At 46.6% G+C, this 144,179-nt stretch overlaps 2 protein-coding genes across 2 annotated transcripts; one reads left to right on the top strand and one right to left on the bottom strand.

The window, feature by feature from the left end:
- Positions 1–14,953: 14,953 nt before the first annotated feature.
- LOC144124121 (lysosomal cholesterol signaling protein-like) lies at positions 14,954–111,553 on the top strand. Its single transcript, XM_077656783.1, has 18 exons — positions 14,954–15,093; positions 23,393–23,713; positions 29,870–29,875; positions 30,047–30,087; positions 32,470–32,651; positions 41,845–41,946; positions 57,046–57,170; positions 58,883–59,054; positions 61,901–62,056; positions 65,534–65,617; positions 66,383–66,588; positions 72,585–72,693; positions 89,709–89,896; positions 92,003–92,204; positions 93,148–93,243; positions 99,039–99,109; positions 99,654–99,797; positions 111,301–111,553. Exons 1-18 carry the CDS (start codon positions 14,969–14,971, stop codon positions 111,494–111,496), a joined length of 2,526 nt encoding a protein of 841 aa, XP_077512909.1. The 5' UTR covers positions 14,954–14,968; the 3' UTR covers positions 111,497–111,553.
- A 4,593-nt stretch (positions 111,554–116,146) lies between these two features.
- On the bottom strand, positions 116,147–122,525 carry LOC144123306 (endothelin-converting enzyme 1-like). The gene is made up of 2 exons (XM_077656160.1): positions 120,002–122,525; positions 116,147–117,097 (listed from the first exon to the last, which is right to left on the bottom strand). The coding sequence occupies exons 1-2, from the start codon at positions 122,320–122,322 to the stop codon at positions 116,929–116,931; spliced, it is 2,490 nt and encodes an 829-aa protein (XP_077512286.1). The 5' UTR covers positions 122,323–122,525; the 3' UTR covers positions 116,147–116,928.
- Positions 122,526–144,179: the final 21,654 nt, after the last annotated feature.

Here is a 144,179-nt window from a genome sequence, read left to right on the forward strand (position 1 = left end):
GAAGAAAGAGAGAAAAACACGCTGAGCTGGGAATACTTGAGACCACGCGAGCTCACGACCACGCGACCTCAGGGCTCTGGGCCCACAGAAAAGTTGATCACTGGAACTGGTCCCTCTAGGAACAGGCTGAAGGACGAAGTGCTATACTAGGAGGAATAAAGTTATGTCTGTTTAACAGGGACTCTCCTAGCCTTTTAATGCGGGGGGGGGGGGGGGGGGGGGGCAACACAGTTAGCGTGCTGACCACGTAGTATTACTTTATGTAAATATTTTTTGTTAGTTGAACAGCAGAGATTATTGAGTTTTGCACATGCTTGGCAGCTAAGAGAGAAAACGGAACGAAAAAAAAAGTGACAGCGGAGTTAAGATAAACGAAATCTTCGCGTGACTTTTATTATTGCGAAGGGTTTTCCTCGAGTATGCAGTTTCCACTTGCGATTTTTCTTTTGCTTCTATAAGGTATCATAAGATTTGTTACGAACGTATAGCTCGCAGTAGTACGTGGATCAGCATGCAGTGTGTAAGTGTAAAATCAGAAAGTGCTGTCACGGCTTGTCACATAATGCTGCGAAAGTGATCTACGAAGTGGCAGCCAGAAATAAGTAAGAACCGATTAAACAAGAAGTGATAACTGCAGGAGAAGCAGGAACTTTAGGTCTCAATGCGCGGTGCCCGTATGGCGAAATTTGATCGACAACACACACACACACACACACACACACACACACACACACACACACACACACACACACACACACACACACACACACACACACACACACACACACACACACACACACACACACACACACACACACACACACACACACACACACACACACACACACACACACACACACACACACACACACACACACACACACACACACACACACACACACACACACACACACACACACACACACACACACACACACACACACACACACACACACACACACACACACACACACACACACACACACACACACACAGACACGCACACGCACACACACACACACACACACACACACACACACACACACACACACACACACACACACACACACACACACACACACACACACACACACACACGCACGCACGCACACACGCACACGCACACGCACGCGCACACGCACGCACACGCACACGCACACGCACACACACAGACACAGACACACACACACACACACACACACACACACACACACACACTTTTCTCGGCCCAAGTTTGACAACTTTTGACTGACGGTCTGCAGAGCCAGCGAGGCACAACGCCAAGACCCGTTGGGCGGAGGCTTTGCGCGCCAAGTGCGCTGGCGGAACCATATATCCCGGCTCCAATGAGAGGTGGCCGTCTCAGCAGCCGACTATTTATTGCGGCCGACGCCAGCTGGCGGGCGCCGGGGCCTCTATACTGCGACGCTGTTTTCCTTGCTGTGACAAGCTGTCGCTGTAAAAGTCAGCCGCCGCAGCGAGTTGCCACGGCTGAAAGACTGGAGAAGAACGGTCCCGGCGAACGGAGCGGCGGTTCCCCCTTCTTATCGCTCGATATGCTTGTACGCTTCCGTTGGGGTTGCAGTTGAAATAAAAAAAAATGATTACAAAATGTTTCGTTCGGAGAGTACAGAACTAAGCTCTTACGAAAGTATGCACTACATGCACTGCGCGCCCTCTAAGTAATTACAGCAAGGATCAACATCTATACTGAGGTCATTTATTATGTGCTATCGCCTTTATCTTTCCCACTGCAACGTCCGAGTGTTTGCGTCGTACTTGGACATGCGTCACGCTGTATACCCTGAACAGTATAGTTTTTATGTTGACGATGATGATCATGAGGGTCATGTTGATGTTTAATGGCTTTTCGGGTCCTTAAGCCGTTTTGTTAAAGCCTGACAGAGGAATTTTAAACTCACACTTAAAGATAACTATGCGCTGATTGTGGACTAAAAACTTGGATAAATATTCTGAGAAACCTAAATATTCCAACACAGTGGTGTAGCTAATCGCTAAATTTCTCTCAAAGAGAAGCATCGGACGCAACGGAATAGTTTCTGCGCACAAATCATAAAAATATTTTTACGTGGCAGACGACATATTCAATGCGAAGAACACAAAATAACAGCCAAGCACAGAGCATACACAAAGGTTGAGAAAGAGCGGTTTATTTGAGAGAAAGGCAGAAAGGTCAGCCTGTAGGCTCATCATCTGTCCTGCTCCTCTGCACAGGGGAAGGGGGGAGGAAAGAGTGTCATGATAGGTATAATGATGTGGATAGAAGAGAGATAAGAATACAGTTTAACCTCGTTATAAAGAAATTGAAGGGGCCCGGCGATTACTTAGTTATAGCCGTAGCTTTGCTATAGCCTCTATACCGAGCTTTAAAAAAGTCGTCACTCCTTCGTTATACCCATTATTTCCTTATAAACCTCTTTGTTATAATAAGGTTTTACTATATTTACTGCCATACCAGGAGAGCACTCAATCATAGCCGCGCGCTGAGACCCTTGCTGCGCAAAAAAAGAAGCGGCTAAGTTACTTACCTGGAGAGCTTTCCATCTCTCCGGCCTATCGTCCAGTACAAGGTCCTCCGGGAGTGCCCTACTCTTGAAACGCGCCAAGGAAGCGACCAGCGCCAGTCTTTCGTGCGCATACGCCGGGAATATTGCAAATAAATGCTCCACAGTCTCAGTGGCGCCACAAGAGAAGTCTGAAGACTTTTCGAGTCCAATCAAATGCATGTACCTACGCATGAAAGCGACCAGACAGCGCATGTAGGGCACTTAGGGCAGAGAGCATGCGCTAGCCATCTCAGTTGTAGTGAAAAAAGCCATATTTGTAGTGAGCTAGACATCTCACTTTGTACAGCCCTCCAGTAGCAAAAATACTTCATCGGTGTTGATTAGGGCTCTTCAGAACACGAATACTAGTGGGGCATGAGGCGCCAGAGATACACGGCCCCTCCTTCTCAAATCGTTCCCTTCGTCACATAGTCCACAGCAATATAGTTGCCAACTTCAGCTGTTTTGAGAGCCCCGCTGGCGCTACTAAACTCGTGACCCAGTTAATATACAGCAATTTCGGAATCAGAAAGTGAAGGCTTTCACTACCGGCTCTAGGCTTACATCGCTTCCTAATCTGTGACGGTCCGTTTTCAGACGCAACCTGACAGACGCCGCTCATAAGCACAGTTGGGATTAAAAAAAACTGTGGCCATTTTTTTTTGCACAGCTGGTGGCTCTGAGGCGAACAGCTGTAAATGCGAACTTGATTCAGCGTAGCTACAGTCAGCCAGTGGGGTAGCAGTAGTCACTGTGCTTTGTCATGAAAGAGAGGCTCTTGCGTACTTGAAATCTATGTGGTGAATTTTCTCCGGATGTTTTTCCGATGGTTCAGTGCCAGTGGCCTACGAATCCACGGTTGCCAAAACGGAGCGAATCGCTTGGGCGATCGTTCGCAAGGACCAGCGTGATGTTTAACCAGCTCTCCTTGTACTACCGGCCAACTTTTTAACGATATCGCACGAGCATCTCAGTCAGCAGGGTGCGTTCGCGCCTTATCACAGCTGAAAGGCAAAACCAGCAGGGATTGGCTTAAGCGTGGATAGCTTATGTCTTCATGTGTGTCAGCACAGCGATAAGGCGCTGACACATCGGCTGTTTGACGCTCGATCAAAATTGGTGCTAAAAATGTGGCCGGCTGTACAAGTGCAGAGCATGGCGTTAGTTCGTCTTTGTGCAAAAAAAAAAAGTAGACGCCGGAAGGCGCTTAAATAAATTATTTTCAGTGTTCTTTATATGTCCGCGAATTTCGCACTTTTATGCACTGGCTGGGTCTCAATTTTTTCAGTAAGCCTATTTAAACTGCCAAATGTAGGCTGAATGAAATTACTTTGCGCCATACCAACCATACCATCCATACTTTCCATCAACCATACCAATACCTACGAGGGATTGCTCTCGCAAAAGAACGAGGCGAAGTGCTCCAGATCTTGCTGGTTGAAATATAATGGCATGTTTCATGCTTGTATCACGGCCAATAGGAGTCGTCGTTTCGGTGATAATGTTTCGAGGGTTTTTTCGCATACCATCAGAAGAAATAGCCTGTTTGATCCATCAGCGAAGAAACGAAGGAAGAAAATAAAAAACGGTCGCCCCAGGGGTGACAGCGGTTAGATGAGTAACTATACAGAGTCAGTTAATCTCATGAACAAGGGAGCGAGCAGCAAAAAGTCGGCACACGTGCACACGAAACTAAATCAACAGACAATTCCGCTTAAAGAAAAATCTCTGCCGTGAAGACATGCCTTATTCGAAGCCAGGCGAAATCTGTCGAGAGTTAACCAGTGCGACAGCTATTAACTGCATCCAAACCAAGTTATTTAATCCGCTCGCGCCTCAACTCTTTCACGCCTAAACAGTGCCGGCACGAAAACGGCATGCAGGCGGTCTCATTGACAGCCGATTGCACTCTGAGCACCAGTCGTGTAGGTGCAGCTATCAGGAACTTCCCCTCTCCTTCCCCGAGAGCAAACGGCGCCCTGCACAGCTCTCCTTTGTCTTTGCCGCAGCATCGCAGCCTCACTGAGCAGCAGCAGCAGCAGTGGAAGCAGCGCGAATAATGCCCCGGCGATAAATACGCCACGCGCAAGCTGTCTCCGCTCCGCGCCGCCGTCCATTGAGCTCAGATCCGTCCGCTTTCGCAGGTGGTCCGTTATATACGACTACGCCGGCGGCTGCGGGCGGAGCTCTCCGGGGAGCAGTTTGCGCCTGGTCGACGAACAGAACGCAAGCCGGACCTCCCGGCACGCCGGCGCACGGCCCTTTGTTGCTTGCGGCCCTGAATAGCGATTGAGACGCGCGGCGTCGGGCGCGAAATTGCTATTTGCGGCGGGACGATTAATAAGGCGCGTGACGCTGCAGTGAGCTTCCCCCTCTCTCTGTCTCTCTTTCACTCCCTCCCTCTCTCTCTACTACCATCCACCGCCCACCGCTCTTTAGCGTTACATATTTCTTTCCGAAATTCGTTCCAGCGTCGCCGAAGGAGTGGGTGGGGAGGAGATGGGGACTGTCTTACGGCCACTGCCGTAGACGATGCGCCACGTGCTAGGCTCGGGTACCTCTTGTTTCGGCGCGGTGAATATCTCGTTCCGAAGTAGGCTTTATACTGTTGCCTGACGACACATTCGCTTGTCCCCAGGAGTTCGCAAGACAGTGCGCGCCTATAGGATGCGTAGGTGTGCGTGCGTGCGCGCGCGTGTGTGTGTGTGTGTGTGTGTGTGTGTGTGTGTGTGTGTGTGTGTGTGTGTGTGTGTGTGTGTGTGTGTGTGTGTGTGTGTGTGTGTGTGTGTGTGTGTGTGTGTGTGTGTGTGTGTGTGTGTGTGTGTGTGTGTGTGTGTGTGTTTGCGCGTGCGATGTGTGGATGCGCATGTGTGGACCTGTGATATATTGAGAGACACCCTGACGCCCGTTCTTGGGATGTGTACCTCGTACTCCGCTTTGCTTTTACGTGGCCCTGTTTCCCGAGAGGCTTTATATATGGCAAGAGTGAAAAACTGAAGGAACTTAAAGGCACATTACTGACGTTGAACTCGAGACTGATTTATTTCGTGTTTTAAACCTATTTCATGCACGTTCCATGAGTCGTATCAAGACAAAAAGGAAGTAAACAGCAAAATGCAATATAGCGTCCACACCCGTACTAAAGACGCTGACTCTAGCTTTAGAAACAAGACAAAACATTTTGCGAAAAGCAGCTTCTGTGTTTCCTGGGGATTTGTCTTTTCTCTGAAGCTATAGAGTTGCTGTCCGTATTGCGCTAGTTCGGATGAGGAACTTTCTTATGTGGTGGTATCGCTTATGGAACATGCTGCATAAATGGGGGCTAAAACCCAAAGTAAATCGGTCGGCAGTCTCCCTCTTTCCTGGAGCGCTTGCCTCCACTCGGTCTCGGCAGATGACCAACGGAACTTAGCGGAGCAAGCGCTCTATTTCACTGGATCTTAGTGCTGGCTTTGTATTATGCTTTTTCTTGCTCCTCATTCTCCAATAATTTGCCTTTTTTTCTGATCTGGGCCATCTCTTTTGCGATGCAAAGCCTCTCGATCATGAAGCGACTAGCTCAGATAAAAGTTTGGCTTTGCTTTTTGAAACTTCCGCTTTCAGTAAGGGCATCCGATGCCTGATTTACACGACTCTGCTCTGTTCGCTGTTCTAAATCCTGCGTCTATGTTTGAAAAAAAAAGGAAACCCAAATTACCTGCGTGTCGTTACCTTTCCACACGACGGTACAGGACGGAGCAAAAACAACCCAATAACATTTTTTTAGGGATTACATTAACCTGAGCATTCAGAATTTACATCATTCAGTCAGAAAATACCGTAAATAATCAGGCAGTAAAAATCTGCAATTAAGATGAAGCATCAGGTACTGGTATTACGTTTCCGGCACTCCAGGAAGCTTGAGAAATCTTTTATTTCGGTCGGACCGCGTATTTCTACATGCAAATGAGGCGTTACGCAGACGTCAGCTGCATGTCGTGCCGGCTTAAAGAAATCTCCTATTAATGGCTCTCAAAGATGCGAAGTGTGCAAAGACAGTCAAAGACATCGTTGTTTTAGCATGCAAATTCTTAACCGGACGTTCGTTTTCGCTCCGACGAAGCAAACAATGAAAAAGAAAACACAAGAACGTGACTGACGCACTCTCAGGACACGGCATGCGAACGCTTTGCTATTTCTAGTCTGAAGCTGATGCACGTATTATGTTCTAGTCGCCTTTGCAACTATAGCACATTGTAGCATAATTTTCAGTCACTTCAAGAGCCTAACAAAGAGGAAAAAGCTATACCCGGAAGCTCTTGTTCGCGAGGAGCGCGGGTTAAGCAGAAATGGTAAGATGAAGAGGTTTCGTTTCAAAAGGTGGTTCGAAAGATCCGGTCAAAGTTAAGGAACTCACCCAACTTGAACCAAAGAGCTCGGACAACATCTGTTGGCAAGCTGCGCGTGATGTTTAGTCCACGAAAAATGTTGTAACGCCAAGCATGGAGCGCGATCGAGTGACCTTGTTGTTGTCGCTGATCCGGCTTTGCCGGCCGCTTGCGCACCGGTCGACCGGGCACACAAAAAGGTCACATTGAGCCGGAGCATATTGAATACCAGCGCGCGCTTATCTACTGGCTTCTGCAATATCGATCAAGACCGCGGCGCCTGCAGAAAAAGAAATGAAACGAAAGTGTGCGGGTGATATATTGAAACGAGCCCTCTCCACTGTCTCTCTTGTTTGGACTTCGATCATGCGTGCAGGTGTCACCTTTTCCGGATACGCAAGGTGTGAAATCGTCAGCATACAGGCGCACAAATCGGCGAATATGAAACTGTGGATGCAAACAAGGTGGCGCCAGCTGAATCGCTTCAGAGCAAAAAGAAATGAAAAAAGAGAGTAAAGCTATGCAGTTTATGAAAAAATAAAGGACAACGGCTTAATATAAGTAGCCCACACAATAAGCGAGAGAACAATATCACGTGATAGAACAGAAAAAAAAAGATAAATTTGGGCAGTCCTTTGTTTTTTCGTTTTCGTTAGCTCGGCAGGCATATATAGGAAACCAAAGTTTCTTTTCTCATCCAATAACGGCTGCGGGGGTTTGCTGGAGCGCCGGTGCCGCAGAGGGCGCACCTGTCACCGAAGATCTGCGCCTTTTCCGGTTTCAACGCCGTACGTGCTTGCTTCTCTTGTTTGAATCTCGCTCACGCGGTCTGTTCTTTTAGCCCGCCAGCAGAAATGCGTTGGTCGGCAGCGCCGTCCGTTATTTCTTTTTCAGGCGAGCCGCCGACATCGGGGCTTTTCAAGTAACTTTTCTCTCCATTTTTTACTTTTCTTTCATCTGTCTTTCTCTAGCGCACATGCGCGCGCACGAAGCAAAATTCAACGCCATAGCGTTAACTAGACGTCACAACTGGGTCAGCCCAAGAGGGGATATCGATGATTGGCAGCATACGCGCTGCGGTCGTTGAATGCTTAGATTCGGTTTCAATCGCTCACGTAACCTCCTCTAGAGAACGAAAATCGCTGTAATTCGCTCCGTCATTGGGCGTCGCATGCATCATAAAGTGGAGCAACGTCCCGCGCTGTGTATATATTCGGTTACTGTCGGCACTGAATTGCGCGCTCCGACGAGGCTTGACACAGCAAGCGGCGCTGTGTAGCTTTGGTGTTCGCTTCTTTGCCGGGCTGTTACGTTTCTTTTTGTTTACTCGATCGAACGTCGGGGATTGGCGAAATCAGAGAGCGGTCGCTCGAGAGTGGAATTGAAGCCCATATTGGCTGCTATTGTTAACCGGACGGGGAATAGAAAATGGAGATACGTACTTTCCTGGCCGCGCGAGCGGCAGAAGTCCGATTTATTTGTGCTTAGATGGCACTCACCAGAATAAAAAAAATCAAATATAAAGACAGGTGCAGCACCACGTGTAAAAAATAGGGTGTCTAGCAGTAGGCTCGTGTTTGACATTAAGCCTGCCGTTTCATAACAGGGCATTTGTAGACGAGGTCTGCGACCTGTGGGTGTTGTGCAACCAAAGTTGCCGATCCCGAGCAACCTTTCGCGATCAAATATTAATTTAACTGCCACCTGCCAGGGTGGTCAGTTTGTTCACAATCTGGTGGGCAGGTTGTGAGGACTCCACAGGGTCATGTGACGTAGCTTGTCTACCTAGGTTTCTTCACAGGGGGTGGCTGCCTGGGCCACCCTACGTCAGCTTATTTATCGCTCATAACGCCAAAAACAACAACACCGAACTTTTTTCGTAACGAGGCCTGTAACGCTATCGCGTTAAAACAAGTGATGTGTAAGTGCATTGCATATAATATTTTTTTTTCAGACACTGATTATGCTTAGATGTTCAACACTCGGCACTCAGTTTTCGCTCTTTCAGACTTTGAAAAACACAGTATGCACAAGCAGCATACCATTCCCGCCGTTATGTGCACGGTATGTGGAGAGTAGTACCCCAGTTTTCGTCCGTTTAGAGCAAGTTGAACGGCCTTTGATTCTTTCGCCGTATTTGTTGCCAGTGTCCAACTAAATGCCAATTCTGCCATCAGTCGACTATAGAAAAAGTCCATTTTCATCACGACCATACGCTGCGTCATTTGTTCTACCTTTCTGGTGAAACTTCCTAACATCTTTTCGTGAGCCTCCATCTTGGTTCTATGTTGCCGATAATTGTGGAAGTCTGTGCTGCAGTGGTGTAGAGCAAACCTGAAGAAAAAAATAAAGTAATAAATGCGACACTAAAGCTTCTTTCGGGTCGCCGATGGAAGCAGCTGAATATTATACATGCGCATTTCGATAACAACTTTTAGTTCATTAGGAACATACTGAGTACATTTGAGTAACGCTCTTAATTCTGCTTTCCAAATCATGGTCTAACCCTTAGGCATTTTCAACCGGAAAAAGGTTAAATTGAAAAAAAAATGGAAAGAGAGAGAGAAAATAGAGTAGAAGCTTTTGGAAATCATTAAAATATAGGGGAGGACATAAAGGGGAGGAGAGAGGTGCGATAACTGTCCCAGTAAAACACCTCGAGCCAATTCCCCTAAAAATTATTCTTATGAGGCGCTGATCAACTATGCCATAAAAAAAGGGATGACGAGGAGTGAAGAGGAAGGGAAAAATTCACAGGGAGCCCTAAATCCACTACGTGTTGGCGATGCGATTGCATTAGCAGAAGTTGGTTCTTTTACCAGAAATGACGTCACTAGCCTCTAGCCAATGGGATTGTTCCCGTCTGGTGCCATCACTTTCCTTTAACCAATGAGAATGCTCCGGTCTTGTCACGTCACTTCCCTTCAGCAAATGGGCGAATTTTATGACCGACTACGCAGTTTAGCCCCATGGGGCTTCTCATACCATCACACTAAAACTTCTCTCTCTCATCGTTGAGAGCAGATGCAAGCATGGAATACTTTGCAGTACCGGTGTAAATCAATCTGGGAAGATTTATAGATGGCGCTAGCTTTCTTCACTTGCTCTCAGCCACGTGGCGCCTAAAAAACATCAAACCACACTTGGCACTAACCCATATCGATGTCATTGTAGGCACTATTTCTGGTGCTCACATTTTGACCTTCAGTCAATGATCCAGTAATCGTTGTTTATAATTACGTCGGTAAGATCGTTTCGGTTTGCAGGCTTCCGCGCTTCCTGCATCGGAATAATCGTCCTTTTTTTCTTGCTTCTGTGTGCTTTGGGACGCAGTTAGTCGCCTTCTTCTCCCTTCTGTACATCGCGGCGAACTTTCTGAGGCCTGTGGTGGCTCAAGTATGACACGCAGTTTATGCAGTCGAAGTCGCCGACTTGTCGTCTACAGACATCATTAGTAGCAGTTTGGTTTTGTGAGGTAGCCTTGCTAGTGGTAGGGCAGCCCTCGTTCAAGAAGCGGATAGACCAATGCTCGTTCGTGTGTCCCATGTCCATGGTGAACGCACCGAAGATCCATGTGATGACAAGTCTCTCTCAACTGCTGACAAATTCAGCCTTTGCCGCAAAGGCGCCTTCCGTCTTCCGTCACACCGGATGAAATGTGGACTCACACAGGTCGTCCGTGTACGTCAGTTTCCGCAGCGAAACCTTCACCCCATACATTTCGAAACGCTCTTTAAACCAATATAGTCACATCAGTGCACTGTTCATCGGTATCGCACTTAACACAAACTGCCCGTCTCGTCCCACGTGCTTCCTGGAGCTTTAGCGTCACACTATAAGCCACGCACGTTGACATAAGGGTCGCCGTCCCTCATCCTAGCCCATCTGCCTTTCACAATGTCGCCCAAAGGACTGGAAGTCGTGATTGAAAGCGCTCGGCTCGGCCGACGAACGTGGAACATCTGTCCATCGTCGCGAATCGCTTAATTTCTCTATTGAAGTCAGCGTCGGTGCATTCGCCAGCATGAGCTGGAATCTCCTGTTCTGTGCGTCAATTAGAGTTCGTCGACTGAGGTGGCACATGATTAATTGAAACACGTCCTTGTGTAAAAGTCCTCACGTGCACATTGCTCGAGGGATCTATGAGGGCATGCGGCCCCACCGTTGTCCGGGCGGTCGAGGCGGGTGCTGATTCGATTGTCGCCAATGTAATGCCGTAAAGCATGGTGCTTGAGACTTCTGCCACCAACTCCTCGAGCTTTGCCCTGAGCAGCGCAACGGCCGTGCTCACTACGTAGACGAGCTTGTGGCAAAGCGACTTGTGACCAGGCACAATATGGCTAATGAACGTACCGTAAGATATATGTATGCCCTCTGCCCTTGCTTGCTTTACAAAAAAACTCCCCCCCCCCCCCCCCCCCCCGACACATGATGCCAGGTTCTATCTTGACCTCGTTGACGGCGGCAGATCGACGTAGTGGGCTTGCACACAGGCATGATGCATCTATAAGTGGTGCCTGAACGCCTCCTTAGTAGTCATTTCAGCGATACTTCTGAAGCTGAGGACTATGCCAGCGCCGTTTTTCAGGAGCTAGAACCACAAGCGCTTAAGGCTGCGTGCCCTCCGTCTCTGAACCAGCATGTCCGGTGTAGACGTCTTTCTCCACGTAGAGAAGTGCGCAGCTACACCATATCAGCCACAGCACACATCTGGAATGCGCACTTATTTCTGTTTCCCAGATGCTTCGCTTCTGCCGGCTTGGATTCACCTACATATCCGATGTACTACATGTCGGTGGCAGTGCATTTCCGGACTCTCTCGCAAATCAGCTGGTTGTGTTCTTCAACGTCGGCGTCGTTAAGAAAAAGCAACACGCGAGTTGGACACTTCGCTGCAGTGACTCTCAAGCAATATGCGTTCCGCTTCGGAGAAGATGTGACCTGTGCCTACTTTCGTCATAATACTCGAGAACTTGACATTCATTTGCCGCGCCAGGTGAGCGAGCGGGTAATACTAGGACCTATATTATGTTTCTTAGTCAAAGATGGTGGCATTCGTTTGTATGCAGCGCTTATAAAGCTCTGTAGCTCTCACAAGATTTCCGCAGGTCTCCCCTCACTGTAATTTGAAAGCGGCTGACAGAGACCTTTGGGCGGCCAATATATTCTGGCAGATGTTCGTAAATTGTGCGCGAGCTGCTACACAATTTGCTTGTGTCGTATGCTGTATTTGTATTTGCGTATACTGTATATTTGGTGTGCTGTATATTTGCGCGTGCATTTGCGTTTGCTGACTTCATCTATGATTATTGACTCCACGTTCGGGAAGCAAACCTGAAGTTATCATGCACAGCGCGGTGGCAGACGTGCTTCAGGAAGTCTAGCACGCTCTGCAGATGCAATGCACCGTTCATGGCGATGGACGAACCGATGGTGCCCGTACCATTCCTAGAAACTCCCGTTACCGCTGAGTTTCACGGTTTACGCAGAAGTGCGGGAACACTGCGCAATTTTTATACCCTCCTTTGTGCCAATAGCGTATCAAGCACTCTTTGTTCCGTCGCTTGCACGATAAATTAAATCTGGATTGCCATGACGAACCGTTATCCAGCGAACCAGGCGTCACGTGACGTTCCACTTCTGCTCCGGGAGGTCCGCACCTGTCCCGCATACGGAGAAAGAAGCGCGCATGTCTAATCGGCTTATCGCCTCTCCTCCGAACATCACCTTTGCAGGTGGCGATAAGTGGATGATGCATGCATATAGTTTTTCGCCATGCAACGTCCACCAAGATGGTGGTCCTCACGGAGCGGCAGTGGAACGTCACGTGGCATCTGGTCCGCTTGACAATGGCCCGTCCTTGAATCCTCCGTTACCGGCACTCACGCACCAGGCAGCCAACTCAGCAAGGCAAACGTTTTTTTTTTTTAAGTCCTCCGGCTCGGGGTGGTTTTCGCAGTTCTCTCGAATAGTGAAGAGCCGTACATTGGTTGATGTCACACTTACTCTTTCTTGATGCATTGCGTCCGTATTCTTGCGCACGCGTAATTCGTAGAAGTTGGCCAGGATGTAGATTACTTTGAGGCCGTGGCTAAGAAGCATTCAGGAGTTCAGGAGACCTCTTGCTAGGAGATGTCAGTGCCACGCAGTATGCGCCAATTAACCGCGTTCATGAAGTCGTTCTATGAGGCGTCTGGCGTCTTGTTCTGGATCTGCTTTATGGCCCGCTCCATGTAACTGATGTCCCGGCTGGCTTTATTAACACGACGCACCCGGTATATGAATACTCGTCCAGGACGAACTTTAGATCTCTGTTTGACACAGCGCCAAAACAGACAGCAAAGACAACATCTTTCTTACTGTGTGCCGTATGTTTTGGCGCTAAGTCTGTTTACGAAAATATGCACCAACCAGCCTCCCAGGAAGAATCCCTATTTGAACGGATGGTCGAGGAGATTTGTATATTAGAGTTGTTCACAATGACATGACTTACATGACGTTTCAGCGCCACGACCGAAAGACGCCTGGTCGGAGCGCGTTGCATGCCGGGGTGTTGCGGGCTTGAAGGAACTCGAGAGACGCGAAGCGCCTTTTTTCTAAGCTGCGGTGCATGTGCTTCATCTTCACCAACAGTATCTCTCGTCTGTGGTCCTTCTGTGCGCACGCGAACCTGATTGTGGTCTCGGGAACTGGCCAGAATGACACACCGGTGTGGCACTGTGCGTCCTTTCTCGAAGCAGATTAAAATGTTGTCGTGAATTAGGTTCCCTTCGGGCTGCAGAAGCGACGTGTGTATAGAAATAGGATGTTCGATGAGATAAACGTTTTGAATATCGATTCGGCACCGACTCCTTTCGGATCGTTGACCACCCACAGCAGTATGTGACTAACGCACCCTCTCTGTGTTCAAACTCAAATAGCTTGTGGTTAAGGGCATGATTAATTCCGAGCAGGAAGTATGTGCGCACTGCAGGATTTGTATGACGCAGTGTACCAGTTTATCGAAATCGTTTATCGAGAACGAAAAGAATGGTAATCATGGCAAATCTTTTCGTAAGCGTCATCACGATTTCATAACACTTCCGTAACTAACGTTTATTGCGCGCGTCCTTTTATGCACCGACGCACAGGCACGACAACCTGTTTTTGGATCAAGGCAGGATGTTTATGTATGGCTTGTAATTTCCTAATTCTGTGCATTTTTTGCTACTTGACAAGTTTTAATTTCGAGCAAACCTTCGAATTTGAACGTTGCAGGTAGTCCTGTGAAACGCCTAAGCAGTTCTCACCTTGCAATAAGCAATGGAGTAACTTTAAAAAGGTGGCCCACCAGGATAATAAAACAATATATAAGCCGCCTTGCTCTGCGCTTCACACACCTCGGTGTCAGTGCTGTCAAAGGAGCAGCCCATAATCGAATTTCATTCCTGGCCTTGCCTAGCGAGCTGCCGCTGCAATAGTGTCAGGGCAGCGACGTATGAATTGGTGGTGGAATTTCCTTCACCTTTACAGTCAAGTGCGACTGTTCGTCTAATGGCGCTATTTCGTGGTTGAATAAAAGCATTTATATTTCTATGAGAAAAACTGCACAGGTGCTGCCATAGCTAGCAATGTAGCTGCAAAGGAACGTGCCGGCTTTTATTGTTGAGTACAGAGACATGCAAAAAAAGAAAATAAAAGAGGGAGAGAAATAGAGGCGAAATTATCTTTGTTACTGGTTAGGCCGAAAATACTACGCAGTCGTGCGTCTCAGGACGAGATCAACGCTACAAAAATATTACGTCCCGAAGGACTAGAGGAACGCATTACTTGTAGAATACTATTAGGTCCTTTGGTTGGGAGTCTATGTCCTTTATTTCGCACTCTTGATGTCATAAGATGAAAAGCAACCAGAACATTATTTCTGGAACGCCCGACGGACTGTTAACACTCTTTTTTTTTGGAGCCAGCGTATCCAAATGTCTAGAGGTACAATTATAGCTGTGTTCACAAGCTTCCTATTACATTTTACAGCCCCAAGCCATCGTTGCCGCAATGTGGGACGCATCCGAGGTCGTCGCTCCGGCTGGACCTCAAACGCCGGCCTCATGCTCCCTCAAAGTTCAGCTCGTGGCTTTTTCGTGGACGCTGGTCAAGTGCTTCGTTGTCGTCTTACTGGGGTGAGTACGCCTTCCAGGAGTAGCCGCTGTCGACGTTTCTGCCTGCTGAATATTTTCCTCCCCTTCCTCTCGACCACGCCCAAAAAGTAATTAATAACTGATGCCTGCTCAGTCCATTCGTTGCCGGTTTGGTCTGCATGCGTGGCACTTTGAAAAAATCTGAGACCACTAGGTCTAGTTTTGGGCTCTAAATGCATGCTGGCACTTCAAAGTTCTGAAAGAGTGCAGAGGAAAGTTCTCTCTCTCGAAAAATTGGCAGCGCTGATGATGCTAGGGGAAAGGAAAGACCGCGTTGCTTGGGAGCTTTCGAAAAGGCTCTTACGTTTAACGGGCATGCGTTAAAGAACAAAAGCCGTTCCTGCGCGTTCTACAGGTGATGAACACTGATAGCGGATTTTATTGATGGAGTTATGGAAATACAGCTTGGCTGTTCTGCCGATGCTGTACCGAAAAAGTGAAGTCTCGTTTAGATGCGGTGGCACAATGAATTCGTGGTGTTCCAGTCATTTTAATGTAACTTGACGAATTCTTTTGCTTGTCGCCGCTCTTATATCCATTACTGCATTTGCGTCATTTGTCTTTAATCGGTAGTGGGCCCCAGCACTGACCAGACATCAGTAACAAGTGACCGGTCCCTGGGACATGCCACTGTCTTTCGGTGGACTGTAAGCAGGGTAATTTTGTTTAACCTTCGAAAGTGTTATTTTATAAACTGTGAGAGATACATCGGTGCGGTCTGTAGAGCTAGACTGTACAGCAGGGTGGGCATTACGTCCCTCATATGGTGCAGTAATTAGACAAAGATTAACTAAAAAACTAATAAACTAAAATTTTTATTTTAGGGGCAAGATTATCTTGCGAAACCGATAGACGTCAACATCGAAAGTGAGCTGCTTTTTGAATTTTCTGGATCGGAAATGTGATTCGAGACATTCAACATCAAAAATACGCATTTGAAAGCTCGTCGAGTTGGCTTTTTTTGCATTGTTTACTTATAAAATGTAATGTGTCACACTTTTTACGGACGCAGTTAGTGTATTTCATGCGACGCCATTTTGTAATTAGGTAATGCGGGAAAGCCAAAGCAACAAGGTTTAAAATGCTTATTTTTGACATTAGATTTTTTAAACCACATTACCGATTAAGAAAATTTAAATTCATACTTATGTTTGGTGCACAAAGTGGAAAATGCAAATAAATATCGACAAAACGAAAGTACTAACATTTACTGAAAAGAAACAGGTTGTACTTCATAAGTACTTCATTAGAGGCAATGCCATTCAACATGTATCATCCACTACATATCTAAGAGTTCATTTATCTTCGGACCTCACTTGGAATGCTCATATTAAGTACATTATTAACAAGGCCGCTAATACGTTAGGTTTCCTGAAGCGTAATTTGTATCAAGCTAACCATCCAACAAAACTTCTAGCCTATGCATAAATTGTCCGGTCCCAACTTGAATACGCTTCCATCATCCGCACTTATGTATCTCTCACTCCTTCAGTGACGAATGAGTCTTGCTGAACCTACTTGCGCACGTCTTAGACCATGCATGTATGTCGCCACATTTCTATCTCCCCTTCCCTTGCTCACCACTGGAACTTCTCCCTCATGTCGCGGTTGAGGTGTCCAGTCAAAGTTGCGATTGATCGCGCTTTTTAGCGCGAAAGCACACTGCACTCGCAATGCTGAAAAGGGCGATGGGTCTCTGAAGACTCGACCTTTGACCCTTGACCTTTGACCTTTGAGATGAAATGACTTGGATACCGTGCGGCTAGGGGAAGGTCACCTGTTTCCAAATAATTATCTTGGAGGACAACGTAAGGCAATGTCTAGGCAAGAGTCAAGCGAATTCGAGGCCATGTGCTTTCGCACGTTATGCTCGGTTTAACGGCGTTAATACTTAGTAATTTTTTTCATAACTTCCTCCTTCTTACGAATTATACAAGAACACACGTCTTAGTAAGCGGCTCGAACGGTGTAGCGCATACTCGCATGCGCGTACTTCCATGTGGGAGTACTTCCTTCCATCTATATCTTTTAATTTCTGTGCACCTATTTCATCAGCTTTCGGGTTCGGTCTGCATTAATAGGTGAATTCAAGATGCAGTGCGTTTACCTTGCTCTACATCAACTTTGTTAAAAAGAGACAGCGGCAGCAGTTGAGGACACACACGGCAGCTGCTACGTACTCCAGCTAGTGAATACATGTGCAGGGACCCCAGTATATCTTGTTCCTAGGCTTCTCTATGCAATTTTTCAATTTACATGTGGAGCGGTTGTCCGAGCCCCTCTCTGCGGTCGCCTCTTCTTGGAAGTCGCCTGAAGTCCAGTTTGATCGGCGCCAGCTTTAGTGGCACTTGTAAGCGTTCGGAAAAGTGCCGGAACAGACAAGCCGTCGCTCAAGAATTTTCGTTTACAGTGAACTGGATTTCAATGGGCTTTTATTGACAGTCTTTTACAAGTCAGAAAAAAGAAAGCGTTTCGAAACCACGTGTTTCAGAGTTGAAGGAATTGTGTTAGAAATTCAAGACAGAGATTTGGTTCGGCTTCCTTTCAGACCTGCGTAGCCTTTTGCTTTTACGGGCAGACGAAGATGCTGCGGGCACAAATAAACGCAAGAAAACGCCCAGATGAATATTCTCGCGGTTTGCACGGGCAGTGTTCGAAAGGCGACGGGAATAATATAAGGCGAAACGAGTAAGCACGCGGCCCGGCTTACGCAAATACGGGTGCTCCAGAAGGCGTGCGTAGCTCGCACAAGTGGGCAGGGCATTCGAATGCGGCTTCTTTTTGTCCGAAAACTCAACGTACTTCACTTGATGTCGGTGTGCGGCTGTCCTCCTTTCACCCTTTTGCTCTGGACGGGAGTTTATAAACCAGAAAATCGAGAGTAAATAAAGAAGGTATAATCATATCACGACGTGCGGTGGATACAAGCCATTATTAACCCTGTCGGCCGGCTTTTGCTCAGCGTGCTCGACAGTTTCGAGGGGCTAAAATGAAAAAAAAAACGAAGGAAAGGACACCTGTCGAATTTCTAAAGTTCTCACGATTATGCCTTTTGAAATATGCAGCAAGTACGCGATGTATTTTCCGTTGCTATTCGCTATAAAGCGGACATGCTTGAAGGGCACCTTTGTGCTTCCCCGCATCTGTTTGGTGTGTGGGTGTTACTGGGGGAGAAAATCTGACAGCCGAACGCAGCAGACGTGTTTGTGCGCTTGTGGGCCCATGAATGCGCTTGTGATCGTGTGAGTTCAGTGTTTGGACTCATGAAATATGCATGCAGTGGGTGGGCTTCAACAACAAGGCTACGCCATTCGCATGTCCAGCAATTTCGGACAAACATTGTGACAGTTGGAAAATTCTAAGATACTTTTACGATAATATTGAAGGTAGTGGTCTATTCTTCTGATATGTTGCAAAATCTTTCTTTTAGAGTGTTTCCATCGGTCGCATTGAACAGTTAAGTCTCCCATAGACAACCAATGAGAAACGCTTTTGACGACAGCAAAAATATTAATAGAAAAACAAATTCAAGACTGCCGTCGGGCGATCTGCAGATATGATGATCGTTATAGTGAAATCGTACATTATATGAAAAAATTGCGTTCATAAATGGTTTTCCATTAAAGAAAATATGCCGCCACCGTCTGGAAGACGTTGAAGTAATGAGCGTTGGCTGTTTGGTTGCGCAACCTATCGTCCATGCGATGTATTACCACGCGATTAGGCTGACGTCACGGCCGCCATGTTAAGCCTAACCATAACTAAATATTATCTTAATTAGGCGATTTTGATGTCTAACATGATGTACTCATCAAGCCCGTTTCAAATATGCCATTAGATAGATCATGACGACATCGGTTAATTAATTATAAGCAATTAAATTTAAGCCTAACCACAAATAAATATTAACTTCGTTAGTTATTATTGCTGTCCAGCGTGTTGTACTCATCAAGATGATTCCAAATATCTAATTAGTTTTATGATTACCTCATTAAGTACTGAGTTATAAGCGATTAAACATAGTCACGTGGCTAGTTAATGTTGAAGTCACAAAATCAGTGACCTCACCAATAAATCACCAATTCGATATACTAATGGCATCACCAATCAATCAAAAATTGGTCTGCTATATCGATTTACTATGGGGGCCACCATATTGAATTCCTCGAACTGAAAATTTCACGCCGAAGTGAGGTGGTAGCAGAAACTAAGAAATCGAGAAACGTGATGAGTAAGAGCTAACGGTCTTAAAATGCTTTTGCCCAGAATTGCTGGGTATGATATTCATCGTCTGCCGCAGGCCCTTTGCCCACACCACCTGCGCACATATTAAGCATATGTGTGTGGCGACTTGCTAAACTCGAAGTTATCGTTGCGTTGGTGTCTCCAGTGAAGTGCAGACGCGTGCAATCGTTCTCCGTCCCCAAGACGCGCAGGCAACGAACTGGACGTGCGCGCTGTGGTCCGTGCTAAGCTTAACCGACAGAAGAGGTCGCTCTAGAGAACTGTAGCATGCTTACAACCAATATGATTGCCGGTCACATACACTCTTAAAAAGTAGTCCCCGTAACTAATCATGAGGGCATTAAGTACTTGTAAAATATGTAAGTACTTGTAAAATATGCTACTACCGAGATAGTAACTGCAGGTTGTAAGTGGTAGGCAGCACCATTTTCCACCTGTGGAAGGTAGTAACAGGAACAATCTTTAGCAACATTTAGTACCTATAGAAATTAGTGAGGGGAAATTCCTCTAATAATATTTCTCACACACTTTAAGTAGTCATTCGAGGCCAATTTCTTACACCATAATCATTCGCTCCTTTCGGGGCTAAATACGAAAAGTTTCTCTCTTCATCCCAAAGGAAAGGGAAGCTACAGTTTGTGCACAAGCAGAAGCAGTCGTTTGAAAAAAAAAAGAGCTTAAAGTGTGATTGCAAGGTTAATTTCGGGTGGTACAGCTTTCTACATCACTAATCCCACATTTTTATAAGAAAGGAAGGTGAAATACACAAAGGTGAAAATACCAGGTTTTGCACTCACGACCTTCGGATTAGGAACAGAGCATACTTGTCACTAGGCGATTTCGGATTTTTATTTTTTTCACATGGTATTTACTTCGCACGTTTATGTACAGCAAGGAACTGCGGTGGCCAGTGCAGACTAGTGCTTTGTAAGTAGCCTGCGTAGGCTACCGCAGCAGGCATCGAACCTAAGAAAAGATAGCCTAATATACGAAACACACAATATACGAAACAGATGTCGCTCGGGTATGCTGGTTGCATTTTTATTGAAGTATTACATTTTAGACCAAACCAGGGTGACTTTTGTGCCCTGTGGTTTTGTAACAGGCTCTGGTCAGCCTTAAAGCAAATGCATGAAGGCTAAAACTGCGCTTTTAGTGGCATTAAAAGTGCTGAACCGCGTGTACTTAACGCACGGTTGTTCCCAACCACAAAATATGAGGAAGTTCTGGGAGAGGGCGAAAATTGCTCTCAGGCAGGCAGCAATGCTGTCAGGCAGCAATGCTGTTTCAAGTGCTGTTCTTATCAGTACTCGAATATTCTGGTCAAGTATGCTATAGAACATTTTCGATTCGAGGAAGTAACGGACACTACCTGAAGTGTGTTACATATAAAACTGACTACCCTCGCTACCTATGAGGTAGTAACGAGGCAGTAAGAAGGTAATAACAGTCAAGAAAAGGTTGTAACAGCAGTAGCTACTTCCTTTTTACTGCCTTTTTTTAACACTGTACCTCACTTATGCATATCACACCTCATGAAATGACGAACACAAAGCTCTTGATTAGGTTTTAATAAAAGCAAAACAATTTTGTCATGGTCATGATGACAGTGTTGGAAAACTTGATTTGAAACTCTTTTAGTCCGGGTTCGTAATAGAGATATGAATGACGGGGCGAGGAGGATGTAGTTTTTTGAAAAGAAGTGACATATACCTTGTGTTGAAAACAACAGGATGCAAGAAAAAACAGGTACTTTTGAGGAATTTATATCTACAGAGCACAGGCAAAACCTTTAAATGTTGATCTGCCTTGTACACAAAACCGAAGTCGGGAAAACCAAAGGCGCAACGCGAGGAGCAAAATGTTTTAGAGATTGGCTATGATGCTAAAATAAGTTGCCGGACGATTTTAGCCTAATTGCTTTCCTGATGAAGGGAAGACGGAAGGCATGAGTTGCACACTATGACAATTTCCACTATGTCCATGCCCACTATGTCCATCTCCACTATGTCCATCTCCACTATGCCCATGTTCACTATGTCCATGTCCACAATGTCTATGTCCACTATGTCCACTGTGTGCACTATGTCATGTGCCCTGAGAGGCAGCTCATTTGGTTCATCCCCTGGCGTGTTGCTTTCTATCCCGCCCATTATCACCGCTGAGTTAGCAGAAGACATGCTGCATTTGTGTGCCGTGGCTATGAGTGGTGGGCTTTCCGTTAAAAGGGTCTGCGTTTATACACTGATGCTGGGATCAATGGCTGCGTTTTTCTAAATGCGAGTTATTTTCAGCGTTTATTTGTGAAATGGGTGCAAAGCGTCGTTTCTAAGCCTATCTTGAAGTCCGTGCTCTTTTCGGGCACTGATTGCTTGTTCGCCAGATTGCGAACGGTTCGCACAGTCTCGCAGATATTTCACAGCCTTGCCGACTTTCCCGGTTTTTGTCAGGAGTTAAAGTGCAGAACGGCCACAGGACCATTGGACGACCGGTAGCTGCTCAATACTGTTGCCTTTGTTAGAATGACCGCTACATGAGAGAATATTTTCCGGGTCGAATGGTGTTTGCGTCGTAGTGTGGTGAAACCGAGAACTCCTACTTTGTACCGCTCATGCTGCGTGTCGCTGTGGGTTTCACGTCGCACATTCAATGTCACCATTGACCAACTAGCCGAAATGAGGCTTCTGATCCGACGTTAACCAGCTGGCATAAAAAAAACTTACGGGGCGGATACGAATGTATAACGGGAGATTCAGCGATATCTGCTTACAGAGGGGAATGCATTATTTTCTGTTTATTAATTGCTTCTTTCTTCTTGATGCTAGCCGTTAGCTCAGTTGGTAGAGCGACTGCTCCGGTGAAGCCGTGGTCCCCGGTTTGAACCCCGGACCAGGACAAATTTTTCTTTAACTACGAAGTTTTCGTGGAAGCTGTATAGCTATCCTCCGTAGCCGTATGACTGCGCTTGGTGAATGCCAGTGTGTAATTGCTTCCTTATTACAAAATTAAGCACATATGGTCCGTTAGGTATTTCGAGGCTCTGACTAAGGAGCCTTCTTGTAGGCCGCATCCAGAGGCCTGTTTTCGAGGAGAAGCAAAGAAGGAGCTATGGTTTGCTGTTTGTGTACATTCGTAAATGGAGGAAGGAAAACACAAAGAGTGCGACCAGCTCTTTCAGGACTCCTGGAAAAATCGCAGTTAACACGTCGAATGACTTGCAGTCACCGTCACTGGACAGCCACGCCCAACCCTAGAGTCAGTGACGGATTCTTGTACGGCTACTCTGGATCCTTTAAAGGTCAAGCTCGGATCCATCTTTACCTACACGAAGGTCCAGATATCACCGAATAAAAAAATATGCCTCCTTTTCTTCGCTGTTTCAACTGCAACTAAAGAATAAAACAAAAACTACAGGGACACTTACACTTAAGTTTCCTTACGTGCTATGAATGTGAAAGCATTGTGCCCCACTGCTGTTTCCAGTGGTGCGTATATTTGTATGTGGTGTTCTGTGCGTTTGTGTAACTTAGTTCGTCTTGGCCATTGAATCGCACACCATTCGAAGCAGCGCCATGCGTTAATGGCCCGTATATGCAAAATTGATCATTCTCTAATTAAGATTCATACCGAGATGTCGGCGAGTCCTCATACCACTACCAGCGCAGTGGCGCAGCGATTGAGCGATGTGTTACTGCATTGCCAGGTGGCTATTTCTGTCACAGCCACCGGTAGGAAATGTGCGACCCATGTTGCTGTTCTCGAGTAACCTCGCGCGCAGCTTGCGTGGTGCTGCACCGAACTTACCCCAGCTTCCTCTCATTGGATGCAGCTTGCGGGGCGCTCCTCCGAACTTACGCAAGATTAACCCAGTTACTACCCAAGATTACCCGCGCTTCCTCCCATTGGCTGCAACTTGCGCGGCGCTCCTTTGTGGACAGAAAGTGTGTGGACGCTTTCTGTACACGCCACGCATGAGGCAAGTAATGCTTGCGCATTAAAACCCCAAAGAAACGATCGTCACGCTCCGCCACAACAGGTTCGTCTTCGGCAAGTGCCGCCTGGTCAAGGGTCGTGAGGTGCGCGCCCTGGACCTGCTGGCGTCGCACGTGTGCCTGTCGGCGCTGCTCTTCCTCAACCTGAGCCAGCTGAGGCTGCGCACCATCGAGTGGCGCCTAGTGGCCTCCCTGCTGCTAGGCAAGGCTGCCCTGTTCGCGCTGGTCGCGGCCGCCACCTGCGCCCTGTCCTCTGCGCGACGCCTCCCTGGCCGCGCAGCAGGAGGGCGCCTGGCCACCGCGGGCCTCTACGCCATCTTCGTCACGCAAGTGAACGACTTCGGCATCGCCTTCCCTCTCGGTGAGTGCCGCTGCAGTGCAGTGACGAAGGTGAACGCTATTCGCTTCATCAATGGGCTCTGCTGTGTCTCCCTGCCTCCATATAGTTCGCTGTAGCCGTTTTTATGTTTTAATCTATGGAATTGATGCGCAGGTTGTAAATGCAGCTTATGGGGTGTTTGAAAACATGCGAAAAACATTATTTCTGATAGGAATGCCTTTGCTTCTTTTTATTTTCAAGTTTGATTGGTTGGCTTGCGGATTAACAGGAAGTATACCGCCAGTACAACCTCCTCGTAGCCACGTGATGCTCTCTTTTATACTTCTACAACGTCATCCGGCCGTTATGAAGCTAGAAAGCTATCAGTTTAATTTTTATCCCGGTCGCGGCGGCTCCATTTCTAAGGAGGAGAAATGCAATGCCGCCTTGGTGTTCTAGGATGTAATCGAGTATTAAAGTGCCCTAGGTGGTTTAAGCTAATGCGGGGCCCTCCATTACGGCGTCTCGCATAGCCCAGATGCAGGTTAGGGACACCAAACCACGCATATTGGGCCATCCTTAACTTTTTATTCAACAATAGGGGGACTTGGTTTCCGTGACTGGCGGCGACATAGCAATGCGGTATGTCTTGCTGTTTGTCGGTCTGGTTTGACAAGCTTTGTGTAGAGGCGCTGACATTCTACGGCAGCAGTGTTAGCTCTAGTTGGACGTAAATGGGGCCATATCAACTCAGGCTACAATGTGTCAAACACCAAACGGTATTAATTAGCTACGGTTTGCTATTTCATTCCTTGTTCACCTCCAAAACCTTATTTTGAAAAAAAAAAAGGCAAAACTGTCCACCGCAGCTTAAAATTTCACTGAAATGACTCACTGATTCTTAAACTCGACTGAAGGAGGTTGAAAGCGTGTTTAAGTAAATTAAACGATTAATGTATTAATGCCCATATATACAGAATTGTCCATTCTTGACTTTATATTAATAGATCCGGTGGGAGTCATCATACCACTCTTGGCGCAGTAGTGAAGCGGTTGAGCTATAGGCCACTGCCCTGCGATGGCAGGTGCTGCCACCGGCGGGGCTTGTGCGGCCCAGGTTGCTCTTGCCAAGCAATCTCTCGCGATCAATCGTTTATTTATCTGCCACCTGCCTCTGTGCGCAGTTTGGTCACAATCCTGTGGGCAGGTTGTGATGACGTCACAAGGTCGCGTGACCTAGGGGGCCCACCTAGGTTTCTTCACCGGGGATTTTCTACGAAACAAAGTTTGCACGCAGGCTATTTCCTGCGAAAACAGTTTTTCTAAAGCTGTGCCATACATTATCTTTCCGAATTCCATTTTTCACGAATAGCATGTACCTAGTACAAAGAATTATGTTCATAGCCTGAGCAAAGCAGTATTGACAAGATTGGTTGTTGGTTGTATGTGGATTAACGTCCAAAGCGATTCAGGCTACACACTAAACAAATTCTCACCCTTAAGGGTGCGAATCAGCTGTCCCCAGACGAACACCCTTTTGGGTGCTAAAAAGGGTGCGGAGATCAGCACTCTTCAGGAAGGGTACACAACACGAAAGGTTAGAGGGCCCGCGTCAGTCCAAGGCTTTTGCTTCATGGGTGGATCAATGTGGAGCACCCTTCCAACATGCATTTGTAGAGATGTCATGGAAAAACAGTACCCTTTAATGAGGGTGCAACCATTACATCCTCTAAAGTATCATTAAGTGCACCCTTCCTTTAGGGTGCTGATCTCTGCACCCTTTTTTAGCACCGAACAATTGGAAAAGGGTGCTCGTCTGGGGACAGCTGATTTACACCCTTAATGGTGAGAAATTGTTTAGTGTGTATGAGTGATTCCGTAGTGGAGGGCTACTGATAATTTAGACCACGTGGGGTTCTTTAACATGCACTGACACCGCACAGGAAACGGGGGCCTCTAGCCTTTCCCCTCCATAGAAATGAGACCGCCGCAGCCGGGCTCGAATCCGCGTTTTTCGGGCGAGCAGCCGAGTACTGTAACCGCTAAGTCACCATGGCGGCAGTATTAGCTATAGGTAAAAAGTCGTCTTTAAAGAGGAGTTCTATCACTTAACATGCGAAACATGCTTAACATGCCTAACATGCTAAAAATTGAAAAAAAAATATGCAATAGGGATGTGCAAAACTTCATACCGGTTATAAATGTTAAAAGCCGGCTACTAGGATTGTTAAATACGCCGGAAAATAGAAATAACGGGCCTGTGAACACGCTTTCACAGAACTTCGCAACTTTAGTGCCTAGGAAAAAGAGATTAGACAAGAAAATCGCCACCGTTTCGGATAATTATATTGGCCTTCCAGGGCTATTTCCGGGCCTTCTGTAGCAACTTTTTGAGGAAATTGTTTATTTTCTTTACTGCCTTATTGTGAGCGAAGCTATAGGATAGTTGTTCAATTCGCTCTCGACCTACCATATGCTAGCCGTCCCGCTTGGCTCGGTTGGTACAGTGACTGTCCTAGTGAGGCGGTGTTTCGGAGTTCGAGTCCCGAACGAAGACGTATTTTTCTTCAAATACGAAGTTTTTGTGGAAGCTGTAAAACTTTATTTTGTAGCAATATGGCTTGGGTGGACGGCAAGGAGTTGTTGCTGCTTTAATACAAATTACTTCACCATGGGGGATTCCACTAAAATTTGGACCAAGCTATACTGTTGCATAGACGAATTATCTATGTTAGTTAAATGCTTTACAGGTGTGACTATGAACTCCGTAGAAATGTAACTTGGAATTTCAGTGTAATAATGTTTTCTTTATCACCTATTCTTGCATGCCAGAATCTTCTGTGAGTGCGATTTATTTATGTATATTGATGCGCTTTTGTTTTGAGTACTATGGAAAGATGCCAGTGCAGGACCTTTCAGATGTGTCAGGCTGCCGGACTGGCAGGCTTTTCTGCGGGCCGCCCGGCAACAGAAATTCATGGTGCAGATAAAATAATAATTATTAATATTACTTTGGAATAACTCTTCCGAGTGTTCTCTTTGTGATTATTTTCAAACATACTTATCGCAGTTGCAGCAACTGCGCTAACATTTTAGTAATGCGTTGCAGCCCAACCTGTAGTACACAGACGTTGCTTCGAGCGATATAACTTTATAATATGTACACAAACTTGGAATGCTCTGGAACACAGCACCCTCTTTAAATAATTTAACTTGAATACTCACTGAAAGCTATTCGGGCATCCGCGAAATGTTTGTGATGTTTTTGTTCACTGCTGGGAGAAAATTTTAGGGAGCATCTGCTTACCCGGCACATACTCGTACAACGAAAAAATGAGCACAAAAGAGGGACAGCAGATCAGTAAACTAGTGTCTGTATTTACTGTGGGAGGTTATGCTATAGATGGAACCTCAATGTTTCAGGAACTTCTTCTAGACAAACCTCATTTATTACATTTTCTTGAGGAAAACAATGCATAGGGGAACAGTTTGCCGCTCGGAGGAAATTGCCTCTGTCGCATTCTCTACATTTTGGTCGCATCGCGGATGCCAAGTAAAGGTTGCAGTCTCATTCGCTGTATTCTTGCCTTTTCTGCAGATGACTTGTTTTACTTCATTTCCGCTCCGTTGCCAAGCCGCCAAGAATGAGCGACCTTTTTCGGTCCCCAATTTGCCAGTCCTAGTTCCAATTCCTAAGACACCATGCCCTTATTTCGCAAACCACAAACACGCACGCACGTGTCGACAAACACGTGCGCGCACGCATGTACCTACAAGCACACGCACACACACACACACACACTTGTTCTGGGGCTTATTTTTACCGCAATACACGAAATATGTTACTTGCATTTTTTGCGACTACCGAAGTCAGCTGTGGCAGCCCCGTCTAGGGCCTCCTCCCGAACAACTCAGTTTTCTTTTCTGCGTTCTCTGCGCCCTTGGTTTGCTCATCCGACTTGGATATTGCTCGTGAGGTCTCAGTGCTGGCTGCTTTGGCCATTCTGTATTTCGTCAAAGTACAAGCTCATTGCATGAACTTACAAGACGTTCATCCTTCACCTTCACGTCGTATCAGTGTTATCACTGGTGCGACCACCATCCACATTTATCTTTAAGCAGCGCGAAAAACAGGACGTAGTGGAAGAAACAAGAGACAATACGAGGGCTATGTTGGTGAGAATGTTGTCTCTTGTTTCTTCCACTACGTTCTGTGTTTCGCGCTGCTTAAAGATGAATCCATTCCAACTTGCCCAGTTTTCTGTTCTCGTTAACCATCCAGACGACTGCTACAACCGCAGCAACGATGAATTCGGTGTGATGACAAAATTCTGTCTCGAAATCCTTTTCCTTACCATGCTTTCTGCACTGGAGCTGAACTATAGCGTTGGGTTTATGAGCACGAGGTCGCCACGTTTCGCTGGAGGTGCAACGCAAACTGCGCCTGTGTTCTGTGCGATGACGGTGAACTATAAGGGACCCCAGGTGGTCTAAAGGAATCCGGAACTCTCCACTGCGATGACTCGTTCTGGCTTCTTGCCTGTCTTCAACCTTTCCTTCTCTCAGTCGCGACGCGGTTAAGGTTGCCGCGCTACCACACCTTTCCCTTCGTTATACTACTCCAATGCCCTTGATATCTCCTTTTCCGGTTGTTTGCTTCGTTGTGAATGAAGGTAAAACAAACAAACACAATGTAACTTTCGCTCATTCCATCAACTGACAGCGCAGCTCAACAATCTCCTTTCATTTTTCGTCCCAAGTGTGTATGTGAGTGCCGGGATGGAGGGGTGAAAAGAGGGAGGGAACAGGAATTGCGGGTACGTACCACGCACGGCCTACGCAGTGAGTGGTTGGATCAAACGCAATTGTGCTCTTTCAAGAATTCATATTTTATAACAGGAAGTGTGTGGGCAGCGCCGGCATCCACGTGTGCATGGGATTTCCTGTAACGTGGGCGATACACGATTGATGTCGGAGGCTGTCCTACGCACCCATATCACTAATCTTTAGCATCTAGACTGGCGGAAGGGAAGGTGGGAGGTGGGGGGGGGGGGGTTCATTAATGGCTATAACCCGGGCGGGTTGTTGCATTCTTTCCGCGAAGCCAGCCAAGGAAAAGTAGATGTAAAAAAAAATCAAACGCGGGCGCGTTGGATTAATAACTGATATATTTGAAGCTCATTACAGCTGACGCCGGACATCCGCTAATGCGTTAATGGAAAAAATAAGCCTGGCTATCAGAGACTGTTGCCGAAATCGCTTATTAGCATTTAGTTGAAGTGCATCAGCATTTATACATTTATCAAGTTTCCTTGCCAACACCAAGTATTATTAGCATGCGGGAGTGGATAGTTGATGGGTGTAACACTCAGCTGACGATGGTTTCGTATTTAGTTCGAGTGAATTTGTGTATGGGTATCTGATATTATATGAGCTTTATAGAATGCTGTAGCTATCTATAGCAACATTCCTACGTATGTCTTTCTCTTTCCGTAAAGTACGCGACATTGTTGTTGATTCTGTACAAACCATCGTGCCGCATATCGCATTGACAGTACGACACAAGCCTAGTCATTATGAAGCTTGATCAATGAGTTTTTCCCGTTAGCCTGTAAAATTTCTAATAACTAAGAAAATTGAAGGGCATGACAGAAGCAAACAGCCTCCGAGACCAAAAAGCAGAAGGGATTTTTAAAAAAAATTTGTGGTGTTGATCAGTGGAAGATTAATAGTTTTAATTGACTTATAATTGATTGCAAAGCAAACAAAAAGCAGCCACATGTCGCCGGTGGGAAACAAATACACGACCTCCGAATTTCGCGTCCGGTACCAACCTGTCCTTTGGTAGAGCACCGGAAGTGAAATTCGGAGGCCATGATTTCGTATCGCACCGGCGATATGTGGTTGTTTTTTCTTTTGCTTTGCAATCAATTATAAGACAATTAATACTATTATATCCCATTGATCAACACCAAAAAAAATTCCCTATGCTTCTTGGCTTCAGTGGTTGTTGGCTTCCGTCATGTATTCCATAACGAGCCTCTCATTTTCCTTCCCTTACTGCTGATGTTTGACATACGTTGTTTTAAATTAAACGTCCAAATTTCCTCTATCTGATGACGCTTTCTTGTAATTGTAGCATCACTGACGTCGCAGCATTAGTCGAGAAAGAATGGTGAACTTCTTTAACACATGGTAACAGCAGCGTGTCTTTATCGAAATCCTCACTGTATTAGGTGCGTCACCAGTCGAACCCACTGACGAATAGATGACGCTTATGAAGAAGTCTGCATTGATCTTAGAACTATGAAAAAATAAATGTGGCGGTTGGTGCGGACTGCAAATGCTGGCAGACCATTAAAGACAAGTGCTGCTGTAGGCGTCGTGCCTCTAGATCCCCTGAATATATTCCAGCTAGCAGTGGCAGAGGTTGACGAAGTACCCTGTTGAGAACGTTGGATCAAGCAGGGACTAACCATAGACATCGCTAGTGTATTACTCGCAATTGTGAGTAGCGTCTTGGGCTTATCAAATTGGGCCAAGAAAATTGTGTTCTGGGTTGGTCGCTCTTCAAACGAAAATGTATTACAAACCGGACTGCGCATGTACCAGCGAAATTCGGTTCTTTATAAAACCTAGGCAGACTAATTTTTTTCGGAGTACTATCACCGAAGATGGATCATGGGCTCATTGTTCCAATACATCGAATAAACGAGAGTCCACAGAGTAAAAACACACGAGGTCCTCTCATTTGAAGGAGTTTAAGACAAGATGCAAACTGGTGAACATCTTTTAGTACGGTGATTGTGTCCCGCTGGAGCACAGTCCAGTTTTCAGCTGATTGCCCTACATGCAGACATTGCAGAAATTTTGTGCAGACCTGCGAAAGTGTGTTTGCAGAAAGGTGCCACCATTCAGGGCAACAACATTTGGTTCAAGGTAATTTAGGAGGCAGACGCAGTGCTGGTGAAGCTGCAGTTGCGAGATGCTCTGCCTCAGATTACAACCCGGACCCCACGCTGTCGGTTATTTCCTAAGATGAAGAAGCATCGTTGGAATATCCACTTCAAGGCAGGCGAAGATGTCGCCGATGCAGTGCCTCGCTGATGCTTTCAACACAATAATCCTTGTTCTATGCGGTGTAATGCAGGTTAGGGACCACACCGAGTTTAAGAACATAAGCGGCGCTTGCGGACTCCGCGGAAGCTGCTGGTGGTGTCGGTGGCACCGTCGGCTGCCATGGCACACAGTTCGATCACCACATCTTTTGAGAACGGCCTTCCATGTAGAACTGTCCAGGGTGTCTATAGCTTTCACGGCAACATTTACGAGCAAATGTAGCGTGCGTGGAGGTATGCCGTACTGCACGAGAAGCTTGTCCGAATCGCAGCGACATCCACCTGATTGAGCGCCTAGATGCTGGAGGACGTGCGTCTGACAAGACAACGCGCATCTGTTATAACGTTTTAAAACAGGTATCAGTTTATAAATGACGTTGCTTAGTTTTGATGCTTTAGCATTAGTACCCTCGTATTGTCAACACGTTTCCGTCTGTTGTGTAATGCCGCACCGCCACCCTCCAGGAGGAATCCGCCCTCCATCCCAACTTTGCTATCCACGGCAAAAACAACCCGCGACGCAGGGTCACGTGAGAGCAGCGCAATTTGTCAAGCTGGGTCGCCGGCTGGCCATGTAGCTCCCTGTCTGTTTCCACCGCTGGCACGGCTGCAAGATTGAGCCTGAATAAGGATGCATAAACATGGCCCCATGTCTATGTTACATTTCTGTGGGCAGTAAATTCCCCCCCCCCCCCGCCTCCTTTCCCCTTGTACTCCTAAATACTTCTCTTGTGTAGGGGAGTAAGTAGAATATTTGATATGAATAGAGTAGGCAAAACCTCCTTATGGGTGTGCGCTGAAGGACAAGCAATTTAGTCCCGTTTGGATGTTTTCTGCTGATTGTATGGCGAGGTTCACAAGCGTGAGAGCGTAGTGCTTGACGTTGCTCCAGTTCTTGTGTAATAATATTTGCAGGTCATCCGGTGTGTATATATTGACACGGTGCATTCTTCCTCTTTGCGCTGTTCTCGAGTGCCCGTCTCCCTGAGGCGAGGAAGCTGAGGTAAACGGCCGTTCAGCCTTTCAGCCGCTCGTCTTACCAAGCTCTGTGGTCATTTTACCTTGATGGTCTTCTGGTCTTTTTTTTTGCTTCCGTGACAAGATTGGTCTCATTTCTCTATCTGTCTAATCAATGCCTTCTTTAAAATTTCGAGAAATGTCTATTAACACAAGGAACGACACTCTCTGTTCGCGCTTTCTTTGTTGGTCCCTGAAGATGCTTTCGGAGTAGCCGTCGCTCCTCGACTTGCCATGGGCGTCGAAAGTAAACTGTGCGGGTCGCAAGACTTTGGTTGCTGAAACGTTACAATAAAGCAGAAAACGACAAATTGGTTTGGCTGAATAAGGTACAGAATAAACACATTCTGCAATATATGGATAATTTCATGATTTTGTGTAGCTTCTGCTTTACGCTTTCAGTTATGAATTAAATAAACCATTACTTGTTCGCTCAAGACGGTAATATCCGCTCTGCCTCGATCTGGCAGCTTGGTGATCAATTTTCATTGTGGCTCTGTTGCTTCTTGCTGGAGCACTAAGTTGCTGTTTATATCCTACACATTGCACACGCAGCGTCTCTACATTGTGCCTCGTGTGTGGGTATGCGTAGTGCAGTTTATGCGAATGCGGCTCCGGTATTTGCAGTGGAGTCTGTGTTCGGCCAGAGCCACCCAGACTTGGCCAGGCTACCTGTACCTGGTGGCGCCGCTGTCTCTGGTGGTTCTCAATCCGGTCGGCTTCTTCTTGGCCGAAGTGCAAGGACCTCGGCTTTCACAGCGGCATGTCCGGGCCCCCGGTCGATATGAAGCCACAGAGGCAGCCCGTTGTCAGCGAGGTGACCAAGCAGCGCTGTGGGCTGTTTTTAAGGTGAGCTAACTATATGCTAACTATATGTTAACTGTAGAGACCTATGCGCAAGCGCACTACAAAGTGCACAAACGAGCTTTGAACAAAGGGAACTAAAAAATAACTAGTGCAGCTCATACAAAATTTTCGCGCTTAACGAAATATGCAGTTTAATTAGCTTTCTGAACGGGCGAGTTGGTTATGCATTACTGAGGGAACGGAGCGAAAGACGGGGACGAAGGAGGGAGGGACATAGCACTTACTTAAAACCGAAGTTCATTCATAGGAAACTAGGGCGAATAAATAAGCGAGGGCGCCGCAAACAATCACTCAACCAAACATAACAAAGATGTAACTACGTGGTATGTCAAGGAACAGGAGTTCTCATCATGCAGACGGATAAAGGGCTTGCTGACGCACAATCTTCTTTTTTTTTCTTCATGTCGTAAGTCGTCATCCCTCTTGAATGTTCTTCTCTCTTTCGTCCCCCGTCTTTTGCGCTGTTGCCTCAAGAAGAAAATATGGAGGATCCCACAGATATGTGCCAAGTATGCTTGGGTTTTTCTCAATTAGACCTGAAGCTATTCAGCAGTAATATGCGTCATTTCAGTCATTTCCGGCATTTTCCATAGGCCGGTTCTGAATAACTATCTACTGGAGTCAAAAAGCGCTCCCTATTTACCGAGATTAACATTTCCTTTTAAACGCTGCAGAAGCAGCCCTGGTTTTGGGGCAGTAGTTTTCCCAAAGAAAAGTTACACAAGAGGGCGTAAGTCAAGAAAAATATTTTATTATGCACTTCCTGTATTGCTTACTCCACCAGTGCACACAATAATTGCTATTGACAACGCATGCCATTAAAACAAGACATGCACAACGATCGCGCTAACCTTGTGGAAAAATGGCCAGTGGCAGTGCAAGCGCGGTGACCTAGACCTAAGTGCTTTCAAATTATAATCTTTTCAATGTGACCCCTACAACAGAAGAGACAAAAAGTTTAAATGAGACATTTCACGCAGCACTCTGCAAGGCGGGCGAATTCTCGAAAACTGATTTTGTTGCTTAAGTTGAAAACAATAAGCGCAAAACAACAGGCGTGCTTCGGAATAAAAATGAACTGAGGGCGCAGGGTGAGGCGCTTAGGACGCTCTTCCAGTCTTCAACCAATTCTCGAGCGTTTCAGGACTAACGCGGGGGAAAACAACAGCCAGGGTCACTTATTTCGTCACGCATATTTTGTTCGCTTACAACAGGCTTAAATATATGACGTCACGTTGAGGTCTTATTTCACTGCAGATAATTAAGTGTTGTCAGCAGAACTTAAACACAGTCTAAAACCTTTCGAGTATGACGTCATAGGTTGAAACGGGTCACGTATTGCGCACTTTTCTGGCTGTTCGCTGCGCGAAGAAGCTGAGGCGTTAAGCTGAGTGCAAAACGTGTTTCTTTGTCTTTGCTGAATCTTCTGCCTCATCTGCGAATTATATTGAGAAACACTACAATAAAGACGTGCGTCGGTTTATTAATTCAGGCATTAGGTTATGTTCACCACGTGCGAAACACGATTCTCTTTTATTCCTACGTACACAGGATCGCTGCAAAATCTTGGTAGATACAGCTTTTTTTGTCGTCATAGACGACAAGCATGAGGGCCTGTGAAACGAGCGACGTCTCTTGTTTCCAACAACGTTTTCAGCTTCGCATGCGTTCGGACTTTTGCGGAGCCTTTAGCAGGATTAAACGAAATTAAGCACAAAAGCAACAAGTTTATGACGAGCGTGCGATGAGACCTGCCTTTTAAACAAATTCGTACATTACAGTTATTGAAGCCAGCACAGCGCTTGTTCTCTCGTCGCGCCCCCTATTCTTTATATTTGCTTTGCTTTTTGCGATAACGTAAAAGAAAGACATTAATGCTTGGGGACGTTTTTCACGTGGAATTACAGGGCTAAACAATTGATCGAAGGAGATATACGATGCGCAGATCTGTGCGCTTCATATATTCTGGCTTTGTTATTTTGTTAAATTCCTAAATTCAACCATAAAATAAGTAGCAAAGTTATTAAACTTCCTCAAGCTTAATCAATTTTTGAAATTTGGCTGTGTATGAGTTATTTGTTCGAGAAAAACGGTCTACACGATTAGAGTGAGGGAAGCTCCTCTCGGGAATCTGCATGTCACAGAGTTTGTGAAGGAAACCGAAAGTGGCAGTCGCAATTTACAGCTTTGCTTTCAACTCAATCTCTAAAAAGCTTCCATCGGAGACAGCACTAACCTTGCGTAGACGTTTTGGCTCCTGAAAGCCGGAAAGGAGCGGAACTTCTATCGAAAGGGTCAGTCCATGCGGAACTCTCCACCGCAACCAAAGCGAGCAAGTCAGGCACGTCCGTCATTGCATTACTGCATGTCGTCTCCCCTGACGCGGCATTCGGGGCCTCCCAGCTGAACGCACCATACCCTGTCGGTGCATAGCAGCGCAAGATTACTTGCTTGTTTATCTCTAAATGTGTTGCGATTTTGAATCATCCCTGTGTGAACTTTACAGTCCCTCGTCTTTCCGCCTATACGTCAAACGACCCACCGTTTGCCCTTTCTTGCACGTCTGCCTTCCGGGGCTACAGTACAGAAGCACTGTCCTGGGACGTGAACAATCACTGCAGTTTTCTACCCTCCTTTCTTTTTTTTTTCCTTTTCTTTCCTCGCTGCTGTTCACATTGTGTCCTCAATGTAAACACGTGTGTCCATCTAAAGTTACACCGCTTTGCGGCCGTATTACTTTCCACATTGTTTGCCGAACTTGGGCGCTCGGAGATCGAGTCTTCCCTCCTTTGTGTCTCTTCTTTTGTTTCCTATCTTTGTTTTTTGTTTGTTTCTGTTTGATCCGGATGTATACCCGTGCTCCCGTTCTGCGATCGGACTTTGTTGTTTGTCGTATAGGGGCAACCTGATAGTTTTTCGTCTATCCCTGGGAGGGACACGTAATGAAAGAGACGATGTTTGCCGCTCCGAGAAAGGTTGGCTATTTCAGAGGAAAGCTGAAAGAGAACACAGAAGCTTCCATGCGAAAGGGAGTGAGGCAAGATAAATGTACAGGAGAGCGTAGACGTGTGCCCTGCAGTACTGGAACAAAGAAAAAAAAAGCATGAACTGCTTTTGTCCACCACGTGGACAGACCCGCAGAAAGAACGAGAATGGATAAGGCGGTAAAAGAAGGATGGCGATATGTGGTCTTGCGGGGATGGTAGACAAGAGAGCGGAAAGTGAAAGGAATGAACAACACCCCAAATCTGTGGCACGGTCGCGCTTCGTCGAGGGACGTTTTATGCACGGAAGCAGAAACACACCACCGGGATTATTATGCGGGGTACCACGTTACAGCTGTGATCAAAGGCTGACATTGAGGGCAAAACTCTCCAGATACCAAAATTGGTTGAGCAAAGAACAGGAAGAGGCGACAGGGCGAAAAAGGATGAATGAAGGTTAGAGGGGGCTGGTGATGCTGCTGAGTAGGAAAACGTAGTCTCTTGCGAAGATTGCTCTGTTCGTAGAATTTCCGGGCGCAACGCTTTGCTTTGTGAAACATGCATTTCCAATCTGCCTTTTCCTTCTTTTTTCTTCCAAAGCCAATGCAAAAGGGTACCCTGTCGCCGGTCATTACTGCGAACTTTGCTGATCGTTTTACACTGACGCTACCTTTTTTTTTTAAATTTCACTTTTGAATGAACATGTCTTGCTCTAAAGCCATTGACTAGAAACCGCAGTGAAATGGTCGCCGTCAGAATGAGCCAGCTTTGCACAATAAAATACGATAAAAACCTGCACAATTACAGCACGATTTTTAAGCAGTAAACTGGGACTGAGCCCGTCTCAAAGATGCTGTTGCGTGTTACGCTCTGGGATAATAACTCAGTGGTGTCCTCAAGCCCACTTCCTGAACCATTCCTCTTCTGCGTTTTTGTCAAGCGCTGGACATACCTGATGGCTGCTGACTTCTTAGATAACGGTTTTGACGTGAACCAAATAAAATGCTCCCATTGTCTGCATTAATGCATGAAAGCAGTACAAAACACTGTCACTGCCTATCTGCAGAAAATAGGTAATAGGAAGAAGGGTATTAGCGATGAGTGCGTGCATTCTGTTTGGTGACCCGGACAACCTCCTGTAGCTCCTCCCACTAACAGTGTCGTGAGGACAGGACAGCTTCAGGGAACAAGAAACTACACCTCGAGGTTCGGGGAATTTACTTTCCATATTTTCTTTATTCTGCCGCCAGGTTTCACAAGGATAGCTGCGTCAGGGACTTCTGCTGAATTAACGGTGTCGTAGTACGTTCCCTAGAAATACCACAGGTGTTGCCACAGAACAAAAAAAAGCTACTTTCGCGTTTGCCTGCCGCTATAAAAGAGTGTTGACCGTTTGGGCCTCAGCCGCGAGATAGGTACATGTAACATTATTTTAAGGTGAAAGCCTTTAATGGCTCATTCTCGCGGTGTCCGTCCGTTACCTTCTACGTCACGTGACTTTGTCACGTGATCACAACCTGCCAACTGGACTGTGAGCAAACTGCCTTTTGTGGCGGATGGTGTGATCTGCCGCCAAGCAACAACTGCGCATGGGCAGCGTGACGTCACCGCTCAAATTCAAATCAGTACAATGAGTCGCAAACGGCTTTCGTCTTCCCGAAGTTAAGAGATATCTAAGTGCCTCCAACGAACCTTTAAGTAACGTTGGTTCCAAGTGGGATCGGGTACCCCTGACGCTGCGTCATCTGTCCACCTGCAGTCGTGTAGTCCAGGTAGGCTTGAAAGAAGGCGATCTCACGGTGTCAAAGAACTCTTTCGATGAAGGGTTATAGCTACGTGGCTAGGCGTAAATTTAGAACCGCACTATATACGTCTCCGAGCTTTTTGGTCATATCAGATGAAAAACTTCGAGGAGGGGAGCAGATAAATGCGACAGTTGGGAGCGACAACTGAAAATTGTCAATATCTGCTGTCATTAGCTCGGGAAGCGCTGAAATGTATCGTTTCTTTCAGATTTGAATTTATTTGTTTGGCCGTTTTTATCTGCCTTTTTTTTGCTGCGCCTGTTTTACTGATTTTGTTGCGACTGCTTCACAGTGACGTATCAACCATCTTGGAGGCAGGAGCTCTTGCACAGTTCGTTTCACAGTTCATATGCGACGCCGCAAAATATAAACCTCCGAATTTTGTTGTAATGATGCAGGCAGATTTTGATAAGTTTATTGTTTATTGTTTACGGGTGTTTAAAGTCCCAAAGCAACCCAGGCTATGAGGGACGCCGTAGTGAAGGGCTCCAGGAATTACGACCACCTGGAGTTATTTTACGTGCCCTGACATCGCACAATACATGGGCCTCTAGAATTTCGCCTCTATCGAAATTCGACCACCACGGCCGGGATCGAACAAGCGTCTTTCGGGCCAGCAGCCGAGCGCCATAACCACTCAGACGCCACGGCGGCCAGATTTTGATAAGTGAGCCCTATCTAGAGTTTCGCCACTGACATGATCAAAAAGCTCAGCATGTGTCTTGCATGTGACGACCCGGAAGCTGTCGAGGTGCACCACATCTAGCTTCCACGAAGATTTCAGGTGCTGGTGGCAACGAGAGTATTAGTTGACCACGCATGTCTTCGCCGCATTTCTTATTTACAAACTTTGAAGGTATTGGTGAGCGATATCACAATACGGAAGGGTACGAACACATAGGTTGATAGCACTCACCAATACTTTCAAGGATGCATTTCCAACTAGCCCCAGTTGTAGCTCTTTTGACTTTATTAATAAACATGACTTCCACTGCAACGTTCGTGCAAGTCAACTTTAGAAACTGGCTTGAAATACCTGTAGTGCAAAAAAATAAATAAAATAGTTACAGAGGAAACTTGAAAGGTACGTAGGTGGGATGACTTATCTGATTTCGCAAACTTTATACTCACCAGGCTTGTCTCCAAGATTTCTGCAAGGCTTCGAAGAGTATTTTTCCTCGAAAGGCGCGATCTTCAGTTTGCTGCAGTAGGGCAGGCTAGTGCTAGGTAGCAGTAGCAAGCGTCAACTTCATTCGTCTTGCCAGCTGACTTTCTAAAATCATGTACTACTGCAGTAAATCAAAGACTTTTTTAAGAGGAGCAGGTTCCTATCGAAGCTCTGAAACCACCTTGGGGACAATCCTGACGAGCTCGTTTGCGAAGTCTGAAGGTGTGCTCTCGGTCTGTATTCTTCTCCCGCTTTGTACCCGCAGTTATTTCAGGCTGCAGAATAAACTAACTATACAGCCAGCGAGTGTTGCTGGCTCATTTAGCCTCCACAATTTTCCTGCCGATATCGCACCTTTAATAAGAGTCCTCATTCAATTGATTGCAACTGCCATATCCGTGTGCTGTTTGGACATAATGGAGAGACCTGAAAACCTTGTCAAGGCTACTGGTAGCCTTGCTCCAGGCTACTCGATTTGATGCAATGAGAGCGCCTTCCGAAAAACGATTATTTAAAGCCATATGCCAGTTTTCGACTTACTAAATAGTTGTGGCTCTTCGTTACATTAATGCATACATTAGGCTACAACAAGATACAAAAAAGCGAATAGAGACATAGAGAGCAATAAGGAGAACTACATAAAAATAAAGCGCAGCCCCTGGGCTGTTAGGCAGTCAAAGTAGCCGCTTTTGTGAGCCCTCTGTCTTTCTGTGTTTTTGCAACATTTCCGGCGGAACTGTTCCTACCGAGGTCACGTTTTTTAAAGCACAGATATGCTCTTGTTCTCGGGTAGAGGTTTCTGGAGCGGAACAAGATTGGCGTGACAAAAGGCACAGATTACCGATTCCACGAGGCCGCGCGGTGGGAAGAAGTGCTTCGTGCCGTTTCCTTGGACACGGGTGCTTCTTCAATCCACTGTTTCTATTCATTCCACTTGAAAAGCCTTAAGAGGTAGGACTTAGCTCGGTGAGATCCTGATTAAATTCAAGCGGACGCGTAAATGGTCTCATTCAACGACTGCCGCACCAATGGACCTCAAAGATTTCGCGGTTGATTGTAGAAGGTCAAATATTGACACCGACGTTAACTGCCTAATTTTTAAAGAGTGCAACATTTAATAAAATGAGAATGCTGAAACAACAAGTTTGCAAACGCCCAAACATTATGTTTTATTCATGGTAGCTGTGTAAAAAAAAACGACGTTTAGAAGGCGCCTATGTTGGGCTGCTTAAAGCAGGAATAAGTCGTATGAGCGCTCAGATATCTGAAAATTCTTTAATACCAATCTAATCGCGTGCATTTAATATCCGTATCTGAATAGAAAACCTACTCTCCTACGTATTTTGAATATGTTAAAGGACAGAAACCTCCAAGACAGACCGAATATCCAGGGAGTGTATTCAAAACTTCGATAAGACGGAAGACCGGGCATGCTGGTAATTCATATTTTACGGAACAGCGCAGAAAAAGACACCGACGCAGAAAAGAACACAAGGACAGGAGCGCTCGTGTTGTCGTGTTCTCTTATGCGCCCGTGTCGTTTTCTGCGCTGTTTCCTAAAATTATTCACAAGCACTAGTTTTCTTATTAGTGGCCAAGGTACCACCAGCTTCACATATGGTGGCACAGCGATATTGCAGCTCTCTACACCGTCTTGTCAGTCATGCTGTAGCAATCAATTCGTTCGTCATGTGTAGACTATGGCTGTGTGCTCGATTTGGTAGTTCTTGGTCTACTCTAACCACGGACTTGCAGCAGGATTACACTGAATTCTCTGCAAAGTGATGATACGAAGTGAAGATTTACGGACCGAATACATAAGTATGCTATTAGAAATTCTGTGTTCGGGCGTCGGCGTCAATGGCGCAGTACATTAGGTGCACTGCGCCTCGCGCACCTGAGTTCTAATTAGAGGACACGAAGGCTCAACAACGAAATGGCTGCTAAACGGCTGTTTCATGTGCAATTAACTTTACAGCGTTGCCGAACGAAGCAGCTTTATGGGGCTTAGTACAAAAAGACTTGCTATCGCATGTCATCTAACTCCATGCTCACCTTTGTACTAGATATGCGCTCGCATTACGGCACGAGAAGTAGCGTGTCTTCACTCCTGTATTCCAGGGTCTTCACCTTGAACGGTGGTTTGTCACCAGACGTAAAACACACACACCTGGCTACCCTTCAAGTATAAGACAGATATCACAGAGCAAGTGGTTTTAAACTTGCTTCTTAATTTTTGTGTAAAAAAATTCCGGTCGATGAATTTCCAAATGAATTTTCTGTCCAAATATGCGGATTGGGTCGCCAAGTACATCGCCAAGGTTTTCAGAACATCTATTACCTCAGGTTCATTCCAGGCACCATGGAAATGTGCAAAAATTATTCCGTCCATAAGAGCGGTTCCACTCCCGTTTTCAGTAATTTTCGACCAATTTCTGTGATATGTGCATGTTTTAAGTTGCTCGAAAATATCGTGTTTGAACGCTTTGCAGCGTGCCTTGACTTTAATAACGCGTTGTAACGTGTTCTGCGCTTAATAGCATGTTCTGTGCGGGTCACCACTATTATAGGCGTTTAATTACGCGGACTCAGTTGGACAGTAGGAGGCGAGTGTTGCGTAACACGGGTGCGCTATAAGAATTCTACTAAATGTATGTCTAGGAATATAACTTTCAACACAAACATGCAGACCACTGCAGTGAGTGAAAATATAATAAATTAATATTATTGAATTAGGAGATTGGCGTGGACGACTGCACACGGACTCTGTGTCCACCTAGTCGCATAGCCTAGGTTCAAAAAACGGCTTTTGTGCTCTGCTCACCACTTGTTAGGAAAGGATTCTCAATTTCTAATGCCCTGTAACTGTAATCATGATTCAATAAATTTTTATTGCAATTAGTGCAACGTTTCAGTCGTATATGCCTTTGTACCTTCTTTACTTCGTGCTGCCTGCTTCGCAAAACTCAGAAATCGATGTGTATAGCCTCTTTGAAATGCACATCGAAAGGCTACACGTAATGCAAGGAAGGCTACACACGAGCAGGAATCAAGAGTGGGAAAATGCACGCCCACCGCCCTTTGCAGTGAGAGCGGCAGCTCCTAGCAGTATAAGCTCACATGAGCTGTCCTGACATCCCGAGAGACCCGGCCCGCCCTCACGCTAAGAGAACATTCTCTGTTTTCTTTCCTCCCCTTGTTCCCTACCTACACCGAAGGCTGTCTCCCACCCCCACGTCCTCTTTTCCCTGCTTGCCATCCTCGTCAACGTCTGGCGTTCCGGAAAGGAGCTTCCGGTGCCGCTGGCTTCCATCCTAAAGGTAGGTCGCTTCCGCCCCTATAGCGCTTTGGTTGCGTTAATTATGTAGTAGTCTGGGAAAGCGGAAACCAGGACTGTTTCCGCCTCTGATCTTAGCAACAGATCCAAGCTTAGTCAGAGTGGGCAGGACAGAAAAGAGAAGGCAACTTACAGTGTATAGTTTGCTCTGCTGGACAAAATGTTTCACAGTTGTGCCTTGGTTCCAAAGGTGTGCTGTAAAAAAAATAAAACAGTATGCCTTGTATTAGGTGAAAAGACAGTTGATTCCGGTTTTCTTTCAGCTTTATATGTGTCCTTAGGTTCCTAGAAGAATGAACAATTTTAAAGGAACTGTAACTTTTTGAAACCGTTTAGTCCTTCGGCACAAAATCACACATTTCTAACGCTGTGAATGGCGCATGACAGCCCTAACCACTTACACGCCATGAAACCAAACACCACACCACACACCTCATTCGGCTCCGATGCATTAGCTTGGGAGAGTTTGCCAGTTCGTTCCTTTGCTGGCACACCTAAAAAAAATGACGTGTTATAACCGAACTATGGCAAATGCGGGTTACTGGCGCAAAACTTCGCCTCTTATTTCAATGCAGTCGCTTGTAAAACAAGGCAGTTCGACAAGGACGGCAATCAGTCCGGCGACAGATAATTGCGTATGGGTGCACGCGCCTGTAGATAACACGCACCCGCATTCCGTCTTCCTCCCGGTGATCTTAGGGGCACATAATTCCTGAGCACAGAACTGTTGAGCTGCTCATAATTGTGTTCAGATTGGCACCTTTCCCACGTGACTGTAGATGCCACATTCACCAGGACGTTGTGACTGCTTCGTCGCACCACCTCCTCCACCTCTGTGAGCAGCCGCTGCAAACAAAAGCAGTTGCACGTAATCCTTAAACAGAAAGTTGGCGCTGAGAATTTCGCGGTCAAGAACTTAACCTTAAATTGGTCAGTGAAACCTTTAAACGCATACCTGTCTGCAAACAAAAGCAAACAAAAGTGGTAAGATTTTAACGTAGCTAAGCCGAGTAGGCGTACGAAAGCATGTGTTTAGGCTGGTTTTCTAATGGTTTTGCTTTGCTGGGTCGTTGGGACATCTGGCGACGATATTAGGCCCAGGTTAATCTCTGATCGAGGTTAAGCTGATCTGATGTGTTCGCGCCGCAGATGGAAGCTGATGAAGGCGACGATGTGCAATATACGTCACAATGAAAACAGCACAAACTTCACGAAGAACGCAGGAAGGGAAGACGAGACGCAGGCGCCTGTGTCTCGTCTTCCCTTCCTGCGTCCTTCGGGAAGTTTGCGCTATTTTCATTGTGATGAGAAACCCACTAGCTCATGATGTGTTCTTCAGGTGCAATGCACAGCGCAAGAATGTATTGAAGCCTAATAAGAAACGTGGTGGGCTGCGGCGATAGCATAGACAATAAAAAAAAAGCTGCAAAGCATAGTGACTTCGTGCAGTGACCAGTGAAGCTGATATGTTCGCGCTGCCGTGGGTTTGGAACCCAGTCGTGGCAATGTTACTTTCATTTCTGCCTTGACTGTTGCTGTGTTAGGTTCTGTCAAGGGTCACCTTCATGGTCAAACTTCACACAAACTCGGTGAGCAGGCTAGATCTTGTGAAGAAGTGTTTTTGCAGTAAAAACGAAAAGCAAACTGTATATTGAAGTGCACAATACGTGATGTATTTCCTTCACAAAAGAAGTGCACATTTTTCGAAGATGGAGCATGTAAAAATGCGCTCGTTCTGTTTTTTATCACGATGTTCTTCGCCTATCGATGTCTTGCAGGAAGGACGGACTCGATTGTCATTGAGTGGGTATACGTTTTTTATATACTGACGACTGAGTACAGCAACAAGTTGGTGACAGCGTTGGGTGTCTCTGGATGCCCCGTGAGCCCACTTGACGGCTACTTGAGAAAGCGGTCTGCGTGCCTCCAACCGAGACCAGAGTCATTGCGGTGCGATGACGCTGAAACACGGCGCGAGTCGCGTCCCCCTCTCCACAAGTAAAAGTAAAATGCTTATAATAATTTTTTTTTCCATGACTCCACTCTGGCCTAAAGTTTGAGGGTGTCCCTAACACAAATTGAAATTACCGTTCATCCACTCGCTCTAATGCACTTTGTCCACGGAGGAAGACGATATAGGAGTAGAAACTCCCCCGTCTGCGGCGACCAGAAAATGTCAAAAGCCCGCGACGCCACTATCCTGCTGGCGGCGCCTGGCGGCCTGGAAAGAAACTACTGAAATACAACGTCACGGCGTGCCCGCTGAAGCAAACACCTGTGTCGTTGTCTGCTTGTCGTCTGCTTTGAGCGCGCGCCGCCGGAGCCGCCTGCCCGGGCGCTGCATTTTTTTTTTCCCTGCTGCTTCTACGAGGCGTCGCATGGCGCCGCCACTGCATGCGCCCCGTCGGCGCATACAATTGTGACTTTATCTGGTCGCCAGCGCTCGCTCGCGCTGACGGGAGTTTCACCTCCTATATAGTTTTGCTCCGTGACTTTGTCTCAGGATTGCATGTGGCGCACATAAACAGAGCACTGACCGGAGCGCTGAACTTGGTCTCCCTTTAAGCTGGCCAGATACGTGCTACCCGGACGGAGGAAACCGGCACCTTCGCCGCTCAGCTTGTCTGTTCCGATGTTCACGCCGGTTAATATAGACGAAGCTACATTCTAAACACTAATGCGCCCATGTGGGAGTAAAAAATAGAGTAAGCTATCCGCTAGCGAACTCCGTTTTAGGGGCAGAGCATGCTGCCTAAGTTCTGGACTAGTTTTGTAGCGAAAGCTACATTGGCCACGAACTCGCAGTTTCGCCGTGCTCGCACCGCACCACGTGACCAACCACATGAATGGTCACGTGACCAACCGCGTGACGAACCACGTGACAACAACTAGACAGACAACCAGACTAACCTGGACTTGCAGTCGAGATTAACCAAGGCTAACCAAGCTATGCCTTAGCTTTCGCTACGTATGCAGAGCTGATGCCAACTGAATTTGAGTCAAACTTGTTGCTTTAGCAGGCTCCTGTGTAGGAGCCCTGCGTTGAAAAACTGCTGCAGTAATCGAATTGGCCGGAGTCGAACTAAGTAATGTTTCCACGTGCAACGGCGATATGCGACTGCTAGGAGCGTCAGCTGCCGTATTGCCGATATCGTGACGCCTTATAATCACCAACATTTCTTTTGCGAATTTGAAGCCTTTATCACTTCAGCTTTGCCCCAGCCTCGACAGCGGTGCTCGGATTCGCTATGATAGACTAGGGGTTCACTTCACAGCTGGAAATAATTGAAAACAGTTCTTTTCGCGATAAATATTCCTCACAAATGTGAACATTTTATGCACAACTGCATTTTTACATGCCTACGTCTTGACTTATGCACTAATCTCTGATGCAAGCGACGCCATCTTTTCTGAAGCATCGTTTAGGATTTGCCCCCCCCCCCCCCCTTTCGCACAGAGAACAAGAATGGAAGTGCAGAACTAGTTTGATGAGTACTCGGTAGCCATGTCGGAGATAAAAGATTTGGTATTTCCTATAGCAGGCAATTAGAAAGGTTTTGCAATATCCTGAGCTTCTTTTTGTCCGAACAGGCTCTTTATTTCCTGAACGTATGTTTTTCTTAACTACGTAGTTTGCTTCCGAAGAACCATGCTCATTACCACGCCTTATTCTAGCGACTGTACGCAGAACGGTAAGCCATATCTTTCTTTTCTTAGTGTGAGCTCTTCGCTTAGTTCAGGATCATTATCGTAGCCATTTTTAACGAAGTATTGACTCTGAAGCTCCTCAAGTCTGTTTGCGAGAAACGGAGATGGCATGCAGTCAGACGGTAACGCACCAATCTTTTCGTTTTTACATTCATCACCCGAGAACACCGACACATGCTGGCAGAAACAAATGGTCGAACTAATACTTCTGCGTACCATCTGGTTCTTTCAGTTATAAGGCTCTAGTTTTCAAAAGCTTGCAATACCCAGAAATGAGAGATGATTTTCTAGTTGTGGCTGTTACCATTTTCTATTTTAAGTTAGGTTCCTCTGCAGTGTGCACTATTATGCATTGAGAGCAGTAAGAGGCTAAGTCTCATAATCTGAGGCAGACGGAGTTTAGCATCGCCTCTTAATGCGCAGCTCTGAAATTCATGTCAATTTATGTGCTCTGTAGGAACAAGTATGTCTCACTATTGTGGATCAGCTCCCAGGAGATGTAAACGCGTTTTAGCTGTCTGTATGGTTTCTTCGTAAGAAGAATAGCGTATCAAGAAACTCTAGCATGAATAATCAACTAGGCCTATTCGAAGCTTTAATGAGACCAATTTGTTCGACTTACTCAAATGTCAGAAGTCGTGTCTTCGAAGACGACAGGAACTTAGTAGAGGATCTGCCACACGCGTTCTGGCCGTTGCTGCTGCCGAAGATTTTTTTCAGCGATGTCTTCATCAAGTGTTTATGAAGGACTTAATTCAAAGTTACCGATCTAGGCTTCGTAATAGTCCGTAGCCAAAAATACCTTTGCTCACGTCCTCCTGGAAGACAATCATGATCAAGCAGGATTGAGCAATAAGGGACATGCGGACAAGGAAGTAGATGGACGGATTGTTTGAATTGGATTGAATGCGGACATGAACATGGAATTGGCGATTGGGCATGGAATAAGCTCAATGAATAGCAGAGGGGAGTTATTAGTAGAGTTCCCTGAGAGAAATAATTTACGGATCATGAATACCTTTATCCGCAAGCGCAAGAAAAGCAAGTGAACGTGGAAGAGCCTCAATGGCAAGACTATGAATGAAATAGACTTCATACTGCGCGCTCACTCTGTAATCAAGCAGAATGCGGAGATCCTCGGAAAAATGAGATGTAGCGACCATAGGAAGGTAAGGTCTCTAATTAGCCTAGACTTGAAGAAGGAACGAAAAAAAAAAAGCTAGCCAGGCAGAAGCCGATCAACGGGTTAAAGGTAACATGAAAAATAGAGGAATTCAGGATTTAGATGCAGAAGATATTCGGCTTTAACCCAGGACGACAACCTTAATCTTCAACCAATAAACTATAATCTCACAACTATAATTAAAGAATGCGCAGTAGAAGTAGGCGGCGGGATGATTAGACCAACAAAACAAGGTTTTATGTGGGGAGAATCGAGCATGCTCATATTGACGGATGAAGACTAAAAGCAGTTAGGAGGAACCTAGACATAGGGAAAAAACAGATGTATGCGCACAGAGATAAGTAGGGCAATGTCATTAGTATTATAAGATAGTTAAAGTAATCGATTAGATATACGTAAATCTATACTCGAGCTAGTATAACCAGGACGTTAACGAGAGAGGCGGTAGTGCACAGCAATTCTACATCCCGCTAGTAACGAAAGAGGGAAGCAAAGAAAGCCTTAGGTGAAATGCAAAGGGGGAAAACAGTTGATAAGGATCAGGTAACAGCAGATTTGTTGAAGGAAACTTGGGAAATTGAGCTAGAATAGTCACCATGCATACGCAATACCTTATGATATCGATCGTACCGGAATCTTGGAAGAACGCTTACACCATCCTAATCGATAAGAAAAAAGACGTCAAGAGTTTGAAAAACTATAGACCCATCTGCTAACCGTTCATTGTTTACAAGGTATTTAGTAAGGTAATCGCTAACAGAATTAAGACAACCTATGACTTCAATCAACCAAATGACCAGGCAGGCTTTCGTAAAGGTTACTCAATAATAGGTCATTTTCACACTATCAACCAGGTGATAAAGAAATGCACAGAATATGAGCAACCCATATATATAAAGGAAGCCAACAGTCCCCGAAACAAAGGTGCATAGGGGAATGTTTATTTTTTTATTTTTTTATTTTTTAATTATCTACTGCCAATCAATTAGTTTTTAAAGAAAATTACTTATAAAGAAGCAGAAAAAACAACCATCCCGCCGGTGGGATCCGAACCCACGACCTCCGAATATCGCGTCCGGTGCTCTTACCGACTGAGCTACGGCGACGGCTGTCCAATCTGCTGCTTTCGTGGGTATTTATGTTTTGCGTGTAAGCGAACCTTGAGAGTGTTCACCAGCGCCACCCTCGTCCATAGCGGTGGACGTAGCACGTCCTGTAATACCGCAAGTGTGACGTAGAACGTCATCTAACGGCGGGGGCGGAAACTATGCGAGAGCCCTCTTATGCTACCTATGGCATCAAGACTGCCAGAACCGAGACCCCCGTTAAGCTATTAGCAGACAAGGCAAGGGAAGTGAGGGGCTCGTTTGACGAACATATTAAGGAAGCCAACAGTCACCGAAATCAAGGTGCATAGGGGAATGATTTTTTTATATCTAGCGCCAATGAATTAGTTTTTAAAAAGAATATTACTTATAAAGCAGCAGAAAAAAACAACCATGCCGCCGGTGGGATCAGAACCAACGACCTCCGAATATCGCGTCCGGTGCTCTTACCAACTGAGCTACGGCGATGGCTGTCCAATCTGCTGCTTTTTTTTTTCTTTTTATTTGTTGCTTGGACGTTTGCCTAAGAAGGGGCTGAGGCTAAAGGCACAATGTTGCCTGACAGGGCCTCAGCCCCCTACTACATGACAAACAAACATACAAATTACAAATTATAACAGTCCGGCGGGCCGGTAAAAAAAAGTAGGCCAGATGTAAGCGTTATACAGAGGAAAATACATACGGAAAAAAAAGACAGAAGCGCGTGACAAAAATTTGCATAATAAATGTACGATGAGTATATAAATAAGAAACAAGGACCAAGACATACATGAAACACTACATCAAATAACAAAGTTCTACTTAAGGCTTGTTCTAGCCTACTAAAAAACAAGACATTATGTACATATAAACACAAAAAAAAGAGTACAGAGAGGCGAACACAGAATCAGTAAAAAAAAGGAAAAAAAATAGACCACAACTTGCTCGCATAAGAAATTTTAGCGATTGCTATAGGTGACATCGCTGCAGAGAAGAGCTCCCTTACATTCGTTTTTGAAAGTGGAGAAGGGTTTACTGTAATTAATATTTATATCTCTTCTATTGAGAATTCTGATAACTTGAAAAGAAAGTGCTTGACGACCATAATTTGTCCTTATCCTCGGCATCTCTATTTTCGGGTCTCTGATAGCGTACAAGTTTATTCTGTCTGTGGATGTGACATACAAGCGATTTTTATGTATCCATTGTAGCAACTTAAAGTAGTATACCTTGTCTGCCCTCAGCATATTGTACTTTAAAAAAAGTGGATGCGTTCTTAGTTCCCTATTTTCGCCATGATAATTTTCGCATATGCGTAACACTTTCTTCTGTAAAGTAATTAATTTTTTGTAATTAGTTTCAGTTGTCGTACCCCAGACTAAAATACCATAACTAATTCTAGAATAGAATAGAGAATAATATAATGTCTGCTTCATCCAAGATGGAATCAAGTGCTGGATTCTGTAAAGACAACCAATGATCCGTGATAAATCAGACTTAAGGCAACTAACATGGGCGTTCCAGGACAGATCACTGCTGAACCATACACCCAAGAATTTTTGCGCAGTGACCTCCTCCAATAGGCTACCTTCATATCTGATGCTAATAGGGTTCTGATCCCTAACGCTTGTCGGTTTAAAAATTACGTATTTAGATTTTGTTGTGTTTAGAGTAATGCGATTGGCTTGTAGCCACCTGGAAAGTTTTAATAAGTAATCATTGACAGATTTTTCAAGGCATGTTTTTGTTGTTCCTGTAAAAAATATATTCGTGTCGTCAGCATACATGATTAACTGGGGGGATCCTGGTATCATAGTTATATCATTCACATATATAAGAAAGAGTAAAGGCCCCAAAATTGATCCTTGAGGGACGCCGTGTTCTATCTTCATTTTACTCGAAGTGCGATCGTTTATGACTACATACTGTAATCTGTCTTTCAGGTACGTTTGCAACAGCCTCAGCGCAACGCCCCGAATCCCGCAGATCTCTAGCTTTTTTATCATTATGTCATGTTGCACAGTATCGAACGCTTTCCGAAGTTCTATAAATAGACCAAGGGTTAAGAGTTTCTTCTCTATGTTTTCAATAATTTTGTCTTTTATATGTATAAGAGCTTGTTCCGTAGACTTATTTGCTTGAAAACCATACTGTGCATCAGCTATTATTTTATGTTTCTGAAAAAAGCTGTTAAGTCTATCATTAATGACGCGCTCAAATATTTTTGAGAATACAGTTAGAACAGAGATTGGCCGGTAGTTATTCATATTTGTTGCACCGCCGCCTTTATACACGGGTACTACTTTAGCTATCTTCAGGTCATCCGGAAACTCCCCAGTAAGAAGCATTAAGTTGATTATATAGGACAACACATGGCTAATATGATTTGCAACATGTTTAATTGGCAAAGCCTTTATACCGTCATCTCCAGGCGCTACGTCACTTTTCAAGCTTCCGATTATTTTGCAAATTTCAGTTGGATTGCACGGAAAAAGCGAGATAGAGCTCATTGGACTGTTTGCATGTGTATAGTAGGACATGCTAGCAAGTTGGCTTGTATATTTCCCTGTGCTAATGAACCTAAGATTCATTTCTTCAGCAAGCTGATCATCAGACAGACGTTCGCCATCGACTGTGATATCTGTTACACAATGGCTTGGGCGCATTTTGTTCATTAGGTCGTTAACCATCTCCCATAACCTTTTATAGTCGTTGCGAGCACGAAGAATTTGAGCCTGAAAGTACTCGATCTTTGCTTTTTTCAGGTCTGAGATCAATTTGTTTCTGTAGGATTTAAATTCTTTCAGTAACTGCAGATCACGACATTTAAGAAAAGCATGAAACTTCTTGTTTTTTTCTCTTATTCGTTTAAACAAGTCAACAGTCAGCCAGGGTTTCCGCATTCTTTTTCGTTTTGTTTTATGCTCGCGCAAGGGAAAAGCTGCATCGTAGCACTGTAGCAGCCTACTCAGGAACATTTTGTATGCGACTGTAGCATTAGTTTCCTTGTAAACGTCGTCCCAGCTTTCTTTCTCGATTAGGCTGCAAAAATGTCGCAGGCTTTGGTCATTAATTGTGCGATACCAGGTACTTTCTTTGCTACTTTTATATTTATCAGTCACAGGGGGTCCCAAGCAGAATACTGGAAGGTGATCACTGAGGTCGCATATCATGACTCCAGCAGAAATATCCTCACAACTCATGTTGGTAACACAGATATCCAGGGACGTTGCGGTATCAATAGTCACCCTTGTAGGTATTGTCACAACATTAGTGCAAGCGTACAGGTGCATAATGTCGCGGAATTCGTTTGCATTCGTGCTGTCCGATATTGTATCAATATTCACATCTCCGAGAATAACCAACGACTTTGTAATGGCCCCAACATAACTCAGTGCACTTTCTAAATAGTCACAAAAATCGGACATGATACCAGATGGCGGTCTGTATATGGCTCCAATGGCCGTATCAGATATTTTAATGTATTGTATGTATGTATGTATGTATTGTATGTTTTGCGTGTAAGCGAACCTTGAGAGTGTTCACCAGCGCCACCCTCGTCCAAAGCGGTGGACGTAGCACGTCCTGTAATACCGCAAGTGTGACGTAGAACGTCATCTAACGGCGGGGGCGGAAACTGTGCGAGAGCCCCCCCCTCCTCTCTCTCTCTCTCTCTCTCTCTCTCTCTCTCTCTATATATATATATATATATATATATATATATATATATATATATATATATATATATATATATATATATATATATATATATATATATATATATATATATATATATATATATATATATATATGCAGCCTTCATTGTTACGAGAAATGATTTGACTCAGTCGAAACCTCAGCAGTCATGCAAGCATTACAGAATCGGGGTGTAGATGGGTCCTATGTAAAAATACCAGAAGATATCTATAACTGCTACACAGCTACCGTAATCCTCCATAAAGGCAGCAAAACAATATCCAATAAGGAAGGGTATCAGGCACGGAGACACGATCTCTCTAGCGCTGTTCACCACCTATTTACTCTATGTATTTAGATAATTAGATTTAGAGCAGTTGGGGATAAAAGTTTATGGAGAATACCTTACTAATCTGTAATTCGCCAATGAAATTGTCTTGAAAAGTAACCCAGGTGATGAAATGCAAAGCATGATCAATGACTTTGACAGGCAAAGCAAAACGAGGAGTCTAAAAATTAATATGCAGAAAAATAATGTAATGTCTAACAGCCTCGGAAGGATAGAGAAGTTTACGATTGATAGCGAGACGGTGGAAGTAGTGAGAGAATTCGTCTACTTAGGGCAGGTAGTAACCGCTAATCCTGATCACGAGAGCGAAATAACTAGAAGAATAACAATGGGGTGAAGCGTACTTGGAAGGTTCTCTCAGATCATATATGGCAGTTCACCAATATCCCCCAGGAAGGAAGTATACAGTTAAACTTTTCTGCCCTTCTCTGATGGCCGGTTTGGGCTGGTCGGTTGCTCGTCCCGACCGATGAATGACGATGGCACGTTGGCCGGTGATCGTATACACGGCAGTACGAAGAGCCTTCGGGTCCTCGTCCACTCGTCCGGCGACACGTTGCCGGTTGGGGCAGCAACTCCAACCTGTTAACAACAACACAGATTTATTAAAAACGGGATCGAAATACAGGGCGGGTGAGAAAAAATGCAGTTGAAAAAGAAAAAGGCTGTTCAAAAAAGGCCGAGACAGAGATCCGGCGCGCTCCTCCAACTCTTTGTTTGCATCGGGTTTTAAACCCTTCGATAATGGGGCGGAGCTTTACTAAACCATCTCTTGTCCAATTTGAACCAATAGCAGTACAGCAGTAGAACACATACAAATGGGTGGAGCCCAGGGCTCGCCAGAGCCCGACTCTGTGGAGCCCCAAATTAATCTGTTCGAACGTGCAAGGCGCGCGGTTTCGCATGCACAGCTCAACACATGTGCAACCCATCGAGGCTGCTCAGCCGGAAAAGGTCTTCGGCGCCTTACGACCCCAATAAGGCAGTTCGTGGTTGCACTCCCCATTTCGCACAGCCTTGGGCAGCGTCCGAAGTGCGCGACGCGCTGTCATTGGTAACCCCTCGTCCACGGCCGGTCAGCAAGGGACGAGACGGTGAGACGCCAGTGATAAGCCATCTGCACGTGGTGGCGGCCAGTGCACCGCGACGAGTCGGAGCCAGAGCCGAAAGGATTAGCGCGGGCGTCGCGACGCTCAGTAAACTCCCCTCGACTTACCCCGGAGACGGCGGCTCCCTGAACAAAGGGGAAAGGACCCACCGGTGCCATGGGCTTCTTCTAACTTAACATGTACATACGCCACAGCTTTCTCTTACCGGTACTCAACCATGGGGCAGAAACGCGGTAGGTAATGAAAATGTTATATTGACGACAACGCAGCGAGCTAAGGAAAGGAACATGATCGGTGTAATTTTAAGACACTGGAAGAGGGCAGAGTGGGTCAGGGAGCAAACGCGGATTAATGGTATCCCTATCGAAATCAAGTGGAAGAAATAAGCTTGGGCAGGGCATGTAATGCGAAGCCAAGATAAGCGATGGTTGTTAACAGTATCGGACTGGATTCCCCAAGAGAAGGATGGATGGATGGATGGATGGATGGATGGATGGATGGATGGATGGATGGATGGATGGATGGATGGATGGATGGATGGATGGATGGATGGATGGATGGATGGATGGATGGATGGATGGATGGATGGATGGATGGATGGATGGATGGACGGACGGACGGACGGACGGACGGACGGACGGTGAGACGCCAAAAGCGTTGCATTTGGAACGGGGTGAAGGCGAGTACCGCCGGCACAGTGGACGCCCACGATCTTGGTCCACCTGGGGCCGCTTGGTCCACGTGAGCATGGGAGTGCCTGCTGCTAGAGAGAGTGGAGGAGCATTGCTATCCCAGTCACACACCACAGCTGTCACTATCTTTGACAGAGCTTTCATTGTGGCTTTTTCACCCGTGCAAGTCGATGAATCTGAGAGTTTTTTGCATATCCTTTGCAAAACAGCAAAACTGTTTTATTTCTTTTTGGATCTCAGGTATTTTGCAGCTTAGGTGTTATTGACTCTTTTGTTCAATTTAGCGCCTTTGCCACGGGCGTCCGCAAGCCCACTGCAGGGCAAGTATCGGTCAAAATACGCATTTTTCCCGGATTAGAAACCGACCGCGGCGGCTGCGTTTTTATGGAGGAAAAACGCTAAGGCGTCCGTGTGCTGTTCGATGTCAGTGCACGTTAAAGGTCCCCAGGTGGCCGAAATTATTCCGGAGCCCTCCACTACGGCACCTAATTCCTCCTTTCTTCTTTCACTCCCTCTCTTATCCCTTCCCTTTCGGCGCGGTTCAGGTGTTTAACGATATATGAGACAGATACTGTGCCATTTCCTTCCTTTCCCCAAAAACCAATTATTATTATTATTGTTATCCTACAAGCCCAGCACATCCCAACCGGCACCTCACGCATCTTCCAATCATTGCCCCCCCCCCCCCCCCCCTCCCCCTGCTGTAGCCAGTTGCTAGAGCATCCCCTCTAACGCATCATCTCTAATGTATCTGCATTTCTTCACGATCACTAGCAGCTAACGCTGGGTCATTCGAACTCGAACGAACTTCTCGCCCGAACTTGAAACAATTACAGCTTACATCGTGCTTCGTTCATAAATGCCGCACAGCCCAACAGTTCCTTGGTTGTATTTCTATAATTCTTCTGCCTGGCAGGCAATTGTGACACGTCGTTCAAGAAGTACGGCCTATGGAAGAGGAAGAAGCAAATATGAATTCGCTTAGCCCGTGGCTCCCTTGCTTGTTAGTCTCTGCTCTTCGTAGTTGGAAGTGTCACGGCGTGTCGTCGCATATCCTCGAAAAGGCCTGGGACCACAACTGGTCGAGAAACACGAGCTCGTTGCTTTTACATCACTCTGCTGCTATGCGGCGGTTCCTAGCACTCCGGTTTCTCGCATCTTATTGCGAGGTCCCCGCGGTGTAGGCTGGTGTTGAGAGGCGAGTAGCAGACATGGTCCATTTGCAGTAAACTCATTTTACGAACATGGCTCGAGGGTAGAAGAATGATTATAAGAACGAGGTTAACTGTGCGAGCGGCTCGTCGGCTATGAACGCGTATGAGTGGTTATGGAGTGGCAGCAACATAAGGGGCACGAATGCAGTTAAGGTAGGAGCTAGGAGCAGCTGGTTCTTTCGTGCTGCGCTGGCCTATGATGCATCTCGTAGTAGCAAAAGAAAACCGCGTAGTATCTACAAAGTAACAAAAGATAACCACGCAGTACGTACAAAGTAGCAAAGGACAACCGCTCAGTAATACACGTTGTTGGGCTAATTGGTGCATTGTATTCAGAAAGAATACGCCGCCATCGCTTGGAGATAATCGCCATTGTCTCTAAATGTATAGCTTAAGAGCAGGCCCCACAGACTTGTAAAATAAGGATTGCTGTTCTCGGTTCTGACTTTGTGGGAAGTTGCGTGCATTATTGATGTAACTATGATTTGTATGGTGGTGATGTTGTCATTTAGGCACACATAAATAAAAAAAAATTGAAGGCGACACTTACGCACCGCCTTAATGGTTTGACGCGATAGCGTATTGGGTTAATTCCAATATATGCAGCGTGTAATTCTCTACTTTATATTCATAAATCCCTGGGAGTCCTCGTACCCATCCTGGCGCAATGGTGGAGCGGTTAAGGGATACGTCACTGGCCTTTTATGGCAGGTGCTTTGTGATGGCAGGTGCTTTGTGCAGGTGGGCTTTGTGAGACACAGGTTGCTCTTCCCGAGCGACCAATCATTAATTTAACTGTCACTTACCACGGTGGGCAGTTGGCTCACTATCCGATGGGCAGATTGTGATGACAATGTGAGGTCACGTGACCTAGATGGCTTACCTGCCAGTGTCATCATCTTGCTTTTCGCGGACAAAGCCGACCCCAGACATTGTGGACAACGGGGCCTTTAATGTTAAAACGAAAATCAAACCGACGAATGCAATATTACACGTTTCCGATAAATAAAAGAACTATCGAAGAAATTAATGCAATAGAAGGCGTATACAGTATTTTGCGCTCATACAATTACAGTGCATTGGCACATACATTGTCTGCATCTGCGTTTTATACGTTTGGTCCATTATATTTTTCTACACATTTTTTGTTGTACGTATGTCTTCTACTTTCCCCTTTATTAATCTGTACTCAGAGTATTTCTTGTACCTGACATCGAACACCGCGTTGAGATTGTAGTGCTAACAAAAATAAAAATGAAATAAAATGATAAGTCGCCGCAGTGGCTTAGTGGTTAAGGCGCTCGGCTGATGACCCGAAAGACGCGTGTTCGATCCCGACCGCGGCGCTCGCATTTCGATGCAGACGAAATTCTAAAGGCTTGTGTACTGCGCGATGTCAGTACACGTTAAAGAACCCCAGGTGTTCAAAATTTCCAGAGCCCTTCACTACGACGTCCCTCATAGCCTGAGTCGCTTTAGGACGTTAAACCCCCATAAACCGTAAACCAAAAATAAAATTACATCTACAATATTCAATAAATATCGCTCATTAGCGACATTTACTAAATTACACCTGCATTTTACTGACCGGTGTGACTGTAAGAAAATTGAAGCAATTTCTTGCAGAATATACGATGTAGTACGAAGAAGTGAACTAATTTAATCTAGTCAGAAAACTATGGGCGCCAGCCGGCGTGAAGATTATTAAAATTACGGCATTGCATTTTTTCTGGATGAGGATCTTTTTTCTTTTTCGTGTCATCTATTATTCTTGAGTCTATCTTGTATCTCTGTAAAGAAGGGCGAAAAATTATAATTGTTCGTTTAGAAGCTTTACGACGAAGAATGACTAGCGATAGACTTCCTTGAATTTTTCTAATAATTTGCTATGCATAACGTTCACTGATGTTCGCAGCCATGCCTGCAAGATTTCAGCACGAAATGGGATTCATTTCCATCAGTGGTTCATTTAGAGCTGCACTCGGTCCGTCGTAAGGGTTGTGTCTGTTCACAGATGGTTTGCGCTGCGAATCTGCTTCCGCACAGCTGCTCGGAGACGCCTTCGCAGCGCCTATCCTGTTCCTCTTGGGCTACCACATCGAGAGGGCTTTCCAGGAACCCGACGTGAGGGAGCACCTGTACCCCGCTCTGGTGCTCAGCGCTGTGAAATCGTAAGGCAGTTTTTCTTCTGCGTGATTCCTCATGCATGGTTAAAGCGGCTGCATACAAAACGTCCTGGCACTCCTGTAGCAAATGTTGAAGGTTTCGAGAAGCTCAGTTTCCAAAAGATAATAATAATAATAATAATAATAATAATAATAATAATAATAATAATAATAATAATAATAATAATAATAATAATAATAATAATAATAATAATAATAATAATAATAATAATAATAATAATAATAATAATAATAATAATAATAATAATAATAATAATAATAGGGTTTTCGGGAAAGGAAATGGCGCAGTATCTGTCTCGTATATCGTTTCACACCTGAACCGCACCGTAAGAGAAGGGATAAAGGAGAGAGTGAAAGAAGAAAGGAAGAAAGAGGTGCCATAGTGGAGGGCTCCGGAATAATTTCGACCACTTGGGGATCTTTAACGTGCACTGACATCGCACAGCACTCGGGCGCCTTAGCGTTTCGCCTCCATCGAAATGCAGCGGCCGCGGTTGGGTTCGGACCCGGGAACTCCGGATCAGTAGCCGAGCGCTCTAACCACTGAGCCACCGCGGCGGGTAGTTTCCAAAAGAACAAGTGAGCAAAAAAGAAAGAAACCTAAACCCTCTTCGGGTCAAGCGCGCAGGACGTTACAGCGCCTCCAGTGAGAACCGTCGCCATTTTGCTGAGAACACGAGATTTTCGGCCCAAGTGCCAGCCTGTTTCAGTATGGAACGCGAACAATCAGTAACAGCGCGTAAACGAATGATTCTTAGATTACTTACTCTCGCTGCCTTCTGCTCGTGATGTTTTGCGCGCAGAACCTGCTTTTTACACAAAACGCCTGTGCATTTAACGGTATAATTTATCATTGCTACGCAGCGCTGCACTCTACCTAAGAGCTCGTCCTGTTGCATGATTTGTGAAGTCGTTAAAGAATAGAAAACAGTAGCGCGAGCACGTGACTATCAGTATACATGCTTCCCCGCAGTGAAGCATGTATGTTTTCTGGGATATTTCAACCCGGGCGTCATACACGTACGCACTAAACACGAATTAACCCAGTTGGAAGAGAACAAGGAGTAATTTGTCCTGCCCAATTACCGTTGTAGATTTCGATCAATGTACGAAATGCCTACTCTTGGCAACAGAGGCGAACAGAGCGAGCATAACATGCGAACCAACGCTTCCGAGTGCTTTCTTTTCCCACTTGAAAGGTGATTGGAGTGGAGCCCAGATTCACACTCATTTGTATGCAAGGTCGGTTACGCCATGCGCTGATTCCTTAGATAACATAGTCAATGGCCTCGGCAGTGACATAGCTTCTTCAACACGTTCTGTTTTCACACGAATTATGGGTTATAGCTACTGCTACTGCTAGTGCTGCTGCTAGTGCTGATGCTACTGCTAGCTGCTGCTAATTGATGATACGTACTGATACATAGCATGTGATGCAAAGCGTTTAGAGCGAGGGGGAGGCATCAGAAGAGGACGCATGAATTTTTTTTTGCGCTGCCAAAGGACTGCTTCAAACGCGCCATGACCTGTTGGTGTACCTCAATTCTTGCTCGCGAGTTATTCTTCGAAAACACGCAGTTGTCAATGCGCCCCAGAATAGCGCATGAAGCCCATTTTTCACAAAACGCATTTTTCTTAGCTTCTTCGAAACACGTCTATCTGCCGACGTGGTCCTGTATCCATTCTCCTCCCCGCAGGTTTGCACTGCCGGTGTTCCTCAAGGTGTTTGTGGAGCTCGTGCTTCACTGGAGCGGGGCGGCGACGGCCGGTGTCAAAGACCAGGCCAATTTCGCTTTCCTGTACGGCTCAGCGCCGACGGCGCCCATTGTGATCCTGTACGCTTCTCAAAGAGCTCTGCCGACGGGAACGGTGAGCTCCTCCCCTTCCGCATTCGTTTCGATCGGGGGAGGCGGACAAAAGGAAGCGGCCACCTGGAAGCATGTTACTGACATACCGATTCCTTGTTGCGCATTGTGCAGCGTGTCACTCCTTTATTCGTCCTAGCTTTTCTTCCTTTTTTTGTTTGTTTCTGGCCATAATATGTCGGTGGAGTTTGTAACCACCTTCTAATGCAGCACAGCAGGTAGTAGTTTGTAGATTCGTGTGACCAAGTTGTCGCGGTTCCTATTATGACGTAGTTTACAGTCCCAACTCCTTCTTAACGCAGAGACGCGGTCCTCAGTTATAATTTCCGACAGTGCGCCCGCAGTTCAAGACCGGGGTTGTAGTCTTTGAGCAACGCTGCCGAGGCAGCGCCATTTTCAGTGTTCTTTACAGCCCATATGTTTGAAAAAATTGAAAATTGATTTTTGGAGAAAGGAAATGGCGCAGTATCTGTCTCGCATATCGGCGGACACCTGAACCACGCCGTAAGAGAAGGGATAAAGGAGGGACTGAAAGAAGAAAGGAAGAAAGAGGTGCCGTAGTGCACGTTACAGATCCCCAGTTGGTCGAAATTATTCCGGAGCCCTCCAGATGCGTGCCTCTTCGAGGACAGTTTGAGCCACTAACTCTTCATCTGATTCAGTGGTGCAAAGTGTCGTTCGAGAAAGAACTCGTGTGATTTGTTTTTGTATTCTGCTTAGTGACTGTGAGAAGCACCGTTAAACTCGAAAACGGAGTGCGCGAAACGCGCATTCACCTTCTGTACCAAGATCTGCTACCTGATCCTGAATAATATTTTGTAATTAAAGTTCGACAAACAGATGTAGCGCTACTTGACCAAATATGCAGACTTGGGAAGAGTAAGCTAAAAGGTGACGGAAATTTGTAACCCATTACCTTTTTTATATCTTTGCTTATTTATAAGTATCAACAAACAAACAATATAGCGTTTTGCTACCATCCTGGCATCCCGCTCAGGGGATATAAAGAGCCCTGCAGAAGCTGAGCGCAGTAAAATATTGACATTAAAGAGGTGAAACCGTCCCGTTTTGTCCTATCCCCTAGATACGAGAAGGCACGGGGTAGAATGGGACTCCCTCCCAAAATAGAAATATTATACGCAGTCTTGTAGCGAACGTAAACAAAGTTGTCTCTGTGGGAATTACAAAGGCTGAATCCACGCAGAACCTCACACCGTTTTCTTCCATCACCCGCTGCAGACCAAGCGGCCACATGCAGCCAGGCTTTGTGTGTAGGCTGGCTATATGATTCTTCACGATTTCTTGCTTTCTTTAGCAACTTTTTCTGTTTTAGTGTTGCGGTTGTTAGTTTTCCGCCTCTTGCGCATCAAACGGACATGCGATATGGTTCTATTTGCACTACCTGAACACGAGCTTTTGTACGTGATTGTAGGTTAGACCGAACACAGCTTGTTCCACTGTCAGCGTGTTGCCCAAGTAGCTGCCCTTACTAGGCAGAAAAAAAATATGGCGCTGAGGTTCTAAAATGAGGGCGTGCATTTATTTTCAACATATTCTGTCACCTAGGCGTCCCTTGGAAGACGAAAAAGCTTGGTAGCGCCGGCATTGCTTGATGCTTTCGGATGCCTCCTTCCGGTCTTCGCCACGCCAGTCTCCAATCAATGTTTCCCTTTTCTGCGTTCAGACCATCCTAGAGAGCGATAAAGCAAGGACAATGGTTCGCAGCAGGAAACAAAAACCATTATCTTTACTTTAGGCTATTAAGAGCAACAAAGTGTCGTGTTTTGCTCCACGTGTCACTTGTGGCTGAAATAGTTTCTTGGGAAAAACGAGATGTGCAAGCATTCCTAAATTTGAAAGGAATAAGACCATTAACCTACTGTAATAACTGAATACAACGATAATCCAGGACGCTTGGTCGATTGAGCTGCGCAGGTTGGAAAACTGTAGCGTGCTGAATTTCTCGCTTTTTGGCAGATTTTTTTAAACACCAAGTTTATTGCTTAAAAGAGGCTTGCTTGGTCAGCATTACGGTGAGTTGCAGTGGCCACGTGGTGGGTCATGCCAGATAAAGATCTCTTTAAGGTGTTTTAAGCCTAAAAGTTTCAAATTTTAAATCTGAAGCTATCATATTGCTGGGTTTTGCCCCAATGTCCCATAACAACCGCTATTCGCATTGCAGTGCTGATTTAACAAAACTCTAGCATTAACAGTGTGCGAGGCGCGGGCTTGTCCTTACAAATATAGCAAGATCTGTAGCAAGGTCCAAGAACTTGTGAAAAAAGCTCTGCGTCGAACTGTCACCCGAACTAGCCAACACGGCAACAGCAGTTGAACCTCTTTATTTATTTTTATTCCTGGCTTTTAGTTAAAGTTTTCATTATAGTTTGCATCTTTTCCTTCTTTTCAGGCTTCTGAAGTGGTCATCTAAGGGTAATACGGCAATTTAGGCGGCCTGTCTCTTCTTTCTCTATCTGAGTAAATGTCCGTACATGTTTTCTTAGACATTTACAGAATAACTGATTGCGTAGGATTACTGCCCTGAAGTTTTATGCCTCGCAAGTTCTGCTAAATAAAAGACTGTATTCGGTAATGCAAAGGAGGAGTAGTGCTACGAAAATAAATATGTGTTCTCTTGCTCGCACAATACAGGCTTGCCTGCCTGAGTGTAAGATAACATTCTCGTACGTTGTTCTTCGTTCGAAGACCAGAGAGTACAAAACAAGTATTTGCAGTAGGAGGTGTGTCATATAGGATTACTATCCATGCGTGGTGTTATTGCTCCTTGCTCCTTGCTCCGTTTCCTTCCTTGCCGTAATGGCGTGTTGCGTCTGCGGCCATCTCCTGCAGCTGGCGACCGGAGTAGGCGTGTGCACCTTGCTCTCGGTGCCGGTGATGTTCGCCTCTGCCAGCGTTATCAGCGACGAGCGCCTGGGATCGGACTCCTCGCATTTGCAAATGAAGCCTGCCCTGGCCTCTCTCAGCGGACTCAGTCTCCTGGCGTCTGTGAGTGCGAAGCCTCAGCCCCTGCCCGAGAAAACTGTCTGCGCGATGGAAAAGTCCAGACTGTCTACAATTTCACTCAACTCGAAAGGTCGTAGAAAGACCGAACGCACAGACTAATCGAATTACTCGAAATCACAACGACCCTGCATGGGCTCATTGCGTTACCTCACCGGGTTATTTGTTGGCGGCAGAGCCAAAGTCCTAAGTCGAAGCCCGTCGCGTAGATCGGGGTGGCGTAGATACCATACGAGAGGAAATAAAAATAATAATCCCGAATGAATGGGTTCGGCTCGATTGTTTCGGCTTGGCTTGTTCTACCGGAATGGGCGTCATTTGGACCGAGAATATTTCTCGAACGCAGCAGCGGGTTTCTCGAAGCTTGCGTCACTGCTGTCGAGATCAGCTCCCTAATGCCCGGAATGTCTCATCCTGTCGCTGGCTTTAAGCTCTTGCGAGACAAACGGGAGTATTTCCGAGGCAGCTTAAATCCGCCTGCGTCCCCATTAGTGTTATGGCCGGGGCTGTGCTCCGGCTGTGGCGCCGTAAGTTTGGGTCGGGGCAACGACACTGCGGCAGTTCTCTCGTTGCAGTTAGAGACAACATAAGGTGTACCCTTAAACGGCAAGGCGCCAGCGGTACTTTTAAAATATGCGTCACAGAAATGAATCTCGCCGGGATTTGGCATTTTACATGTGTATATATATTTGTTCACCTGGCCGTAATATAAGAAAAAGAAAGCGAGAGAAAAGGAGAAAAAAAGTGTGCTTGACTGTTTACTCCATAAATCAGTATTACGCGCAGGGAGAACTTGCGCCTGTAGAAATCAAGCTAGGCTGGTTGCGTATTCAGTGCACGTAGCGATTTCCGTGGCTTTTTCGCAACACAGAAGAATATGAAAAGAGGAAATTTATAGAAAGAGAACAGAGTTGAGAGGAAGTTATTTTCGTTATTGGATACATGAGCCACGTCCAGCTAAAAAAAGGGAAACTAAAGATTAAGCTTCGATAAGATGTCAAAAGCAAAAGTTAGATAAGTTGGGGCGAGTTGCTCTACCGCATAATCCCTCTGGTCAAGCTGCCCACAAGGCGGTAGTAGTAAGCGTCCAAAGCCTCAGATGATAGTAGCAGCCAGATGAAAATGTCACTAACAAGGGGTGTGCAATAAAGTTTCTCGTGGATTAAACGTCTTTAATAGATGATGGACTTGAAAAGAGCTACTGCTACAATCAGATAGGAAGAGGGAGCTCTGGAAGCTAGTCTGCGGTCATCAACTGCAGCTTACCGTTCTATCTTAATAGTAGTGTCTTTCTAGTACTAACCTGCACGGCATAAACGTTAAGAGTAATGAAAAGGCTTGAAATTAAATTTAGCAGGACGCAGCTAGCCATGGAAAGGAACATGTCAGCAATAACGTCAAGAGACATGAAGAGAGCAGCGTGGGTTAGGGAACCAAACAAAGAGGAGCTAATGATATATATCTTAGCTAAAATCAACGATATGTGAAATGGACATCCGCAGTGCATGCAATGCATAGATTATATAACCGTTGGTACCTCTGCGTAACGGATTGCATTGGAAGCGAATGCAAATCATAGCAGGGGGCAGGAGAGAGTCAGGTGGTCGGTTGAGATAAGGTGGCCGCAGCTGGGTTGACTGGAGGTAATTGGGGGAGGCCTTTGTCCTGTAGTGTATGAATCTGTGCTGATAATGATGATGATGATGATGATCAGATCAAAACGAAAGTTTCATCTTGGAAGTATGAAGGCAGTGACAAGGTGTCATCGACATTTCTATTGTTTTTCCGATAAAGGAACATCTGGAGTATACCGGCTTTGCGTGTGATGAACGAGACACTGATTCTGTGTGCTGCAGCTGTCGCCAACAGCTGCTACCATTATTCTACGACGGAATTCGGAGAATAAAGTGCGCTGGTGGAGGGAATGCACAGCCGCTATGGGAGACTACATCAAAGAGTGACGTGCTCTTGAGAAACAGGACAGTACGAACTTTTATTTGAATGCAGCATCTTCAGTTCTATCACTTGTTACACACAAGGCGGCAAAACTTGTTGAACACCTATCGTGTTCAGCTTCCCGTCCAAAGGGCAGGTTTCAATCGCAGTACACCGTATTATCCTAAGTTTAGTGACCTGGAACACTTGACCGGCTACCGCTTGAGACTTGGTAGGAGCTAGAGACAAACACCTGCGAACGCAAGATAGACTATGCGCACGTGCTCGAGTCGAGCCACTTATTTGGAGAAGCATGCAAAGTGAGGCTGGCAGATGATCGCTGACTTAGGTGGCGCTGATTGGATGAAATTTTGATGTCTCGTATCCTGGGATGAAACCGAAGGAGAAAATCTAGCGTAAAACTCTTCAGCAAGTCAGACCATTACGAGTTCCTTGAAAAGCACTAGGCCAGGATAATATAGCCATTTAATTTCTAATCTATATCAGTCATTTTTTTTTCGTCCCTGGAAATTGTCTCGTGCAAAGCCAATCCCCCGCCGTCATTGTGATCAGCCACTCAGTGAATCGAACAAGGGAACGGAATATAAAGTAGGACAGACGCGATTGTATTTTACGGCCCTGCAATCTCGCATAACAAACCCACATATTTTACTTTGATCTTAGTGCAGTCGTCGGAGGAAACGGAAATTAAACTTTAGCTACCAACATGTGTACTTTTTAACAAAAACGCAGAAAACCATCAGTAAACAAAAATACGTGGTAGAAAACTCTGGATATTGATGTGGGTTCATTGTGTGCGAGCTTATTCTTCAGGATTTTCCTCCAAGCTCACTGAGCACCCAGTTGTGCTATCAGGACCCGTTCTTCACCATACGGTCCGTTTTCTTCGAAAGCTACTGGCTCTCATGAAAAGTCAGCGCAAGGATGTTAAATGCATTATTTAGCATATACCAAACACAGTGCTATGCCCAAATTTATTACTGCACCATGCAGTTTTACACGAGTGCGGTTTGATCTCCGCATGCACTTCGGTTTCTGGAAACCACAAATTAAGGTTTTAAGCTCAGCAGTCGTAGGGTATTGTCACACGCGTGCTGGGAACTTCATTTTTTACACAGGCGGCGCATTTATAATGTATTACTTATGGTTGCGTCCAGAGTCCCTAATCCCTCCCGCGCTAGTAATGTTTCACCAACTAGCACAACTAGCTACCACAGTGCGCTTGCGCTAAACTAGTTATTATCAAATATTGTTAATACAGCTGAGCGACCGAAATATATCACTGCATTTGCTGTGAGTTCAGGAATGAGCGGCACTGGAACAGCATCTGCAAGAATTCCAACTTCTTCTGGAAAACCAGCTTTGCCTGTGAAAGTTGCATCGTGTTTGCAGTGTCACATACAATGAAGCAAACTTCTGCACGGAGAAAGTTCTCACTGCTAACTGCAGCCACCGATGGGTTTTGGCAGAAAATATAAATGTTTAATCGCTATTTTCCTTCCGCAGGTATTTGTGATCGGGCTCTTTTTTCTGACCAGAAGAACAGGAGGCCTGATTCGCAACGTCTTCATGTGTCTTCTCGCTTGCGAGGTTGGTGGAATTTTAAAGCCACAACTGTTAGTAGCAATACTCCTGAGATCGTGTTCGTGTATGCCGGCGTTGTTGTCAGCGGGAAGGAGGAGAGGTTAAAGTGAAGCAGGGGAAAGGAAGCAGGCCGAGATGCAGCGAGCGTGAAATCTCGTGAAGCGTCGCGTGGAGGAAGGAAAGGAGTGCGGCTGCGGCACCTGTACGGCGCTGTCTGGACGCAAAAAGGCGCCCGTGTGCTGTGTGCTGTCAGTGCACGTTCAAGATCCCCAGATGGTCGAAGTTGTTGCGGGGCCCTCCGCTACGGCACCTCTTTCTTCTTTTTCCTTCTCTTCGTCCTTCCTTTATTCCTTCCCTCACGGCGCGGTTGAGGTGTCCACCGAGAAGTGAGACGATACTGCGCCATTAAGTTTCCACAAGAACTGCCAATTCTTAAAAATTAATCCGTTTTTTTTACGTAAACTGACGTTGTACAGGACATGGGAGCATTGCCTTGCGTTTAACCTCCGTCGAAACACGGCCGCCCGCACTGGTATGAGTGCGCATTCTCGGGCACAGCCGACGATGCCGCTGACCACTGGGACACCGGGTCGGGTTTCAACGCAAATTATTAAAAACAAACAAACATTTATCGTTGCCTTTCTTGGATTTGATGACTTCACTTCTTTTATGTACGAAGAAGAACAAAGTTTCTTTTATTTGCTGTCTAAATTTGGTAGAAGGCTTCCTGCTCCAAAAAGTCACCTTCTCTGACACGATGCCTCTCCCCAGGTCGTCAAGTCGTTAGGCGTGCTGCTGTGGCTTCTGCTCAGCCCGCACAACCAGTGGGGTCCACTAGCAGTCTTCCTGGTGACTTGCGGCCAGTACTCGTCCAGGGCGTGGACCGCGTGCATTGCCCTGTGTGTTTTTCTGCTCAAGCACTACAGGCCGCCGGAACTGTCTACGCACGCTAGGGTGATGTTCTTCGTAGCGTACGGGTAAGGAGGGTGCACTTTTGCGCGGAGGAGAATTTGCATGAATTGCTGAATTCCCAGGGCGGAAGTGCACGGAAATTTCTAACATTGACATGTTTCATTGGTAGCTGGGCTTCCTTTTCCGTGAATTGCTGTTTGTTTCCTTATCACTTTCACGAATCGGATGCCACGTACGCTGCCTCTGCGCACCGTACGACCGGATAGAAGACCGTCGCAAGCTACCTTGATTAGAGTTTCATGAAAAAAAGCGCTTCTGATGCAAGTATTTGTACGGTACCGATGTGGAATAACTGCTATACATAACCTCGAAAGCCATTGGTTAAGATTTAATTACGAAATAATACTATTGCGCTTGACGATCGGCAGTATACCTGTCCAGTGTCGAATGTTGGCACCTTCCAAGCCTTGACTCGCGGCACGTGTGGCAGACGCTGTGCCAATTTCTATGCTGTCATATAATTCGAGGTATGGTAGGATGTTCTGTACTAAGCAGTAACCAATGTGTTTCAATATCTTTATTTATTTTCATACAAAAACAAGTGAGAATTTTGTCGTTCCTAGGGTTCCGTAAAAAGAAAAAGCGTTGCTAATATGTTTTCGGGGAAACCCTCCGCGTGGAGTAAATTTTAAGTAAGGGAGCAAATTACACATTGGCATTCACCCAAGCGCAGCCATACGGCTACGAAATAACTGCTATGTATGATCTCGTGAGCTACGCTAAATCAATGATAAAAACTATTCACTAGATTTTGCTAGTTCAGATATAATTATAAATTAGTATTGCGTGCGCTAGGCGATCGCGAGAAATATCTGTTCAGTTTCAAGTGACGGATTTTTTTGAAACCTTGACTTAATTCTTTACCACCATACAATTCGGGGTTTGGTCTGCTACTTTCTACTAAGCTGGAACCGATGTGAATGTTTTGAGGAAAACGCGGTGTTTCAAATTACCGCTAAACATTAGATGGGAGTTCCAGCCCAGGGGCCGAATCCACGAAAGAGTTCGCTTTGGAACGCGTTTGCTTTGCCGCGCCGTCAATTTGACGTAGGCATCGGGTGGACAAGGATGGGACGAACACTGCGGGAGGACGAGGGGGCAGGCAACAGCCAATCAGCTTTGTTGTGCGGTCCCATCTCGGCTGCTTGTATGTTTAAGGGGCTATATGCTAACTTCGGCGCGTTTTTAACCTCTCGTGCCGGCAGCACGATTGTCTGAGCGACGGCCAAAATCGTCCGGCCCACAGACGACTGCGGGAGCCGTATAGTTGCCTCGCTGCCGACTGTCGCCTGGAAGCCCCCCGTAGCGAAGAACCGTAGCGCGCAGAGTATTTTGCGCTCTGTTGTGAACGCATTTTTCCTCGTTGGTCCAAGGTGGGGGTTTTAGCTCATCGCATAGCCAGCGTACAAGTCCCTTCGACAGCCTGAAATGCTTTCGGAAGGCATTGTCACGCATGCCGAAAGGATTGTCATGCACGCGCGACTGCCGATGCCGCCGATAACATTCCCTGAGCACCGCCAACAACAGCGGGGCGACGGGAGGTACCGGCATGTTTCTTCTCGCGCCGAAGCGAAATCCACTTTCAGAGTTCCACACGCAGCGACCGAACGCGTTCGCTTTCACTTGGTTGTCATGTCTCGTGACTTAAACAAAATCCGTGGTCCCGCCTCCGTGAAGTGATGACACCGCCAGCGGTGACGACACACGGCCAATGGGGCGAGGTGGCGAGAGAAAGCGAACGCGTTCCAAAGCGAACTGTTTCGTGGATTCGGCCCCAGGCTTTCAAAGATGGTAAGATATATACTTGCATGACCTTACTCGATAGCGGTAGAGGCGCCTTAATTCAGTTGAGTGACTCATGCGGAGCAGTTTCTGACAGACCGCTGTGCGGTTAACTCAACCTGTGCATAACCGTTGCCACTATCGTTACAACAACCACAACCACCACTACCGCCACCCACTTCCTCATGCGTTGCAAGCATCTCATCTGTTGCTGTCAAGTGTAGCCAAGTAAGCACACATGCCCCGTTGACTGACCGTACACAGAAGAAAAGGCAGTAAAGTACGAGACAAAGCATCCAAACTCGCAGCTCCCCCTCAAAGTGATCCTGTAGTGAGCAAACGAGGTCACGGAAAAGTGTGCACAGGACTGCCTTCAGGAAGAAGTTGGCACAGAACTACCCAGGAATGCAGATGTGTAAGTGGCAAGTTCTTAATCGTTAATAGTGAGTAAAAATTGCAGAGTTGTCGCGCCAATCAGTATGAGGCCGGCACGATGAAGGAAAAGATTGATTTACTGGCTGAAGTGCTAGAACGTCTGATGGCGGGAGCTGAACGGCGCGTGACGCCGGCACGAGGAGCGAGCTCCATTCGACCGCACTTCGGCGTCATCATCTTCGACGGCTGGTGCTGCTCGTGCTGCGTAAGGCTGCTGCTGAAGCTGGGAGCCGGAACGATACTTTCCGCTTCAGAGGAGTAGCAGGGAAACATGGCGGAGGAGGGCAGCCGGCCGTGTGGGGCAGTGAAAGCACACATGAAAGCACAGTGGGCGGGGCGTCCTCTGTGAAGGCTGGCTTCAAGCGATCTATTGAAATGGTGTCAGTGCACCCATGAATGTCGACGACGAAGAACTTCGATGTTCTTTCCAGTACACGGAAGGGGCCGTCGTAGGGGTGCTGAAGCTGCTTGCGGACAGAGTCTTGGCGAACAAAGACGTGCGTTCAAGTGGCTAGTTCGGATGGAACATATGAAGATGGTCGAGACTGGCGTTGGAGATGTGGCGTTGCGTCACGTAATAGGTAGGGTCGGGACTTGTAGACGAATCGGTAGATTCGAAAAATTCACCAGGAAGACGCAGGGGTGAGCGAAGACAAGCTCAGCCGGAGTGCAACGAAGATCTTGTTTCAGTGTAGCACGGAGGCTGAGCAGAACCAGTGGCAGGGAGGCAGTGCAGTGGGGGGTGGGGTTGGGCTTTGAGGGATGTTTTTAGCGAACGATGGAGGCGTTCGATCATACCGTTGGGGATGGGATGGTAAGCAGTAGTTCTAATTCAGGAAGTTCCAAGTAAAGTCATAGGTTATTGAAAAGTGAATATTCAAACTGGGCGCCACGGTCAGTGGTGATGGTCGAGGGAACCCCGTGCCGGGAGACCAAGCCGGCGACGAAGATTGTGGCGATGGTGTCACTGGTGGCGTAAGGCAGAGGGAACGCTTCAGGCCAGCGAGTAAACCGATCGATGTAAGTAAGAAGATGTGACTCTCCAGCAGAAGGTGGCCAGGGACCCAAGATATCGATGTGGACGTCGTCAAAACGGGCTGACGGCGAAGGGAACGAGCCGAAGGTAGAGGTCGTGTGTCGCTGAGATTTAGACCGCTGGACAGCCAGGCAGGCACGGGCCCAGGCGCGCACGTCCTTTTTGATGCCTGGCCAGAGATTTGAACGCTTCGTGGACACAGTTATAAGGGGTCTACCTTTCTGCATGGCCTACATCGATGACCTCCTCGTATTCAGCCGCGATGTGGAGCAGCACTTGAAACACCTCCGGCAGCTTTTCCAACGTCTCTCTGATTACGGCCTGATCATCAACAGAGCAAAATGTGTATTCGGCAAGTCGGAGCTCGACTTCCTTGGCATCTGGCCTCTCCCATCAAAAGTCCAGGCCATTCAAGACTTTTCTCAGCCTGCCTCAATCCGCAAGCTCCGTGAATTTCTCGGCCTTATCAATTTTTATCGCCGTTAAATCTCGCACTGTGCTGCAGTCCTCAAACCACTGACGGACATGCTTCAAGGCAAGAAAAACTCCACACAACTGACATCGTCATCAGCTGCTCTGGAATTTTTCCAGCCTGCAAAGCGAAACTATCCGACCTCTCTCTCCTTGCTCATCCGCGCCCTGATGCACCCCTACGCCTCACGACCGACGCCTCCGACTCCGGCGTTGGAGCAGTGCTCCGCCAGCTCGTGGATGGTCCTTGGAGCCCTCTATCTTTTTTCTCCAGAAAGTTTTCCGCTGCCGGAAGCCGCTACAGTACATTCGGCCGTGAACTCATTGCCATGTACATGTCCGTGCGGCATTTCAAGCACCTCCTAGGAGGTCGGCAATTCCACGTCGTCACTGACCACAAACCACTTATTTTTGCCATCAAATCGGGGAGTGATAAATTCTCGCCCCGCGAAGTTCGTCACCTTTCGTACGTGGCAGAATTCACGACCGACATCAGACATGCGCAGGGTCTTGACAATGCCCCGGCGGATGCTGTCACGTGTTGCTGCTTCTCTCGCCTCGGCTGCTCCACCACCGAATCTCGACTTTGTCGCACTCGCAAAAGCGCATCAACATGACTCGGAAGTTATGGACCTTTGCAAGAACCCTCGTTCGCTGGTTCTCTGGGAAATTCTTTTCTCTTCCTGCCCGTCTCCATCCTCTGCGACACTTCGGCCGGCACTCCGCGCCCTTTGGTGCCGCTTTTCGTCGTCTTGTCTTCGACGCCCTACACGCCCTATCCCATCCCGGAATTCGCGCAACGCAGCAACCTCTCACGAAACGTTACGTCTGGCCGTCTTTAGGGTTCGGCCGTCCGTCAGCGCCTATACGTCACTAAGGTGTGTGAGAACGACGCTGCGTTGATGCACCTACTCATCGATGCAATACGTTTCCGCTGGCTGCAGAATAAATTCGAGAGTTAGAAAACGCCAAAACTACGCCGAAAAAAAAGGTCGAAAAATTGATCGCCTTCAATATTAATCTTGCATTTTTCTCATGTTTTTCGCGGTGATCTGCAATCAGTGATTGCGAACGTACTGCACGTCAGAAAAAAAAAGCGAAACTAAACATTTCTCTTTCCCGCTCCTTCAGAAAATTTACAAATATTTATGTAACTGGTGCCCAATGAAGCGGCGGCGCCACCTTTGTGCAAGGAAAGAGGACATGATAAACGTTGTAAATGCCTGTTTCCCTTAAATTGCGACTACAAATTACTGGCATTCACCAGCGTTCATTAATCAATTCACATCTTCACGCTTGTTTGGACGTGAAGAGTGTATCTAAATATTAAGGTAACTTAAAGAACTCAGTTTTCTATAGCTCACTTTTAACTTTCAAGATTCCTCTGTCTGTAGCTGGGTGTGGGAGAAGGCTTCACCTTGACAGGGTTAAAAGCGCCCCGTGATTACCCGGGAGAGCAGGAGAATGCAGGAGTTGTGCAGCCAATTCGCTGAATGCCTACGCACAAAACTGAGAACAGGAATGCCGCGCGCTGTGCTAGCGTCGTTATGGAGCTCAAAATAGGCTGCAGTGCGTCTTTTAAGAATTTTTTGTTTTGTGTGCGTGTGTGCTTGTATGAGCAATAACTTAAATAAAATTAAGAAGATGCTTAGCGTATGTGATGTTTCAGTGAACGTGGATGCTTTGCTTTTGGTACTCTGAAGAGAGCAGGGTTGCAAATATAGTCTGTAGAATAGAGATAGTTGGGAAAAAAAGGAAGGATGAATGAGAGAAGGAAAGAAAATTACAATGACAGGAATCAGGGAAGAAGAATTAAAGGCAAGGAAAAGAAGAAAAGAACGGAAGGAGGAAATAAAAGAAATGAGTAGCGGTGCTACTTTTAAAGTCAATCATTTGCGAGGACCTTTGCGCGCCTATAACTATTGTATTAGACCCGTCATGATGACAAGTTATCACGCCAGCAGTGTGTTTGGCTGCAGTCAGTATTGAACGATAACGTGAACATAATAAGCAGCGTGCTTCAAAAAACCGTCGCATCAGAACCTTACGTGGCTCAATAGGATCTTTCGTCTAACAAAAAAGCTGCTTTATTTTCCTCTTTCATCAACAACTTCATGATTAAAAAGGTTGCATATTCCGCCACACTAGTACTGCTATAGTGTACTTCGTCACTGTCAGTGCGCGCTAGTGCGCAAGCGCGTTAGAGCGCAATGGAGTGACTCATACGGACCTTTGTAGTGATCGACTGTTTCATTTTATTTCCCACTGGCGAGCCAGAGTGCCGGTCATCTTAACAGCCACTGTGATGATCGCCGGCCGCCTGGTCTGTCGACCTGAGAGCAACTCTGATGTGGAGGTACCACTATTCTTCAACGGCGAGTGTGAGGTAAGTGAGCAGGCCCTGAATTTCGCTTCTAGCTTGGTTGACTAATTCGGATCTCATATCCGCGCATTTCCTTCCTTACAGTGGTGGTTGTTGTCCGCCGTCAAAAAGCACATACTCGCGCTGTGGAATGGGCCAGAAATCAATCGGCAACTGGCAGCTATTTATCAAAAATCTACGATAGATTGAGGGCAGAAAATTGGGACTCTTGACAGCACAAAACAAGGGGCGGTAAGAGAGCCTCAGTCCTCGAGTATCTGTCAAGAGTGCTGAGGTTCTACTTCTGCCTGTTGGTGAATTAATTTTGCGATTCATCAGGAAGTGCTTCTACTACACTGTCTTTAGTTCTCATTTTATTTTTCTGGTGAACATGGCGACACCGTGCTGCAGTGAACGTCATTATGCTGACCTTCAGAGGACAGCAGCGCCCAATGTCTCTCTTTCTGTCTCAGAAGAAGAATGACAAAAATTATCGAAAGATGTTGGTGCCTGCGGCCGAAATAAAAGTAAAAATAGTTGCAAAACATCGATAAAAAAGAATATAAAGAAAACAGCAAAAATTTCCATGTCAAGCATACGCAGCCAATAACTGAGATTATATGTATGTAGTTCAGTTCCCGCAAAGATGAGTGAGAATCGAACGTTTTGTTCCCAATGAACGATGGGGCAGAAAACCCAAAGGAGCGCAACATTGTGCCGGTAGCAACATATGCGGTACCAACATGGATGCGCCATGTCATCGAGGGAGCTCTGTTTAGCTCTGTGTGCATTAGAGATCGCGCTTTGTTTCCGGCAGTTTCCGCGTTTCGCACGCTTAATTCAAACCGTAACAAACACTTCCGCAGTAAAGCTACTCGCACTACAATCAGCTGTTTTTGGCCTTCACACAACAATACTTGTAATAGGACTTTCTACGCAGTAAATGGCATGGGAATATGTCAGAACTCGGATCTGGACTCCAGATGGTGACAGCAAGAGTTCGCAATTGACTAATATGGGGGATTGTGTGTTTAGGGATGTAGCTCAGTCGGGCCTCAGGTGTGTCTGATTTGTGGACCTTATTTAACATTTAAGTGGTGCTACAGTGTAGCAGTTGCCGGCAGAAATCCGCAAGACTAATTCCACTAGCAGCAGCCTGCATCAATCTCAACCTCAACACTCGCGCTCACCTGCTAGCCTGTAAGAATGTTCGGGCCCTACATGTTCTTAAACTGAAACGTTTTGTGTACCTCTCGGAGTTAGAGGCGATTCATCATAGCTCTCCAATCAGGTCACGACGTACAACGTACGCTTGCAACCTCCAAGCGACCGCCAACAAATTGCCTCAGTTTCAGGCTCACAACAGGTGTAAGCTCATTTTCTAACCTCATTCTCACTCTACGTGGGACAAGTTGAACAACACAATACAGCCGAACCTCGTTATAAGGAAAAGGTTCACAGCAAAATAATGAACATGACGAAGTAATGACGATTCCCCTTGGAAGCATGGTCAACACCGGCCATAAGGAAGCTACGACTATAACGAAGTAATCGTCTGACCTCTTCAACTTCGTTATAACGAGATCCAGCTGTATGTCAATATTCAGGTTCGAGGATTTGATGGCGACGTTATGGTAATTGTAATAGTGGTACTGTAATACGCAAACACCTGAACGCTTTTATGCATCCAGCAGCCAAGACTTAATCGATATGTAATCCCTTAAGCACGTTCAAGCCGACAGTTACAGAAGACGAAGGTGGCAGCTTTGCACCCTTTGCTAGCGCGGCACCCCTGAGTTTTTGCTCCGCTACCGACTAGTCGTGTGCGCATGCTCGTTGTTGCCGAGTAATTACTCTGCACCCTAAAGTGCGGGTCTCTTCGAAACAAATGCCACCAAACAAGCACAAAAGCTACTGCTGATTATTATCAATGCTCCTAGTACAAGCTTATTAACAGATGGCCTTGAAATTCCCAATGCTCTTAGAGTGCATCTTCAATAACATTTTTACTGTTCTTACAGTCAATACGCTGCTCGTGTTATGAAAACAATTCATGCGGAGAGCAGCAATTTTCTGGAAGGTGAGCGTAAGGCACGAAAAGTTTGAAACTTCTTTATGAACGACTCTAACAGAGCGACAGCACTGCCACAATTAGTTCCTAGGCAACCTCGCTACAGGCGCAGTTAAAGCGGACTCGAGTACTTATCGTGGGCTGGAACTTTTCCAGAAATAAAGATCTCCTTAGAAAAGCTTATGCCGCCTGTGCTGGCAATTTCTTGAAGCACTACGGGAAACTTTCTTTGGTTCTAGAACAAAGTCAATAAACAGTTTAAGCTTAGAAATTCTTGTACCGTTTTTACTGCTCCACACAGCGAATTCTTACCCGAGAATTTGTTGAACATAAAATAAAGAAACGCGCTCTGGGCTGAAAAATGAAAACCAAGCGGCCGGCGGAGCGACACTTGCACAAAAGGAGGAAGAAATCTAAGCCTGGAATTGCACTGAACACAAGTGAGAGATCGAGAGAGTGGTCGTCGAAGCTAGATTTATAAAAGCGGATTAAGAGATTAACGCATCAAAGTCGTTATTTGCTCATTGGCACGCGAACCGAGAGATTATAAACCACACTTAAATCCTGACGAGATTATACTACTTTCACACTAGCAAATTTAGTGTCTTTCGAATCGAATAGCATTTACATTAATACCATTAATCGGCTGCCGCACGGGAAATTTTGATGTCATCAGATTGGAATGACATTCGCCCTTGAATGAGGTTAGGGAGCTAATTCGCTTTTTATCTCGAACCGAATAAATATTCTAGACACCAGATACGCAGCAGAAACAAGCGATACGAAAAAAAAATATGCGCACCGCTGAAGGCAAAAGCTGTATTTATATAGCTATGCTAAAAATATAAATCTTGGTATGAAACTATTCGCATTAAAGGTTGTCGTGGATAGCTATTACTCTTGGTCTCAGCAGCAGCCAATGGCAGCGGCCGAGCGTGAAGCGCGGCCCTACACGCGACCGTCAATAATTTCTGGTTGAGTGTTTCTTCTTGGTTGGCGTTGCATGTACGTTTAACTAGGAATTACTTAAAGCTGTAACTTAGCCCTTAACCTTTCGGATGTCGATTTCATGCTCGGCCGTGTAAGCCATTTATTTGTTTGCATTTATCGGCATTGTGGTTGACTTTGTACTTGGCTTTAGATGGCTAAAGTGCTACACAGTTGCCGGATATAATATTTGAAGTCTATAATGTGTTAGCGCTCGCTTTGAGAGCACTAGGCAACAATTTCAAACACGTTTTATTCTCACTGATCTCTCTTCATTACACTTATTTTGTTTTTCACTCATCGACACTCCCACCATTTTCGAATTACATTATTTGTTACTATGTTGCATCGAAGATGCTGCTGCTGCTGCTGCTGCTGATGAAAAGCATCGAAAGCGACTGAATGACATTCGATGCATCGAATGTCATTCGATTCGAATGACATTTAATTTAGAAAAGTGAGGGTGAGAAACGCTGCATTAAGTACTCAGACGGCAGCTTCGCGGGGTACGTGGGTTCAAGGAAAGCGCAATACCTTTAGAGAGAGAGAAAAAAAAACAGTATTGAATACCTTCCCGCAATTGCATATTCTACAGACACCACTCGCAAAATAAAAGCACGGAAAAAGAAAACGTTCCCTTCAACATCAACGCCTGCGCTGAACAGTGTCCGCCACTAAAATTGCGAGATTTAGCTTTTATTTTGTGCTAATTAGATGCGTCATTCCCGCATACCGCAATGACTGATTGGCACGGCATCCTGCGTCTCTGCGCAGTAGCAACCACCGCAGTTATCTTAAAGCCGCCAGCACTGACATGGAACTGAAGTCGCATTACGGCAGGGCCATGGATGTAGCCGAATCACAGTGCCGTTCTCTGAACGCCGCACGTATGCGGGAGGCCGGAGCAATAAACGTGCTGCGCGTAGAACAGACTACCACGGCCGCTCAATGGCAACGCACTTGGTGCCATTGAGCGGCCGTGAGAGTACAAACGTTCACTGGACGCTGCCCGTAAGCGTAACGCCCTAATTGATGCTCCTGTCCGTGACAACACATTTCACACCATAAGTGCTCTTTGTAGACCTCCCAAACGAAACACACAATAGCCACATACTCACGCGCAGCAGCAGCATTCAAAACTAATGCACCAATTTCTTAAGTGTAAGAGGACCAGCTAACAGAGATAATCCTTATTAACACGGTAGTAATTGCCATTAATTTTCATTTTAGATGAAGGAAGAAGGTGAGCGAGTGACTGAATATGTATTAATATGGGCGGGGTGGCACAAATGCTTAGAGTTAAAGGAGGGTGGGAAGTGGGGAGTTACAGAAGGCGCAAAAGGCCCGACTAATGGGTGAAAGCCAGGGGCGAGGCTAGCACCGTCCATGAGGAGGTTTGACAATCCGCCCAGCCGAATCCAGGCATCGTAGGTCGGCCTTAGAGTACGGTCGAGGTGGCGGTCTCTTTGTCCGACGTGTGCCCGGCACTTCCAGATCAGATGGAATGCAGAGAGCCTCCCAATGAGACCGTAGTCCAGGAAGGAGAGTGCCAGCGCGGGCTCAGCCGTTGGGTTTGGTTCTGGGACCGGGTGTAAGGGTACGGCGCCTCTTCATCAGCGTTTGAAGCAGGAAAAAAGGGTGCGACTGTTGGATCTTAGCAAACAAAACAAAGTTGCCTTTACTGCAATAGCATTGGGAGCCCCGCCACGGAAAAAATCGGAACTGGCTATCAAATTCTCTGAATGATCGAAAAAAAAATGACGTCACGTGTTGCTATGACATCACATGGTCACTTAATTCCCATTGGCTTAGACATCTCCCGATGGCAACGTCATAAACCAAGGGAAACGGTACTGGCTTCCCGGAAGGCTTGCCACCTGCCATAGGCAGTTGGCAGGTGCGCCGGTTACCTGACATTACCAAGCAAGTCGGCGGGCTCGGCGGCAGTTGGAAGAAGCGCTTGGTGGTGTGCAGACGTGTCTAGACAGCTCCGCGTGTCAGGCTGGAATGGCACAAGAACCAACGGCGCTCATGTGTGCTGTGGTAGAAAATCTCGTCAGCGAAGAGTGGGCGACCGTCACGCGGGAGAATGTCACTGAACATGGAGTATCGACAACTGCACAGGCTCAGCATGTTCGGCGAGCAGCAATGACGGACGGGAGGAAAGAGACATGTCGCTAAAGAGGGAGTATTAACAGCTGCACAGGCTCAGCATATTCAGCGAGCAGCAAAGACGGAGGGGAGGAAATAGACGTCGCTGAAGATGGAGTATCGACAGCTGCACAGGCTCAGCATATTCGGCGAGCAGCAATGACGGAGAGGAGGAAACAGACATGCCGCTGAAGATGGAGTATAGACAGCTGCACAGGCTCAGCATATTCAGCGAGCAGCAAAGACGGAGGGGAGGAAATAGACATGTCGCTGAAGATGGAGTATCGACAGCTGCACAGGCTCAGCATATTCGGCGAGCAGCAATGACGGAGAGGAGAAAACAGACATGTCGCCGAAGAGGGAGTATTGACAGCTGCACAGGCTCAGCATATTCGGCGAGCGGCAATGACGGAGGGGAGGAAACAGACATGTCGCTGAAGATGGAGTATCCACAGCTGCACAGTCTCAGCATATTCGGCGAGCAGCAATGACGGAGGGGAGGAAACAGACATGTCGCTGAAGATGGAATATCCACAGCTGCACAGGCTCAGCATATTCGGCGAGCAGCAATGACGGAGGGGAGAAAACAGACATGTCGCTTAAGAGGGAGAATCGACACCTGCACAGGCTCAGCATATTCGGCGAGCAGCAATGACGGAGAGGAGGAAACAGACATGTCGCTGAAGAACGACAGCTGCACAGGCTCAGCATATTCGGCGAGCAGCAATGACGGAGGGAAGGAAACAGACATGTCGCCGAAGAGGGAGTATCGACAGCTGCACAGGCTCAGCATATTCGGCAGCAGCAGTGACGGAGGGGAGGAAACAGACATGTCGCTGAAGAGGGAGAATCGACACCTGCACAGGCTCAGCATATTCGGCGAGCAGCAATGACGGAGAGGAGGAAACAGACATGTCGCTTAAGAGGGAGTATCGACACCTGCACAGGCTCAGCATGTTCGGCGAGCAGCAATGACGGAGGGAAGGAAACAGACATGTCGCTGAAGATGGAGTATCCACAGCTGCACAGGCTCAGCATATTCGGCGAGCAGCAATGACGGAGGGGAGGAAACAGACATGTCGCTTAAGAGGGAGTATCGACACCTGCACAGGCTCAGCATGTTCGGCGAGCAGCAATGACGGAGAGGAGGAAACAGACATGTCGCTGAAGATAGAGTTTCGGCTGCTGCAAAGACAATTTGGCAAGTAGCATGGATGGAAGAGAAGAAGCAGAGTTGTCGGTGAACACGGAGTATCGGCAGCTGCACCGCAATTTGGCAAGCAGCATTGCCGTATGGGCAGAAGCAGGGAAGTTGCTGAAGATGGAGTATCGGATGCTGCATAGACAATTTGGCAAGCAGCATTGAGGGGGAACAAGCAGAGGTGCCGCTGAAGACGGAGTATTGGTAGCTGCACATGCAATTTGGCAATCAGAATTGATGGAGGGAAATAAACAGGGATGTCGCTGAAGACACAGATTCGTCAGCTGCGCAGGTAATTTGGCAAGCAGAATTGATGGACGAAAATAAGCAGGGATGTCGCTCAAGACGGAGTATCGTCAGCTGCACAGGCAATTTGGCAAACAGAATTGATGGAGGAGAAGAAGCAGGGATGTCGCTGAAGACAGAGTATCGGCTGCAGAATAGGCAATTTGGCGAGCAGCATAGAGGTGGAACAAGCACAACAGAGGTGTCGCTGAAGACGGAGTATCGGTAGCTGCACAGGCCATTTGGAAAGCAGCGTTGACCGATGGGAAGAAGCTGATATGTCGCTGAAGACGGAGTATCGTCAGCTGCACAGGTAATTTGGCAAGCAGAGTTGATGGAGGAGAAGAGGCAGGGATGTCGCCGAAGGCGGAGTATCGGCTGCAGGATAAGCAATTTGGCAAGCTGCATTGAGGGAGAACTAGCAGACGTGCCGCTGAAGACGGAGTATTGGTAGCTGCACCAAGCAATTTGGAAAGCAGCGTTGACCGATGGGAAGAAGCTGATATGTCGCTGAAGACGGAGTATCGTCAGCTGCACAGGTAATTTGGCAAGCAGAATTGATGGAGAAAAATAAGCACGGATGTTGCTGAAGACGGAGTATCGTGAGCTGCACAGGCAATTTGGCAAGCAGAATTGGTGGAGGAGAAAAAGCAGGGATGTCGCTGAAGATGGAGTGTCTGCTGTAGCATAGGCAATTTGGCAAGAAGAATTCATGGAGGAAAATAAGCAGGGATGTCCTTGAAGACAGAGAATCGTCAGCTGCACAGGCAATTTGGCAAGCAGAATTGATGTAGGAGAAGACGCAGAAATGTCGCTGAGGACGGAGTGTCGACTACAGCATAGGCAATTTGGCAAGCAGCGTTGACGGAGGGAAAGAAGCAGGTAAGTCGCTGAAGACGGAGTATCGGCTGCAGCATAGGCAATTTGGCAAGCAGTATTGAGGGAGAACAAGCAGAGGTGTCGCTGAAGACGGAGTATCGGTAGCTGCACAGGCAATTTGGAAAGCAGCGTTGATCGAGGGGAAGAAGCAGAGATGTCGCTGAAGAAGGAGTATCGTCAGGTGCACAGGCAATTTGGCAAGCAGAATTGATGGAGGAGAAGAGGCAGGGATGTCGCCGAAGGCGGAGTATCGGCTGCAGGATAAGCAATTTGGCAAGCAGCATTGAGGGAGAACTAGCAGACGTGTCGCTGAAGACGGAGTATTGGTAGCTGAACCAAGCAATTTGGCAAGAGAATTGATGAAGGAAAATAAGCAGGGATGTCGCTGAAGACGGAGTGTCGATTGCAGCATAGGCAATTTGGCAAGCAGCGTTGACGGAGGAGAAGAAGCAGGAATGTCGCTGGAAACGAAGTATCGGCAGCGGCACAAGTAATTTGGCAAGCAGAATTGATGGAGGAAAATAAGCAGGGATGTCGCTGAAGACGGAGTGTTGGCAGCTGCACATGCAATGTCGCAAGCAGCAGTGACGGAGGGGAAGAAGCAGAGATCTAGCTGAAGGCGGAGTATAGGCCGCTGCACAGGCTCAGCATATTTGGCGAGCAGCAATGACGGAGAGGAGGAGCAGAAATCTCGCTGAAGATGGAGCATTGACTACTGCACAGGCAATTTTGCAAACAGCATTGATGGAGGAGAAGAAGCAAGGATGTCGCTGAAGACGAAGTATCAGCAGCTGCACAGGCTCAGCGTATTCGGCGAGCAGCAATGACGGATGGAAGAAGCAGAGATCTCGCTGAAGATGGAGTATCGGCTGCGGTGTAGGCAATTTGGCAAGCAGCAATGGCAGAGGGGAAGTAGCAGAGATTTCGTTGAAGATGAAGTATCGGTGGCTGCGCGGGCTTAACATATTCTGCTTGCAGCATTGATGGAGGAGAAGAAGCAGGCTGAGTGGACTTCAGACTTTAATACTATTGCATTCTCTACACATAGTACAATACGGTGTCCCCTGAATTTGCTCTCTTGTGCAGGTATAAGCGCCCCACGAGACGCATTCAGGGTGTCCTGCCTGATTATGCTCGTTTGAATAGCGTGAAGATTGGTTTTGGATTTCAGGAAAGGAAAGACGCAGTAGCAGTCTCACTCTGGACACCTCAACCGCGCTGTGAGGGAAGGCATGAAGGAGAGATAGCTGAGTAATCGCTGATGCTCTTCAGAAAAACCGCACTTATCGCCAAGTAATACTTTTTTATCATGTAACAGTTAGCACAAATTTTTTAGGAAAATCACGGAATACCTTTTTGAGAAGGCCATGATTTGTTGTGTCGTCGAATATGGCTGGTTTCAAAAACATGCTACTTGTACTTATCCTTGCTAGCGCAAGATGTAATTTAGCCGGCTGCTTAGTGCGTTTGTTGAGGAACCTAATGAATTGCGTTCGTAAATTCCTGGAATGACGGCCGCGTCTTCTCGAGGAAGGAAAAAAACAGCTCATTAGCTGGAAGATGCTCCTGTATTGCCGCTTCAAGGTTGTAGGAAGGGGCGCCCCAAAAGAGTAAAGAAACAATGATCGCAGTGACTTGGAGGTCTCTTTCAATTACTTATAGTACAAATTTACTGAGACAAAAGATACAAGCTTCAGCGAGGTGTTGCTTCAGTTGGCATTTGTTTTTATTATTTTATATCACTTTGAGAATACCTCGCAGAGATCTCCAGCGTTGAGTGTTGAGTGTGCTTTCTTGGTGTTTCGCGAAACGTTCTGCTGTAGTATAACTACGTTTTTTTTTATTGCCTTGGCTGTAACAAAATTCGCTCTGTGCCCACGAAATCGCCCAGGATGGAGAAATCATTCACTAGCTGGTATGTTAAATTAATGCTTGCCAAAATAATGAAAAATATAGGATTTATTTATGTCGTCAGTCAAGCCTTAGAGAAATCAAAAGAATAAGACAAGACGCCTCTTTATATGCTTTCATACACTGAAAATAAAGGAAAAAAAGGCCAGCAGTCGTTGTGTCATCGGGATACCAAGGCGTAGAAGGAATAAGCGTAATTTAGATTTTAAATATGTTAAATGACGGCGCGCGGATCCTGGTACAATAGAAAAGGAGAGAAAAAATTCAATTTCAAAGGGTTGCAAGGCAAGGAAGCGATTTCTTCATTCCTGCTCACTGCATGTGTACAAGAGGTATTCGGAGCTGGTTGTTAGGAATACACCGCTGTAGAGATTGACGGAGAATGCCTCAGCGCCCCGAGATTCACCGACAATGCCCTCCTCCAAGACAATTCAGGGATGAATTGCAGCAAATAATCGGGGGCCTAGAAACGCATAGCGCAAACGTAGACTAAACAAACACATGAGATAAACCAGAAACATTTTCATTAGTGAAGCAACGGGGAAACGATTTTAGACAGGTAATGAAGCATTGTACGTAAATGAGAGAGAGAGAGAGATAAAAGGGAAGCGGGAAGGCAGGGATGTTAACCAGAAGGATTTTCAGGTTGGCTGCTCTCCACTGGGGATAAGGGATGTTTGGATTCAGAAGCAAGTCGCCCTCAGGAAGAAAAACAGTGCTTTGTACGCATTGTGGACAGTCGATTGCAGTGACCATGGTACCAGGATCTGGTCCTCTGTTACGGCAAGAACCAAGGCGGTCAAGAACACAACGCAGCGTATGTCTTTCGGTCGCAAAAGCAGGGAACTCACACAGGAGATGTACAATTTTCTCCTCGCAGCCACGTCTTTCCCAACCAGGCTGGCTGCCATCCCAAGCCGGAACGCGTATTCCTTTGTAAATACAACACCGAGCCATAGACGGCAAAGCAATGCTACTTCGCGACGCGGTACATAATGAGGAAGACGAAGGCGCAGTCCAGGGTCCAATGTCCTGAGGCGACGGTTGAAAAACTGGCTACTGTTCCACGCGAAAAGTGGGAGCTTCAGCACCAACCGGCGTAACTCACACGCTGCGTCTACTTTTGATATAGGAATACAGACTTGAAGTCCGACATAGTGGGCAGATCGGGCAGCCTCGTCCGCGCGGTTGTTTCTCCTGATACCGCAGTGTCTGGCTGTCATTGAAAAATGATATCATGATCTTCAGATATGGCGTAGTGGTACACCTCGCGAATCCCTGCAACCAGTTGTTCCGTTCATGTGAACCGAGGCGTAGAAAACAGGAGAGGGCTGAGTCGGGCTGGTTGGTTCATGTTGAACGGTACGACAAAACAGAGCTGACGGACGGGAGAGAAGAGGGGACAGACACATGCGCTTTGAGAGAAACTTGCAGGCCAGGAGAGCTGCTATGGCGTCAGTGAAAACTGGCCATTCATGTGAAGGTTTCATGTGGTGGACGTAATTGGAAGCTTTGGCCCTTTACCCTTTGTCCTCATTTGGACCCTATCTACCGGCCATTACATCGAATAAGAACAAATCAGAGCTGGTTTCTTGCCGTGCTGATGGATGGCGCCACGGGATCTGTGTTTTAGGGCTCGCGCGCATTGCATAATCAGAGCAACTCACGCGACGCATCGCCTCGCTTATTAAGTGCCATTAGGACTGCGTATGCGACTTTTGGGCTGCAGGGTAAAAACATAATCTCCTTCGCGCCGCGCAATAGCTTCTCCCTCCAAGGGACCACGAAGACACTGTTGTTGACCCCACCTGGGTGGCGTGAACTGAAATTTTCGTTTCGCCAAAGTTAATTTAGGTGCGATTCCGTGTTCTTCCTCCGTCATGGCGCCAATAAGGTCACCCGCGGCGAGCCGAGAACGACAGCTAAAAGAATTTCATGCTTAAAACAACAATTTTGGTCCATTTTGTCTGCCTTTCACTGGGAGCGGGAGACCTTTTTTGTTTCTAGTTGTCTGCTTTTATCCTACCGCCGGCTAGAGATGGCGCTACTAATACAGCTTTTGCCAGAATTGTGTTTCTCAGCCAGAATCGCCCCCGAAAATGCATACTCTGAATTCATTCCTACCTGTGAAACACGCAAGGGCCCCACCGGAAAGCCGCCTGAAATAAAACACATCGCCGTAGGCCGCACTGCAGAATCGCACGGAAGCTTTACTTCATCTCGGGCGTTCGCGTTTGTACTCCCGACGACTGTACGCAGCGTTCCGCCATGCTGTTCTCGTTTAAAACTACAAATAACAATGCCACAGTGCGAAAAATAGCACTGTCAATTTTTCCTGTAGTCTCAGCCTTTAACTTCATGCTGCTCATAAACCGTCCATTCCCAATGAGCCATGACCATGGGCTGGATTAAGAACAGCTCTCGGTTCCTTTCTACTACGGCTTGTCTACATAGTCGCCTAGTTGCCCGACATATTGTCAGGTGCGCCTGTCGTCTGCTACAGAGCCACTAAAACGGTTGTGCGAACAGTACTAATTTTATTTTAGGCGTTGAACACACCCAGCGCATTGAGATACATTCGAACTAAAGGATGATCTCGTTGCAGTTGGTCTTTAAAGTAGCCTTTGCATTTTATGCGACATCTAAGCGGCTCCATCAACTCATTAGGTTCAGTCGATACCTGTATTCACACACTGCCAATCGATCACGGCGGCTGTCGTCTGCAACCGCCATAATTTTCTTCATAAACGCACGATATGATGTGGTCCAGGTGGCGCAACAGGCCGAAATCATCTTTAACGCATGAGATTTTCAAACACGATGGCTTTTGCAGCGAGCTTCCGAAGGAGACATATACTTGTTACGTCTGTTTTATCTCAACTAGGGGAACAGCCTTGACCTTTTGCGTTGGCATCTCCAGCTCCTGTACAGTTCAGGTTTAGGTTTAGGGGGTTTAACGTCCCAAAGCGACTTAGGCTATGAGGGACGCCGTAGTGAAGGGCTCCGGAAATTTCGACCACCTGGGGTTCTTTTACGTGCACTGACATCGCACAGCACACGGGCCTCTAGAATTTCGCCTCCATCCAAATTAGACCGCCGCAGCCGGGATCGAACCCGCGTCTTTCGCGCCGGCAGCCGAGCGCCATAACCACTCAGCCACCGCGGCGGCTCCTCTACAGTTCACTGACAAATATGGCTGTAATGTTTGTCAAGAGCCGTGAACTTGTATATTACTTAGTGGACTATGGTTCTTGCTTGTTTTGCCTAAACTGTCAGGTTTTGTTTGCCTTCTTTTCTTGCTCATTGCACAGTATTATTACGATGGAGTTTGCTTTTCTTTGACTCACTGAAAATCAAATCCAGTCTATACCCGTACTAGCGGCGTCAGCAGAACTAATGATTACGTACCGCCAGACAAAAAAAAAATCACGTGACGTTTATTGTATCGTATCAAGCACAGCAAGAAGGAACTCGGTACAGAAATGCGCGTCGGGTTTTCCTTCGTTTTTAAGAACGCGAAAACTATAACGCATGATTCGCAAACGCAACAGGAACATTCGCTATTTTATTTGCTGTATTCTCACCTTTCTCTGTCCTTCGTGAATAGCAGACCGCACTGAAGGTCAATGACGCGCAAGGGTTTTTATTCCTTCACATAGTTATAGAAAGCAGCATAAAAAAAGAGCCGAATTCTTCTTGTCAAAAAATTGACCCAATAGTAGGCAAAAGCATGTCCATTTCTTCTGAGAGGATTACCTAAGCAACAGATAGATTGATCACGCAATGTAGGTTTTACCAACTGCCACGTGCAGGCTCATGAGGCAACATATACCACATTGTTGAGTGCAGCAGCTTGCTTGCGTCAGTGTACAAGCATATGAAAAAAACAACAACCTGGAATTCTCGGTATTGATTTTGCAATACGGCCTGTAACGCGGACAGGACTATAAGATATACCGTAGAACTGGCCTTCAAGCACGATTCTGTGCTTTTAAGTTTTCAATATTAAATAAGCAGCCCTGATCTCTTTTCAACATTTTACCACTAGTCCTAAGCCGAGTCTTTATCTTTCGTTGAGTAATCGGTAGAAATAAAAAACAAAGCAAGAATACCTGAAAGAAAATGCTGGAGGTGAGCAAAAACTAATTTTCATGCCCGTAATGTTCCAAATATATCGATCACTTCGTGGCAGTTTTTGTACTCTTTTTTTCTGATGGCATCGGCTGGCTAATACATGAGGATGGCCATATTGGAGGGCTGAAGAATAATTTCTACCAAGCGCAATTTTTGAGTTTGTGGCACATCGTAATGTAATAGTGTTTTTCCATTTCGCCTTCATCTCGTTTGTAGAGACTTCGAACCCGCTACCTGAATCAGATAGCCTTGCTGTGCAGTCTATATCCCGAGTTAATCAGGCACCGCGGCGTGTTGCGTGATTTTAGATTCCATCGGCCTTGAGCTTCTGCTTTTCTCGGCTATCTTCACGCACGTGTCACCAAACCTTTCGCACTGAATGTGTGGCCCGCTTAGAGTGCTTTTTTGCGTGCACGACAAACTGCTTTCGCGCTGTCCACAGCAGGGAGGGCCGTGGATGCCTGGCTGCAGGACCACGTAGATCAGTTTGCAACAGTATCTTTTTTGTCAGAATGAAAGACAAAGTTGGAAAGGCATCGAATCCTGAAGCTCAAATTTAGAAGGCGTCGATATTGACAGGAATATCTTTCTCTAAGAAACTTTGTACGGATCCGTACAAATTCCGTACAAAATCCAGATTATTAGGCGCCTCGAGGCGCCTAATATTCTGGACTGCTTAATGCAGACATTGGAGGAATTAGACTGAAGCCTCGTCAATTCAACCGCCGTTAATTCTGAAATCCGGAAAATTCGGACTGCCGAAGCGGTCCCGTCCAGAGTCCATGTAAGTTCATTGCGTCCAACGCTCGTTAATACGGTCGGCGCCGTGCTCGCACCGATTAACCTTGGACGAGTTCCCGAGTTGGGGCCGGGTCGATGTATGATTGGTACGGCAACCCCTCAAGAACCTAAACTGCATATCTTCCGTGCACTCGTGACGTTCGTGCAATGGCAGGCACGCCGACGATCGTAACTCTCCCGTTGCGAGGCCGTAGAATAGTTCGGCAGCATAGTTTCGTTTTCTGAGCTCCGCCGTCAGCGCCGCTGATTGGCGTTTCGCTGGCCTGGTCGCATCTCCCTCGTGTTTCGCCGTTCTGGTGCCTGTGCGTTTCCATCACGCGTGGTCCTTCCGCTTTTCAGAGCAGCGAAACTGCGCAGTCGTCACGTGCTGGTTGCAGTTCTGCCGTGTGTGCGGAAGACCCTCCGAACATTCTATAGAGAAGGCTTCACGGCTACCGCGTCGCGCCAGCGTAGAGGGCGCGGAAGCCGGTGATACCACTTTGGAACTGTGTAATTATCGTTTGCACTGCCGAAGTGATGCACGCAGAAAAGCATTGCAGAGAGTCTTGAAAAATCTTCATTTCCGCGGAGTTTTAATCTCGAAAGTGGCAATTGCCCAATTTATCAGCAAGTATAAGTTATTTAGCATGATGTGGACTGTTTCTGCCAGTTTGCGGGACCTAATCGACAATTATACCTTCGGGTAATTCGTACGCTCGCATTTCTGTTCCTTGAAGTCCGAATTAAGAAGATTTTACGTTTTACTGTACGAGGGTGTTAGCCCTTGCTCTTATGCTGATGAAATGACCTGGTGGGCTCATTGTATTGTGCAAATGCGGAAGTTAATTTTCGAATGTAAACTCCACTTATACTTTTCGATTTAGCGTGCTGGCGCCGGTAGAACGGATTATTTGCAGGTTTAAGCAAAGTCAACGCCCCAGAATTCCCAAGATACCGTGCCACTGAGGCTAAACTATGACACCTGTAGTACCGCATTGTGTCTGCTGCTGTATGCTGTCGGACGGTACGGTCGAGGCGGCGACAGAGATGTGGAGCTGTACTTACTGCTGTTGCCAAACCAGAATCTTTCCCCGGAACTCGTATAAGCAGCTCGTTTCTTACTCTCAACCATTACTTCCCGAGCGAAAGCTTTTGAGATTTTCGGTCAACTCGGCAACAGCGTCTAAGACAGCCTGTCAGAAAGTGTGTTACGCGGCAACTTTTGCACTGGAGTATACGGGTAAAGAAGGCGACAGCGTGGAAAGAGCCACCACGTGTGTGTGTTGTAGTGAAGTGGTGTGGCTATAAGGAAAGTGAGAGCGCAGTAAGTACTGTCGGGATGTCTGAGGACACCAGAACCGCTCCGTGACAGAAGTGATGAAGGAAAGCTCGAAAAGAGGGAAGAAAGAAAGCGGTGTCGCAGTAGATGGCTTCGAATTAATTTCCACGAAACTGGGCTTCTTTTACGGGCGACAACATTGCACAGCACAGGGACATTTTCGCATTTCGCTGCGGCTGCCCCCACGGCCAAAATTTGATCTCTTGGTCTTAGGCTCAGCAGCCGAACGCCAGAGCCACTGTGGCGGGTTTTCGCTGTAGGCGGCAATGATGTCTCATGTAGATGAATCACTTCACTACCATCGCTGACCGAGGCTTCATGACGGGCGCCTCTGCTCCCGCCATTGCTAGTCGCGGCAGGAAATTTGCAGTGCAGATAAGCTTACAAAGGGAGACGCGCGTGGCCGCTTCGTAGCCTTGCCCCTGCCTGAAAGCATTTCCGGTAATGATTAATAAACTTTACCTGCCAAAGCAACCCTATAGACCACAAGGGTGTACGCTAGGTGAAGTGATTTCGCATTAATTCCTACTAGCGGGGGCTCTTTAACCTAAACCGGGACCTCAGTACATGATCACTTTGCCATTTCATCCTCATAGAAACTGGCCGCCGTAGGTGTGATCGTACCGCACTCCTCCTCAATTCGTGGACGACAGCCAAACGTCGGAGTCACTAAGTAATCACGGCGGATGAGGCAACTTTGCCTTTCTCTAAACCGTCATCATAAGTCGTTAGCGGAGATGAGTTCATTGCGGGACAGAAACCTTTTCCAGTGACCTCTAATTGTTTCTCTCTTAGGCCACCAGTGAATACAATATCGCAGTAGTTTCCCAAGCTAGTCACTTTCTTTTACTTTTACTCCTGGCTGCGCACAAATATGTTTTCTAGCCCCCCCCCCCATGTCCTCTTGTCCTCAGTGTCTAACTGATCATGGCCTAGATTAAACCGTTTCTGCAGTGTAGATTTCCCCTCTTTTTGAATTAGCTCGAGTATGAACAAGAAAAAAAAATCATGAATGAAGAGGTAGATTACATTTCAGATTTGGAAAGCGTACATTCACCAGTGTACAAACCATGAAGTTAATACCTAGAGATAAAAAAGCGAAAAAGAAAAGATATGGTGGAGAACGAACGAGTCTTGTGTCACAGATTTACGGACTCCACGGCTTAAGGAAAAAAAAAGAAAGAAAATAACCATTGACGGACGCTAATACGATATTTTAGCGAAGTGCACGACGTTCTACTCTGACGAACAGATCGAAACTAATTAGAGTCTGCCGTTCCCGTCCTCCTCTCCCGTCCCAGGCCGTCGCGTCCGTCGTCTTGCTGAGCGTGTGCGCCGGACTGATAGCACTCTGCCTTTTGCAACACGCTTACGAGCGAGCACTGAGGACATCGTTCGCGGAGTGCTGCTGCTGCTGCCGTTCGCGAAGGAGCATCACTCACGAATCGGCGGCGCACGGAACAAGCGACAAGGCACCGTGCCGTCGAAAGTGAGTTCTCAAGCGTGACAAACCAGCGAAAGTAAGTGGATCACGGGGAATGGCAAGTGAACTCAAGAAAAACGACAACCTAACAGGTGCTTCATGTCCGAGGCAGATCAGCGGCTGATAAAACGGCAGTGAACGGGAAAGTGCTTGAATAAATCATCGTGGAACAATTTATAAGCTTCACCGGCGATACAAGTTGTTTTCCGCCAAATATATACGCAGGCTCATCTCAGAGCTCCTTGACCACACCACTTTCGAAACTGCGCCTCAAAACCTTGCTGGTACGTCCCGGACACTTCGCGGAGATTACTATTATGTGGCGCCAGCTATGAGTGTCAAATGAAAACTGTCGCCGTCAATCAAAAACTTGAGAAAAGTTGAAATGTATCGCATGTATAAGCTCTTAATTTAACACTCTGGCTATAATATTTGTTACTATATATGGCCCGAATATTTGCTACTGCACTTGGTTCATTGGCTTTTTTTTTTACAGGCGCTAGCGCTTTTATCAACCATCTCGGAGTTGGTAACACGAACATAGTTTGGGTCACTGTCCACAGGCGTCGCCATAATCTGCTAACCTTCCAGTTTTGTCCCTATCAGCCAGCTGAATAATACATGGGTGCTATGGTAACTTTCGCAACTGGTATGACCAAAGAGCTCTCATTGTTGCTGTTGAAAATGTTTATTAGCTGAACTGAGCCCAAACCCTGGGGTCTGAGCCACTAATTCAATGGTCCATTCGTCGAAGCTGCTACGGCGGCCCTTTTTACGGGGCATTTCTGTCCCCCTGCGTTCAGGAGGGGCCTACCACTGGTGAAGTGTTGGGGAAGGGATGAGGGATATGGCTTTGTTTTTCAGGCAGGCCCATAGCATCTGGTAGAGATGCTATGAACTGAACCTTAAAGTTCAGTGTAGCAGGTGTGTTGTGATTTCGGGTTGTAAAGGACTTGGGTTGTATCCTTCTTAATGTTATATTTTTTCCCTTGCTTAATTCTTCCGGGAGTTTTGGAAATTCTGCTGATGTCTATGACGGCGCTTTCGGTAAGGCCTGATGCGAGCCATCATTTATGAAAAAAAGGGCAAAAACGTACGTGCTTTCCGTCTCATATATGTTATTTCTGATTAATAATTAACGATTATGCAATGTTTTATGCTAAGCGACGTATGTACAACTTGATATCTTAGTTCTCAAAATACAGTAAAAACGTTGCGGACGAACAATGCAAAGAATAACTCGTGGATTTTGTGCAATGATTCAGTCAGTGCTTCTTTAAAGAAATCGATGCAGGAGCTGTTTAGTCAATGTGTTTTTTCAATTGTCAGTCATTACGTCACAACTTACAGGTATCACTGACAGAACTGCAGAAGAATGAATAGAGAAAGGAGAGTTAGAAAATACAGCCAAATTGTGATGGAACTCGAGAGACTTGGAATAGAAGACATCCGCTTTGAATTATCGCGAGATGATTGTTGGACTCCTACAGAAGTTGTGTTCGTTAACGTGGGTTTTATTAATGTTAGACCGACTCCCCTTAGTCATTCAAGAGTGATGTAAGCATCGCGCAACGTAGCAAGAGTTTTGAAGGGAAAAGCTTCACTACGCTAAGTAAAACAGTCGTCGCGTAGGCAGAATGACCTTTAACAACCTTCAGCCCTACCACGTTAGCCGTGTATGACCATAGGTGGTACAATCATGGTGTCGAATCTCTGACCGCTGACCTTGACCCATGACCTTGAGTTGACCTTGAGTTGCCCTCTGACCTTTGACATTCGCTTACCTTTGACGTTAAGAACATGCGATGAGGCGATGTGAAGCCACGTGATGACATCCGATGAGGGTGTCGTAATACCATGTGATACCGCTTTGTAGCCACGTGGTCTTGTGGGTATATATAGAACGGCCGTCGCGAGCGTGTATTGGAGCTGTCATGGACGAGCCTCAAACGCTTAGCAAGCGCCCTTGCTTTCTGCTGAATTCCAGGGTTAGCCAAGTTAAGCCACTGCCAATTTTTTCTGCACAGCCGCTGCTGCATGTCTTCAGTACTGTTTTTCAGAGAAAGATATCCAATACGCATTGGGTGTGCCCACTGGTTTGGTGTCTTGTAGGCGCGACGGACTGAGCTCCAACGACTGCCAATCCGAGGATTCAGCCACCCCGAAAGGACGGGTGCGCTTCGACTTGTCACCTTCCGGACGAGTATCTTGGCCCGGCAAAAAGGATGACACCGCAGTGAGAACCTACGACCCCGAACATGACGTGCGGGGCCTCACGCTGTTGATAGCAACGCTCTTCTTTTCTGTGCTCATCGTGAGTTGCCACAATGTTTTCTCCACCGAGTATTGCACTTTCAATGCATTGCGCTGGTTCAAAGAAACCAAATAGCTCCCTGCATGAACCGGTTTGCCCCAGTCTTCGGTTTTGGCTATTTCTTTGATTTGGCAATTTCTACTAGTTAAGTGCACTGGAGGGATAGCTTTGCCTGCATGATTGTCGAAAGCGCACGTATTTTGGCATGATGTAGCCGAATTTCGTCGAGCCACAGCAGCAAGGGTAATCGCGTTTTCAAAATTCTAAAAACTTATGCGGCTATTATTAACAGCGGCTACAAATGTCTGATTGCAATCAGATACCTATCGGTGGTAGTTGAAAAGTTAACTATTAAAATTTAATTAATCAATTTACAAGCTAACAAGATTCGCCTGTTTTTTGACGTCCGCCACAACCGGCATTACTAAGCCACAGAAAGCTTCTCTTTACCTCAAAAACCTTGTGTTTAAATATCAGTGATAACCTTCCCTGAAACACCACTATATGAATATATCTTCTTTCTTGCCTGACCCACCGATAAGGCATAGAAAGCAAATTTTGCTCATGATGCTCCTTGATATGGTTTAGCTACATCGCCCATTACACTCTGTAAACTCCCTATCCTCGGGTCCTTGTTTAAGGAAGCTCAGTTTTTACAGGTCCCTAGCCGGGTAAGCAGATATGAAAGTAAAAGTCACGCAAATGGCACGTAATAAAGATATCCTGCGGCGAGTCCTGTTCGCTGTGCTTTGAGCATCAATCCCTGTCCTTCACCCTCACGATCTAAATCTCTTTGCTGAGCGTGCCCCATTTTTTTCAGGGAGCATGCGTTGCATTGCACGTGACGGTAGTCTTCGCGCGGCACCAGTTATTGCTTGCCTATCGAAGGTGCGAACGATTGTCTAATGATTTCTGGATTCACTTATGCTCTCTTTTATCGCAGGGCATCTTTGTGAGTTATGGACGGCTCTTTGTTGGACTACCGCACGGCGTCTTCAGGGCCCTTCAACTCGTCGATGCAACGTTGAGCTTTGGCCAGGTAAGCAGCGTGAATACGACGTCTGCTGCTTGTAAAACATTTCTATTTTCAAACGAGGCAAACGTGTGCAATGAATGCAATGAAGGGCAATAAATCTTTTCCACGTCGATGTCTTGCAATCCTCGTCGCTCATTAAGCTGGAAGATACTTTAATCTGGGCTTGCGAAAGTTTGCTGGGATTGACTAATAATCGAGGCAGTCAGCAGGTGAGGGCGAAAAAAAAAAGACAGCAGACAGCCAGCGCGTAAAAAATGTTTCTGAGATTTGTTTTAGCACATCTTTTTTTCTTTTTTCATTTCGCATTGCAATGACCAGAATGTTAAGTGACTTCAGCATTACGGAAATCGACATTTGGTTATAGGGCCATTAATGACAGTGACGGAATTGTAGCAAAATTCGAAGAGAAAACCAAATTGGGCAAAGCATTTGGAGATAATTGGGCTCTTTATTTTGCGCAAGCTTGAAACGACAGCAGAGACCATTCAGGACATGTACCCTTTTTGAACATGTTCTGATTATCTTCGGAAACGGCTGTCACTGGCTCTGGAAAGATTAATGTTGTGGTTATGTAGCTATAACATTAAAAAACCTTTGCTAAGTAGTTTCTTTATGCGCTTTTATGCCTCTTACATCGATTTACGAGAGATGTTCAATAAGTTTTGCGTTTCTGGCTTTAACCTTTTTTTCTTAAAGCGATGGCAAGGAGAAAGCTTTTGTTTAAATGAAAGTTCAAATTGTTGTCTTACATCTTAATATAGGTTTAATTACGTTTTAATATAGTTGTTACCAGCGGTAATGCAGTTCCCTCGCCAGTGCAGTAGACTGCATAAAGCCGAAGGATAGCGTGGATGGAAGCTGACGACACCAACGCCTCATTGCGTTGGTTGCTTCTTAGACGCGAAGCCTGTGGGCTTCAAATATTCGCTAAGTTTGAAGAACAACTAGATGTCCGATAGCCCGGGATACAATGTGGGTGAGGCAAGACAGCCGTTCCAATATTTCTGCGATAGAAGAAGGGTAGTGTCATGTAGGGGCAGGCAGTCCAGCACACAACTCTGTATCTTCTTCTTTACAACTTTTTTAATTGTCCTATTTACACATGGTATCTTTGTCTTCTTATGAGCCCTTACCGTTCATCCTTATCATTAAGGAATGATTTGTGCAAAATGATGTGATTGAAAATGGCACTTGCTCACCTGGGAGCAAAAAAAAAAGAATCTGCGCAGCGGGGTTTTTGCAGACATTGCTGTGGGTAGTTGAGCGGCGCGACATGCGTTTTAAAAAGCGAAAGGAAGAAACAGAAATGATGAACTAGCAGCGGAAGAAGAACGGGCTCTTTTCTTCCTGAAATATCGCTCAGATGTGCAATAAGGCAATTAGTGACGCATAAAAAATCTGCCAGAATGCGAGTACTGGCTACAGGATGCGCCATCACGTGAATTTTCATTACGCGGTGCCCTTGTACAAGGATGTTTCTGGGGTACGAGAAGTTACAAGAGCTACCTCGTTTTCAGCTTTATGCCAATCACTACTTCATCTCGTGAGAAGAAACATGACGGGTTTGTTGGCGATACCGCCTGGCAGCATGCTTTGGTTCGTCGATATAGGCTTATGATCACTCGGTTGAGAGGGCATCGATTATTGTTAACGGCGCGCCTAACCTGGTGGGCACCCGTTGGGGTAGCTTGGAGCAGGCACTGCTGTCGCTAAACGCCGCGCCAATTCGTCAAGTCCTGGCATACTATCCTCTCCTTAAAATGTTTTTGCAGAAACAAGGCAATCTTTTCTAATGATCACCAGAGGCCCTCGAGTATGTTTCCCTGAATTGACCAGTGATCTTTTACTTTTGGGTGAAGCAAGGAAGCCTAACTGCTTTGAGGGCTCAAGAGGCGCACAGCGTCATCACCTGCGATTACGTCGCATGCCTTGCGTATCTTGCATAGCTTGGTAGTACCAGGATAAATTGTATCCCATGGAGTGTTATTTGTTAAACACCACACAGCGTTGAAAATTTAACCTGCCATTTCAAGGCCGGATCCGCCTCCCTCAATTGCAGCACAGGTATCTTCAACATGGAAGGCTTCCGTGGATGACTCAGCCTCCCAATGTACTATCGGGGGACAGAATCTCCAGGACACGCGAAAGAAATTTAGATACATAGGTGCCGTTTTTTGGCTGCTGATTCGAAAGACGCGGGTTCCATCCCGGCCACGGCGGTCGCATTTCGATAGAGGCGAAATGTTAAAGGCCCCTGATCTTTGCGATGCCAGTGCGCGCTAAAGTACCCCAGGTGTTAAACATTACGAGGAGTCCTCCACTAAGGCGTCCCTCATAGCCTTAGTCGCTTTCGAACGTAAAAACCTGTAAAACCAAAGCAAAAAAAATGTGGTGTCGAGCCGCGGGCTAATAACAGAGGTATTTGCTACGGCTCCCGCTGAAGCGTCCAGATTTTTGGCGGCGACAGTACAATAAAGCTTTCTCGCATCAAATAAAAGTCATCAATGTAATTGTGGCTGCGTTGCAGCTGGCTCTTGTTTATATGTGCGGTTATTATGCAGCTCGTACGCAAATTTCTAAAAGTTGTTCATCTGCAAGCAAAGTTCGTCAATGTCTGCTTTGACACTTCCAGCTGCTCTGCTCATTCATGACGTAAAACTACCGTGTTCCTCGTAGGCGGTGTTGAGAGAGCTCTACGCCGTATATTTAAACGCGGAAATTCATTCCAAAAATTCATAATGTCTTTAAAGGAGTTGTATGCTCAGATTCAATGTCAGCGTTGTGTACTTCACACCTCTTTTAAACCGGTTCTCCGTACAAGCTCCTATTACAATTAATCTTTCACTTGCATAGGGAGAAAATAAAACTGCTTTTCATCAGATTCCTCGGCAGTTCAGCGTACCTGGAGGCACACGAGCAGTACGGATTGCAGAAGCAACTAATAGCAAAACTGCCGATATCATGCCTTTCAGAAACGTAGATGCTAAGTTGAAGAAATCACAGGCAGCACACATCCCAGCAAAAGCTGTCATTAGTTTTGTTTGCTGTGGAACTAAATTTAAAATTTGGCACTGCTGTAACGTCCACTGAGCACACATATTCATAGAATTCGTCTATACGTACTATATAAGACTGGTTTTTGAATTTTTGGTGGCCCTGACTTGCGTGTACCGACATCAACCAAATCGTGCCCTCTACGCCCTTCTTATGAATTCCCGATAAGAAAACGAGTGGTTTGTTCCGCGAGAACATATTTACAGGCTGTGAAAATTTGGCGACTCTTTTTTCGCATATGCAACCAAAGCCTTTACATGTTCTGGACCCTTTAAGACGGTGCTCGTCGATTACTAAGAAAACAAACATTATTGCGCTTAAATAGCATGATCAGGCCTCCAGAAAACGAATGCTTTAGTTTTCCAACCAAAAATATCAACGGTTAATTTTTCGTACATAGGCACAAAACTTCGCACAAAATACCAAAGAGTCTTTGAAAATGTAGGATCAAAATGCCAGAGTTTGTTGAAATTAACACCCGATGAATTTGTGGTGGCACTACATATTTCGAAGATGCTCATGAAGAAAATGACTTAAAAAAAAACAACTGACATTATATTGCTTGTCGAAGATCTGTCTGCATGAAAATGGTGGAGACTTACCACAAAGTTCTCTGTTTTATCAAATACTGTGAAGTGCGTTCACTAGTTGGCCTACAAAACTACCCTGTTTTTGACATTGAGAGTGCGAAACTTACCCGAAGAAAAGAAATCACTGCTAGGGGCACCTTTTTAACCGAAAGAGGCACGAGTTATCTTTGTACGCAGCTGTGTACAAAGCGAAAAGTACAGAACTCTTTATAGGATAATAATGTGGTGTGCATAGCGAAAATTTGCATTGACTCGATCAAGGAAAGGAAAAGTGTACGCTTATAACTTATACATAGTGTGTTCTGTTTTTATGTGCGCACAGTAAGCAGAATAAAGGCGGCTCCAATTTTTCCACCTCTATATGCATATAACTACGAGTTTTCCATACTTTTTCTAAAGCAGTTTCGTTGTTTTACTGATAACAAAGTTTTTGAGTAGCCGGCTCCACTGCTGGGATTTTCGCTATTTTAATTTCTTTCAATGAATATTCCTCTCTTTCCGATGTCCGATGCAACACCACCAGATCACCAAGCTTGAACGAGCTGGCGTGTGGGGTAATAATAATAATAATTGGTTTTTGGGGAAAGGAAATGGCGCAGTATCTGTCTCATATATCTTCGGACACCTTAACCGCGCCGTAAGGGAAGGGATAAAGGAGGGAGTGAAAGAAGAAAGGAAGAATAGGTGCCGTAGTGGAGGGCTCCAAATGTTTTATTTTGTTTAATTAGTTATTTTATATTTTTGTAGAAAACAATGACCGCAGCGGTGGCCAAGTGGTTGAGCATCCACGTCGCATGCGGGAGGGGCGCAGTTCGATCCTCAGTGCCACCGGATACCCACCGGTGATACAACGGGTACAAGCTTTCCCCTGGTCTGGTGCTCGGCTTATTTGGGGTGAAATGCTTGGGAAGTGTTTCTTTGACCCCACCTTGAGAAACGCTGTGATGTTATAGCACGGTGTAACCGAGGGCCCGAACACTTCGAACCTTGTTCACGGCTCTTTTTTTCCGGCCTCGTTACTTTCAACGCGAATAAAGGCAACTCACTTCGGTGGCTTAAGTTCCGAACTGTGTGTAGCCGAATGTAATATGACCGGTGTGTCCTTTGCAAAAACCAGGCCCAGCTGGGTTGTAGCGACTGCGCCCTGAATACATTTCGAGACCTGCCCTGCCAGTCGGGGAAGCTTCTCGTGGTCCTTCACTCTTCACGCTCGATCTGTCAGCTTTGTTGCGCCATATTACGGACAGTAAAGCTGGCATCAGCGAATCAATGGCTGAATTGAAAAAGCCTCTCACACATGTGAACAGCTATTCTAGATTGATTAAATCGAATAGATTATCTGACCATTATGATATGCAACAGCACAGCCAAGTCGCTAGCTATTCGCAATTCACTCTTAGATGCTTGCATGTTTTAGGGTAATCGATCCGATGACGACAGAGCTTCAGCGTCCAGAACGCTGCACCGTTTTAACGGTGCGGTCCGTGGTACAGAAGAAACAGCTGGTACACTCTTAGAAAAGCCGCGCTGCTTCCGCTGCTGTTATGTGGGCACTGCTGCTTTCCTGCGCAAGAACCGAGTTCCAACTGACCGTCAAAATTGGTGGTGTCTCGCTCGGTCTCTTTCTTCCGATTCTGGAAAACGCAACTCATTTCGAGAGCGGGACGGGTGCCGGTGGGCGGCGGTTCCCCGTCTTTGCCGCTTTCTTTCATTCCCTCCTGTTTACCGCCAACCTTCTCTTTTTGCTGTCTTCGCAAAGCAGAGCCGCAGTTAGACAGCAACCGTGCCATACAGGCTAGCAGCAGCAGCAGCAGCAACAACGCCTCGACTGCGACGAACAGGCCAGCGCTAATCCGAAGAGAGCGGAATCAGCAGCAGCAATAAATCCTGGCGCGTTCCGTTTCTTGAGCGAGTTCCCTTTATCGTCGTACACGACGGGTGCTTAGTTGTTGCTCGCTTTATCTGTCTCATCTTCTTCTTACCTTTTCCCCGCGCTTTGTCTTGTCTTCGCACCAAATTCTATCGTCTCGTACCGGATTCGAGTGATTTCTTTCTTTTTTTTCATTATTTATTTTTCCTCGCGAAGGTACAGTGCGTTTCGATCGTCTTTCGTGCTTTCTCTGTATGTTACGCACTAATCGCTACTCGTTTCAGGGGATGCTTGTCTTTTTGGCGTGCGGCCTGGAAGGAAAGCTGCTTAGTGAGGCGAAAGCACGGGCCCTCCAGTAAGCTAATACCGTTCTCTCTGTGTCTCTCTGTGTGCTTCACTATTCGTTCTTTCTTGCTTTACTTCCAAAAGTCCTTACTTGGTTTGCTCGCATTCCGTTTTTCGATTTCGGTGCGCGCGGCTTTCCGTTTTTCGTTGCAACCTGCCGGCCGTTCTGAAAGCCGTAATAATAAGCGCTGCTGTCTTTCGTAAGATAAACTTTACGCGAATAAAGGACAACGACAATAAAAGGACGAGGAAACCAGCAGCACCGAACCAGGCACCCCCCCTTTTTTTTTTCCAAGGTGCAGCACACGTTCTCTTCGTCCTGTCTCGTATTTCTTTTCGATTCTCGAATCGACTCGACTCGACTCGTATAGGCCGGGAGAGATGAAGCTCGGGTCCTTATGAGGTCTCCACGGTCTTCGCTCGCTATTCTTGCTCGGTGTGGTACTGTTTTGTTGTTTTCTTTTTTTTTTTCTTGCGCGGTTGGGCGAGTTCGTGCATCAGCATTTGCCGGGTTTCCAATGCGACACTGTACAATCTGGGCAACAACGTTTCAGGTTGCTGCGAATTGGAGGCAAACCGAGGCGCCAGAAGGAACGGATCGTCTCCGCAGGATTACAGGACGCCAACCAACTAGCCTGCCGCCAGTTCTCCGTCTACCATCGCCGAGCTTTTGAAGAATTTCTGGATGAAAGCGAAGCGTGAGAGTTCTTTCTCGGATCCCGTCCTTCGGGTTACAAGAAATACGAGTGGAAACCACCTCGGCTCCGTTATTACCCTGTGTTGGAGCTCAGGCACTAGTTGATGAACACGCGGCTAACCGGAAGCGTGTGTGATTAAGGGGAACAGAGACCCGTGTGTGAGGTTAGCATCAGCTCCGTGCACCATCGCTATAAATTATTACAAGAACATCAACGCCTGGCAGCTATCTAACTTACTGGCCTTGCTTTGGGTTAGAAAAAAGTTCAAAAGCATCTTTGTTAAACAGCGTTTAAGCATTCTTCGCAATCATATTTGCTAGCGCTTGTTTCGGCACAAGGACAGGACTAGCTTCTGTTCTGTGCGTATGTGTTACTCTATCCTTGTGTCGAAACAAGGGCTAGCAAATAGGATTGTGAAAACTGTGAGTGATTTCCAACAAGCCCAAATTTCCGCTTTAATATGTGGCATTTTTCAATCAGCCTACCAACTTACAAGACCACAAAAGATACGCATGCGAGTTATATCTGGTGGATGTTGTATTTTATGCTAATGTCTGAAATAAGACATTCATTACCGAACTATACGGCGCCGCGAAATAACAGCAGAGGACCGTCGTAGGGCGAATAGCAGTGGACATGGTGCTCTTTTTGAGCTGTAACTGTGTGCAGCTAGATAGCACTTGTAAGGTTAGGTTCTCTGTTCTGTATTCTTTGCGTGATCACTAACCTCAAATGCTTTGTTTTTTTCCTTCCCCCTGTGCAGAGTAGGAGAATAGCTTTTCCTGTGTATACGTTTTCTTGCATGGCCAACACAACGTACCTTTAGAACAAGAACTACTGCAAAGTCATCTCATCGACGAAGGAATCGTAAACCCCACGCCGACGTTTGTGTAACTGAGAAAAGTGCCCCTCCTGTTGGTCCAGCTCGGCCAGAAGTGTTCATATATTTGGGAACAAAAGCTGGCGTGGCCTAGTCAGCGACCACAAGAAAGCCCGAAATCATCATCGGCTGCGTTTGACGAAACCTGGCACATTCATGTCTAACTTTTTCGTTTGCAGCGAAAAGCATGTTATAATACAATCCGTCCCCGGGTTCGCATTATTAAGTACACTATAAAATGAAATGAACGGGAGTGTTTAGTTGAATATTGTGGCCCTCAGTCGCGCCATCTTTTGTAAACGATATTCCGCGGAGCGACATCTAGTACCGGGGACCCCAGGCAGTGTTGCCGCATTGGCCAGTTGGTTTTTTTCAGTTGTCGGCAAAAAATTTCCTATTTTCTGCACAAATATGTTTTTCAAAATATAGTAATTTTAGAGTGAACACAGTCAATGTAATAAATATAAGAATCAATGGAATAAAATAAATACAAAGCCAATTAATAATAAAGATCAGGGCTAGATCGTTCTTGATCACATCATCTTCAATCATCACTTCGTTTTTGTTAGTTTTTGTGTTGGGACGTGGACCAGCTCGGCTACTTCCATTTCCTTTCTAGCCTCTCCTGTATAGACCGTAGAACTTTTCTGGAATTCCTTTACAATAACATGCGTACATAAGGTATTGCATGACTAAAGAGCTGGGGGTGGTTGGAAGCAATTAATGGAAGTGTTATTGCCACTATAGCTGGAAGAAATCCAAAGACGCGGCACTCGAAGCCTGAATGAACCTGAATGGGCCAGGGCTCTGTATCAAAGGCTAGGCAGCAAAATAAAGGGAAACATCAAGCCAAATTTCTTCTCGCGACACTAGTTAGGCCGCCAAGATAACAGCATTTTGTCTTCATTTCTGCACATTTTCCCGAGAAAGCACCTTTATAACACCTGTCTTTAGCGAAACCGAAATTTCCCAAGTTTTCAATGGGTTATTAAACGAAATTCTCTTTTTCCTTCAGTGGCTTGATTTTCCCACTATATGGGAAATTTCCCACGATTTGGCAACACTGGACCCAGGCGCCGGGTTTTAAAAAGCCTAACCAGCGCCGAGGCAGCTGATGAGGCGAAACCTGTCGGTGACTTAATTTCATGACATGAATGCCGCAGCAGGCATTCTGCCAGATGACACCATCCCGGCGACCAGAGTGGACTTTTATCACGCATTTCCTTTCTTCCTTACCTGCTCCTCTTCTTCCACCTTGGAGCGTTCATATTGCAACGTTTTTTGAAAGTAAAATTATGGCATTGTGCCATGTCATCCTGTAATATAAAACCAAGTGGTGCTTTTTGCCAAGTGTTGTGTTTTCATTTATGTAACTTTTGTGTGGACATGGTCATGTCTATTAGATGCAGATAATATGAACTGATTTTACACTGACAGAGAAATCCTGTATGATGTCGTATATGGCGCAGATGCCCAAAACCTGTTAGATCTCATGTGCAATTCGTAATTGTCCAGAGGCATTGCTACCTGCAGCTCGATACCCTGATTGCACAGCACACGGGTTTCAGCTCCTCACGAAAAGGTGGTTTAGGTTCGGCTAAAACATAAACCTTGAATTACTTAGCTCGTCGAGAATGATGATGTTAGGGACGTTGATGGTGACGTTGGTGGCAGCTTCTTTCTGGTGACCCTAAAGTTCTCTAGTAAGCCCGTTCATGTTTGTGCTTTAGTGCCCACCGCAGTGCATGTCCAAAGTTCATGGACAAAAATTTTGAATATTGGAAAACTGTAAGGTACTCATATGAAAATATTGATAGTAGTGGTCCATCCTTCCGTTGTGTAGCAATATCTTTTAAATTTTTCCATCGTTCGCATCGAACATGTAAGACTGTAATAGAAAACCAATGGGAAAACTTTTGACGATAGCAAAAACGTTAATAGCAGAAAAGTACAAGCCTGCCGACGGGAGATCAACGGACATATTGCTTGTTATAATGAAATCTTACAAGGCACAAAAAAATTGCGTTCGTAAATTCTGTCCCGTTCAAAAATTTTTTGTCGAGAATTGTTGGGTCGGCCCCATGTACAACTATTCCAGACAAAAAATTCAAAATTGAAGAATTGTAAGATACTTTTACAGAAATATTGAAGGTAATGGTCCATTCTTCTATGCAGCAAAACCCTTATTTGAAAGTGTTTCCATTTATAGCATCTAAGAGTTAAGGCTTCCATAAAAAACAAATGGGGAATGCTTTTGACGATAGCAAAAACGTTAATAGCAAAGAAGTGCAAGCCTGCCGACGGGAGATCTACAGATGTACTGCTTGTTATAGTGACATCTTCCAAGATACGAAAAAATTGCGTTGAAATATTCTTTCTGGTTCAAAATGCTTTTGTACAAAATTGTTGGGTATGGCGCAGTGGTTATGCTGTTCAGATTTTTAACTGACTGATAGAAGGGAATGAAAAAAATGCCTGTGGGCTGTGTGATGTTAGTGAATGTTGACGCCGGAGGGGTGCGGGGGGTGGTCGGATTTATTTATTTCGAAGCATTCCAATACGACGTCCCTTATTACCCCCCCCCCCCCTAATTTGCAGCTTGCAGTTAGTTTTCGATGGCGCAAATGACAACGAGCTGCTGCTGTTGTCTTGGCGCCGCTTGCATGATGAAAGGCGAGCGCACTCAAGAGCGTATGAATTAGTGCGCAGATAATATGAACGGCAAGGTAGGGGCGTGCGATTCGTCGAATATCAAAAGCGTTGCACGTGCTTGAAAGACACTGGCTAAATAGATTTAGAAAATACTGTGGCCCCTGCAGCTTTCAGCCGATTATCGATGCCCAGAATGAAGATAGACATATGTGAGTAAGGCGTACTTATTTCAAAGCGAATAAAAGGGCACCTCTGTTTTAGCAGTTTTTGAATTAAAGGAAGCAGCTTGCGATTGCCGATATAGGAGGAGGAAAGGGAAGAACAACTTGCATTAAATGCGCATGAAGATCTCTACGCTGGCATGAGAGATCACGCTAGTTTATTCACTCTGTAAGGCCGCATTTATATCGTTAGAATGAAGGATTTCATTTTTAAATAAGGCGTTTTTTAGACGGCCTTGAAGTACAACTCACCTTGAATCACATAGACGTACTGAAGACACTGTTATATATTTACTGACGTATGCACCTGGGCGATCGACATTAATTTAAGTTACATTTAGCTTATGTGACGTTCGTACAAAAAGGAACTTAGCTTCTGCTGTCTGTTGCTTTGTTTATTCATTTGATATTTATTGCTGTACCGTTGTCGGAAAGTCTATAGTTTTGCAGCCGTGCTCTTCGATTTGAAAAGAGAGGATGATGTGTTAATATAGCTAACCGGAAGTTGAATGAGGTTCCGCAAAACATGGCAAACAATGCATAACGAGCATTTTTTTTTCGTTGAGAAAAAAGAGCAGTGTGTGAATCATTGGGTTATGATTACTGACTTTCAATGACATTTGTTTTGGTTTGACGCCTTTGCTTTGTTGCAGTCTGTTGTTCTGGGGCTCGACTTGTAGATCGTTTTCGCTATTTTCGATCTCCTGCTTTCTGAAATAGTTGTTCCATGGAACGTGCGGTGAGTTTCGATTCTCAGAGAACCGAGGTATGTGTATTGTTGTGCATTGTGCTGGTAAAGACAGAGGTGACTGCTCCAAAATGAACCGAGTTGAGAGTGCGCTTATTAATACTGTTATTGTCAAGAGCAAAGTAAACAGCTCGTCGTGTTGTCGTTCAGCAAGCAAAATCGTTCTTTTCTTTTTTTTCTGATTGAAGTCGTTGAGAACTGCAGTTGTTAACTTGAGGTCCCTTCTGAATTACGATTCCAATTTAGCTCTGAAGCGTGCACAGCACCGACCAGTGAAAGTGGAATGGTTATAAACTCAACTATTCTTTTTACAGCGCTTCGAAAGCATTCTCGTGAAGTATCACAATACCAGAGTAAGCGGCGTCGAATGTAGAGGTGTGGTTGATTCTATGAGACTGATAGCGGCTTTGGCTTCACGATGTGCTCTCAATGATTCTTTCGAAGTGAACGTTAGCTTGGAAAAAATACATCGGCTGAAGATATGGAATGTGTACAACAGCAAAACTCAACCACACGTATTTGAAGCATGTTGTACCCATACTTCATATCTATCCTTTTACGAGCCTTGCCTCATAAAACTACCGTACTTGCTTTGTTTCACAGTTTGATCCCCAGTTCAGTAATGCGCCGCTTGTCTAAACGCTTTGCATTTTCCGCCTTCCTCACCTCTGTGGGCCACGGCATAGTACGAATCAGCTGTGGTCTTGAAAGTAATATGGGTCTATTGGTTCCAAATACACCGGTGTGCCATTATTAATTATACTGCAAAAAAACAGCAGGCAAGGGAAAAAACGGCCAGGCTTAGCTTGGTTAAGCCAAGAATGCGTTGCATATATCGATGGAGTTCCGTGCTGCTCCGTTGACTCGATAGGCTATTGACTCGATCGCCATTGAAACTGCCCGTGTAGCAGCGCTCGATCGCCTTTGAGTCGATAGACTATCGGTTCCAGGGCCCTCGAAATGCCCGTGTGACAGAGGTATAAGACTGTACCGGCGAAGGAGCGCAGCTCTTTTATACATATGCCGTGACGTCAATCATAGCGCAGTGCCCCTAGCGGGAGGTGCGGGAATCAGGTGGTGGCTGCGGCCGCGCGCGACCGCGCTAGTTGGGGTCCAGCTTTTCCTCCGTGACGTCACGCGCCGGCGCAGCGCCCCTAGCGGGAGGAGCGGGAGTCAGGTGGTGGCTGCGGCCGCGCGCGACCGCGCGAGTTGGGGCTCAGTTCAGTTCAGAAAAACTTTATTTCCGGCAGATGGTGGTCTCCCTACCCCCTCTCAGGCTCGGCCGAAGCCTAAGCCCGATTAGGAGAAGAGGCCGTCGGCTGAGGACGGTGTAGCTGATGCTTCACGGCCTCAGCCGCCACGCGGGTGGCTTTGCGCTGCGCGTTGGGGTCCTCGCTCCGCAGCAGCGCCTCCCAGGCTTCAAGACTATTTATTTCTTCCTTAGCCCCTGGTGAGCTAAGACATTCCCAAGTAATGTGGTGTAGTGTACCCCTTTCCCCACAGTCGATACATTTTTCGCCACCTGGGTTCTTAGCAATTTTGACTGGCGATATGTATACCCCTGCTTGGATCCTTCTCCAGATATACGCCTCTTTGTGAGTAAGGGATACGTCTGGAGGAGGGTATATTCTTCTTCCTAATTTGTAACCATCCGTAATTTCCTTGTACGTGATTGGGGCATCCTTAAGATTTGTGCAGACCGGTTGCTCCGCTGCTGCCCGGATGTAGGTTACTCGGGCTAGCAGGTGAGTGGCCTCGTTACCAGCTATTTCTTCATGTGCTGGTATCCAGAATAGTGCAGCAGACCTATGTTTTGGCATGCTTTCCAGAATGCGTTTGGCTTCCCAAGAGACCAAGCCCTTACTAAAATTTCTGACAGTGGATTTACTGTCGCAAAGAATGTACCCTGCATTAGATCCTGCCAGGGCGAGCGCCACCGCCACTTCTTCAGCAGTTTCCGTGTTCTGGGTTCTGACTAAGGCTGTGATCAGGGGTTTTCCCTGACCGTCTACAACGGCCGAAACCGCAGCCCCCTCCAGACCCCCAGCAGCGTCTACGTATGCTACCTCCTCACAGGCAGCTCTCTGAACTTTTTTGCCATAGCCTTGGCCCTATGTTTTCGTCTATCTTTGTTGAACTGAGGGTGCATGTTTTTCGATATGGGAGGAATTTTTATTTTGGACCCGATGTCGAGAGGTATATCTACCTTGCCTTCTATTTTGCTGTCAGGCTATACCCCCACCCATTCCATAATTTTCCTGCCTGTCCGTGTTTTGCTAAGTCGTTCAAGCTGTGAAATTCTAACTGCTTCCTTAAGCTCCGCCCTTGTGTTATGAACCCCCATTTTTTCTAGTTCTTCAGTGGATGTATTTACAGGTAAACTTAGGGCTCTTTTTACACTTTTCCTAATGATTATATTCAGTCTGTCTACCTCCCCTTTGTTAAGTTCCATGAAGGGGGTGGCGTAGCAGATCCTGCTTGTGATGAAAGCCTGCGTGAGCCTGAGCAGGTTCCGCTCCTTCAACCCCCTTCCTTTGGTAGCTATTCTTCTAATTAACCCTGCTATCTTATCTGTATACTGTTCTAGTTTCTTTATTGTGCTAGCGTTCTTGCCTTTGGAATTGATGAAGAAACCAAGGATTCTGATTTCCTCAACTCTGGGAACCTTGCGGCCCTCAACTATGATGTTGATGTCTGGCTTAGGTCCGTACATTCCTTTGGCGTACACTAGAACCTCTGATTTTTGAGGAGAGCAGGCCAGCCCTCTCTCTTTGGCATATTTAAGAATGATGTCCGCAGCCTGTTGTAGCTTATCTCTGGCTTCGTACGTACCAGGTTCGCTGATCCAAAGAATTATATCATCGGCGTACAAGCTGAATTTGAGGTTGCTAATTCTGTTGAGCAGGGGTGGGAGTCCTCTCATTGCTATATTGAAAAGAAATGGGGATAGTACTGCCCCTTGTGGCGTGCCGGACCCCCATATCTTAATTGGTTCCGACTTTGCATCCTGAAACCTCAGTATCGCTTCTCTGTTTGCGAGAAAGTCCTTTATGTAGTTGTATGTTCTTAGGCCCAGGTTTGCTTCCTGTATGCCTCCAAGTATAGCTTCATGCCTAACATTATCGAATGCCTTAGTTAGGTCTAGGCCTAATATAACTTTCAAATCATGTGAACGGTTCCTGATTATATCCTGCTCTATTCTTAGCATTATATCCTGAGTGCTTAACCCTGGTCTGAAGCCAACCATCTCGTGTGGCCATTTGTTATTGTCCTCCATATGCCTGGAAAGTCTGTTGAGCACTACATGCTCCATTACCTTTCCTACACAGGATGTAAGTGAGATTGGTCGCAAACAATTGAGTTCCTCGGGTTTCCCCGGTTTTGGTATAAATACTACTTCTGCCTGTTTCCAGGCTTTGGGAATCTTTCCGGTTTCCCATACTTTCCCAATGTAGGCCGTGAGGTTGGTGACGGATACATCATCAAGGTTCTTAAGTACCTTGTTGCCAATGCCATCTGAGCCGGGTACCGACTTAGTTTTTAGATTGCATAACGCAGCACGCACCTCCGCTTCCCTGATTGATGCATCCAGCTCCGGGTTGTCCTCGCCACCATATTCTGGTAGAGGCCCAGCCGGTTCCTGGTTGATATATACTTCTGCCAGACGCTCGCATAGTTGTTCATCTGTGCCGTTGAAACTGTTCCTGACTTTCGTTTGTCTAACTCTTGCCTCTGATTTGGTTTTATCTGGGTCCAATAAGTGTCTGATTATATTCCACGTCTTTGTCAGACTCATTCCCTTTTCCATCTGGTCGCAAGCGCTTAGCCAATTTTGCTCGCATACCTGAAAGGCATGCTTTTCTTTTTCCCTGTTGAGTTTGCTTAGGTCCCTCGTTATCCGCCTGTCGTTCTTATTTTTCTTTTTCCTTTCCTCGAGGGTCGTTTTCTGCCGAAAAAGACTGAGAAGCCTGCTGTCCACGTTTTGTAGGGCGTCCTTGTCCTCTACCTCAACTGTAGTGTCCTCTACGTGTTTTTTCAGCAGCGTGGTCCACTCGCATATGTCGGTTATGCTGCCCATGTGTTCTGCTTCTCTTATGGCCCTAAATTTATCCTACTCCGTGATGGTTGGCTTCTTATATTTTCTCACCGCGATGCCCTTTCCTAAAGTGAGGGATATGATGTTGTGGTCGCTACCTAGGTTCTGCCCTGTGGTGGCCCAGGTTGCCTTAGTAATGTTTCTGCTGAGGATGAGGTCCGGAGAAGTATCAACCTTTCCTCCTGATCCTTCTCTCGTTGGCGTGCAGGGATCGTTATGCAGTGTGATTCCTAGGTCTTGAATGCATTCTAGCAATTGCCGACCCTTGGAATTTGCCTGCTTGTAGCCCCACTCCGGGTGGGCCACGTTGAAATCACCCATAATAACTAAGGGACATCTGCCTGCGACTTTGATTGCCTCCTTAAAGGTGGCTTCTAAGTTGAATTTCTGCCTTGGGTTGCTGTAAACGTTAAGAAGAAAAATGCTGTTAGATTCCCTCCTTCCGGTGATTATTTCAACAAAGACGGAGTCTGCTCCTTCGGACTGTATGTCATGTTTTATGACGGCCAGATTCTTTTTAACCAAAGTTGCCACCCTGGAGTCCGTCTTCCCGTTCCCGTAAAACTTATAGCCGGCTATTGTCGCCCCTGTTTTCGATGTTTCCTGCAGGGCCACGGCTATGGGTTCGACACCGCACATCGTTATGTACTGTTGCAGTAGCGCTCGTTTTCTGGCAAAGCCTCTGCAGTTCCACTGCCACAGAGCTTTAAGCTCCGGGCTTTCCTTGGGATTACTGTGATTAGGTTTCCCTGCCATTTTGTTCGTTTAAAAATTCCTCTATTCGGACAATTTTGGCCCCGAGGCTTGTCCCGATACTGTTGAGCGCAGCCGAGAATGCTTGCATTTTTTCGGTTATGTCTTTTATCTGTTCCTGAAAAATCTTAAAATATCCCTCGTATTCCTTATTTTTGTTTGCCTGATCTCTGACTTGTTTTTCTAATGGGTCCAAGCCTACACTTTTCCTTTTTGGTGGTGGGGGTCTGGCCTCGTCTTGTTCCATGCAATCAGCTGACTCTGTTTGTACCAGGCCTGTCGTAGTGTTTTCCTCCACTGCTGGTCTTTTAGCTGTCGCCGCGGCATCCTGGAGAGCCTGGCCGTTTGAGATCTGAGCTTTAAGCACCTTAATTTCCTGAGTTAAGGATGTTATGAGCTCCCTCTGTGTTGCATTTGCTTTCTTTAGCTCCTCTAGCTCTTGATTTATAGCCTGGGAGGCGCTGCTAGCAAAGCTCACCCGTTTGGCTTCTGCTCCAATCTGCTGGCATCAGGGGTTCGTCGGGTCCCTGGACGGCAGCCCAGGACCTTTCCGTGTCGCCGCCAGGCTCTGCCCACTTCCTGTGGTAATCACCTCTGCATCCGCCGCAGCATTGTCCCTGGTTGCAGATTTGGACCGGGATCTCGATGTGGTCCTGGATCCTGGCCTCGAACTCGACCTTGACTCCGAGTTAGATCTCTCTCTGTGGCCTGGTTTTGTTCTAGACTTGGGGCGGCTCCTGTCGAAGCTGTCAGTTGCTTCCTCTTCTTTTTGGTGCTGTTGTTGTATTTCTGTTTTCTCCCATATCCTTTTCTTCGTGAGGTAAGGGATCCTATAGATGTTCTTGCACCTGATGTCTCCCAACAGATGTGGTTTTCCGCAAAGTTGGCACTCAGGATGACAATCGTGCTCTTTCTCTGGGTTTTCTTGGCCGCATCCATGGCACGTCCTCTCATTTGGGTTTGGGCATACGTCTGCCCTGTGTCCCAGTTTGCCACACTCGCAACAGACCTCATATTTCTTTCGGTACAAGTAGCACCTCATACTCATTCCCAACATAAAAATCCACATGGGAACTCGCCAGTCCTCAAAAAAGGACCATGATGGTCTGTCCCTTGCCGAATCTTCTCACCCCCAGGATGGGCGGGTTGCGTTCATCCATTCTGATGATTTCTTTCAGCTGTTCACTGGTGCGTACGGTGTCTATCCCATGGATAACACCTTTCCCGCAGTTTTCGGGGGCGACCTCGTAGGCCGTGACGTCTACGACGGAGTCCATGCTCGTGGCCAGGCCCTTGATCCTCAAGTATTTACGTGCCCTATCTTCATTCGTGGTAGCGATCAAGATGGACTGCTGCTTTAAGTTCGGGATAACCGTGTCCTTCGCCGCTTCCATCAGGTCGACTCCAGCTGCCTGGGCGATCACGCAGGCTAAGTTCAGGTTTCGAATCTTATGGAGGGAGTGAAAGAAGAAAGGAATAAGGAGGTGCCGTAGTGGAGGGCTCCGGAATAATTTCGACCACCTGGGGATCTTTAACATGCACTGACATCGCACAGCACACGGGCGCCTTAGCATTTCTCCTCCATAAAAACGCAGCCGCCGCGGTCGGGTTCGAACCCGGGAACTCCGGATCAGTAGTCGAGCGCCCTGACCACTGAGCCACCGCGGCGGGTAGGCACGAAAGGCTGCGCATAAAATTGCTGCAGAAACACATTCCCGCTGACGCATCCTACAGTCCCGCGCGTGCTCTATCGAAAGCTATTTTCTTCTTCCGTTATTCTTGCTCTTTCTTATTCTTCCTCTTCTTCCAAGCTCAGTTAGATAACACGGATTACCCATCCTCCTAGCATAGGTTGTCATCAATGCAGTGTACGCTTTCCAAACACGGTTGCTCTTTATTGATAAACGGGTGAGTTTGCATTTGAATTCTTATCCGGATAATGTGTGCAGTAAAGACGCAAAATTGGGTCCTCGAATTCTGGGGTTTTGCTGCCAGAATATATGTGTGCGTCTGTGCGCGCGTGTGTATGTACGTGCGTGCGTGCATGGGGGGATGTTGCAAGCCCTACAGTTGATATCTGTATTAATGGCGGTTTCTGCTGCGCTTTCTTTCCTTACTTCCACTAGAGTGTGAGTGCGCGGTGGTATTCGCAGGTTTCCTGCTTCGCTGGCGAGGTCCCCTTTCCACGGACACCGCCTGGTCGACTGGCTTCTGGACGCAGGCCTTGTCAGCAGCCGCGAGGCGGGCGTGGTGTACGGTCGACGCTTAATCGACGGTGGCCTTGTCGCCCACTCGGATCGGTCCATGCACTTCTACGATGGACCGTACGACTACGTGTTCCTCTGCTAGTCCACGACTAGACGGGCTCACCCTGTGGCCAGCTGCGACGACGCCGAATTCGCGAGGATCCAGGACCGGAAAACACGTTTTTTTTTTCAGATCGAAGGAAATGCGAGTCGCTCGGGATATATCAAGAGTCATCGGCTGGTTTCCGATACTGGGATTGTAACTGGTCCGTTATATAGCGGAGATAAAAAGGCGAACGGGTTCATAAACGCTGAAACATGGCGATGACGGGAGCAGGTATAGCTGGCCGGTTTGGCCTTACGTTTTTTGTTTAGAGCGCAACACAGACATGGGTGTGAGAATAAGCTGCTCACGTAGTTGCTTCCTCTGAAGCCCACGTTTTTGCTGGGCCGTGAAACGATGAGGTCGATGATTAATTAAAATTACTTGCGAAAATAATGACTTGTCCGAATTGAAAAGCACGTGTCAGACGTCGTACAGTGGTGAGCAGCCTTGTCTAGAGCGCCCCGACGGTGCTTTGCGGAGTAAGTCAGCGCCATCTAATGCTAGGCTCTGGGTTTGAGTTATGTGTCCCGTGCGCATGCGCGGCCAAAATAAAGCGGTGCCTGCTCGTGGGTTCTCGGCCTCATTTCCTGTGCTAGCGCTCCGTATATATCTAGGAGCCTGGCTGCAGAAACACGCGATCATCCGCTATCACTGGCGCTTGCTTTCCTGGCCGTCTTGTTACACTCGTGGAACATGACGTCATGGCGACGCCCTGACCACCGTCACAGCGTCACAACCGCAGGAAGCGCGTCCCTGGTGGCACGAAACAAGCTCGCAAGGTGGGGACTGGACAAGGAAGCGATGAGCAAACATCCCTCTGTTTTTGCCGCGCATGCGCACGGGACGCATAACTCAAACCCAGAGCCTAACGTTAGATGGCGCTGACTTGTTCCGCAGAGCACAGTCGGCGCTCTCTAGACAGGGCTGCTCACCACGGTACATGCGAAAGTAACCAATGTCGTTTGAAGTTTTTGCTTTGCATTGCCGTCTGCGCCGCCCTGTTAGGGTTTAATTCACTGACGACAGGTCCCAGTCAAGTCTCACGTTAGGCAACCTGTACAGAGGCAACCAAATGGCCAACCAACAATAAGCCTTTTTTTTTTCAGCTGACGAGAAGCAAATTCCGAGCCTATGCAAGGAAGATTCTGTGATGAGCCGACAATTTATGCAACCGGAACATCGGAAAAACAACGCCAGAGTCCTATTGATGGACTCTGTCTGGCAACGCATTCAAGTAGTTGCGGAGGTAACGAGCAGCACTGGAGGAGCTTGTGAATGCGGCTGATGGAATGGTCCAAGCCCATTGCCACAAAGCTGAGACAGCAAGCCCAAAACAAGTCGAGCTACCTTTCAGCATTTTTATTTCGCGATATTTGCTATGCTCTCTTCTTTTTTGATCGTCAGGTATGAAGCTTTGCCGGGCATTGTTCTGGTTTCCAAGCGCGTTGTACTTGCGTTACATGTCGTGACTCGCAGGACGCAGGTACCAAACTGACGTCCTTTGTACCTCCTTCATTTCTCATTTTTATTTCGCTTTTATCAGCCCCTTTGAGGTTGATAAATAATGCTGAAGCTTTTATGAATGTTTTAATTTGGTCAATATGTCTGCTCCTAACAAAATATAGAAACGAGCGGAGAGTTTTGGAGTGCGTCTTGACCAAGAGAGAAGCTAAAGAGAAAAGATGCGTTATCTTGATAAAAAATGTTTTTTCTTGCATTGTCGAGTATTTTGCATGATAATAAAATATGTTCTAATGTGATTTGTTCTCAACAACGACTACCTGTGAGCTCTTCTTTTTTCCTGACTATGAAGTTTTCTCTAAGACATGCATACCCAATGATTTAAGATAGCGTTGTAAAATAAGTTCAAAGAGCCGCCCCTGGTGTCTACTCGATTCCACTTACCAGGGAGCGGCTCTGCCAAGTAAAGGGCTTGTCTATTTCTCTGTCCCACTTAGCATGCCAGTTTTACGAACCGGAGAAAAACGTAGCGTGTGCACCACTCGAGCCAGCTTCTTTTGGTTATCCTCTTGGCTGCTTTCTTGGTTAACCATCTTTGCCGCGCCGCATTTTGGCAGCGCCTGCAATAAATACTGTCGTGGTGGTGACCGCTGTTATCTACAGGCATGTAAGTTCACTTGCTTAGATCCGTGTCACTCCTGCTTGCAGAAATCGCCGAAAGGCGTCGCAGTAGCAGCTTGCCACGCTATGGCGCTTGGTATGCACCCCTCTATGTCCCTACCGTTTACACTTGAGGAAGTCTTGATTGGGTACAGTTGCATTCTTTCTTCCAGAGTCACGATCCGTTCTTCACATCTGTCTGCTCTCTCGTTATTACTTGTTCCAACGTGACTTGGAACCCAGCAGTGTGTTTATACCCACTGATTCTGGACAAACGTATTTTCGAATGGGAAGCAGTTTATGTACGCAATTTTCCAAAATAATGTAAGATTTCAGTATAACAATCAATATATGCACAAATAACCCGACAGCAGTTTTGATTTTTTTTTCTATTAGCGTTTTTGCTATCGTCAAAAGCGTTCCTCATTGATTTTCTATAGCAATCTTAACTGCTCGATGTGATTGCTGGAAACACGTTAAAAGATTATGCTATACATCAGAATTGACGATTATCTTCAATATTTCCATCAACGTATCTTAAAATTTTTCAATATTCAAAATTTTTGGCCGAGAATGTTGGAAATGTCAGTCCCTCGCTTGCGAATTTTCTGATACTGCGCTAAATGTCGCATTAAGGAATTGGTTGCTGCTTTGAGAATGCAGCGGCAGAAATTTGCTAAAGAAAATGCAAATAACGCTCATTAAATGTTCCCGCGCACTATCTGTTGGACTGTGATACGGAAATTCTGCGGCGAACATTTATGTACAACGCAGTATTCATGCAGCTTGCTTCCATTGCTCAGGAGTATTTGTTCAACCCGCTTATTATATATGTGTGGAAGCACTCTTAGAAATCTCTATGTACTTGCGATATATTCCTTTCGTGCGTGGATTTAGTGTTACCTATATGTACTTGTCGAGTTTGTTTTTATATGAAAACGAGTGCGATATATAATGCTGGAGGGAAACCGTACCATAACGGCGCTGGATCGAATCTCAATGCTATAGCTAGAAAAGTATCAAGCGCAAATAGTGCTGAAATTTCTACTTAAACCGGAAAAGTTAGTTCTGGTTTTCACTCTTGATGTTTGTTGCAAAAAACTTATTGAGATGGAATTAGTTTCAAAATTTTAGCGCACGCGTTTCAGTAATGCTCGTGTTTTGTAAACACAGGCACTTGCTATAGTAACCGTCAAGGACTGTAAGGGCCTCATTTGAAAGCAGGGAAAATTCAGACTGCAAATCTTGTGCAGAAGTATGAACGCGGGCTCAATAGATAAGAGCATCACGTAAGCGTAAAAAGCTCGTTATCTCGAGAAAAAGGCAGAGAAAAGAAAACTCAGAATATTAGCGAATATTTGAACGTTCGCTTTCGTGTGAGAACAAGGAGAGCGAATACTTTTTCACACGCGTGTTCATTTTTGACAGTTGTATTTATTGTAATGTAGCGACGACTGTTTTGTGATCCCTAAATTGAGTTGTTTTATGCTGAATCTCTTAGAATAAATCAGTCCTTTATCTTATCACCCTCACCACCTGCAAATCAATGACCCTAAGATACTTCATCAGAGGGAAGTTCGTGCCGTGTGAAATCAAGACCATGTTCCGGATTGTTGAACGCTGAATTGGGGCAATGCACGAACTATTACAAATTTTCTCAAGTTTAAATTCCGGCGACAAGACAAGGACGGTTACGAGTGTGAAACGCGAACGTTTAGTGTTAGCTGTGGTGTGAGAGCAAATAATTTTTAAGGTGTTGTTGAAACAGTTGTTCTATTTGAAGACGCGCTTTACTAACGGCGAAAAGTCCGCAAGCACATGGAGCAGCAGGATCCATGGTGCGAACAGTTCCAAGTTGGAGACACGTACATGGGCGATCGACAATGATGAAGCAGCGCGACTGGCGCTTCATCTTCGTCGTCTTCTTTACAGTGTGCGCGGCAGGTAGCGCCACTGATGCCGATGGCGACAGCGCGAAACAGGAACATGCTAAGAGGATTCCACGCTATGAACGAAAATAGCTCATGTGGAAGGCTGAATGCTTTGGTTCCTCATGCCTCAAAGGTAAGCACAATTTCGCGTGTAAAGATTTCCTTGACGACGAAAGAAAAAGCTCGTTTATACTGAGACAACTGTATTGAAATAAAAAAGGCATAAAAATGGCATTTTTTAAGAGAACGAGAGGATGCTGAGCCGTCCACTATGATGTACCTCAGAGACACACACAGTCGGAGGTTGCTATTTCTCTAGGAGACGCTCTAACGGCGTGAAAGGACTGGCAAAGGCGTATATAACGTATCTAATAGAAACACTAAACTTGACAATTAACGAAACAAGGCATTCATAGATTATCCTGACGAGCGAAATGATGTGAGCACGCAGAGACCACGCCTCATAGTCCAAGACCGCTAAGCCCTTCATCTTCAGGGCACAATACTACCTCGAACGTAATAAGAGGACACTAAATTTTGGCTTCAAATACAAGCTCTTCGCAAACGAGACGGCTACATCAGTTTATGGCACCAAACTATTTATTGGTTTTCGTCCAAGGGATAGTTCTCGCAAATGCATCCCTTAAGCGTTCCTTCGCGAAACCAATATACTCAACTTTAGAATGAAGCCAGACTCCAGATTTTCATTTTTTTTTATCAGGCGGGTGGCAGGACCCCACCTTTTACGCACAGCGCCTAGCTGACTGCTTTGTTTCTTTTTTGAGAAGCCCACACTTTAAAGCACTCGCGCAAATATTAGCTGTGCTTCGTATTTTCAGCTCAACTGCTGCTTTTTACATTAAACTGTGCCTTAACTGAGCACAAGTAAAGAATTTTCGGCTAAGAGTTCCAATGATATTTCAGCGATCACAAAAGCAGCAGTAGCGCAATCTTCTGAGTCTTTTGGAGAGCCCATTTGTGTGTGCGTCAGATTCGTCCAAATCGCTTAGCACACGTGTCTGTCTCGCACCTGTTAACCTAGCAACAGACCGCTGCCGTTGCATTTTTGTTTCTTTTCACGGAGTCTCACGTCTGTGCAGCGCCATGGGTGGAGCGTTCGGCTAAGGTTGCTGAATGCGGCTTTGAGGTCCCGCACCACTCTGTCACGTCTCGAAATCAAAGCTTCGACACGTAGCACCTTCGCGCTTTAGAGCCTTGATCCTTACACAGAGTTATGACACCAGCCTCATCTCCGGCTCCGACTTCAAGCGTTGGCCCGCCGCACTATCTGTGAAGGCGGTGTTGGCCACATCCTTGGTGATATGCTGGGTGAATCGGTCGAGCATCCGGCCTCTGAGGGTCTGTGCAACCTGGACGCTAGTTGTCTTCGACCGGCCGCGTGCTTTCCATGCAGTAGTAGTAAGCGTTCCTCTTGTCATCGTCCGGGCACTTGAACGCGTCCACCAGTTCGTTAAGACTCTGCAGCGCCGCCGTGACCTTGCGCAGAAGTAGCGTTTCTTTGCTGTGTTCCACCAGCGCGAAGTGCCTGGGCGAAGTCAGTCGCAACGTAAGAATGCGGCGATGGTGCCATGCACACTAAAGAAGCTTCGTAAAATTTTAGGCTTAACAACGTGCAGCACGGGGACAGTACCGAAATACTGCATACAAATGGCGTCAGCTTTACGCATTAACAGGAGCCACGGAAACTTTCTGACAGTATCACGCGAGCATCAAAAAAACGGTTGTACGCGCCGTGCAACAAAGCGAGGCGGCAAAAGAGGTTACAAACGGCGGGACTGTTGCCGGTCCTGACGTAACATTGTTCTTTTTCCTGCTTCACTACGTAATAGGAACCTGTACAACAGCTTACCTTAGGCTCGCTTGATGCTGTTAAAAATTTGCTGTCTGTACGGTACGTTTTAGCTATCTATAACTCAGCGCTGACAGCCTGAACAGAGTATACCCGACGGGAATGATAATATGGTGTAATAGGGGACGATCAGATTAAGATATTACCCTTCAACTTTTTCGCGCACGAGTTTGGAGTAAAAGGGTGACGATTTAGGGGGGTTGTTTCTTTTTGTGCGTGCAATTGGATATTACAATTTTTCGTTGACGCAGACCATGCCTCACAAAATGAAACCTTGAGTTGGAACAAAATGTTGAAGAAATAGTGGCAAGCGCTCCTTTTACGTAGGTTTACCGGAATTTTTAACTATGACCAATTAAAAAAAGCGGGGACATGGCGGACTTAAAATGAAATAGCGGGAGCCTGTTGCAAATAAACTTTCGTTGCGTTACAGGCTGTGAAAGAACCATGCGCGCACCTTAGAGCACCAAACTTAAACTTTCTGTCGATATGTGAGAGCGCCTTGTAGAAAGGAATACAGCGCTGAAGGCACTTCGCAGAGATGCGACTTTGTGCATTGTCTCAGTAGCTTAGCACCCATTACTTTTTCTTGCATCTTCGCATAATGAAAAACTTCGAGTGCACATATTTCTTGGTGACGACTTTGGAAAAAGGCAGTGGAATAATATTTTATACAGCATCAAGAAATAGCTTCCTGAATAATCAGACTTTCGAAGCGATGTCATGTGTGCAGATACATTAGCCGGGGACTGGCTGAGCAAAATTAGATATCTTGATGCACAAGGCTGTCCTCTTTGTTTTGATCTGAGAGATTTTGAAAATTAAGGCCTCAAGCAGATTTCCTGGAACGTACAGCCTCTTTAAAAAATATACGGTCCAATGGATTTGCTTCTAAGCAGTGTAGTGTGCCTCTCGTTATCCCTCGGTTTCCTTAGCTCCAGAGAGGCGACGGCGACAGTTCTCACCTTGCAGCGATTTTGGACAGTGATGATGCAATACGAGCCCTGCTGCAATGACCAGAAGAAATACCACTGGGCCGTACTTTTCGAGATGCATAAGAACAATAATGTTCACCTTTCAAACGCGCGTATTTTCTGCCTACCTTGTACTCCTAGGTTAATAAATGGTCCCGTTCAGTTGTGTGGTGTGAAAAATACATATGGTCGCACTTTCTCTTTTGTTAGTTGCGATGTCGGTGACCACAAATTTAAGATAATTCTACAGAAGTGTGCTCACATAAGTGTTCACTTGTCTTCTCGAGCGAACATCACGTATATACTACACGTGGAGCAGTGGATCGCACACAAATATGTTATGGGACAAATTTTATAGTTTTCATGCATGGCAAGTTAGTATAGGCAGTAGTGCGTAAGCGAATAAGCTCGTCCTGCATCCTTGCCGAAACACGGAGGCTACACGCGGGAAAACAGGAGCCGAGCCTTTCATGTTGCCGTTAATGAGGCGCGTCTTGGTTACGGCATACAACGCCCTAAATAATAAATGATAAAGTCGGAGAGTGCTGATTTAGACCTGGTTATATCAGCTATTTTGGATGTATGTAGGTGACAAACACCAATGTAATACTATAGGGATGCCAATTTGTAATTTCGCTATCAACGACGCGACAAGGAATCTAAGCTGCGATCTCACCTTTGAAGTCAAACTGTGCAGCTCCCCTGGAGCCTCACAGAATCTTAGTTTACTTTAAAGTTTCAAGATAGTGCCAGTAAAACATTGCTTTTCGATGTGCACTAAGTTGGAAAGTCGACAACTGTACGCTGAAACAATGCTTCCGCGGGTATTGCAACCTGAATCAGATTACACCTTACCCGGCAATTTCCCATGCAAATGACATGCGCCAACGCATTATTTGAATGCGTTAAAGAGCAAAACTGTCCCTGAGCCACGTGGGAGGAAGCATTTCTAGCACGTGGTGGCATCAGTGTAGAGAATTCCCGGAACCCGTGCTTTGGAACTAGCGAAGACCCACCGCGGTGGCTCAGTGGTTAGGGCGCTCGGCTACTGATCCGGAGTTCCCGGGTTCGAACGCGACCGCGGCAGCTGCGTTTTTATGGAGGCAAAACGCTAAGGCGCCCGTGTGCTGTGCGATGTCGGTGCACGTTAAAAGATCCCCAGGTGGTCGAAATTATTCCGGAGCCCTCCACTACGGCACCTCTTTCTTCCCTTCTTTCTCTCCCTCCTTTATCCCTTCCCTTACAGAGCGGTTCAGGTGTCGAACGATATGTGAGACAGATACTGCGCCATTTCCTTTCCCCCAAAACCAATCATTATTAAGTAGCGAAGTATAGAAACGGTCTTTAGCTTAACTATATTAGCAGGAGGGCTATGAGACATACTGCGCCATTTCCTTTCCCCCAAAACCAATTATTATTAAGTAGCGAAGTATAGTAACTATATTAGCAGGAGGGCTTAAATTTGTTTTGTCATCAAAACAACAAATTTCAAAGAAACAAAAGCCAGACGCAACGTTTTAGGCCCGTATCACTAAGGATGGTTATTGGCACGGAAGCTAAGCAAACGAGGAACTTTCGCAAGGGTGCCGGTACGCGATGCCCTTACCTGTCTCTGATGATTGTGCAGAGCGTGCGCACGGCAGTCAGCATGAACAGCTGGTCCGGATTGGCTTCGGCGCCGACGCCAGGCACAACGTCGTCGTCGTCGGCACCCAGCGCGTAGTGGTAGGCGTTGTACGCGGCCCGCACCGTCATCATGGTAAAGGTGACCATCTCGTGCTCCTGGTTCTCATCCAGGCTGCCACTCGACTCCTCCGTCTTGCGGTAGACGCGGTTATTGATGCAGCGCGTGCGCTTCCGCCATCTGGCCTCGGTGTCATCGAAAAAGAAGCGGAAGAATTCTCGAACCATGTCGTGCAATATGAGCACGCCCAGGCCGCCGTAGTTGATGGCTAGCGGGACATTGGGGTCGAAGTACGGCGGCTGCAGGATTCCCGCTGGCAGCAGTAGAGAGTTTTCGTTCACGTCGAACACTAGCGCCTGTCTCATGTTGTAGTGGTGCAGCTTGAGGTCGACCACGCGCGACGGAAAGATGAACGTGTGGAGTGGCCGCACGTTGACACCCGCTAGAGACACGTCGTCTGCTGTGGCGTTCTTGCCGTCCGTTCCTTCCGATGACCTGGCTTTCCAGTATTTGCTCCGCTTAATCTGGTTGGTGCCCATCAGGGATAGAGGCAGAAATCGAAGCGCGGCGGTGTGCCGAGTACCCTTGTCAAATAGGACAAAAAAAGGGTCATTCGCCGGGTCGACCGTGAAGTTCGCATGGTACATGTCAAGAACCTTGTCATCGGCGACCCACTTCGGGACGCCTATCATGGTCTTCAGCTTGCCCAGGTAGGTGGAGGCATTAACTTTGGCCTCAGCGTCTAGCCACACTGCCTGGGAGATTATGTACTTGAAGCTGAAGATTACCTTCGTCACTAGGTCTTGAACGGCGAAAAATGTCTTCAGGCGGGTCATCGCTTCAACGTACACTCTTCCCATACCAATGGGTATGATTTCGTTGGTGGTCAGCAGGCACCTCTTCCAGTCGTCATTAACGGTCTCGTTCAGCTTGCTCTGGCGGAACGCGGCGATGCTGTTCCTGATCGCCCGGAGAGCTTGTGGCCCGTAGAAGCGCAGAACTCTCCAGCCGATGTATTTCACCGCGCGATTTTCCTTAGGTGCGTTGACGAGACTAGCTACGTATTTGAGGTAGTCAAATGATCTGATCAACACGGGAGTTTTTTCGTTCAAGACTATGCCAGAACTTTCCCCAACAGCTTCTCGGAGGAACTCGAGCCAATGGAAACTTCTCATCTTCGTCTCTAGTTGAGCTATCGTGAATTTCCTCAGCTTTCGCCTGTGGCAGTACTTCCTCGCTACATACGCGTTGTTGATTTCAAAAGCGACTACGTTTTTCGCTACATGGATCGGAACGTCACGTCCCTGGTACAGTTTCATGACATTCATAACTAATGCCGCGTAGTCATTCTTATCTGCGTCGTTGCGCGTCAAAAGCCAATGCCTGGGCATCACAAACGTGGGGCAGTCGAGTGCGAGCGTAATGTCGTTGGACGGTTCATCGGCGGCGTTGCTGCTGGCTCGCGTAATCTGTAAAAGCCTCGCGGTACCGATGTGTAAAAGAGCGGCCTCGCCGGTGTAACGGAGAAACCTTGCGAGCACTTTACGAAACGGCTCGAAAGGTGTGTTCGCGAATGGCCAGCTTTGCAAGTGGTAAACGTTGTTCATGGTGTCTGCCAAAAGCTCGCGTCTGTCCGCTTTGCCTTCGTACAGGCATCTGCGATAGACTATGGATACCTTGTGTTGCGTGCGGAGCGGCAGCGAGATGGGCATCGTCTCCAGGTGGCGCTTGATGTCCCAGTACATGTCCTCGACGTAGAGACGGGCCGAGCCAAGCATCACCTTTTCGTAGATCTCCGTGTCGGCCTTGAGCCAGCGGCCGCACACGTGCTCGAGGACATTGGAGCAGGGCTGCACGTCCGAGTTGACGCCGTAGTTGATGGCGTGCCCGATGGCGCCGCATCGAGGCTTGCTGCACATGTGCAGTTCCCGGATGGAGCGGATCAGCGGCGGGGTCGTCTCCGCCGGCGTGGTGATCTCCGGCGGCCGCTGGGTCACGAACAGGTGCTTGGTGATGTTGGACCAGATGATGAGAAACACGAAGGCGAAGATGTTTCCCAGGAGCAGCAGGCACGGGATTGACTTGAGGTCCCGCGCGACCCGCTTGAAGTACTCGTCGCTGAAGGAACGCTTGCGGGTCAAGTCGACGTCCGAGTCACCGTAGCGGTCGATGGACTTGCAGCGCGAGGTGACCTTCTGGCGGGGCACGGTTCCCATGACGGGAGCATCCTCGTTGTCTTCCATCTTGGGACCTGCGTCGTGGTGGCGTCTGCCGTCACTCCCAAGTCGTGCAAAGAGGTGCCAGTAGCCTGAGAGTCCTGCTCACGGCGACTCCGGCTGGTTCTGGCGGCCTGAGACGGCTCGTCCAGGATGGCCCGGCGGCTGCGGTCCCCCGCTGCGAGGCCCTGGCGCGCGGCCCGCGGGGCTCGCGAAGCGCTAATCGGTATTTCTTCTTTGTTCCCACGAGCGCAGGCAGCTGGTGCGGGCGATCGCGTGCCTTGTATCTTTTTCTTTCTTTGAGAAGTGTCCACCAAGCAAATATTTCCAGCTGTGATTTCATAGATTGTACATTGAAACAAAAGCAAAAGCTAAGCCTTGCACGTTGTTCACCGACATATTGAAGACAAGATTTGACATACCCAACAATTTTGGACAAAAAGCGTTTTTTCATATAATGTAAGGTTTCACTATAGCGATCAATATACACGCAGATCAACCGACGGCAGTTTTGCATCTTCTTTTCTATTAACGTTTTTGCTATCGTCAAAAGTATTGCCCATCGATTTTTTGTGGCAGTCTTAACTGTCCGATGCGATCGACGGAAACATTATAAAAGAAAAATTTTGCCACATATCAGAAGATTGGACCATACCTTCAGTATTTCCACATTTCCACAACAGAATGTTACAATTTTCCAATGTTCGAAAATTTTTCCGAGACTGATGGACATGTAATGTTTATTTGGTCATGCTCAAAGCTGCCGACACGCGGCTTTATCAGTTTGTTTCTGACGGCAGACGCAACCGCGTTTATCTGAAATCCTTGTTGCCGCGCGCTTTCGGTTCTGCGCTGTTCGGGATTACCGTAGAGGATTACTGCGCCTCATCTTTACTGCGCCTCATCTCAAAACTTCTTCGCGTGCTTTAAACTGACCGCGGCCAATAGCGGGGTGACTCTGTTCTTAGACGATCGCTGAATAGGTATGCTGTTATCGCCACCGCCGAGTTCTTCAATTATTTGTGGGTGCAAATCAGCCCGGTGAATGATTCGTTTAAGCGCCACTTCTGACCGCTCGTCCGTTGTTCACTGCGTTCTCACCACCATGTGACTGCACGTTAAAAATGTTGCGAGACTGGCAAAAGCTACGTTCACGAAAATAAGCACGTCTACAGGTTTTAACCAAACTGACACCTTTCAGAACACTAAATGTTGTTTTGGAACAGCGCGAAAAGAACCAGTGCTTCAGACCATCAAGAGACAGAAGGGCCAGGGCATCGGAATAGAACACAGTACGAATAACCGCAATATCGGCGCCACGCTCTGACTTCTTCTGTTTTCCTGTGCTGCGTTATTTGTTTATTCTGAAAACACATTCGGCATCCATTTACAAACCAGCGCGCTTCTCTTGGTTGAAAGAGATTTTCAGGAGAAAGTTATTTATCCTTGAATGGAAATTCTCTGTCGAGCCAACCACCGTTAATTACAAGGAAAGTCTAGACATACTTCGGTTAATTTAGTTCTCTTACAGAGGCCCCTGCTAGAGTGAGCACAGTCGCCCATTATTTTTCAGAGTATGACATTAGCGCTAACAATCGTATGATATTAATAGCCGTATGACATAACGTTAACACTTGTATGACAAAGCGAACTCAGGGGTAGGAAACTTATTATATGTACCATTGTCCAGCAAGTGCCGACGCTAACGCCAAACTACTGCCATCGCGGCCGGAGAGAAGCCACTTTGAGTGTCGTATTGTCGTCATGGTAACGTTATCTCGGTAACGTTATTCGCTTTGCCACAGGACGCTGTAAGAACGTTTTTTCGACGCTTTGATGGTACTGTTAGAAAACTGGGCGCCTGTATGATCAGGTGCGTTTTAGTTGCAAAGCAGCACTTCGAAAAAGAATTTGCGCAGCGGATCTGGTTGCATCGACAAAGTGATCGGGTGATCCAGACGTATCTCTTGCCTAGCGGAAGAGAGAGAGAGAGAGCCAAGGGAGGAATAAAAACACCGGGACACCAAGTCCTGTAATGTGTTGGTAGTGCGATAGCGATCGAAGCTGTTGATGCTTTCGCTGGCAATGACTGGCGTGGCTTGTGAGAATCAGGTTATTCGTGAGCTCTTCCTTTACACCGCCTTCTACGGTTGGCAGGTGGAGGCTTCACACAGACTAACCAGGCCTAATGACGTCATTTCCGATCACATGACGTCACTTTCCCTAAGCCCGTGGGCGTTCTCTGGTCTGGTGGCGCCACGTTCTGACAGCTTATAAAATTTCGCGGCTCTGGTGACGTAAGTGCCAGCCAGATAATCAGGATTTTTGTCGTCAACACCGTACGGTCGCCGCCGGCTTTTTGCTCCGGTGAGGCTTCCGTGCTTTCGTATTAAATGTAAGAAGGTGTCCGCATTGTAGATAGTGGATGAACAAGTTAACAATTTCTGTGACCACCGCCGCGATATTCGACAGCAAATATAGCATACGCTGCGATGCATGGCTGCATCTAGAGCATTCTTTGATGTCATGCAGCACGTTACGTTCGAGGAGCGGAAGGAGAACATACTTGTTCAGATGCCATCAGCTTTCTCTGTAGTTAGCAGGTACAAGCAGCGGGGTTTAGTTACTGCTTTGGGACGCTCCTAGCCAACTTGGTAGCTACTACTATCTTAGGAGTGTTTTTTTTTGGCGTAGCGGCTTGATATGATTTAAAACTCGTCTTTTGATGAATCAAAAAAGCTCAATGTCTTTGCTTCACTACGTCTGACTGGTTCCCACGCTTGCTTACACTGGACTCCGTCGGCGAATCTGGGCTTGGCTCAACCGCAGCGGCCTCCACCTCAATCAGCACAAAAAAAAAGAGACTTCCACCGGAGGCTCGGAGAAATTTATGCCGAATAAGTGCTGAACGAAACAAAGTGTTTCCTAACCTGCTTGCAAGAAACACGGCGCCGTTATGCGGGCGACCGTTGGCAGAAATTTTTGTTTGTTTGTAGCCATACGCTTAGTTCTCTCGGTATTCTTAGCAAGTTCGTTAGCTGAAGTAGCATGTATGACAAGTTGTCCCTCCTGCTGCTGCCACTTATCGGTCTATCAGTTTCAATATGTTTTATTTTTTCAGTTTAATGAATTATGGCCCGGGGTTGAAAGTATTTAAAAAGCACTTGGCCCTGATTTATAAGCTAGGCTTGCACTCCGCTGGTATATAACACGCAATTTATGCAGCGAGAACCTTGCATCAGCGCGGTATATAGAAGCAGCGCATGAAACAAGGGAACTGACCGTGTTTCCCAGGAAGCAGAGTTTTTATCAAAATTTCCTCAGAGGACGCTGGCCTCCAGGGGCAGTGGTAGTTTTCCTTCACAAAGGCGCAGCAATTATCAAACCCATCAATGTAAGGCCAATTTCGCCGTCCCTTTAAATACCACCACCACAGGAAGGAAACTGTTTAGCCACAAGTTCATTCTTTTGGGATGAAAACTCAGCTGGCGTGGAAATTGTGGCGTACCTTGAAGAGTAAATTGTCGAGATGGGCAAACAGCTATTTGAAGCATTTTGTGGTTGTTGGATTATAGAGTCTTTTTTATTTCCTGATTTATCTAGCGGGCTTAAGATTTGCTTCCTGTAGAAAGCGGTCAAATGAAAGAAGAATTGAATACAAGGTTTGGTTTGGTTTATATGGGTTTAACGTCCCAAAGCGACTCAGGCTATGAGAGACTGCGTAGTGAAGGGCTTCAGAAATTTCGACCACCTGGGGTTTTTTAACGTGCACTGACATCGCACAGTACGCGGGCCTCTATAATTTTGCCTCCATCGAAATTCCACCGCCGCGGCCGGGATTGAACCCGCGTATTTCGGGCCAGCAGCCGAACGCCATAACCACTCAGCCACCGCGGCGGCCCGAATACAAGGTTTCAGGCCATCTTTCCTGTCGGAAGTGAGCACTGCGTTTCAGTGCCTCACAGCCGTAATAGCCATCACAATATACGTCCGGATGGAAGGTAGGAGCGTTCCCTTTGAAACGGGGCAGTGGTTGTTGCCACTATGCTCAGTTTTTTTCCTTTATTTTTGTTTACTCTGCTGTAAGTTGTTAATACAATTCGCCATTTCCTTTAAAATACGTCTTCCTACACTTTAAAACTTATGTCACCTCTCTGCATTTGTGCCACCAATCCTCCAATCGCTTTTGGCTAATTTCCACAGCAGATTTATTTACATGACTATTGTTATCTCTAAACCCTAAGGCCTCAGGAAGAGTGACTGTGCCTGCATCGACATCGGGATGGATACCATCGCATTTTAGGATGAGGTGTTCAATTGTTTCTTCAGATTTACCACACACAGCACATGTGTCATCTTCTTCGTTAAATTTTTTTCTGTAGCTGTGCGTTCTAAGACACCCTGACCTAGCTTCAAAGAGGAGGGCACTGCCTCTTGAGTTATCATAAAACGTTTACTTCCTGATCTGCCTTTTCCAGCATCGATATAGTTCTACACTATGCTTCTTATCCATTGAATCTATTCAATTTTTACCTTCGACGTTTTTAACCCGTCGTTTAATGCTCTTTCTTTCTCCTTCCTCGTCTCTGGCAAACTTACTGGCCAGCTTTATAGTTCGTTTCCGCCACTGCGTGTCAAAGCTCTTTCTGTACAGGTATTTAAATACCTTAGCTGCCCACCTGTTATCATCCAATTTCCTCAGGCGTTCTTCGTATAGTACTTTACTCTGAGCTTCCCGTGCTTCGAACGTTGCCCAGCCCATATCCCCCTGTACTGCCTCGTTTGTGGTTTTCCCGTGGCCACCTAGTGCTAATCTTCCAGCAGTTCTCTGATTTACTTCTAATCGCAACTGAACTTCAGCCCTTAAGCATAGAACCGTATTCCCGAAAGTAAGCCCCGGCACCATTATTCCTTTCCAAATACCTCTGAGGACTTCAAACCTGTTGTACCGCCACAATGCCCTATGTTTCATTATCCCGGCATCTCTTCGCCCTTTTGCTATGAGAGACTGTTTGTGCTTTTCCGTGTACCTATGCCCTTTGTTTACCCATACGCCGAGATATTTGTATTCGGCCACTCGGGGTATTTCATGGCCTTGTATTGTAAGCTCCTGATCAGTTGTACCGTTGAAAACCATCGCACCTGACTTAGTTGCGCTAAAACTGAAACCTAGAGTGTCTCCTTCATCTCCACAGCAATTCACCAAAGTTAGCAAATCTTCCTGGCTATCTGCTAACAGTACAATATCCTCCGCATACATTAAACCCGGTAGTCGTTGCTCAACAACCCTTCCGCCTAATGTGTACAACAAATTATAACCTAGATTGCTTCCTTGTAGCCTTCTTTCCATACTTATCATATAAAGCATGAACAGCAGCGGTGAAAGAGGACAGCCTTGCCTTAATCCTTTGTGTATCTGGATAGTTGTACTCTTAATTCCTTCCCATGTTATTTCAACTTCATTTTCTCGATATATTTCCTGTAGAAAATTAATTACCTCATGACTGACACCTTCACCTTTTAATATGTTCCACAGCAGTTTCCTGTTCACGTTGTCGTATGCACCGCTTATGTCCAAGAAGGCTAAATACAGAGGTTTGATTTCCGCCTTCGCTATTTCTATGCACGGGGTAAGCACGAACAGGCAATCATCTAAGCGCCTACCACTTCTGAACCCGCGAGGAACATTGCGGTGGTGGCGCCGCCTGCCGTCTACGACACGAAATGCTGTGAGGCTGCCGATGCCCGCTCGCTTCGTGTTTAAACGCAGTTTTGTGCGTGTGCTGAATTATAATCGTAAAAAAAATCGAAGCTTTTGTCTAGCGTAATATCTGAAATATGTGAAAATACAAGTGTTAAGCAGTGAAGTGTTCAAAAAGATGTTGAAACTCCCCAGGAACACATTTCTACGAATTTTCTGGACACTGCTGCGAACGGCAGAAGTGCAGTGACTGCCTTCGAGAGTAGTTGAGCGTAACGAAACAATTTGCTGCACTGGTCGTGGAAGAATGCTGTCCAGAAGGTCTCCTTTCTTATAGTTACGAAGGAGTTTCGCAGAAGGCTTTCCGACCTTCTTGGTTATAACAGCTGATATGTGTTAGCTGCTGTCTCCTTTTCCGTTCCTTGAGATGCCTGATAAGCTCCCTAAAGGCTAAACTCCGGCACCTGCAAATAAAAAAATCCTTCTTAAAGTACAATCTGAATTATTTGCACGCTAATTTTGAAGCAATATTTTGAATTATAATGAACAAGACATACGCATTTTGCACGCAGGTTTAAGAGGTCTGCAATAACTCGACAGAATGAAGTGGTTCTTTAGTGTTAGGGTGAAGGTTGGTTTACGTTACTTAACTACTCGGAGTGAGACATCAAGCAAAGCAAAGTGAGTGGACGCTCTTTCGGCGCAGACATGAGTGCTTTGCGATAGAACCTGATGGCCTGAACGGTGCCTCTCACAACAGTAAAATACAAACAAACAGTAAAAATTCTGGCTTTTTAGCCGCAATCGTGTTGAAGAACGCACTTTACACTGTGCTGCGGCCATCGACTAGGTATTCGATACAAGAGTGGGCAGCGCGCGAGGAAGTAGTCACGTGCTATGAACGCTGGTTCAAACATTAGTCATGCTGACGGGTACAAAAGGTGCTCCTCTGTACTTCAACAGCGTGTCGCTACCCTACCTAATTAGGCAAATACGGTGAATATCATCGTTGTTTTCATTCAGCGGGCTCGCCACTGCCTTGCCTTTGAAGCCCTTTTAGTGCGTGCTGTTGTTGCGCGCTGATCGGGCCTATGAGGCAGGCACCATACGCACTGCAGGAAAACAAATTGAAGCTCTCCGATTTTTTTTTCAAGCTCACCGCGTGAACGGAAGCTCTTATTTAAAAAAAAATGCAGTGGTCACTAAAGCTCCGCCTTAAGTGTATGACGCGATAGACTTCATGTGTTAATGCCCATATATGCGGAATTGGTCACTGACTACTTTATATTCATTGATTGCTGGCAGTTCTCATACCTCTCCAGGTGCAGTGGTGCAGCGGTTAAGCGATGCGCCACTGCCCTGAGATGGCAGGCGCTGCCGCCGGTGAAGTTTGTGCGACCAAGGTTGCTCTTCCCGAGCAACCTCTCACGACTAATGATTAACTTAACTGCCACCTGTCATGGTGGTCAGTTTGCTCACAATCCGGAAGGCAGGTTGTGATGACGCCGCAGGGTAACGTGACCTAGGTGTCCCACCTAGGCAGCCGGAGCGGCCAGTTGCCCGAGTAGGCGCCGATTCCGACGCCGGGCAATATTTTCCAGACATGGGGGTACTAACGTTCTCGGGCTAAAAAGGCGACGCAAGAATTAGCTCATAGCTGGACGGCGAGCATATCGCGTGTACGGCAAATAAATCCCCCTTCATAGCCACAACGTCGGACTCATGCCCGCTATCTAACAGTTAATTTCTTGGTTTCTCTCACCGTAGGTCCCAAACCCTGTCTACATGAACCCGACAGGACCGGGTAGAGTCAGCGTCGGGCTAGGTGACTCGCCTCTGACTCGCCCCGATTGGTGCCTACATGAACTCTGTTCAAGCGCGTAAGTATCGCAGCGGCACCTAGCGTCGAGGTTCGCAGTTATCGTGCAAGTTTCCGGTTCCTGTTTTTGGCCCGCGGGTTCCCGCAGCGCGCTCATGTGGTCATACCACTTCCAAGCCGACGGTGCAGCTCCACTTCTTTCTTGGTCGAACCGTTCCTGTCACACAAGACAGAATTGTGCTGCAACGTCGTATCATTCCGTATGGGTGTCGAAATTCGGGTGAGGGAATGTTTATACTCACGACCGTGAATCGCTTCTTCAAATTCTTCCAGCAGTTTCGCAACTGCTGCAACGTCCAGTGGTAGCCAAGATTGGCCATTTCGGCCTGCAGATCTTTGAACACATCTTGGTTGCGCTGCCGTCTGCTGTCCAGCGCCTCGCTCACGTGTTTTTTTCATTTATTAGCTGCAGAAAACATTCCACTTCCCGGTCGGTCCAAGAAGCTGGGGTGGAAACAGCGCGGGGACCGACGGCGGCTGCCATTTTGGTCGACTGATCACATGACAGAAATATTTCCCAGAGTTCCCTGTTACCCGACTCCCTGACCCGACTGCGTATACATGGTTTTTTGAAAGGCGGGTCAGGCGAGTTAACCTACCCCCTGCAGGCGAGTTAACTCGACTCGCTCTGCCGCTTATTTTACTCGACCCGACAGCGTCTACATGAACCCGGCAACTGGTTTTTTACCCGACAAGTAAACTCTACTCGACTCTATCGGGTTCATGTAGACAGGGCTACAGTCCGCGCGCACAATCACGATCACGAAATCACATGCGGGACAAGGGGGCAGCCGGGGAGGACAACTGCACCCGGTTTCCAGCGGGCGCCGCTAGGGGACTTTAAGTGGCGCCTCTTCTAAAACCCCCAATGAACTAAAAGAAACGACATCTCCTCCCTCCTCCTCCTATGCCTGCGCTCCTTCTCTCGGCTCCTCCCGGGCACCGACGGTGGCGGCACCTAGGCCGGACACAGCTATTAGACGCTCCCAACGCTCGCCAATTGGCGGGCAGTGGACCGTGCGCCCGAATTGATCTTGTGTTGCGTTTTTTGTCTTGGTTTCAGTCGAAATGAGATCATAGCATGGGAGAATAAAAAATTAGTTACTCAAGTAACTGCACCGACCCACGGCGCACAGCGAGCTCGCGGCACTGTAGTGAATATCCTCTTAGTGTTGTTTTTCGACCGGCGTCTTTTGCGCAATACCGTCTGAAATTTAACTCCGCCATGAAGTGGAACGACGCACGACTAGAAGTGCGATAGGCTTTACATGAACGGATGTCGGTGTAATGCTGCAATAATATTTTCTTCTCTCAAAGGCCGCATCCAAAGCCATAAGACCTTTCCTAATGTAAAACGTTAGAAATGGTCTTGGTCATTGCACGCTCCCCTGCGTTAGTGATTCGTTTTACATTGCCCATCCACGTTACAAAAGTTCCACGCAGCCTGATTTGCGGACGAATTTGACGGCAGCTACGGTGGCCTTGAACCCTAAATGTCGGCAACTATGTTTAACGGAGGTCCTCGCTTTCATTTAAAGTATTTACACGCAGAGAGGGAGTATTCAAGCGATAGGTAGCGTTACTTAACATTAGCACAGTAACGACCAATTTTGTTTTGAACTCTGCCAGAACAAATACGTTCAGCAAAGCGCGCATCATGAAAGCTAGACCTTCGCCGCGAACAGCATGAGCAGCGGGGGCTTCAACAACGAGAACCGCCACTTTGGTATCGAGTTCATGAGCCAAGGAGTCTAACTGCAACTAAACAAATACGTTCGGCAGTGGGCGAAACTTGAAAGCTAGGCTTGTAGCAGGGGCTCACGCAACATGACGCGAAACTTTCGAGTAGAGCCCGCGAAAAAGTCCGACTACAACCAAACCAATACGCCACGCAATGCGCGCAATATCAAAACTACTTCTGTATAGAGCGTAGCAGAGCCAGCAGCATGAACGGCGGGGCTGAGACAACAAGAAGCATGGCTTTCGTTGCCCGCGAGCGAACGAGTCTGTCTATCTACAACCATACCAAACGGCATTTACCGCGAAGAAAGACTGCTGCCGCACGCGCTTCGCACCGAATCCTATGAAAAAACACAGCACACAACTGAAAAATTGCCACTCACCTAATAAAGACGTGGATCCAGCGCATTATCAAAGAAGTTTGTCCGGCCAGACCTGTGAATCCAAAGCTTTCGGCGAGCCGCGTTGCTTTCTCTGGTCGGGAATGGCGAAAAGCCTTTTCCCGCCGCCTCCTCGGTAGTTGCACCCAAAGAGCTACAGAAGCTCGGCATCACCGCGACGCCTAGACACCGTCAAAGCTTGAAAAAAGATCCCCGCCAAAACTCTGTCGCAAAAAAAGAAAACGAAATGAAAAAAAAGCGCGCGCTAACCTCGTGACCACGGCGAATCGGCCAAAGGGAGACTCAATTATTCGTAGGCACGCTAGGAGAGGAGAGAAGCCGGAAATTTCGAAGCTTTCGTTTCTTTTGCTTCATGGAGGGGCTTTAGCCTATAGAGGTCATGCATGGGGCGTATACCGTAACACTGTACACAGCTAGCTAACATTCTTGGTAAGGGGATCGCGGTAGGGGAATTTGTGCGGCCGTTTATTGGGTATTAGTTTACCATGCACGCTGTAGCCGTCGCTGAACTACGCCCGCGATTACTGTTTCATATGAAAGGGACGATCAGGTAAACAAGGACAAACTTTAGCTCCTAGATTAAATAACACATGCTGAGTTGTAATCGGATCATAACTTGAATTTATTTGAGCATTAGTATTTCACTTCTTTCAAAGTTTTCCATAGTAGGAGCTCCAGTAAACAAACCAGACTTCACAATTTTGGCGAAGTGCAAAAAAGGAGTAAGGCAGTTAGTCTCAGAAAATGCACGCAAACCAGCGTAGCAGATTCAGTGGTATATAGTACAGAGTTAGGAAAGAGACCCAAAACAATGGTACATACTTTATTCGTAAGAATAGTTTCGTTTCTAGAATCAGTAACATTCTCGTTATAACTTCGCTTAAAAATACATTGAACTGATGTGTACACGTCTGGTCAAATTTGAGCTGAAATATGGGGCCTTAATTCTGAGGTAAATATTTCTAAAATGTGCTCAAAAGGGCAGCTTGAAGATGTTAAGCAGTCCACATATGTTGTTTTGAAAAAAGGCGAATAGCTGTCGATGGCTTAGCCCTGAACGGCACTTGAAAGAACAAACTGTCTTGGGTTACCAAAGCCAGATTCTTTATCGTTCGCAACGCTGGAGAAAGCATGCGCATTGTGGAATGGCCGCTGACGAGGAGTGGAAGAGTGAGGCGGGCTCGGCTCAGGTGAGGTCCGAAGCCAATTTCCAGTTGAAGAGCATGTTAGACCACTGCAGGTGCCGGAAGACCTGCCGCAGGTTGTCGATGCTCACGTAGTACTCGAGCGTCTGGATGTCCACCCTATCAAGAACGGTGAAGACGATGGAGGCCACCCAGCGGAACATGATGTCCGGCCACCACTTGAGCTCCCGCTGGGCCACCGAGTTGAGCACGTAGCTGCCCACTGTAGCGAAGTAGTCGTCCAGGTGCACCTTGACCATGTTGTAGCAGAGGATGGCGTGCTCCAGGTCGGCCGCGTAAGCTGGGGCGTGCTCGCAGATGTGCTCGCGGATAACCAGCAGCATCATGTTGCCCTGATGGTGGAGGGCATTCAGGCGCTCCTGGAGGATGCGAGGGCACTCGTGCCTCTCGTCGTCGCTGAAATCGCTGCCGTCTCGACTTCCCGTGGCTGCAGAAGCACTGGTCCCTGGACGGGTCTGCCATGAACAGCTATGCCCAGGTCCTGGGTCGGAGCTCGCTTCATCCATGCTTTCTTTGTTCCGGTGTTTCTCGCTGCTGGTGCCACGGACCTCAAGACTGGAATCAGAACCGGCCAGGCAGCGATTGAGTCGCAGCGTCACCGTGTGGGCGGCTTCCGCGAAGGCCTAAGACGACACGGCGCTTCTTCACTGGCTAACACATCTTCTTCTTCATCATCGTGCTCAATAGTTCTTGCCCACCCAGTTCCGGTGCCAGCCGACTTCAATTCATATTCTGTGTCGTGTGGCTTTAGGACAAATATATGCGACAAGTGCTTTTGGGACTGGGCTTCAGAGAACGGCCTTATGTGTATGAATTCGGGATCGTCCACTTGCCTTCGCGCACACAATCCATCTGCTTTAGATCGGAATTTTCTCAAATTGTACCGATATTGCCAGCTGCTGCTCCCGGTCGTGGTGGCGTCACTGTGAAAATGCTGGTGATTCTATTTGAGGAGCTTCCTGACTCCTTATTAACCCTGGCAAGCCATTCCATGAAACACTATTGGATACCTTCCGAGGGGAAGCTGGCAAAGATGATACCTTTACTTAAAAATCAAGGTGGAGGCTACAATTTGGATAATATTAGGCTTATTTCTTTAACATCAAAAACAAAAAAAATAATAAAAAGGTTGCAAATTATTCGGGTTTCAGATTTTGTGGACCGCAGAACTATTCTGAGCCCGTTTAAAGTCGGTTTCCGGCCACGATGTTCGATACGAAATGCGCATGGCAAGCCGATCTTGAGAGCCGTAATCGCCTTATTCGTGGTCAACAACTGTACGCTACTTTGGTTACTCTAGACGTCTCCAAAGCTTATGACAGTGTAAAACACCCTATCCTTATAGGTAGGTTAAACTCTCTTCAGTTTCCAGCTTTTAATGCGTAAGCATTGTTTGGCTGTGTAGGCGGTTTCGGCGTGGACTGTATAATCTCCGTCCTATAAGAGAGGAACTAGTTGGTATATCGGAAAAAGAATGGCATCGTCAAATTGAGCATCGAAAGAGGACGTGCAAGTGACGGAATGGTTAAGGTGGGTTAATTAGGTAATTAATTAGAGCCAAAAATTAGGCGGGTCCGGAGGAAAAGTGGCGCCAAATTTGAAAACACCGGAAGTAGGCGGAGCTAAAGCGTGGCGCCAAGTTTGAAAACTGAAAATGGGCTACGAGGGAACTTGATTAATTTAGGCAAAGAGGGGCAAAGAGGGGCGAAGAGGCGTCACTGCTTACGCATTCCTCGAATCCGGGGGCCGCCGTGATCTCATAATTTTTGAGTTGCGTGGATATTTGCATTCCTCTACAACATGTAATTCTTTCACATCCATAATGGTGTAGATTCTGAGGGGTACAAACATACGAGAGGTGTACCACAATGAGCTGTTCTCTCTGCTGTCCTGTTTAACAAACTGCTTAGCTCCATTCCTCTCTATCGTCATGTTCGCACTTACGTTTATACGGACGATATTGCGTTTTTTTTTGCGGCTGCGCCTGATGTATGTATGTTCTCTCTACGATCGTTTTCAATCATATTTGAGCGCTCTACACCGCTCGTTGAGTAGCTTATATCTCACGTTAAATGTTAACAAGTGCGCCGTCCTAGTTTTCTCTGTACAGAGTATTATGGTTGTCTCTTTTACACATCAATTACAGACAGTTCCTCAGGTTCAGTCCGTAAAATATCTGCGTGTCATTTATGACGACAAACTCACTTCGCGGCCTCACATTGACCATGTGGCGGTGAAAGGTGCTCGTGCCGTGGGCTTGTTACGTTGGTTATGCAGTCACCAGTGCCGAATGCGCAGAAGTGCACTATTAGTGATTTACGTCATGTATGTCAAGCCTATTTTAGAATTAGGATCTGTGTTGTTTTCAGGCTCGGCTGCATACAAACTTCGTCTCCTCGACGTTTAGGAGCGGGAAGTGCTTTGGATGTGCCTTGGCCTCCCCAAATTTTCGGCTACCAGTGTGCTGTAACTTGAATCCTGCATTCCCTCTACCCTATCTCGACTTCACTTTCTAACTGGGCAGACCTACTTCAGAATCCTTGAATCGCGTTTGCACCGTTCGCGGAGCATTTTCAGTTGCCAGCCGGCCTTTTTTGGTGCCCGCTGGCTCCGTTTGCATATCCCAAAGGTTTTGTTTGTGCAAAGATTGCTCGAGCCTTTAAATGTAGAAATTTATAGCATCCGCCCAGCGCTAAGCACTCGGTCCTCTATCGATATAATTTTCGATGATATTTTCCCCCAAAATGCATAACTTTTACCACCTCGTATTGTAAATGGACTATTAGAAGATCATTTAAAGGAGTATAGAAACTTAATTTTATTGCGCATTTTCTTCTGTCAAACAATGCATTAGACATTAAAATGCATAAATTACTGGTTAGTATTTGCCTAAAACCGTTTAATAATTTATAATTGAATTCCTTCTCTCATGCTGTTTCGGTGCTGTTCTGATGACTGTGACGTCAAGTTGATGTTTTGAGCACATGATTCACTAGAAAAACTGTAATATATTAGTTGATATATAGTATTAATTCACTGCGACATTTATTCCGGCCTCTTCCAAGACCTGGAAGGACAAAAAATGACCTGTCAGTGATCATATTAGTTTTTCTAGTAGATCACGGGACGAAAACATCAACTTGACGCCACTGTCGTGGTTTGCTCGATGAAACCGAAACCAAAACAGCATCAAGAAGAAATTTAATTAGAAATTCCTTAGCGATAGTACACGAATGTCACAACGTGCTCCATGTATACGAACGTCTAGCGCATCTTTTGAAAGAAAACACGCAAGCCTAAATTTGGAGTCAATAGTCATTTAAAGACACCTCCGACCAACACCGTAATAGCAACCGATGCCTCGCAATGCAACGAAAAGCCAGGTGTGGGCCTTTTCATTGCGCCTTCCCAATCTCACCCCGAATTTTCAAGCCGAGTTTCTGGCAGCAGTGCTTGCTTTACGCAAGCTAGACCCTTCTCTTACCGCAGTGGCAGTCATTACGGATTCATTACTTTCGTGTTCATCCCTTGCTTCGCCTCTTGACCCTCCCTCTTTAAGCACATTCTTATACCTGCTTCTTTCGCATATGAGCCTTCTACATTTAATATGCGTGCACGGTCAAAGCAGCATGGCAGTAAATGAGATCGCTGATAACTCGCAAACGTTTCCGTAAGCGGTCCCGTGTTGCCTATCATCCCGGCTACACCGTATATCACAGCATCTAGACTTCGGCGGCGTGCGTTATTAACTGCGCAAAACGGAGCACTTTTAACATCAGCGGATTGTCAACATCTACGATATTCCTGGAGCCGGAAATTTTGTCGAACTCGGCCGTTTGAAGTCTCTCTGACAAGGCTGCGCTGCCGTATCCCTCCTCTAAATTTCTATATATACAAGTCTGGTTCGACGTTTTGCGCTCTCTTCCATCTGTACATTTTGCCGTGAACCGAAATCTATCGATCATTTCTTGACCTTTTGCCGCCACTTCTTCTTCTCTTTGGAGAAGAAGGCTGCTGGAGGAGCCCTTCAGTATCTTAGCCTAGGTTTGAGCAGCCCACTCTTGCTATCATTTGGCGCCACCACACTTGGTTTCAGCCACAGAACTGATTCTTTCGCTGTTCAAATTTTCTTGCTGCAATCTCATCGTCTGCCGTGCTAAACCTACCAATATTTTCATTTCTCTGTATTATTACATTTCGACTTCTACAATTAACTTTTTTAATTCTCATTTTCCTTTTCATGAAAACTATTTTCCCGCTACAGTCCATGCCCTACTTAAGTTAGAACCCGCCAGTGTTGCTGTCCCGTGTTCGTTTCCTTTTCGCCTTTATTTTTTACAGCTGTATAGCAATGTACACCTCACGATTCTTGGCCGATCTCCTAATGAGGTTATGTGCCGCCTTTTATAAGGCACACAACAAAAACAATAACAACCACAACCGTATAACAAAGGTAAAGCTGCATTGTCGGACCAGGTGGCTGTACGACTGAGGTTGTCGCTGCTCTCTTTGCTATTTGTATCCTCGAACAAGAATTGCTTTACTTCCACTGCAGGCAAGGACAGAATTTTGACAAGCATATTTTTCAACGGTAAATTGTTTATGAACTCAATTTTTCGCCTAGTACAAGATTTTCAACATAACTATCACTATATCCGAAAATCCTGCTTCAGAACGCTTTTGATTATTGCTGTTTATAGTAAAAACGCATCCAATTAGGCTTCTAAAGCAGTCTTATTTTACTAGATCCGAGCTCAGAACCACAGTTAAGAGCTCGGTTTTGCTACGCATCGCAATATTAAGCCGTTCCCAGAAATATGTTCTTAACAGTACCTTACATTATTCCACAGTCGAATCACAATTAAAATAATCTTCAAGAAAGCGGGACATGGGTTAGATCAGGGATGGAACGTTGGTGTTCAAGACAGGAGAAGGTCGTGCAAGCATTTCAGCTGTTGGCTTGCGCAACATCCGCCTCAGCAACAGTGTCTGTCTTCTGAGCAGGTCGGTTGCCGTTGTGGACTGGGTGCAATGGAAGTACTAACAAGAAAAAAATTGGCCCCGATTAACCTGATTAAGATAAATGCGATTTAGGTGCGCTAGCACGTTTGGTTTTGTTTATTTTTCTAGAAGCTTGAACAATCGAGTTGCACCCAAATGTTCTGGCAGTTGTTCCTCGGAATTCCTCTTGCGATTAGCCGCCTGAGCTGCTCGTTGCTATTCGAGTCGTCGTTTCCTCTGTTCGGTGGTTTCTGAAGCCACTTGTACTCGCCTCTCTACTGCGTAGTCCTTCAGCGATTTCGTCATTGGCCTCTTGTTGCTTGCTCTTCGTCTGTTGCCGCATCTTGTTTAGCAAGATTACGCAGTCTTCGCCGCTCTGCTTTGGCTTGCCGCCTCGCTATATCCACTGGATCGGTTGACTCTAGTTGGCCATCTCTTCTTTTGCGTTGCTGTTCAGCTTGTCGTTCATGCCTTCAGAATCTGTCGACGGACCAGCTTCATCCATAATTTGCCGCTTGCTGCACTGCATGTTGATGGTGATGGTGATGATGTCCTCAGGCTGAATGGCACGTACGCACAGCGGGCACTGCATGTTCCTCCTTCGACTTCATCCTTTGCATCTTCTTTATGACATCTTCATGCGCATGCATCTACGTTTCTCGCATTCCATCTTCACATTCTCTCTACACTCGCCTGCCGCTGAGAGCAGATTTTTCCGTAATAATCTCATTGCAATGAGCGCTGCGCATGCACTCTTGGTGACTCATAGACCAAGATACCACTAATGGCTATCGGAGCAATCGTCGAGGAAGAAGGAGCACCGACAGTACCGGGTCTGTCATTCATGATCTGCCGCATTTGAAGTGCCTGACCTTCCTTTTTCTTGGGCTGTGCGCCGTCAAAGTGCAAAGTTGTCATCGTCTATCTTTCCGCAAACCACAGAGTGTCGTCATTGTGTCTGCAACGAAAGAATCTCGTTGATAAACTGTGCCTCTGGTCCCTAACCTGGCTCAGGAGGCAACTGGTCAAAGGATACACAGTTAGCTTCCAGTGGCTACCATCTCACGTTGGAGTTGCTTTTAACGCAGTGGCAGGCCTTCTTGCCCAAGTAGCCTGGTCACATCCATTTTCAGTGGCTGTTTCACAGGACGAGAAATTCGCAAGGCAGCTAGTGGTGCATCACTTTTCTGCAATTTGGCAGTATCTGCACCTCCTTTGCGTTACACGAGCCTTGTTGCTCGACACAGCTACTCTCTTGTATCGCTTGCACACGAACTCCGCCTATACGTCGATATAGATGCACAAAATTGACCACGGCACGTCATCCATGCTTGCTGCTGTGGGTGATTTTAATCATTATTTTTAACGTGTCCACGCTTTTGTGACGACCGTGAGGTACTGCTGGGGAATCTGGGAAGAATTAAGTTACTATTGGTTTACGTCTCTGGCATCGCGTACTCTGAGGGCTAGTGAACTGAGCGTCGATCATTGCGAGGAACACTGTTTATGTTTTTAGAGCACCGTGAGCTTGTGGAAGAGTGATAGAGGCATAACCTTTCAAATAAACGACACAGGCGGATAGATAGCTAGATAGATAGATAAAGAGAAGGACGGAAAGACAGGGATGTTAACCAGAAAGGGGTTCCGGTTGGCTACCCTGCACTGGGGAAGAGGGATTAGGGGGCTAAAAGGAGGAAGAGAGAAGGGGAAAAAGGCATAGCACACACACACACGCACAACGCTGTCACAATTTGTCACTCAATCCAGTCGCTCTCAAGTAGGCAAAGAGCCCCTTGTATGCCTTGAGGGCAGTCGACTGCTGTGGCCACGGACCGAGGATCTTTTGCTCTGTTAATGGGCGAGGATCGAGGTGGTCCAGGGCACAACGCAGTGTATGTCTTGCACTCGCAAATGCAGGGCACTCACAGAGAAGATGAGCGATGGTCTCCTCACAACCGCAGCTTTCACAGGCAGGACTGTGGGCCATCCTCATCCGGAAAGCATAGTGGTTGGTAAAAGCAACACGGATCCATAAACGGCATAACTATGTCGCGTCGCGACGTGCTAAGTTACGTGGAAGACGAAGGCGCAGTCCAGGGTCCAGTGCCTTGAGGCGGAGGTTGCAAAACTCTCCCGTGTTCCACGCTAAAAGTGTGAGCTCCAGCGCCAAAGGGCGAAGCCCACACGCTGCGTCAGGTCTTGATATTGGGATCCTCACTGGAAGTTCGTCATTGTGAGCAGAACGCGCAGCCGCATCGGCCTGGTGATTACCGTAAATACCACAGTGTCCTGGCAGCCATTGAAAAATGATGTCATGACCTTTGGAAACGGTGCCGTGGTACAGTAGACGGATCTCAGCAACAAGTTGTTCCTGCGACCCGCGGCGCAGCGCAGCTTGCAGGGCTGCTTTAGAGTCGGTGAAAACCGTCCAGTCATTTGGAGGTTCTTGACTGATGAACTCTACCGCAGCCCGTAAGGCTGCGAGTTCCGCACCAGTTGAAGATGTTGGGTAGGTCGTCTTCACTTTCATGAAGATGGATCTGGCCGGTATCACCACCGACCCCGCAGAACTGGTCGAGTGGGCTGATCCATCTGTGTAAACATGTATGCGGTGACTGTGGTAAGAATGTAGGTGATTCAATGTCAGTTGTTTGAGAGCGGGTAGTGATACACCAGCTTTCTTTGTAATTCCAGGAATATAGAGGTGAACCCGAGGCGGAGCACACTGGCGGAGCTGTTGCTAATCCCGACGAGGTTTAGCTTTCCCTGCATACCTACGTAAACATCGCGGATTCAGGTGTCTGACGTGGTAGGAAAAAAAAATTTCGAAGTTAAGAGTCGTGAACACAGATTGAAAATAATTTTTGAATGCGTCGACACTGGTTAATGGGTCATTTGAAGGAACAGCGTCGATGATGAGTCTATGAGAAGCAGTGAAACGAGGTAAAATAGATTTCCAGAATTTGCGAGGGTTACTTTTTGTAAAGTCTGCAATGTGACACGAAAAGAGAAGTATTTCGCCGTGTTAGACTTGAGTCGAAGTTGCTCCTTGGCTTTATTAAACTGGGCCGTTTTCAAAGGGTTTCGAAATCCCTTCAAACGCCGTTGTCGGTTCACACGTCAAAACTAATGCAACAGATCTCTTGTTTTTGCATTGAATATCAACGTTTGTATTCTTTGTTCTCTTAGGGACGTAACGCTGTATGCATTCCTGAACTATGTTTTCGAAGAAACTAAAGTATTCATGTCGCTGCAGATGCTGAGTTGTCCGCATTTGTCAGGTGAGTCACCTAAAGCGTCAATGATAGAAACATCGTTGGCACGTACAAAATCGCGGAAACTAAGCCAAATTTACTCTTTGCGAAGCGAGCAGGAAATTTAAACGACCACTGGTTTTTGATGTGATAACGCGTCAATGAGCTCTTATTCAACGCCATTTTTGGCGGGTAAGCACTGATAAAGACCAAATCTGAAATAGCGGTTTCCCATATGTGACCCTGCATGACTTGCTTTTAAGCCAATGATAAAGATGTGTTCAACAACTAACCAGCTACCGCAGCCTCATGTCCAGTGCCGGCTAACGTTGATGAGTTAATACCCGGTGCGTGGAAATCCCCCCGCAGGATAAGAATGGACGCAGAGGAATCATGCTTACGCAAAAAGTCACAAAGGCTGTGCAACTGATTGATGGAAAAGTAGGAGGACGATATAAGCACGCCGATTATTATGTACATGTTTTTTAAATTCACCTTGCACCGCACTTCTTCGGGACTGGGTGGGGCTCGAAGCACAAAAAAGCGGTAGTCTAAGCGCAGGAAAAAGGCAACTCCGCCGCCTCTACTCCATTGCCTGTCTGCTCGAACTCCGTTGAAGCTTGAAGGATTATTTAGACGTCCAGTATACCGTAATGCAAACACGTTTAAGTGACACCGATAATGTGTAGACAATGAGAGAAAATTAGCGAAGAAAAGCTTGGAAAATTGTTTGCAAGACTTCAAGCAATGATGTTTAACGCCCCGAAATTATTAAACATGATGGAGTCAAAAAGAATCCGCGGATGACCTGTCAGTTCGAGACTGGCCTGTTATCAGAAAATGACCTTGCATTAGTTGTGTCAGACCAGTTATAACGTTTTTTTTCTGAACAAAAGTATGATCGAAGCAACATAATATTTTCGTGTAATTTTTTTCTGAATGAAGTGGAAGCGTTCCACAGCTTTTACGAATAGAACAGACATCAGCTGAGATGTGCTGTGTGAACCTAACATCCAATTTTTCGAAATTGGAAGCACATTTTGGTTTTTGTCGTGGAAGTTTAGAAACTTGATGAGAGGACGTGAACTATAGCTATGCTGATTTTTACCTAAAATTAGATTTTTATATTGGTTTTGGGGGAAAGGAAATGGCGCAGTATCGGTCTCACATACCGGCGGACAGCTGAACTGCGCCGTAAGGAAAGGGATAGATTAGGTTTAGGTTTGTGAGGGTTTAACGGCCCAAAGCGACTCAGGCTATGAGGGACGCCGTAGTGAAGGGCCCCGGAAATTTCGACTACCTGGGGTTGTTCAATGTGCACTGACATCGCACAATACACAGGCCTATAAAATTTCGTCTCGATCGAAATTTGACCGCCGCGGCCGGGATCGAACCCGCGTCTTTCGGGCCGGCTGCCGAGCGTCATAACCACTCAGGCACCGTGGCGGCTGAAAGGGATAGAGGAGGGAGTGAAAGAAGAAAGGAAGAAAGAGGTGCCGTAGTGGAGGGCTCCGGAATAATTTTTACCACCTGGGGGTCCTTAGCTGGCACTGACATCGCACAGCACACGGGCGCCTTTGGGTTTTGCCTCCATCGAAACGCTGCCGCCGCGGTCGGGTTCGAACCCGGGTACTCCGGCGCAGTAGACAAATGACCTAGACACTGAGATACCGCGTTTTTACCTTACCTGTGGCACCTTTCAGTCTGAGGGCAGCTTATCTGCAGCCTTTTTTCTCACAACTTTATGACGGTCATCAGGGTTTTGTTGTTTTCATATGCTGACAACGCCATTCCATGCAAGATAAGGTTTTTTCTGCGCGAACGGGTTTCTAGGTTGTCGTTCTTCAAAGCAAACTTGCTGACAGTGTCATTGAGCGACTGTAGCGGACCACTTCGGTGGGAATGGGATGAACTAGTAATCCTGGGCTCAGTGGGAGTTTATTCGAGCGCAGTAATACGTGATTCGAGAGCCTCAAAGCGCAGCGGTGGCCAAGTGATTGAGCATCCGCCCCGCATGCGGAAGATGCGGGGTTCGATCCGCAGAGCCGTCAGGTACCACCCTGTGGTGAAATGGGTACAAGCTTTTCCTTGGTTTGGTGCTCTGCTTATTTGAGAGTGAAATTCTTGAAAATTGAGTCTTTGACTCCACCTTTAAAGTGTAAAATACCTTTTGCAATGGCGCTCTTAGGCCATAAAATTTACTGTCATCATGATCGCCTCAAAGCGCTGTTTGAAAAGCTAATGAACCCGGGTTCGAACCCGACCGCGGCTGCTGCGTTTTTATGGAGGAAAAACGCCCGCGTGCTGTGCGATGTCAGTGCTAGTTAAAGGCCCCAGGTGGTCGAAATTATTCTGGAGCCCTCCACTACGGCACCTCTTCCTTCCTTCTTTCACTCCCTCCTTTATCCCTCCCCTTACGGCGCGGTTCAGGTGTCCAAAGATATATGAGACAGATACTGCGCCATTTCCTTTCCCCCAAAACCAATTATTATTAAAAGCTAATGAAATGGTTTAATGTCAGTAATGCCGTCCGCCATCTTTTTCTGACCGGCAACCAACTCGGGAAGCACAGAGGACACAACTGCGGTATCACTGTCGCAGCCCATGTCATCAGCGGTCCCCGATTGAGTAGCGGTCTAGAGATCATTGGACTGTGCACTTGGGATTAGTTTCGACATCCCCACTCAAGAGGAGACAAATAAG

This window comes from Amblyomma americanum, chromosome 3, assembly GCF_052857255.1.
Source record: "Amblyomma americanum isolate KBUSLIRL-KWMA chromosome 3, ASM5285725v1, whole genome shotgun sequence".
NCBI lineage: Eukaryota > Metazoa > Arthropoda > Arachnida > Ixodida > Ixodidae > Amblyomma > Amblyomma americanum.

Coding starts and splice junctions, on each gene's coding strand:
- LOC144124121 (XM_077656783.1), top strand. CDS start 14,969: ATGTGGGACGCATCCGAGGTCGTCGCTCCGGCTGGACCTCAAACGCCG. Junction 93,244..99,038: donor CAACGTTGAGCTTTGGCCAG/GTAAGCAGCGTG, acceptor TACTCGTTTCAG/GGGATGCTTGTCTTTTTGGC. Junction 99,110..99,653: donor GCGAAAGCACGGGCCCTCCA/GTAAGCTAATAC, acceptor ACAACGTTTCAG/GTTGCTGCGAATTGGAGGCA.
- LOC144123306 (XM_077656160.1), bottom strand. CDS start 122,322: ATGGAAGACAACGAGGATGCTCCCGTCATGGGAACCGTGCCCCGCCAG. Junction 117,098..120,001: donor TGCACAATCATCAGAGACAG/GTAAGGGCATCG, acceptor GACTTCGCCCAG/GCACTTCGCGCTGGTGGAAC.